This window comes from Chinchilla lanigera, unplaced genomic scaffold (assembly GCF_000276665.1).
Source record: "Chinchilla lanigera isolate Chin_1 unplaced genomic scaffold, ChiLan1.0 scaffold00100, whole genome shotgun sequence".
Classification (NCBI taxonomy): Eukaryota; Metazoa; Chordata; class Mammalia; order Rodentia; family Chinchillidae; genus Chinchilla; species Chinchilla lanigera.
This window is the reverse complement of record NW_004955501.1, coordinates 871,689-998,174: the sequence shown is the minus strand read 5'-3', so window position 1 is coordinate 998,174 and position 126,486 is coordinate 871,689. Positions and strand designations below refer to the sequence as shown.

Genomic DNA, 126,486 nt, shown 5'->3' with positions numbered 1-126,486 from the left:
TTTTTATGTCTGCCTCTGTGTCTAACTCCCTGCTCCTATGGAGGTCTGCCCTAGTGATGCTGTGCCCTGACTATCTTTTCATTGGCTTATCTGCACATTGCATATTGTTATCTCCCACAAAGTTGTTCAGATTATTATTATTATTACTATTATTATTTTAATAATTGTGTACATGTAAATATTTTGATATATGCCTACATACTGAAATGACGACTGCACTCCGACAAATTAACATAGCAATGTCCTCACATAGTTGCTGAGTAGGGTGGGAGGTAAAAGCACCTAAAGGCTACTCTTTTAGAAAATTTCCACAATTTCTTTATCCATTCTCATCGGTGATCACTCAGGTTGTTTCCATATCTTGACTACTATGAATAGTGCCACAGTGAACATAATGGTGTAGAAATCCTTTGAGGTCCTGATTTCATTTGCTTTAGAAATATACCTAGAAGTGGGATTGCTGGACACTATGGTCTTTGTTGCCTATTCCAGAACAACCCAGTTAGGAGAATTCAAGGTACTATGAGACTGCAAATAGAGACAGAAAGGTCCGGAGTTGGAAGGAGTGCAATTTACCGGGAACTTGCTGACAGAAGCATGGGCGCGGGTGGCAGCATGATGTGGTAGATTCTTGATATTTGGATCAGAAAATGGGGACTTGTAAAGTGGTCAGACTAGCAGTGACTTCATCAAAGCCAGAGGGTACCCAGTTTATATCAAGCTGATATCAAAGAGTCAAATACATGCCTGGCACTGCAGTCCATTGACAAAGCTCCCCATACCACTCTAATGGTCCTGTTTATTTATAATATACTGAGAAATTATGCAGGGAGAACTGACCGTGGCTACTTGCCAATAATCGTGGCACTTTTGACTTATTTGTGGCTGTGGTCACATCAAACTAAATTTGTATAATTGCCTGAGTTTCTGATGTAATACGCAAAATCCCACTGTCGTGGACAGTCAAGAAGTATTTCTCTATGTTTTCTTCTAGATGTTTTAGGGTTTCGTGTCTTACATTTAAGTTGTTAATCCATTTTGAGTTGTTTTTTGTATATGGTACAAGGGAAGGTCAACTTTCATTCTTTTATATGTAAATATTATTTTCCCAACACCTTTTATCAAAGGTTATTCTTTACCTTCTGTGCATTTTTCTGGCTCTTGCCGAAAAGTAGTTGGCCATATCTGACTGGGTTTATCTCTGGGCTCCTCATTCTGTTCTGTTGGTCTACATGTCCATTGACCCAGTATATTACTATTTTCTTATTATAGCTTTGTAGTATAATTTCAAATCAAAAAGCATGCTGCCTCTAACTTTGTTCTTCTGTCTCGAGATTGTTTGGCTATGTGGGGTCTATTGTGGTTCCATAGATATTTTGAAACTATTTTCTCTATTTCCTTGAAAAAGTCATTGTAATTTTGATAGAAGTTGTATTGTTTCTATGTCTCACTTTGGGTAGTTCAGACATTTTAACAATATTAATTCTTCCAATCAATGGATATGGGCATTTTTCCATTTATTTGTATCTTAAATTTCTTTCATCAATTTTACAGTCTTCAGTATACAGAGCTCCTGTGTCTTGCCTCCTTAGTTAAATTTATTCCTAAGTATTTTATTCTAATTAATGCTATTAGAAGTGGTATTTCTAAATTTCCTTTTGGATATATCATAATTTATGTAAAGAAACACAATGGTTTGTATTTGCTTATTTTGTGTCCTGCAATGTTACTTATTAGTTCTAACAGACTGTGTGTATAACCTTAGGATTTTCTGCATATTGAATGATGTCATATATGTGCTAAATTTTACTTCTTTCTTTCTAATTTCTTTCTTGTCTTTCTTTTCTGTTTGACTGCTCTTGTTCATGCTTCTATTTTTTCATCAAGTTGTTCATTTTCTCACTGCTGAGTTTTTAAAGTGCTTTGTATATTTTAAGTATGAATCTTTTATCAGATATGTCTTTTGCAAATATTTTCTATCCATCTGTAGCTTGATTTTTTTTAACATTTTAAGATTGATATTTATTTTTAGTCTCAAGTTTTAAACATATAATTCTACTATTTTCTAGCTTAAATTGTTGCAGTTGGTATAGTGACTGTTTTTTTTTTTTTCTTTTGTCCTTTAGTTTTTCCTTTTTCCTGCACTGGGGCTCACACCCAGAGCCTCATACATGCTAGGAAGAGCTCTACCACTGACCTACACCCTCAGCCTTGACAATTGTAATTTCTTTCTTTCAGGTTTTTAAAAAATATTTTTCTCCTTGTCCTTGGTATTTTTAATACCTAACACTCCCAAGTGTGGATGTATTTTTGTTTCCATTTCTTGGACCTCACTGTAGTATATTAGTATGGGATTTATGCTCTTCATCAAGTCTAGAGCTCCCCCCCCCAAATTAATCAGATATTGTCTTTCTTTCATTCTGCTTGTTCTCTTTCCCTGCTACCCCTATTAGGCATGTGTTGGAACTTCTCATTTTTCCTCTATTCTTTGTAGTGCTGTTTCATGTTCTCTTTTTTTCCTCTACCTGCATTTTGTATGATTTCCTCAGTTCCATGCTTCATTTCATGAGTACTACCTTCATCTGTGTTTAATCTACTAATTACTATTAATTCCTTTATTGCTGTTGTAACAAATTACCAAAAACTTAGCAGCTTCAAACAATACCCATTTATTATTGCAAAGTTTCTATAGGTTAGATGTCTGGCATGTTGGACACTCTACTTAATGAAAGTCTAACCAGGCTTAATTCAAGGAACCCGCCATGCCTGTGCCCTCATTTAGGGCTTTGGGTCCTCTTCCTGCTCACTCTTGTTTGGAAGATTTCAGTTCTTCGTAGTTGTAAGACTAAAGATCTTTTTTCCTTGACATGTGACCCCATTTATCTTGAAGCCAACAGTTATATATCAAATCCTTCTCATTCGTCAGATGTCCTACTTTTCTATTGCATCTCTCACTCCCTGTTCTGAATTCTTTTGCAGTTTTGTAGGGATAATATGATTACATCAAGCATCCCTGGATAAACTACAACAATGTCCCTATTTAAAGATTAGCTAATTAGTAACTTTAATTACATCTGTGTAATCCTTTTTGCCATATAAAATGCTATAACCATGGGAGTAACACAAGGACCAGCAATAGAGGATAGTCGAAATCGTGCCTACTATGCTGTTCCACTGAGTTTTTGGTTTATTGACTACATGCAATATTTAATTGAGACAGAAAAAGCAAATCTACCTGAGTTTTTTTTCTTTGTTTGTTTTGGTTTGGTTTTGGGGTTGTTGTTGTTGCTGTTGTTCTCTGTGCTGGAGATTGTACTCAGGACCTCATGCATGGTAGCCAAGAGCTCTACCACTGTTCCAGCCCCTTCCTGTTCCTTTTTCAGGGCAACTTTTATATACTTGTGGTTTTAGTTCCTTCCTTTATGACTTTAGTATGATTTTCTTGTGGAGGGTTCACTGCAAGCACGGGTCTTATCGTATCATTCATAACTAAGTGGTGCACTGGAGTCAGATTGCAAAAGTTGATTCTATGCATCTCTTCACAGCATTGCATTCAGAGACTTTGTATTCACATTGGCAGCTTGAAATCCGCCATGGTAGGATCACTTACACCAAGAAAATTGACCGACTATAAAGCAGAGTGATTATTTTCTTGTAAGAGTTCCTTTACTAGTGTTCTGCTTATAACAGATTTTACATTTTGGGTTTTGAGATCAAGTTTGATAAAGTCATTTAAGTAGAATTCCTAAGTAATCGGCATTGAGGGTTTTGCAGGTGCCCCTGCAAGCCATTTTAGATGTATTATTGGCCTGAAATCACCTTTTAAAGCTACTTACTGAATGGAGGAGTTCCAAGACAATGGCACTGAGTGAGTACAAATAAACCCCAGTCACATATGACAGCAGCTCATGGTGATATAGTCACAACAGGTTTATTTCTCTTACATACATAGACCAAACTGAAACCAAGCTTTTCCAGCTTTCTTGCTTTCTTCCTGGGCCAATGAACTGATTTTTCTAGTCCACTCCTTAATTGTTAACTAGATTATTCAATGAATCTTGTCCAAAAGTTTCAAATTATGCTTCCTGGAGCCCAATGGTGTTCCAGCAAATGGCCTCAGAGGCTACTGCAGGGAACAAAAGGGCACGCTCTTCCCTCTATCCTAAAACCAGAGTAGCACGTCTTTCCTCCTCCCCTTCCATTGCCACACAAGGAAACACATACACACACACACACACACACACACACATTTTCCCTACACAACACATTAGTATTGCTGACAATAGTATACTAAAAGAGGAGGGCTCTTCTTTTTAAAATGAAGAAACTTGTGAGATATTTTAAGCTCTTAACTTTAGACATGGAGAAACTGAGACACAAGAGTTGTTACTTGAATTCAGAGTCAAAATAGGTAGAAACGATGTTTGAACAAAAAATGAGTCTTATTGAAGCTGTAGACAGTTTTTGCGAGAAAGTTGGAGTTTAGTTTCTGATTAATCTGAAGAAATACAGCGTGAGAGTGATTATCAGTTGCTCAAGTTTTTAGTACTTAGATTAGTACCAGCCTGCTCTAGTATTTTAACATTCATTTGCTGCTCTGCCCAGCATTTCACATGTATTTTCACGAATAGTCTACAAAGCAATCCAGGTAAACACGATTACTACCTCATTTTTTAGGAGATGACGAGGCTGAAAGAGGGTAAGTGATTTAACTGCTGTGTACCTTTGCTCAGTAAGCAGTAGAGTGGGGACTGATCCCAAGCCGTCTAGCTCCAGAGCCCAAGGGCCTTTATACTGCTTCCTTCTCCTCTCTTCTCTCCATGTTCTCTCTGTGGATTAAGGCAGAATCAATTCCACAAAAGCTGAAGTGTAACCACATTCACAAGCCACTTCCATCAAACAACTACTGCACTTGATTCCTATTATTTGTGTATTCCATATTCTCAAACTTTCCCCAAATTTATTTTAACCCTGAAATCAACACTCCTGACCTTCCACAATCGTTAGACATGTACAGAGGGAGAAAAATCTGAGTTGCTCAAGTTGCATATTCCCAGTTGAGGTGGAGCAAAGTACATTCTGCTTTCTTTTTTCAGCTCTCATATTGTAAACAAGTATCCCTTTTGGAGTATACTTAGTACCACATTTTTGTGCTTTTTGTTGATTTTACTTTTTAAAATCCTCTCCCCCCATAGCGCTGAATGCCGCCTACCACTTATAAGCACAAGTAGACCGTGCCATGCTTCAAGGAGAAGATTATGTGCCATGCTTCAAGGAAGTGGCTTGTGAATGTTGTTACAGTTCAGGTCAGTGGTGGCAAACCTATGGCCCACATGTGGTTTTCCTTTTAAGACAGAAGGTGTTAATATATGAGTTGTTTTTTCTAAATGAAATCCTCAGTATTTGGGATTAATTACAGCATCGGCACGTTTTGATGCATAAGTGGGTTTTGGGGTGCAGTTTGGGCACTTGTCTCCAACAGGTTCGCCACCGCTGTGTTAGGTGATGGGCAGGACTATTGTCGGCTGTGCTTCCAGTGCTAATGCAACAACAATACGTAGTGAATACGGTGTCTTTAAATAAAATCACACACAAAGTAAAATTATCTATCGGTGTTGAAAATGCTGTGGCCAGAGGCTCATAGGAATCTAAACCTCACAGGAACCTCAACCTATATTTTCCCTATGGGCAAAAATTCGGTATTTGCTAAATTCATGGTTCTTTGATACCATAAGAAAAGTAACTAATGTGATGGGGAAAAGTCAGTTATTCTTTATCATGTCTCATAATCACCCTTGCCTAAGTTCTTGAGGAAAGGTGGCTGTCCCCACGTGGATGAAACCATCGCATCTCCAAGTATTTTAGCCCCTGGAAGCCCCACTGACTAAGCTTGCAGCACCTTCCAGGCAGCCACCTCTGCACTCGCTCTACCCTCTGCAGAGGGGAACCTAGTTAATCAGGAGAGAAAACTCCCTCGCAAAGTAAACAGTGAGTAGAGTGTACATACGGTGAGAAACAAATGGCTCTTGGTACCATGTTGTGGAAATTATCTGACTAAGGTAGATAAAGGAGCAAGGCAAGCCTAGGTGGCTCTGGTGAGTCCACACACACACACACACACACACACACAGCACAGCCCATCTGTGACGTGTGTACCAGCCTCTCCGAGAAAACTGCATCCTTACACTCAGCACCTTCAGAGCGGGGCTGTCCTTTGTCTTGCTGTGCTCTGTGCTGACACCGAACTCCGCCATGTCTGTGACTGCCTGCCAGGGCTTGGGGTTTGTGGTTTCACTGATTGGGTTTGCAGGCATGATTGCAGCCACCTGCATGGACCAGTGGAGCACCCAGGACTTGTACAACAACCCAGTGACTGCTGTGTTCAACTACCAAGGGCTGTGGCGCTCCTGTGTCCGAGAGAGCTCCGGCTTCACTGAGTGCCGCGGCTACCTCACCCTGCTGGGGCTGCCAGGTAAGAACCGGGTGCCTGGCTAGATGGCTGGGGAGATGGGGTGGAGAGGAGACCGCAGCCTCTGCCTAGGAGAGAGAGGAACTGGATTCATATTTTTATAGGAGCAACAACCACCACCACAAGTGTTGCTACAGAAATAAAGAAACCTTAGGGAGAACTTTCCGGAGCTGGAAGCTCCTGTTCCCCCAGCTAAATGATGCCCAGTTCTCCTAGGACCACTTTATTCTAGTAAGCCCTACATGAGCAATAGCACGGTCGCATTCACCCACATAAACAGAATTCAGGAGCCCCAGACTTTAGCCACTTTCTTCCCTTAACCCCAAGTGTGTCCTCGCTGAGTTGGACCCTGCCTAGCTCCTGAACAGATTCCACTCCAGGGCTCTTGGGCCTGGCCCCAGCTCCCAGGTACACAAGCAAGCAACAGCAATAGAAATGGGGCAGGGAAAAGGCCAGAGATAAAGAACCAGGGTTCTCTGAGATGTGACACATGGGCTCTGCTCTGGAGCTCCAGGTTCCTGACTCCAGAAAGTACTGGTCCCAGGGAATGAGACTTCAGGCACACCCTGCACGGGGGCCTCTGCCTGGCTAGTGAGCTCTGGCGTGCAAGGAAAGGTGTTGCGGCTGCCATGTGCCCTCCTGACTGACACGTTGGCTGCCCCAGGACTGTATGTTCATTTGCTTAGTAGATTAGTCCCTTCAACTTGAAGAAAAGTCAAGCCACAAGGCAGAAAATGTCAAAAGAGTCATTCACTTGGACTACGGAGTAAAGCAATGATGAACTCGTCATTTTTCATTTTTGTTCATTTGTTCCTTCCATAAATACAAGTAGATGTCTTGATAGGGGAGTTGATCTAAGTGGGGAAGGGTCTGAAATAGAAAATGACAGGGCATTTCCCACCAGGAATTGACCGTTTGACTTCAAGGTCAAGACTTTAGAGATAGATACAGGGCAGGGGGGAGGGGACAAGTGAAGATGTCAGTCAAAGTGATTTATTTTCCATATACGATTGATATTTGTGCATACGGCTCTCCCTATACCCTCAAGATGCTGCAGAGTTGGCACTCCAGGAAAATGGGATGCCCCTGGCTGGGCAATGCCAGGTGCCAAGTGAGGAGGGTCCAGGGCTGGTGCTGTGGGAGATGAGGTGAAGAGTGCACTGTGCAACCAAGGCTCTGCTGAGGCAGAAGAGTCACCAGGGACACTTGGGAGTGGCTAGGATTTGAAGGGGACGGTATTCCAGAAGGAAAATAGCATGGGCAAAAGCCACTCACGTCTCACTCAGGCACAAATGACAGCATGACCTTGGCTGGAGAGGGTTTATGTGGGGAGGATCACAGAGGGCACTGAATGCCAAGCTAAGGTGTCTGGAAACCCAGGAGAGATTTATTTAGGATTATGGTATTTCAAGAATATTAGTCTGTTAAAAGAATGCAAAATAGATCAAAGCAAGATGAAAGGCAAAGGCAAAAATGGTAGAACCAGGGTGAGAGGGAGGGACTAAGTATCAACAGAACTTGAACCAGATATGGTCAGTTTCTGGTCAGTGATCTCCCCTCACTTGGGACTGGAGGAAGGCGAGCCACTTCCTGTCTCTAGATCCTACTGCCCCTCCCCAGCTCTGAGTCTAAGCACCTGCCATAGGGTTCTTTTTCACTTCAGTCACAAAATGCCAAAACAAAATCCAGAACCTAAGACATGGGTCCTTGCAGAGCCAGAGGGTACAGTGGACAGAATCAACCTGAGGCTGATCTCATGCCACACACAGTACCCGCGGGGAGACATAAAGGCTTTGTGCTGCTTCCCAAAGGGGCAGCAGCAGTGGCAAATCACACATTAGCACTTAGGTACACTACTGCTTTGCAATATTCTGTGTAATCTGAACCACCACTTTGTGAGATTGATACTATTATTACCAACCTTTTAGAAAGGAACCAGTTTGAGTATTTGCCCAAAGTTACTTGCAGATCTTGTCAGAGCTCAAACCCTGTCCTGTCAGAGCCTAAGTCCTAGCTCATAGCCCTAATAGGAATCTGCAAGGCTCAGAGACACAAAGCAAAAATCTCTCCTGACCCAAAGTAGAAATCTTGCAGTGCAGAGGCACCTTCCATTCCTCTTCTCTTGCATGTCTGGCTCTGAGCCCCACCCAGACTTCTAGGGTGGGCTCTGGACTAGTAGCAGTCAACAACCTCCATGCCTATGCTACAGATAAAGTGGTGGAGACCCAGAGGGACAGGGTGGCCTGCCCGTGCTCAGAGACCAATCACAGGCCATCCTGAGATTGCCTGTTACACCTTCTGCTAGAACCTGTGTGAGAGAAAGAATCCCATGACTAGAGAGGTTAAAGAAAATTTTTTTCAAAGAGAATATTATAGAAATCCCACTTTTAAAGAAAAAAATTCTTGCAGACCTTCAATGTTGGTTTAAATTATGCTCGCTTCAATGTTAATTTAATATATACAAACATAACAATAAATTTAAAGTTGTTACATAAATCCTATACAAGCACCAAAACCACACTTGTAAATGTAATATAGGTAACACAAAAAGAGTTAGTAAGATCAAAATTAAAACTTATTTTAGCGTTAATTTCCACTTTGTCTGTAACAGGACAAAGAGGCAGCCTCAATTCTGGTATTGTATTTCATCTGTTTGAGTATTTTGACTTCAGTATTAACACAGACTCTCCACTCATGTAGGTTCATCTTATAAAATGGTGTGGATAACATCTTATAAAATGGTGTAGGTTCATCTTATAAAATGAGAGATCACATCTCACGCTCAGCCACCACATCAAGGACATACCCTCTCATGCATAGGGTCATGAAGTGTCTGGGACTTGATAGTGCCCTACAGAGGTGTTGGTTTGTTAAATGAAAGATTGTGTCCTGGTGCTCCTGAAATCCAGCTTTAATGGCTATCTTAACCCAATGGTTTGACAAAGAAAGGGCTTTCCTGTGTATTTCTGCCAATAATTGCTGCAATCTGGTATCTGCAAACACAGAACAGTGAAAGCCTTGAGGATGGTACTGACCACCAACATACTGACCACCAGGGCACAAGTCTTTGAATATAGAGCACCAGTACCACCAGGTGGGAGAAATTCCCACCACTCTGTTTTCTGATTGAGCTACAGTGAAGGCTTTGTTCATTAACAATTGAGGATAATTATTAACCATGTCAGATATTTAACCAAAATTTAAGGTTTTGATAATTCAAATTGCATTTTAATAAAAAGATGGACAAATAGATTAATGAAATAAAATCTACAACTAGAAAGATAGGTATGTGAATTTAACTTAAGATAGAGGAGGTTTCGAAAGCAGGGGGAAGGTTATTCAAGAAAAGCTACAGAAGTTACTGATTAGACCTTTTGTAAGTGAAAAAGTAACTACACCAACCAACACATAAACCAAAATTAATTCCATATTAATTATACATAAACATACATAAAATACTTCTAAATATTTTTAAGTTCTAAAATAATTTTATCTTCTAAATGGAAAATAATTATCTCAGCACAGTAACAATAGAGGAAAACAGAAATGAAAACTAAATTATTTGAAGTAAAAATAATTCAACAAATAAGTATTGCACACATTTTGTGCACGAGACAGTGGGAAGTGCATAAAATAAAGTATAATGTATGAGGTTTTTTCCTAAAATGTGGAATGAAACTAAATGTAAATAGATGTTTTTGTACTTACGGCATTATCAAGCTCCTTAACAAATAAATAGCTCATACGAATTGATAGGAAAGTGCTCAATTTCTATGGAATAAGTGAGAAAAGAGTACAAAATGACAAAGAAAAGAAAAAATAACAAATGTTTTATAAATGTGCATTTAAAAGAAATTGAACAGAGGTGGGGGTGTACTTTGGTAGGAGATTGCTTGCCTAGCATTCATGAGGCCCTGAATCTGATCTCTAGCACCACAAAAAGGAAAACACAGTTCAAACTCAATAATCAAGAGATGTAACGAAAACAGGTGATCATGTATAACTTACCAAATTCACAGTATAGGTAAGCATGCCGTGAGATCTTTCAAATATCACTACCTGGAATAAAATTCATAGAAAGCAGTGCTGCTGTATGTAAAAAGAATTTTTTTAAAACTTCACATTCTTTGACAGTCCTACAAATCTATCCTAACAGAGTATTCAGAAGTGGTGGCAAAGATTTATGTATAAAATATTCACCATAACATTGCTTTCATACAAAAATATTGGGGGAAGATACAACTTAACTATGTAAGAATAGACACTGTTCAGGTAAATAATCACACTTCTATGTAATGGGGCACTAATGCACTCCTGATATTTATAAAAGCTTTACTGACCTAAGTACAATTCAGCAGAAACAGCAAAACATCAAATTTTGTAAACTCTTAGGCATGAAAAAAATTTATACAGAGAATTGGTAAGAAAGAAGCATGCCAAATACCTTGTCTAGAAGTTAAAATGGAGTGATTTTTAAAAATTTTCTCCAAATTTTTATTATGAACAGCAAAAGTTAAACTCAGAAAGTAAGCATATGCAGTATGGTAATATAGGGCAAAATTATTAAATGTATCATTTATTTCTCTTGTTAGCATACTAATTTTATTTCTTCCTGATTGCTAGCGATATTTTTATTACTACTTATACCACCATTTTACCTAATTATCATTAATGGCATTACATTAATAATCTTAAAAGTTGTTAGTGAAAATGATGGAAATACTTTATCCAAAGTCCGTAAAATAAGCTCTTCAAAGTTTACAATCTGAAATGATATTTTGGGAGTCTTATTTAAGCCTGAATGCAGGAGTGATTTCAGCAAAACACTTTACTGCTTTTTAAAAGTGATTAAGCAAAGCTGAACCACACCTATTATCATTAAACAGAATCAGACCAGGCGTTAACTAATAGCCACTCATTCAGTAGGTTTCAACACGTGTTGCTCTGAACTGAAAATCAGATTTTCTCTCTGGACTCCTGTTCATTCTTTGGCAAAGACAGCTAAAGTAGTGGTTCATTCAATTCAGAGCCCAGAAAATTCACCAGGATGTGAGAAATCCCATCTTCCAAGTGTTTTAAAACACAAAAAAATAAGTGTATAGATTTATAATTTTTCCCTTCTCGTTCGACATCCTGCCTACAGCTACCTTTAGTAGACCCTTTAAAATTAGTTTTTCTTCTTCTAAAAAAGTTAAGTTATTGCCGCCTTTAACCAAAAAGAAAAGCTTTTTTAAAATTTTTGTATTGATATATGTTTGTAGTGTGTAATAAATATATTCATCGTGGGGAATTGTTACGTATTGCAGCTTGATCCTTTTTACTTCTTTTCCCTTTCCCTTACCTCCCTTGCAGTCCTCCTCGTCTCCGGATCCTTTTGCCCTCTCTACCGTCTCTTTCCCTGCTTCTTTTCGTGTATCTTTTCTTCTGCTCTTTATTTACCCTCTGATTTTCTCCTATGGGAGAAACTACAAGATATTTAAGTTTCTGTGTCTGATTTATTTTGCTTAGCATTATGGACTCAAGGTACATCCATTTTCCTAGAAATGACTCCAATTTATCCTTCTTTCTGGCTTAGTAGTCCAAAGAAAAACTCAATTCATTGTTATTGAAATATGATTTTTTTTCTACTTTTGAAATTTTGCATAAAACATTTACATAGGAAAATTAAGGGAGAAACTGCTATGAGTGAAAAAAAGAGAATTTGTGATAATATTTTTTCTACTCTTCTGTTTTCAACTTATTGTTGTGGTATCATTATAATTGTTGTATGGGAAGGGTAAGGATGTTGGATAAACATCATGAACTCAACAACTGAAAACCAAACATATGGAGCTTTCTAAAAATAACACACCTGCCTCTTGGTTGAATTAAGAGTTAAAATGTGTCCCGTCCACAAAAACAGTGCCAGAATCTTTCCCAATCTAATGAGTCCGAGAGGAGACTGAGACCAGTGTGACCTCTTCTAGCTGCCCCTTCTCTGCCTTTTAGACTTAGCCATGTAGCTCAGCTTAGGGAACACACAGCCATGAACACTATTTCTCTTTCAAGCATTCAATTCTTGCTTATGCTGTTACGTGGGTTTTCTGACCCACACTTCATTCTCCAGACACTGATCACAGAATGTAAAGTTAGGAGTAGCATCAACAGGAGGATTGCCCCCGTCCAGATGAGGGAAAGATCTTCCGTATTTGCCTTCTGTGTTCTCTGGGAATGAAACCATGGGAGTGGGGACTGGGTGCGGCTAAGATAATACTGAAATGTCCAGACACAAGGGTTTGTTTCCTGGAGTACTAATCTAGTTAGAGATTGTAATGTATATGAGTGTGTGAATGCATATGTATTTCAGGCTTTGAAATCCAGATTTAAGAACATTAGAATTAATTAAATGTCTCTAAACTCAGAGGCCAGACATATATGAGGCTCAGAAGCAGCAAGTTGATCATTTCTCTAAGAAAACTGAGCTGTAGAAGCAAACTTCAACACCTCATTTCTTCAGCTAAGTGTCTCTTTAATTGTGATTATACAGCTTCTAATTGTCTAACGCTAATAAAAACTTTGCTATGAAATATGAAGATAGTGTGTGAGGTCTGAAAGGGCTCTGGGGTAGTCCCCACATGTTAGGGATGAAGAAAGTGAGCTACCAGGACTTAGGAGTTTGTCCCCAAATCACCTAGCATACAGCGCAGTATGGACAGTCGGGCAAATGCTATATCTCTCGGTAACCAGGGCAGGGTCCTTGGCCCTGAAGCCGTGCTTGGTTCTCAGGCCTTAGCTGCACCTCCCGTGCCTACCACACCATCTTCCCATGGTCCTTGCGGAATGAGTGACAGTGTGAATATGGAGGTCAAGGGGATCGCTGGCCCAATTCCAATACCTGTGGACCAGCCGCAGATCTCTAGGTCAGGAACTGGATTCATGTTCTCAAAAGTTGGAAAAATACATAAAAACAAAAAGGGTTGGACTGAGGTGACGGTGACAGCCCCACATTTGCCTTCCTTAAAGCACCTCTAGCTCAAACCATTTGAGGTTCCTTGACTTCTGTCTCACTTGACTCACCTAAAAATTGCAGATAACCATACCTACCCCTCCCACTTCTCTAAGATCAAAACAGAAAAGTGGAAGTAAGGTAGGTTACAAGTGGACAGGAGGAAATGTGGCAGTCTGGTTTTAGACAGATCAAGGTGGGTGCTTCTTAGGGCCATCTTATTTTGAATGAGGTCGGCCTGAGTGGTCACCGGGGTCTGTCCTGCCACCCCAGGGCCACTCTGGCCTTTTTCCCAGAGGGCACCAAGTTCCGGGTAGAGACAGAGCAGGCATAGGGGAGGCCAGTACCGCCAAGAGCAGGGCGTCCTTCCGGCCTCTGCCAGCTGAGCTCAGCCAACTGCGCCTGTGCAGCTCAGCCCGACAAGTGCCTCTTGGGGCCTCTTCCCTAACAAATGAAAAAATAATGCCCTTGAACAAGGAGTGAAACTGAACTATCTAAGGAAAACACCGTGAGCAAACACTGAGCCCCAGAGAAAGCGTCTGATTAGCAGAGCTCCCCTCGGGCAGCACACGCTGGGCGCCCAGCTTTGGCTGCAGGAAGGCGGCAGGGCCAGGGCTGCGGCCATGTCCACCACCACGTGCCAAGTGGTGGGCTTCCTCCTGGCCTTGCTGGGCCTGGCCGGCTGCATCGCTGCCACGGGGATGGACATGTGGAGCACCCAGGACCTGTACGACAACCCCGTAACCGCCGTGTTCCAGTACGAAGGGCTCTGGAGGAGCTGCGTGAAGCAGAGCTCGGGCTTCACCGAGTGCCGGCCCTACTTCACCATCCTGGGCCTTCCAGGTAGGCGCCGGGTGCCTGGCAGGGCCAGGAGAGAGCGCCGGGGAGCGCAGCCACCGGGCTGCCTGACCCAACCGCGCTGCTGCCTGTGCGGGTGCTCCCTGGCTACAGGCTAAGAGGACAAGCTGATTCGCTGTCAAAGACAGCGAATGTCACACAGGAGAAAATGGGGGAATTCATGCTCAGGTCTAAGGAACTGCTAACCAGGAGGCAGGCTGTAGGAAGACTAGGTCTGTGGTAAGAGATGCTGGGGTTACCTAGCATAAGCTACTGTTTCCCCAGGAGAAAATACAGTATTTGCTTCTACGTGCAAGTGACATGCTTCTGCCAATACATACATGGGAGTAGCGGAGGATGTATTTAGTTTTAACCAGAAAAGTTCATCAAGAGCTAATGTAATTTTGTTTTCAATTAAGCTTTCCTCAAAAAGTTAAGAGTTTCTGTAAGTGCCCGAAAATTGCTACTAAATTATAATTTCCTCTTTCTGAAATTTGTGTTGAGAACATCCAGTATTCTCTTCCTAAAAATCAATATACATCAGAACACAAAATTATAATTGTATTATACTAATGCCTGTATATAAATATAATCACAGAGGTGACACGCTTTCATACTTGAAGATGAAATAAGCTACATGTTGTTTGTAATGCAGATAATTTTTGCAAACTTGCACCATAGCAACTTTGCATTCTGGATATCATGGAAGCTCTGTTTGTATCTTTTTAAAAATCATAAATAAGAAAATAATAGGGCTAGCTAGGGTGACCAAGATAAGAGTGTAGTTTTGCCTCTTTCAAACAGGTAGGTGGAAATAAATTGCCAAGAAATTTTAAAGAAGCTATGGAGTCCTTGAAATTGAATTGTGAAAAGCAATTCAACTAATCCATCTTTATTTTCAGAAAGAAATAAGAGGATGACTGTCAGAGTACAGGAATTGAGGTATTTATTTCATTTTTTTCTGGAAACCACTCATTGCAGGAAAAACAGAATCACTACCTCCAAGAAAGATAGGCTTAGGGAAGGACCTGCCCAGAGGGAAGTCAGCCAGACTGGCCAGGGAATGTGCTCTCATGAGGGGAGCGGTCAGAGGGAGGAAGCGTGAGACGGATTGTTGAACTGCTACCTACATCTAATGTTAACTATTAGATGGAGAGAAAAGTTTGACCTTATATTCAGAATTAAGGCATGCTGCCATCCCGTGATTATTCATGCTCAGTAACCTTTCCCAGGACTCCAGCAAACATTGCTGATCTCTAGCTGACTGTATCACAGTAGCGCTTCCAAATATCCCCACAATCCCATATGGCCAACCCCATCACAGCTACCCCACCTTGCCTCCTTCCTATGCACCAGGGCTCCTGCCCTCCACGAGCCTGATCAGAATCTCACCTCTACTACACAGCAGTTCTGCTCCTGTACCACAAAATCATCTCCCCTTCTCCTGGCTAAACCCAGATCTCCACTAGTGCCCTGTGACCCCATGCCACCCTGTCTGTAACTGTGCCCTGTGAATTAGCCCCTCTCCCGGAAAATCTCTCCCTCTTGTACTTCCCTAACAACCAAATTAAAAGGCTAAATTTTCTACCACTTCTCATTCATCACTTTTCTTACTGTGGTTGCCATCCTTCATCTCTTTAGTGTTTGCTCCTTTGACCACGGCTGAAGATCAGGAGAAGGGAGCAATCTTCCAGTCACCAGCTCCCAATTCTCAGTTCTCCCTGCACATTTCAAAACGCAAAACAAGCCGGGCGTGGTGGCACATGCCTGTAATCCCAGCACTTGGGAGGCTGAGGCAGGAGGGTTGTTGTGAGCTCAAGGCCAGCCTGAACTGCATAGTGAGACCCTGTCTCAAAAAGACAAAAAAAAAAAAAAAATCCAAGCACATTCCACGATCCTCTAGTCCGGGATTAATTAGGTACAAACATGGCAGCCTCATAACTATGCCTTCCTACATCCCTCACCTACTTTTCCTGGCCTCTGTTCTGGGCCTCTTCCCCCATTCTATGGTTCTCCCTCTTCTTTTACTATGTTCTGGGCTTGCTCATGGACACCAATTGGCCTGCCCCAAAATGTCGCCTTTATACCCCATCTGCCTTCTCAAATCGCCCCCACAGCTCCTTCACAGTCTCATTTTGCAAGATATCCCACAAGGCAGAGCATTCTCCTTGCATTGAGCATATTCTTCTTCATGACACAGCTTACAAACCTAAGAAGCACTTATTGTGTGCCGCAGATAGTACACCGCACAAACCTACCCTTGTCTGCACCTGTAAACCCCAGTGGAGGGGGCATGCATGTGCACAAGTATTAAGGCAAAGGCAGTACCTGTCCTGGGGCCTTTACGTGGATGTGTGGGGCACCAGAGATTCGGTGGGAAGTGTCAGGAGGAGAGTGAGTCCAGAGGGTTTCACTGACGGGGTTCTGTTTGAGCCTGAACCTTAGGTTACCGGTTTGGTTATCTGTACATTTGTCTCACTCAGCTGTTGTGAGACAGCCCATTAGCTACCTGGACAAGAATTATTTTCCCAGTTCCCAGCATAGGACGAGGTAAAACTAAGAGCCAGCAAGTGGTTGATAAGCTAAGTTGAACTTTGGATGAGAGTATTCTAAATGTCTATGTGACCCATGTGAACTAAGCACGAGTGAAGGGCTTCTCCCAAAAAGGACAGCAGATCGCCTTTGTACTATAGACTTTGCTATTACGGAATCACGTATAGAAAAGAACCTGATCTTCCACCTGCCTGAAACAGATTCATTGTTCATCCGGCTGTGTATTTAACAGATATCGTTTGCGTGCCTACTGTGTTACAGGGCCTAGCTTCAGGGACTATCAGAGTAGTGTCAGCCACCGCAAAGAACAAACCTAAACATCTCCGTAGTTTAATACAGCAAAAGTTTACTTCCCGTACACATGAAGCCCGCTGAGGGACAAGCAGCCTCCTTGTAGCCACACCATTCAAAGAGGCTAGAACACGAGAAGAGAGTACTGCCGGGGGCACAGTCCCTCTCAAGCACCTCGGCCTGCAGGTGACACATCATCTCCATTTACAATGCATTGTCTGGATCTAGCTGTCCAGAAGACATAGAGCTCACGGCTGTTTGGTGAGCACCCCCATCTCTGCCACAGTGACACTTGAATAGTAGCTGCTTGTGCTAAAACATACCCACCAGGTGGGTTTCAATTCTAATACACAGAGAACTTCTTGAACACCAAGTGGTCCGTGCAAAAGAGGACATGCCCTTGACTTACATTCACTTTTCAAACAAGAATTATTCCATTCTGCTACATATAAAATATTGTCTGATCCCAGATACTGTACAATGTGTGGTTTCAGAAGACAGACATTTTGATAGGGGTGGCCTGAAATCAGGAAGGAGGTGAATTTATGCCTCATAAAATTCTCTGGTACTTAATATTTAATAACTATAAATATGGTCATAGGAAAAAATTACAGTTTTTCCAAAAAGGAAGGAAGAAGAAAGAAAAAGGGGGGGTAGATTTGGTAAGCTAGATATCTTTTTGTGATCCTAGAAACTGAACCCAGTAAGTTATGTTCCTAGCCCTTTTTAAAATTTTTTATTTTCAGAAAGTCCCACTAAGTTGTTTAGGCTAACCTTGAACTTGCAATCCTCCTGCCTCAGGCTCACACTTTTATTTGCTGTCAGACCAGACAAAGAGCTCATAGAGCGGAAACCCTGTTGCTACCCAAGGAGCTCTGAGATGTTCCTAACACATAAAGGGAGTGATCCTTAGAGTTTTAGGACACAGAAAGCAAGAAGGAAGGACTTCCTCACATCACACTTTGAGGTCTGTGAACATGAATGTGAGTTCCTGCAGCAGTGTATTTAGGGCTCTTGGAAGCTGCTGGTCTTCCAAGTGTCAGTAAGCTTGTAGCCAGAGGACCCCATGGTACCTGTCTTGCGTCTCCCGTAACACCCTGCATGGCCTACAACAGGTAACAGTGCTAGGACGGGAGGGTGGGAGTGGGGCTGCTTTGCATCCTGTCTCCCAGTTGTGCTGTAAAAAGTCAAGCTGTCCTGAGCCAGTGTGGAAATGGGGGGCCCTGCATCCACACAGGGTCCCAGCATCCACAGAGAGGCATCCCCTGCCTTTCTTGTCTAGGTTATGTGGACAGGATTTCATCAAAAGCCAGGAAGTGCATTTCTCAGGCTGAGTTTGCAGAAAAGGAGACGCTTTAAGTCAGTGGCAATTTGTGGCCATGAAGAAGAGCCTGGACCGAAGAACAGCCAGTCCTCAGGCAGCAGGAGTGGCTGCACTGTAAATTGGAATCCGGAGACACAAGTATTTGTTTGATGACTTAGATTTGGCAGACAGAATGAGGAGGAAGATTACCAGGAGAAGAAAGCAGAATGGAAACTCAGAAACAGAAGGCAGCAACATAAGGAAGTGGAGTAGCCAGAAAGGGGATGGAGGAGGGTATGGACACTTGTGGAGCTCTTGAGGGAGGTGGGAGGAGCAACACTACCCAGCCAGCACCCAACACCTAGAGAGCAGGCACCAGCAGAAACAGCTGCATAGGGGGAGAGTTGAAGCAGAGGAGCTGGATAGAATGCCTGGAGATGGAAATCAAAGGTTGCGGGAGAAGTGGAGAGAGTTTAATTGTGACCTAGAACTCCAGGAAGCACTGCCCTCCAACAGAGAAGTAAGCCTTTAAGTGTTTGCCAAAATGCATGAGGCAGATACCTATCATACTTTTGGTTAATAATTATAACAGTCACTAGCAGTGACTAAATTCTTCCCAAATAGGAACTCTTGTCTTGCACAATCTCACTGAACTTTTCACTCATCTAATGAAAATGTATCGTATCTGTTCAGAGCTTACAGCCATAGAATAAGTTAATTCAATTTAGCAAGCATTATTATGTCGTCTATGAATAGCTGAATGAGGTGAGTGGTGGTGGCGAAGCTTCTTACCTGTATGTTACCGGCTCTGCGTACCTCACAGCTGAAGCTTTCTCCTCATTGCGTCCTACGCAGTCAGTGCAGAGTGCAGTGCCCGGAGCACAGGGCCATTTGTGGGGCCACATGTACACTCTCCAGTTTATTCGTCAGAACAATGCTAGCTTTATCATTACAAGGTAGAAATAAGGCTCCAAGAGGAGGGAAAGGCAACATGCCCAAGGCCCCATGGATAGAAGATGGCACTAAGAATACAGGCTGAAAGACTCCCGTGTCTGTGTGCTTTTCTGCTGCCCCTGCCTCCCCTCTCCTTCCAAGCAGGATTGGGAGGCCTTTAGAACTGAAGACATTGGTCTGGGCCTGAGCACAAAAGCAGAGGGTGCACCGCACCCTGAGGCTCTTAGAACAATGTTGCTAACTATGCACAATTAGAACACAAAGCTGAAGGAGTAGATGATCTGCACATCATTCCCACTTTTCCTCCTGGGAGACACTGAGGAGAAGGGCAAGAGGCAGTCAGAGAGTGGAATGGACAGGAGGCAAAGATCTGGCAAACCCACGTCCCTGGCTGCATGAAAACGGTATAGCCGAGTAATGTTTTAGGTTTCTTTTGATGTTTGTGCAAAAATTTGCTTAATGGCAGCCACCTGCACTTCTTGATCTCACTTTCCCCCTTTCTGAGATGTCTCAAATAAAGCACTCTTAGGAGAGTAGAGTAGCTCAGTAGCCCATTTACCAGCTCTTAGCATCAGGAGTAAATCACAGCTGGGTCTGTACTGCCCGAAGTTCTCAAACAATTAAGACAATTGATCTTCTAGAGTTGCCTTCTTCCTCTTCCTCTTCCTCCTCCTCCTCCTCCCCTTCCTTTTCCTTCTCCTTTTTTTTTTTTTTTTTAACCCAGGGCCTTTTCACTGAACTACTTCTCAAGCTACATCTCTTTTTGAGACAAAATCTTGCTAACTAAGGCTGGGTGTGACCTTGTGCTCTTCCTGCCTCAGCCTGGAGGAGTGTTGGGATTATAGGCATGCAGCAAGCACATGCCCAACCAAACACCTTTTATGAACTCACCTATCCAAAGGAAAGATTACTTAGAACCATTTTGTGCTCTTTCCCAAACCCATCTCACCTGTGTTTTGGACACTTGATTTCTCAGCTCCTTTGTAAGGACTAAAATAGCCCTGACTTTTTTCCATGTGACCAGTTCTACTTCCCCATTATCTCTTCCTCAACGTGTAAACAACAGCAGCTGCTGGAGACTGTGGGAGTTTCCTATCAAGCTGCCTATCACATTCACACACAGAAGAACAGAGGGTTTTATAACAGAGCTATCTTTAACCCAGAGAACAATTCCATAAACTCTAAAGCAAAAATCCACAAGGAAAAAAAATGAGACTGCTCTAAAATACTTTTTTGGGGAGGAGCCTCCCTGTGCACTCCTTGCCATTGGCTGAATATTGCCTCATAAATTCCAAATGCCCTTAAGCTTGTGAAACCAGCTTTCCTGTCCTCAGCTTCTGATGGAAGAAACTGGTCCTAGGAGGGGAGTGATTGCAAGTTAATCATAAAGTTGAAATGAGATGTGAGAGGGCTTCTTGGTTTTTAGGTAAACTGCTTTCCCTCTTTTCAAAAAAGAAAAACATAACAGCAGCCATGGCTGTTTAATGCGTGGACCAGCAGCTAAGTGCTTACACATCATTGTCCTTGTTGGGGAAACCCTCTGGGAACTGAGACATGTCCACAGAGCCCACAAGAACCTGTGACCCCAGGAGACTGGTGTGGGCTTGAGAACAACAAAAGCACAGTGTGCATCTCCGGGGTGGAGGCCAAAACATCACTACTTCTTTCAAGGTCCCCCCTTCCAGACGAGGCTGGGGAGGAGCCGGGACTAAGAACCACTCTGAGTGTACCTCACCTGTTAGTACGCGGCTCCTCTGGGGGAATGAGATATTTTGAAGCAGGGAGGGAACACTGAGCTCAGATTTTTCTGTTTGCTTATTTCAGCACAATCCTACCCGCCCTTCAGGCCTGATAAGGCCTCATTATTCACAGGGAGGAATGCTGGAGTCACACCTTTGGTGCGGAGAGTTGGGCTGCAGAGCCCACTGAGTCACTGGCGGCGGGCTGATAAGCCTATACCTTTCCATGTATCAAGGAAGAGAAACTGGCAAAATAAGAAACCTACCTGATTCCACCAGTTTCCTTGTTTCCCTGTCTGTGGAGAAAGACTAGAATGGTAAAATTTTCTAGCTGGAAGTTAAGTTTAAATCACATGCTCGCACCTCCAAGGCCCATATTAGGCATGTGGCATTCCTAGCAATGAGTGGTGGGGCGCATTTTTTCCATCTCCTGGCACCTGTCCCCACCACAGACGAATCCTTCAAGGGGTTTCCTGATCAGGGAAGACCTTGGTCCATCCACCCAAGGCCAGTCCTTCTGGCTCTGACGGTGGCCTTACAAGGTGCGAGAGAACATTTTGTCTTTTCTAACCATAGAGTAAAAAACAAGGTAAGAGAAAGCTAGAGAGATGGTTTTCTTTAAAAATGAAAAATGTGGTAGACTCCTCACTGAAAGAGAGATCCAAGATTCATCAGAAATCTGGAGGTCAAGAGAGAGCAGGAAAGAAATGAGGCTTTTGGTGCAACCTTGATGACAGAGGCACAAGAGCGACTGGACAAAGGCTGACCAGGTCAGACAGCCCCTGAGGCTCCTGTGGGCATGGGCAGCAGCCGTCTGTAGCTGGCAAAGGCACAGGTCACCTTATGCACACTGGCAAGCATCCCCATTGCTCTCACTTGACACACCAGGGAGGCCCACACCTCAGCCACACCCACACCCACAGCGTGCACTTGGTATGCTTTAGGAACAAATAAAAAAGCCACTCAGCCAACAGAGAGCCAGGGACCCATCCTTGTGGAGGGTGGGAGATGTGTAGTTTTGCATGGAGTACAGATGGGGTACCTTTATCCTGTTTGGCTAATTATATTTTGGTTGGTTGGTTAGTTGCTTGCTTCCCTGCTTTGGTTTATTTTAACCAGATGTTTTACCAAGTGCTTCTCAAGAGGCACAAATTACTTTGTTCTCTGAACAGCTTCAGGTTTAAAAAAAAAAATCAGAACTGGAGAAGTCTTTAGATCTTCTAAAAAGATGCTGGGTAGATTTTAAGTTTGGAAGAGGCTCTTGGAAACAAAATGGAGGGAATGTCTAAGGTTCTTTTTCTTAAAAGTCCTATTTCCTGAGAGGAATATCCAAAAGCAGAATGGAATGAGAATGCTTCCTAATGGCAATGACTGCCGCATACATGCCTTCTACATCACTGTCCTGAACCACAGGGCTGCCATGTAGTTTATGTGAATTAAAGAGAACTGGAACCACAGAACAAGCTGATATCATAAAATTGTTCCTTTTTGTTTACTCAGCCAAGATGCTGTCAAGATGAGAATAAATTTGAAGTTCAAGACTTCTGGTAAAAACATAATCTTCCCAGGTTGTAAAAGGCTTAAAGGCAGAGATTATATCTCATGAAACTTTATACCTCTTACAGCTTCTGGCAAAAGGCATAGCAGAGGATTTGAGCATTAAAATACTTGGTGAATGAATAAAGGAAGTCTTGGGTGAATGTATGAGTATGTTAATTTATGACCATGGGAGTGCACCAGTGTAATGGCTCAAATACACAAAGCTAAACTGAATACACTTGCAGATAGCACATGCTTGTATTTGTTAGTGAGGTAATAAACAAAAGTGTTCCCAGCATCCCGCAGGGCCAACAAGGCTCTGGAGCACAGAGGTGACACACTAGAGCCTCCCCATATTAGAAGTAGATCACAGGGCCACTCCAAGGTTCTCATGAGTTCTCTGTGCCTTACTGGAGTCATCCATGCTCTACCATTTGTACTCAGCTGCCCTTGCAAGATGCCAATGATATCAGTTCTCCTAGGAATGTTTAGATCCATGGCCCACACTATGTGCCAACACATTTACCACTGTAAGACCAAGACTGGTGATGGGTGCTTGTAGAATTCTTCCCACAGACAAGCAACACTTCTTAGGGGGAGGAGAATGATAATGAAGTGATTGAAGGTCTCGGTGGTGTAGAACTAGAGTCCCTGAACACTCACCTCTGCCACAGGGAGACACCTGCAGAGAAGGCTGTCAGAGCCTCCCTTCCTTACAAAAGGGAGAAGACTCCAGCACACTGTGCATGAGCTAACTCTCCTTTTTCGGTAGTTCTCATTGATTGACAGCTCTTGCATCATGACACATTGCTCTGTGACACACACTTTAGACTGAACATGCTGGCAGTGCTGCTGACATTGGTTGCTATTTGAGATGGAAATCTTCCTGGGGAGGTTCATCAGAGATCCCTCAAGGGTTCCTGGAGGAGATGGAAATGCCCTTGTCTTGAGAGTCGTATTCATAAGTAATGTCCCGGGGCAGGTTATCCCCTGAGATGACTTTGGAGAATGTCCCTTTACACATTCTTTTTTTTTTTTTTTAAAGAGACCCCAAAAAAAAGAAACGATACAGAATTTCAAAACAAGATGATAGGAAATTAACAATGGTTATTATATTGCGTATTGTTGTCTTCAAAGTAGTTGCTCAGGTTACCAGGTATAGGCATGCAAAATTGATCAAACAATAGAAGCACTAACTGAAGTTCCTTTCAGTGAACTAATAGAAATTAGTAGTACAATTATCCTAGCTATCTTGTCGTTACACATTCTTAACATCCCTGTCAGAGGATGACACTTCTCGGCCGAGTCTCCAAGTTTGGAAGATACTTTCTATTGGGAGCTAACAGATCCCGGTCCCATGACAGCAGCCAGAACTCCACCTATATTTCCTGGTCCTCAAAGCAACACACTGTGGTGGGAAAGAAGTATCTCTGAGACAGTTCTGAGTTTGACCCCCAGCTCTGCCCTTCTCTTGGTGTGTGTCCCTGGCAAGTGACTTCACCTCTAAACCTCTGCTCCTTCGACTATAAAATGGAGATAAGAGTATTATCTAGATTGTAGGGTTTTTAATGTGGATTGAAATTTTTTAATATCTATAAAACTCCTAATAGCTTTCAAGCAAAAGTACGAACCCACTGTGACAGCTGGGGCAGGACAGAGCTTCCAGTTCTGTTTATACTTTCAGGAGATTTTTGCCTGTAACAATATAGGCAGATTCCCTGGTATCCTTTATAAGCAGACAAAGTTCTAAATATTTCTCCTGTTTCTTTCCATCTGCAAATTTCAACTTTGCCTGGGCATTATTAACTAGTCTCCTTTGGGGGTAGCATGTGACCAACCCCCTTAACATTAGAACTGTGTAAGGTCTTTAACCAACTGCGTTTCCTAGTGGTTCCTAACTTGCTCCCTTGGATCTGAATGGCAGGGCCACTTTCACTGGGACTTTATTTCTCCTCTTTAAAAGAAAAGTGCCTACCCACCAAGATGCCGAAGATAGTTATTTCCAAAAGATGGGATAAAGAGTTATGAAGGGCTTTTCCCTAAGCTTATAGTTTTCTATAGGTTCTGAAATTTTTGAATGGGCATCTCTTACTTATATAACCAAGAAAAAAAATTTTGGTTTTTTTAACAAAAGAAAAATTGTGCCCCTTACTCCTTCTCTAACACCCCCCATTAGGATGTGATGCCTTTATGCTTAGACTTGACACAAGAAGTCCCTCACATCTGTGAGGGGCTTCAACACCACTTTGGTTATATCTTCAAACCCTTGAGGGGTGGAAACTCTCCACCAACAATACAGCTTTTTTTTTTGGTACTGGGAATTGAACTTAGGACCTCATGCTTGCCTGGCAGGCACAGTGCCACTGAGCTACATCCCCAGCCCAACAATATAGCTTTAAGAGTGAGTATTTCTAGACACTGAGGAAGGCATCTCACCTATATTAGAACCACCTGATTTCAAGCAGCACAACCCCAATACGAATTCGCTTCACGGGGATTTTTTTAAGTGATGCTAGAATAGTTTCTGGATCCCAAAGAGAGACTGTAGCTAGACCTCAGGAATAGTTGGAGTGCAGATATCAAACACTGTCAGGAATCTCTATCTCTCTCTCAAGTTTGGTATGCTTGTTACTATCCAACAGCTTTCTCTCCCTGGTAGAAAATGCAGAATTCCAAGACTATATTTTATACTTTCAAGTCCTGGAGAGAGACTTGTGTCCAAAGTACCAATTCCGTGTATAAGGGCCTCATCTGCCCAGTTTGAGTCGGATGCCCATGTTGGAAACATTAACTGCAGTCAAGGACTACGTTGTGGCCTGAAAGATCAGGGTCATGGTGCTACTGCAGTGCTATTCCATGCTGGTCTACAAGCTGTTTGTTATCTATCCGAATAGTGCTGCTACCCAAACTGAGAATAAATATTTCTAAACTTTTATAATAATTTGACATTTCTGTAACACTGTAGAATGCGATTTTCTATTCTGTCAGGGCATCAATTTTTAATTAAAATGCTTAAGTAGTTTGGAAAGCACTGATGAAGACCTGGCAGCTCCTGCAGGAATCATGTGCTTAAGAGAGAAAGGGAGACATCCTGAAAGGAGGAAGCAGTCGGTATCGAGCACATTATATGCGTACCTAGCTCTGCACTTTACCAAACTGACCCACAGTAGGAGACTTATCCTGTGGAAGACACCAAGGATCACTATTAACTCCGGTCACCCATGCCCACTTGTAGGGGTTCAGTAAACAATTGTTGCAATGAGTCACTGAACTTTACGGATGCAACAGAAACAAAACTGGATATGTCTGGAGGTAAGGTCGCTGCGGCAGAGTCCAGCAGAACCTACACCTGCAAATGGCTGCTAGAAAGGAGACGACAGAAAACTGTGGTTGTGTGGGAAGGCTTGATATTGATAACTGATTTTTTATATACATTTGAAACCTGCAGTTCATGGTGACCTTAGTGGTGCTATATCATGTTGTTATGGTTGATACATTGTGTCAACTTGGGGAGTCTAGAGGTTTGGCTAAGTGACTCAGCAGGAAGCCAGGGTGCTTACTTTGTATACATCCTGAGCCTGTGCAAGAGGAGGGCACGAAAATTATATGAGAGCTACACGCCCCTTAGGTGGGGATAGCCTGTTTACAAAGTAAGGGAGGGAAAGAAGCTGCTTGCCGCGATTCCTCCTGTTTGCTCTGGCTGTTTGCTGTTTGGTTGCCATTCCCCCCTTGCTCTTGTTGATTTGTTATCTTCTGCCTCGGAGCCAGCCAAGTATGGAGTGAAACCTCCACAAACTGTGAGCTAAATAAACCTTTCCTTCCTTAATTTTGGGCATTGGGTATTTTGTCTCAACAACGAGAGAAAAGTAACCAAGACACATGTGCTTTGGCTTTGTCGTGTGGTACACATGAATACTGAATTTTCCTAAAGTGAACACAGCTATATGAAATTTTGAGTTCACATGGAAAGACAGATTTGGATTCTAAGCTAAAGCTGCAAGGTTTTACTATAAGCTCTATCAATAATTTAACTCTTACTTTAGACAAATCATTTTCCTCTAGAACCCAGATGATCAAGTTGTAAAATAAGGTAAATGAAATAAATAAATTCCAAGAGTCCTCCCAGCCACTCATAATTCTCTCGTTCTCTAGATGTCTGTGTGCATTCCCTTCATCAGTCAGAATATTGTTCGTTATCCATTTCTCATTTCCCATAATTCCCCATCCTCTGACAATGGCAAGGTTCAGTTTATGGACTTGCTATTTCTCAGAGGTTCAGCGCTGGTTAGTTGCGGTTGCTGTGTTTTATAAACCGAGAGCCTAATGAGCTGTGCTGAGGTGGTCTGCTTGTGTCTTCCCCTTTGCCCCACAGCCATGCTGCAGGCCGTGCGAGCCCTAATGATCGTGGGCATTGTGCTGGGCGCCATCAGCATCCTAGTGTCCATCTTCGCTCTGAAATGCATTCGCATTGGTGGCATGGAGGACTCTGCCAAGGCCAAAATGACACTGACCTCTGGGATCATGTTCATTATCTCAGGTAAACATGGGTTCCTGCTCTCAAATGTGCTTCTGGGAATGTCAGAGTAGAATCATTCCCATTGAAGAAACACGGCTCCTCCTTATTATTGAGCATGGTTCAGACCTTTTCATGCTGAGATTCAGGGTCTGAGTGTGGAAGTCTAATGACACACTACAGTTTAATGACATCCCAGTAAGTGCCAGTCACCCTCTCCATGGTCACCACAAATGCAATATAAGAGGCTCATGTAAGGGAATCATGCGGCTAATCCCAAAAGACATCTTCTTAATGAAAAAGAAAATGATTTAAGGAAAGAACTCTTGACATCAAAGGATCAAACCCAAAATAGGACTATTTACCCTTGATCTCTAGATGCATGGGATCTATCTATCTATCTATCTCTCCCTCCCCCTCCCTCTCTCCTTCTTTCCTTCTCTGCCTCCCCCCAGAATGAATTAGGTAAGAGATAAGCATCTAGGTCCACATCTTACATAGTGAAAATTCAACAGTCAATGCTTGATTGACCATTCTGTATAGGAATGGAATATTCTACAGCCTCCTCACCTAAACTCATTTAAGCATAAACTGCCCTAAAGCTGACTCTGAAGCTTTCTTGTTCTTTGTCAACAGGTATTTGTGCAATAATTGGCGTGTCCGTGTTTGCCAACATGCTGGTTACTAATTTCTGGATGTCCACAGCTAGCATGTACGGCACCATGGGTGGGATGGTACAGACTGTTCAAACCAGGTAACTTTCTAATCTATATCTCAGTATTCCCTAGTGAATATTGTACCTAATATGACTGTCAGTGCCTGAAAATAGCAAAAATTTATCAGAGAGAACCATGCCCTATCATAAATCAACAGTGATCTATAAATTCATAAACTTCGTTTCAGTGAAATATTCTTGGTGATATGACTTCAGGCTGATCTGACATTTGCATTGAAATACAGTGACAGTTTACAGTATTTATCTAACACTCTTACATAGGCCCCATTGTGGTGGCAACGAAATAAGCAGTTAACCAGGCATGTAAATGAATCAGTTCACATCTACAGTCCATAGTGGGAACCTGGCTAGGAAAAGGTACAAACTGAAATTGATATGAGCTTAGTGCAGCCTAGGGGGGGAAACGAAATGTTTCTTCCCTGGACCGCTGTGTCTTTCTCTCCATCACTAATTCATTTATTCTGCAAATGTGTTGAGCATGTCCTGTGGATCAGGAAGTGTTCAGAGTACCAGAAATATAAAGCTGGGGATACAGCTCGGAGGCACAGCACCTGCCTGGCAAGCTTGAGGTTGTGACTTCGATTCCCAGCACCAAAAAAAGAGAACAGAATACCAGAGATACCAACAAGATTCTCCCTCGTGAAGGTTACAGTCCAGCACAGGAGGAAGCAGCCCTACTATAGTTTGGTGCCTGGAGTATGACTTTTAAAAGATAGGAAACCAGTACTAACACCTGCATTCATTTAGCCATTTCAGATGGATGTATTTAATAGCAAAAAACAACAGCAAAAAAGACCTTGTTCTGGGAGAGCAATATAAATATTATACCAAAGTGACCTTTCCTCTCTACATAGAAGCACTGGAATTTCTCCAGCCACAGCAACATGAATAGGTGTGATGATGTGATAAATCCATTACTCTTTGGGTCCCTGGTCCAGTCACCTCTGTATTTCTGCTTTGTTCAAGAATGAGAAAATAAATGATCCCCATAAGTGAGCTGTCCTCATGCTCTGCCATGCTCCTCCCATGGTTCCTTGGTTAAAAGGGCAGCTTAGAAGTAGGCTGACTAATTCATTTCACTTTACTTGGGACTTTCTCAGTTTGAGCACTAGAATTCCCACATCCTGAACCATATCTCCACCATGGAAAAAGCAAAAGTGTTGGCCAGTCTACTAAAAAAGAAAAAAAAAAAGCCCACCCTATCCAGAATATCTGGGTGTGCCTGGTGTCACTACCTGCGCCCAGAGGAGCCACCCACCAACATCCGGAGATAATGCACTCTCTCGCATCATCTCCCGTGGGCAGGCAGCTTCAGTCTGTAATTCAGACTATAGATTCTGAGAGGCCTCTGGATGTCTCTTTCCATGGATGAACAGCTGTCTGTCTGCGTCTTTCTCTCTTCATTTTCTCTGTCTAGAAATCATACAAGACAGCCCAATTGCCAAGAAAGATTTTTCAAGCCATTTGATGGAACTTTGGTTCTGATGCCCCGTTACTTTACATCTCCTCCTGCACTCATCCCCTTACTCTGTCACTGCAATGTTGTGGGCAGCACTGGCCAAGCCTAAGCCCTGGCTCAGAGCTACACACCTCCTGCCTTCCCTCTGCATGCTGCCTGCAAGGTGTTTCGTGTTAGCCTAAACGTTTCATTTTATAATGTGGATTCATCACTAACTTTTAAAATTGTAAGTGCCACAGATTGCATTCCTGAGACACAGACACCGAGAAGAGGGTCCCTGTAGAAGTGTATATGAAGGAAGGGGAAGCAGGTTAGGAAGTGGGGAAGACAGAACAGGAAAGGGAAGAGCCACGCATGAGTGTGGTTTCAGATGCGTTTCTGACTCAGCCTAATCCTGAGAGAAGTCACTGCGGTGTGAATTACACCTCAAAGTTGTCTCTAAACTAAAGATCTGAGCTTTCATATTTCCATGCCAGTCATTCTCAGCACACATGAGCCAAGGGCTTCAGGGCCTGAACCAAAGCAGAACTCCAGGGAGACGAGCAGGGGACCACCAGGGAAAGGCAAAAGAAGACAAGCTGGAGAAGAAACACATACAGATGGCTAACAAGGCAAAGGACTGTTAATATCTGGGCAAGCAGATTTCACAACACACACACACATGCACACGCACACATGCACACACATGCACACACGCACACACACACATGTGCACATATCCATTTCTCCAGCTTCATGTGTAAAAGAGCATCAGATCTGGCAGGACTGGGCCCTTACTCTCACAAAGCAGCCTTCTGCGCACTGAGAGGCAGCTGCTCTTTCAGTAAGGACTCGCATTTTCCAGCTCACATTCCCACCGCTTTCAAAAGGCCCCACTCCAAGGCTGTTTATCACCGTGTTTATGGAGTTTCTCTCCACATGTTAGAGTCAAAAAGAGGAAATATTTTCTTATGCCTCCCTCACTTCACTTGTTTAAGTTTCTTTCTGTCCCAGGTGCATATTTAACTTTCGCTGAGGAGAGGAAACTTGTTCCCTTGTTCCCTCTGTCCCTCAATCTTCACATCTGTAAAATGGGAATGATAAATCCTATTATAGTGGCTATTGGGAAAAATTAAATGAGATGATGGTGAAAAAGCACTTATCACAATACCAGCAAGAGCTCAATAAATGGTAACAATTACTGTTACATGATTGCCATTATATAGCCACTTATCCATCTTTAGGGACACTGAGGATGGGGGCTCTGTCTGTATCTGGGTAGAGAGACCAGAACTGCCTCCAGGAAAGTCACTCAGGCCCCAGGAAGAGCATCAGGAAGGAGCTTGTTGTTCAGCCTCTAGTCACACTGAAGAATGGGCTCTTCCTTCCAAGGCAGCAACCTTCAAACCAAATGCTTGTCTTTTTCCTAGCTCAAAAGGGATAGAAATGGCCTAATTATAAATTTTCTCCCAAACTTTTTTAAGGACTGAGCTCAGTCTACTAGTTCTTCTCTACATGTGACACTTGGTCACAGTCTTACACTGTTAAATTAATCACACTGAAATGTGTGTGCCTTTTAAGTACATCCGAAGTAATATGTTTTCTTAGGTTGAAGAGGTCTGCACACATTGCTGTCTTCCTACTGCCGGCATAATAGTCTCAGTTCGTATAGTAGACTTAAAAAGTAAGCGATTTGTGGTGTTCGACAGTAACCATGGTCTTTTGAGGACACAAAGCAAACCTCGAAAGGGCAACATCTACTGTGGCTCTTTTCTCCTGGCCTTTTGCACATGGAGGTCAAGTTTCCAGCTAGCATCAAATACTTACTGACATCTTAACAGTTTTTGGTCACTGAGCTACCTCTGTCCACCATCCAAAATGTCCATGTGGGTTCGCAACTGTTTTATTCTCAGATTTTGTTCTCAGTCTTGTTCTAATTTAATAGAGCTCCAGAGGAGGCATCCCCCATAGAGGAAGGGCACCAGCTTTGGCGTCAGATGCTCTCAGGATGAAATACCACTACAGGCTAGAAGAGGAAGCACGTCTGTCTCTCTTATTCACCCCTATACCTCAGTGCCAGGGCAGCGCTAGACACATAGTAAGACTGCCATATATAGTTTTTGTTGTTGTTGTTTGGTACCAGGGATCAAACTCAGGGCCTTGTGCTTACCAGGCAGGCACTGTGTTGCTGAGCTACATCCCTGGCCCAAGCAATACCTAGTTCTTAAACAAAAGAGTAAATGAAAGAATGAGTAGTCACTTCCAACTGACTTCTTTGTAAGATAATACTCCTACCTGCATGGAAGATGGCAAGGGGTATTTGTCAGCTTCCATTACTATAATGAAATACCTGAAATACTTAACTGATAAAGAGAAAGAGTTTATTTTGGCTCACAGTTTTGGAGATTTCAGCCTGATATCTGGAAGAGTCATTGCTTTGGCCCTCTGATGAGGGTGTCAGATGGCGAGGAGTGTATGACGGCAGCAAACTGCTCCCCTCGTGACCAGGAAGCAGAAAAGAAAGAGAGAAAGGACCAAGAGTCCCTGATTCCTTTCTAATGCACACCCCAAATGACCTGAAAGACCCCCACTGAGCTCCGCTTCCTGAGGATTCTACTCCTCTTCAAACCTTCAACACCTGGGCCTTTGGGAAATACTCAACACCCAAACTATAGCCCAGGAATCACCTGAGAAAAAGTAAGAAAAAGTAAAGTGAATGCTTCCTGGCCCAGAGGGGACTCCAGGAACTAAAATTTCTTCAAGAACAGTAATCTAAAGGGCCAGGGATATAGCTCAGTGGCACAAGCACCTGCCTGGCAAGCACAAGGTCCTGAGTTCAATTCCTGGTACAAAAAAAAAAAAAAAAGATTAGTAACTTGAGACTGATTTCATATCTAGGCAGTGTCTCTTATGAAGTCTTCCAGACTTTCTCTTCTGCCAGTAGAAGGAAGTATTTTTAAAGAGAGGATGGGCAGGGTTAGGAGCAGTTGGTAAAGCCTGAAGAATTGAGTCAGCTACACTCACAGCCACCATCTTCCCCCTCAGGTACACCTTTGGAGCAGCCCTCTTCGTGGGCTGGGTTGCTGGAGGCCTCACACTCATTGGGGGTGTGTTGATGTGCATTGCCTGCCGGGGCCTGGCACCTGAGCAAACCAGGTAAGTCTTCCAGCCCCATGCAGCCGGACACTTCATTTGCTCAGAGTCCATTTTAATGCATTTATCTAGATGTTTGGCAGAATTTTATTAACTAAAGGTCCATTGAACTTTCCCATGCACGGGGAATCTAAAAAACAGACAAGGAATATGTCAGCCTAGCAAGTTTAGGAGTGATACTTTTGAAAGGAAAAAGAAATATGCTAGGTTCCTTCCAGCTCCAAAGCTGTGTACTTGGTCATTCTCAGTTGGGAGATATGTTACGCTATCACCACTCTCCAGGATATTTGGCAACCTCTGAAGATAATTTAGATTGTTACAATTTTGGTAGGGGGCAGAGGAAAGTGATATTAGCATCTAGTAGGTACAGGGAAAGGATGCTGCTAAATATCCTACAGTGTACAGGACACAACAAAGAAGCATCCATTCCAAAATGTCACCGGTAATGGTGTTACAAAACTGTGTTGTAACTCCTCAAGTGGACCTGGAGTTTGCAGAGCTGAATTCCAGTGTGACTGTACTGCTAGCTGGTCCTCTGATCTCCAGCAGGTGATCTGTCCTCTCGGTCTTAGTCCACTTGGGCTGCTATAACAAAATACCACACAATGGGTAATTTAGAAACAATAAAAAAGTATTTCCCTTGGTTCTGGAGGCTGAGGAGCCCAAGTCCAAGATGCTGGCAGGTGAGGTGTCTCAGTGAGTGCCCAGCCTCCACCTCCAGGATGTGCGTTGTGCTGTATTCCCGGGAGAAGAAAAACACCAGCATCACATGGCAGAGAGACAGAGGGACAGGGGAAGCTCCCTTCAACCTCCAGCCCTTTTCTAAAGCACTAATTGCTCATGACTCAATCGCTTTCAAACCCTGGCAGCCACTGTTACATTACCCATAAAATAGGCAAATTAAGGGAGATGAGTTGCACCTAGGTAACTTCCAGCTTCCAAATTCTAGGGTTCTTTGGCAAAACAATATTTCCTGGTACATTATTCCTAGTTCCCCTTCATTTTAATTGATTAACAGAGAGAATTTAGTAGTCACTGCCTACCAGCTCAGTGAAGCCCTCATATAAAAGCAAGAAAGTCTGCTTTATGCAGAGGCAGAAATCTAGTGTCTTAAAGAATAGAGTGAACAACCATCTTGGTCTTCCCAGAACTAATGGGTTGCCAAGGACACTGGTGTTTTCATGCTAAAACTGAGATCACCCATGGTAAATGGGAAGATTGGTCCTCCTACTAAAGACATCTATGTTCACGGGCTACTTCTTCTCTCTCAGCTACAAAGCCGTGTCTTATCATGCCTCGGGCCACAACGTTGCCTACAAGCCTGGAGGCTTCAAGGCCAGCACTGGCTTTGGATCTCCCACCAGGACCAAGAAGATATACGATGGGGGTGCCCACACGGAAGAAGAGGCACAGTCTCACCCTTCCAAGTACGACTATGTGTAATGTTCCAAGATCCCTGGGCACAGGCAGGAGAAACTGTTCCTCAAAGACAGCTCACCCAAAAACCAAGGAGATTCTACCTTGACCCTTCGTTGTTTTTCATTCACAGTTGGAAGTTAGTAAAGACTTGATTTCATCTGCAGAGAGTCCAGATGGTCTTAGCCACATGCGTCTCTGTCTCTAAATATTCCATCTCAAAACAGCTGAGTTACCATTTATGAATTAGAAGTTATGTAGCTCACATTTTATAATTCTGTTTCTTTTTTAAAATAACTTTTTAAATCTGCTGTAGAATGTGGTTTGACTTCCTGACACTTTGATGATTTAAACAGAGCGTTCCTCCTCCTTCTATTTAACAAATGCATTGATGATCTATTTCCCAGCTTATAGCAAGACAAAATTTTTTTTGAAAGGAAAGAAAGCAATGAGATCAAAAGACATTATTTTCTACTATTTGATTATTTTCCTGTCTTTATCTTCAACTTGGCTACTAGTAGACACTAATTGGAGAAAAAAATGAAAGGGGAAAGATATTTTTAATCTCTCCAGACCATTCTCTGTGTTTTTTTACACTGTGATCTTAAAAGTTACTGGACCAAAGTGATTTTTACTCTGAGGCAACCTAGCGTTTCTGGTTCTGTTGGCATCTGCTGAATTCCAGCAAGACCATCCCAGCGGTTTCCTGGGCTCTCCACTGGAGGTCCTCCTCCTGTGACAAGTCAGAAATGGTCCCTAGTGGAACGATAAAAGGATTTATTTTGTAGTCTAAGTTCTAAATATAGTTAGAATAAGTAAAGCATTAGCATGATGATACACTGTAACTGTGAATTAGTCTCACCCCTAAATATAGATAGAAGAAAATGAAAAAATTATTGCTTTTGATGTTGTCTGTATTGTACTCTGTAAAGTCACACAGAAGTCCAAATTCTAATTCGTTCCTTTTGAGGTCTCCATGGTCCTGACTTCACATAATAATGAGCACAACCCATGTTAATAATAATAATAATAATAATGGAATACAGCAAGTCCTCAGAAAGTGGGTTAAAAATCAGCTCTTTTAAGAAAATGGTAAGCCTAAATTTAATGTTATGTGTTCACACTTACAAGCTACGGGCCGCTGCCAGGTGATGGCAGCCGCTAATTGACACCATGCTTAGTTTCGTTACTCTTGACAGCTGTTTCCTTCACCAGATTCATCTAGAGTGGGTGGAACAGTGGATGTGTAGGCCAAGCTGAAAGTTCTTTGCAACCATGTGCCTCCCCTGGGCTTGTTCACTGCTGCTTTCAACAGAAAACCTCAGTCAATTCCTTCTGGGACACAAGAATCCCTTCCCACCACCAAAACCAGAACAGGCTCCCTGGGAAATGGAAGCAGGGTGATCTCTTAAAACTACCAAACCGGGGAGTAGCAACAGTGCTATGAGACTGGCCCTCTGGTTATTATTTGGGGGAAAAGCCCTTACATCAATAGTGTATATGAAAGCAGCTTCCAGAGGGCTTGGCGAATATTCAGAGGTCTTCAGGCTGAACAAACTATGTTTCAACAAACACCACATCATGGTTCCTTGAGCAGTCGGAGCTGTGGTCACCAAGAACTAGAGAAGTAAACTCAAAGATCTTCCCATTGCAGCGGTTTTATGCCAGTTTTGACAGGGCACTCCAGGAATTGATTGCCTGAGGTAAGGTAAAAAATAAACAGATAAATAAATTTGAGGGGGAAAAATGAAGGATGAGTAATCTAGAGCACAGATTGTTAAGGGTTCTCAGGACCTAAGTTGAAGGTATCCCTTTGAGTTGAAGACTGTGAGCAGAGAGTTCTGCCCCACCCCCATCAGAAATTTCCTGACCAGATCTGAGGCATTGAGATTCAGTTGAGTTTCTTATTCTCTACCCACATTCGTTGTTTAAAAGTCTCTATATAGTTAGATTGTGCTTTATAATATTTTGTTGTTGGTCTGTCTTATTGTATATGCATTGAGTATTGACCTGTATGTTTTGGTAATTAAAAATTAAAAACACTGCTTTCTTCCATTTGAATGGCTTCTGTTCTTTTTCATAAACTTCAGGAAGTGCAGATGGGAAGTCTGAGCACCTCAGAGCCAAGTACATCTTCCCAGGAGTGATTCTGCCTGCAGAACTCTGCTCAGCACCAGCCTGGGTACCTGGCAGCCACCTAGGTGTACGTGCAGCCATGTTAGGGTTTTCTGCAAGTTTGGAACCCTTAATGAAAGGGAACTCCCAGAGCAACCAAGCATGAGGCTTAGGGTCCAAGGACCAGTTTAGCCTGTCTAACCTTTAATGTACCACCCTGAAGTGTCCAATGTCGTTGCCCTGTCCCCTGCTCCTAAAATAGGAGCACCCTCTCAATACTGCCAAGTATTGGATGGAGTAGCTCAAAAAGCTATACTCATTAAATCTATATTAGGCTATAGAAATGACATGAGTTGCAAAGTTAGAAGAGCACAAGTTCAATTCCAGGTCACACCATTTCCAAGATGTTAACTAAAACAAAGTACTTATCCTTTCTGAGTCTCCCTTTCCATATCTATAAAATAAGGATAATAAAGATAATGGAACAATGCAAGTAAAGGACCTACTTAAGTCATGGAGACACAACTTGCTCAACTTTAAGACAAAGAAGAATATTTACGTAACTCTTATATAACTGAGATAGCTAATGCCTAGTTCGCTTCAGACACAGCTGGATCAAAGAATGTGATCAAGACTCTTCCTTCCTCTGCCCATATCTCAATTTTGCCTTCCTCTCTGTTGGTTTGCTTTGGGGAAAGATTGTTCCACAGAGTACCACCGATAGTTGCTCATATTTCCAGCCATAAAATCACATTTCAGCAAGGGAACCTAGCCAAAAGGAAGCATTTCTTTCCTAATATGTATAGAAGAAAAGATACCAATAAAACTCACTGGACTGTTTGAACCATGTCCCATTCTTAACCTCTTCTCACAGCCAAAGCAGAGGCATCTAGCTTGACCAAGTCTTTGTCCCCCACTCTACTTGTTATGCACCACAAAGACCATTCTAGGGGTTCAGAGTCCTTAGAAATCAGGCAAACTCAGTGTTTTGGTTCATGTTTTTCTTTCTTTGGTTGAACCTGACTTAGAAGAAAAGCTTCAGAGGTCTAAATTATCAAAGAGTGTATATATAGAAAGGAAGATTTAATGTATTCCTCTGGTTTTCAAAGAAAACTGATTATTGAAGCTTGATAATGTCAAGAAAAAATTAAATTCATTTTTAAACAAGGAATATTACAAAATTGGTTGGTTAAAATTATCCTCCAACTAGGGGTGGAGCTCATTGGTAAAGCACATGCCAAGCATGTACAATGTCCTGGGTTCGGTGTCCAGCAGAAAGAAAGAGAAGAGAGAATGAGAGAGAGACAGAGAGTGAGGGGAGGAGAAGGAGAGAGAGAGAAAAAAAAACAAGATAGGGGGCTGGGGATTTAGCTCAGCGGCAAAAGCGCCTGCCTGGCATGCGCAAGGTTGTGAGTTTGGTTCCCGGTACCGGAGAAAAACCAAAAAAAAAAAAAAATAATAATAATAATAATAATAATAAAAAACAAGATGATGGGAGAGGGAGAAGAAAGGGAAAGGGAAAGGAGGGGAGGGAAAAGAAAGGGAAATTTGCTCAGTTTTGTAACTTAGTGTTATTCAAGCTTAAATTTCCTAAAAGTTAGGGGCATTTCTCCGCAGAGACAGGAATGAATGGACATAAACATGTGCTCACAATGTGACTCACCAATGTTACCCATGAAAATCCCTAGGAGTTTCCAGGAGCTGACCACAGAGTGTTTTATCTTAAGGTCAAGAAGAAAGGGGCTTAAATAATCTTTCCATGGGATGCCCAACTCTTTTGCCTTTTTCTTGGACAGTATCCAGCCTCCTCCTTTCTCCACAAGATATTCTACAGGATCAACCACTACAGGGACCACAACTTTTGCCAAAATGCCTGGTATATCAGAATTGGTACAATCTACTAAAGAAAGCCATGGGCTTGGAATCCACTGCACTTCTGGTCCTTATTTTATTGCCAACCAATTGTGTGACTTTGCAGGATCAATTAAAGTGATTCATTAACATGTTTCCATTATTTTTTCTTTATAGAGTTGCTTAGTGCTTTACATTCTTTATCTCTAATCCTCCAACAAACCTGATCTCATCTGCACTAGCCTCCAACCTGTGACCAGTCTGAGGTCCAAAGCTCCTAGACACTCATTAGGAATCAAGCTGTTATGGTTTATGTCTGGATGTCCCCACAAAGCCTCATGCAGTCATGGGGCAGGCTTCTAGAGTTTATGACTGATTCATGGGTGTGAGTGCTACACCCACCCTGGGGTGGGTAGTTTGCATATGTAAGGGAGGGCAGGAGGCTGCTTGTCATCACTTCCTCCCTTTTGCTCTCATTGCTTTTGCTGTCTTCCGCCACCATGAACTGTTGCCCTCTGCCGTGTGCCACTCTGCCTTGGAGCCAGCCAAGAATGGACTGAAACCTCCACAAACTAAATAAATAAACCTTTCCTTCCTTAATTTTGGGCATGTGGTGTATTGTCTCAGCAATGAGAGAAAAGTAACCAAGACACAAGCCATGCGCACATTGTCACACTCACTCATAATTACACACATATGCACATGCCATATGCACACACACACATGTACAAGCTCAGTGAGATTTTAGGATTCTCATCAGGGATTGTCATTTCTTTGGTTTTCTAATCATAAGCTTTTGCCTATGCCTCTGGACTGTTGAACTATTTCATCCCTCCCAGTTGAAGCCAGCCTGATTTTTCATATCTCCCAATTCACAGTTAAAAAGAAATGGGCTATTCTTTTCACAATATCAGAAGTAAACATGAAATAAATATGCAGGGTGGTAAGAGCCGATGATAAACAGAAAGTTTCCTCATGACTTAATATGAAATGTAAGACACAAGGTTGTGCAGACAAAATGTCAACGAAATGCTTCAAGTTCATTCAAATTCTACTCTGGATAGAGGGTGTTTAATTTAGATATCAAAAAAGTGTCATTTTAGTGATGGTTTTTAGTATGCATACCACCACAATATTCAATACTAAAGGCACCTACTACCTAATGACAAAATAAGATAAAATCGCTTAGTCCCCTGGCTACAGAGTGTTGCAAAAGGAATCACAGACTTCTTCCTTAGAGAAACATCAAGGGGGAATGGGTCCAAAGTGCATATAAGTCTGTTTCAGAAAACGTTGTATTTTATTGGGAGAGAATATAAAAACAATATTATATGCAAAATGTAAGAAACCAAAAAATGTTTGTCCGTTCATCTAGCAATTCTGATTCTTCATATTTCTTCCACAGAAATAATAACACATATTTATGCCCAAAGATATATGCCAATTGTTTAAAATAATGTAACTGAATCAACTTAAAAATCTGAGACTTATAGTAGTTTTGGTGTATAAGTAAACTAACATACAGCTGTTAAAATTATAAATATTTTTTCTAATGTTGACTCTAATTAAAGAATGCATTTTTTAAAATATGCCCCAGAATAAAATCTATTCTAAAAACAAATTTTAAATTGTTGCTTTTGGCTAGAAATACAATATTTTTCTTCTTTATTTATACTTCATAGTACTTTCCAAATTGTCTTCGATGGGAGTATTTTATATACAGAGAAAAATAAAACTTAAAAGCTGAGGGCAAAATCAAAAAATTGAAAATCCACCTCAGGCAGCTTGGAAGCAGCAAGTGTTAAATCATGGCTAAGCAGAGCTCTCTGTTTATTCTGAATCAGTAATATAACACGGTTACAAACCCAGAATCTGGCCTCACACTGTGTCGTTTTAGCTTTCTTTTCCCTTGGAGAGACTCTGGCGTTCACTTTGCCATTTGATCAACTCCGTTCACCTCTGAAGGTGGGAAAGCAGAGGACTACACCCCTGGTGTTGACAAAGACTAGAGAGGGGGAAGAACAGCTCAGAGCCCTTCTGGGGGCAGAACAAGGACTAAGTTTCACATCCAGTTTAGCTTCTTGCTTGCTCCACAAAACCACACAACTTCACTTCTACCCCAGGGGCCGCCCCAGTTTCCAACTCTGTTTACTGGTCAAAAAGTCCAGCCAGATAGAATAAGGATGGGGTCCCTACAGGACAGGTAGCCTAATGTTGGCATGCAGTCTGGACCAACCAAACCTACCCGTGGTGGTTACTTAACTGTCAGTGTGCATGGGAACACCCAGCTGAATCCAGTCAGCATGGTTCTGGCTTTAAGATCCACATTAAGGAGGACTGTTGTCAGAATGATATAAAAGGAGAAACAGGAAGGAAGGATTTCTGCTGATTTTCCTCAGAGGAGCGTCCTTCGGCTGTTCTTGCTGGAGGAACTCTGATCCTTGCCATATCCAAGAGTGGCTGCTGTTCTCTTTGGAGGAGCTTCGGTCTTCACCTTTGCCTTGGGGGTCTTCTCCTGGCTTTCAGAGCAGATTCTTCAGTTTCCAGCACCAGCCTTTCAGCCTGTCTGCTCAGACTCTTTAGCTTCTAGTCCAGCCCTTCAACCTCCTGGCACAGACCCCTCGGTCTTCCATCACAGATCCTTAGGCCTTCTGATGTGAACTCATGGTACACTGCAGTAGGCTCCAGGCCTGCAGTTGGATCCCTCAGCTCTGCAGCACATGGACAGATCTCTTGCTCTCTTCTACGTTTGACTCTGTGGGCATCACTGTAAGTGAATCTTGTAAATTTCTGTGTGCTGCATTAAATCTGATTCAGAGCATACACAGTCTCTGGAAGAGCCTTGCCCCAGCCTTGCAAGCTCTGTTAAGCATTAAGACACCCCCTATGGAGAAAGAACCAGAGCAGCCCCTCAGCATTTATTAGGTGGAACTCATGAACCTGCATCTGATAAAGAAAGGCTCAGTGTGAGCTGGGCACAGGATATCTGGTATCTAAAGAAAACTTCTGAGGCCTCAATGAGTTTTGCAAACTTTCTAAGAGCTCATCTCAAACCAGTTCATATATTACCATTAAATATTTAACACTCAGAGATGTTTGGATTTGGTAGAAACATAGCTTTTTAAAAATTTGGTATAGCAAAACTTCAGAAACCCAGGCTTATGTGAAAATGAAGGCACCTGCTTCTTTGGGCAGGGATTAGAAATGAAGAGAAAAGCATTTGTGGCAGAAATAGATGATGCTAAATGCTTACTCTGAGCTGCTAAAAAATACAGATAATTATAAATGTTAAGATTGTGGGGGCTGGGGATTTAGCTCAGCGGCAAAGCGCCTGCCTGGCAAGCGCAAGCTCATGAGTTCGGTTCCCAGTACTGGAGAAAAAAAAAAAGATTGTGGTCATTATCATTTATTGAGACTCTACAAATTCCCATAGTTTTGGGCTCTTTTTTATGCCCTGCCCCTAAACTAATCCCATTAGGCAAATATTGTCTGTTTCACTGGGGAAAAAAAAAACAAGGCTCAAAAAGATCACACATCTTGCCTAAGGAGGGTGATGACTTCCCAGTTTGTCCAGGACTGTCTTGGGCTCAGCACTGAAAGTCCTGCATTCTAGCAAACGTTTCTGGTGGAAGCAAACCGTGACCCCAATGCCAAGGCCACACGGCTAATGAACAGAGAAGCATGCCGCCTTTCCATCTCCTCGCTGTGGCAGACAGAATGCCACTAAGTGGGCAAAATAAATGTGTACATACATAAAAATGGAAGAAAAGGAGAAAAGAAAAAAGGACAAGGGACAAATGAATGCACAAAACCAGAAGAATTTATATTTTGACCAATTTGCATGCTTATATCTGGTCATCTGAGCAACTGATTTGAAGACAACAACGTGCAATGGAACAGCCATTGGTGAATTCCTACCATCTTGTCTAGTGAAACTCTGTATTGTCTCTAATGCTTTTTTCAATATTTTTTTTTATTCTCTTTAATGGTTTGAATAATCCTCCATTCTTACATCTGGTAATCTGAGCAATTTAGTTGAAGATAACAATATGTGATATAACAACCACTGTTAATTCCTATCATTTTGTTTTCAAACCCTGTATCATTTTTAATGTTCTTGCTTTGTTTTGTTTATGTCTGTGATGTTGGTATTTTGCTATTGTTCTTTTTTTTACTACTCTCTTTAAAATTTAAAAAAAAAAAAAAACAGAAGAAAATCATGTAATTGTATTTTAAAAAATTTTTGCCTATGAGGTCAAGAAGTATAATGCTTAAAACAATCTGCCTAAAGTTTGTTTTTAATTCTCTAGTTTCAGTATCTTTTGAATAAAAGCATGTGCGTTGTAAATGCTGCACAGACAGATGATGAGAATAACGGGGGAGGACACGGGGCCGCCTGGTCCCTCCTGACCAGACTGAGCCTCTGCAAAGCTCCGTGTGCTCTGTGAAACCGCATTCTCAAAGGCTTCCGGTCTAAAGAGAACTGTGGTGTGATGCCACCCACAAGGACAGGGAAATCCCTAGGACCCCCAAAGTATGCTGTGTGTAGGAGAAACACCTGCCCCCCCCCCAAGTGGTAGCAACCAAAAACTACCCACGCTTTCCTTCACTGGATTCCTCTCATCCTAGCAACACCATTAATGCTTCCTCAGCGGTGTCTGAGATTCAAGTTCATCGCCATCAGCGCTCAGAGCTTTCTCATTCACTTCCTAAGTAGAACTGGAAGTGATCTGCTCACTCAGGTTTCAGGTTTTTGACCGGTCTAAGCTTTCCCTCTAATCAAAGCCGCCGCCTCAGCCCTTGTTGACAATAAAAGCTTATTTATTTTGTTCAATAGACCAACTTGAACTTCCCCCAAAGAATTTTTAAAAGGTAATGTATCAAACTTTGCCACCCATACTTATTGCCCAAGGAGGGAGGTTACCATAGCAATGCCTCTGGTAAAGAGGATGGCATCTGATTGAAGGATGAATAAAATACCACAATGGGCACAGGCTGCCCAGCCAGCCAGAAAGGTCCTTATGATGCGGGGAGTGTTTGCCCAAGTCTTAGGCGTTAGTCATAATTAAAATAGCATGAGGGAGACAGAAATGTCCAATTGCAAACAAATATGCTGAGGGGCAGGGCTGGAGTCAAAATGCAGGTGGAGATATTCTGAAAGTCAACAGTGGATGGATGTGGCTCTATCCTCTTAGGAGGGCTGCCTGAATCCTCCTGCCAGGAACTTCTGTGCAGAGAGCCCAGTCCCCATTCATCAGCAAAGGGACAGAGCCAACGGGGGAGGAAGAACCCAAAAAGAAGTTCACAGTTCACTGGCATTAAATGGCCCTCACAGCCCCCTTGGTAACGTACACCCAGACTCTACCTGCTCATTCTCTGTGACCCGGTCACCCCTTAGGACTTCTTAGGAACCTACCCAAAGGAGATCATCTTTACCCCAAAAAGGGTTATGGCAACACAGAAGGTCAGTGCAGGGTTGTTCTCAATTCTGTAAAACTAGAAAGAGGGAAAATTATTTAATTCTAAAAACCAGGAGGAATTAAACAATACAGTAATATAATATGAAGGAGAAAATAAAGTTGATGTTTAAGAAATCTTCACAATAGAGAAAATCTCATCCTTTCCACATGAAAAGATAAAATACATTATTGTAAATACAATATGATCCAAACAGTGGAAAAATTAAGGAAAGAGAGAGGAAATGCACTAAACTGCTAATAGTTCTTTATGTCCTGAGTCTGTATTTTAGCCTCCCTGGGAAGGCTGCAAACCTAGCACATGTAGACATTGCAAACTGAGATCACTGCATGCAGGTGCAGAGAACCTCTGCCCTCAGTGGTCCACAGACACCCAACAGAAATGTGCCACAAACCATGGACCAAAGACAGACAACCATTTGTGAGAGAGATGCTCTCAGAATTCCACACCTGTAGTAGAACATTTTGGTCTTTAATCTCTACTTCTCCATCTTGGTCTTGACTTGGGGAGTCCGCATGGCAGAAATTATTACAAAAACTAGGATTAGATTCCAGGATGGTTTAGTAAGGTCCTACCACACTAACTTTCCTACAAATAACAAATAGGAACTCCTCTGTACAAAATACTAAAACTACCCAAAGCCAGTAGATGATGAACAAAGACTGGCATAATCTGGAGGGTAGTTCACATGTAGAAAAAGAGAGAGAGAGAAACAAGACATGTTGTCTCTTTCATTGTGACTTCTAGCCCAAGGGCAGCCTAAATCTAACAGCATGAAATAGCTAGAACTCTGTTAGGAAGACTGTAGGTTTTATGACCAGAGCTCAGGGCAATGATAGCCTCTCTAAAACAAGGAGGGAGCTAGGCATAGTGGTTGCAAATCTGGAGTCTCAGCTACTCTGAAAGCTGAGGTAGGAGGATCACTTGTGCCTAGGAGTTCAAGGCCAGCCTGGGCAGCATAGTGAGTGAGACCCATCTCAAAAAGAAAGAAGAAAAAACATGAGAAGGAAGGAATCTTAGGAAAAAGATATTTAGAGCAGGGAGGTCTAAATTTTGTCTACAAACTCTTCCTTATGTCTGAACCATAAAAGCATAGGCTGACTGCGAACAGCTTAGGATAAAAAGCTAAACGGAGATTTCAGATGTGCTTAAGAAACAGTTTGCAGTATGAGTACAAACAAGTTAATTGCATAGATAGATAAAGTAGACAAAAAATCAATACTCTTTAGAAGAATTTTTAAGAGAAATTGTGAAGAGTGGAGCCTGGCTCCAAGATAAGCAAGATACTGGAATTAGCAAACAAGAATTTTAAAGCAGCAGCAGTTTATGTATTTAAACTCTGTTTAAATACATAAAAGAAAATATGCCCATAAAATAAGAAACCTCAGCAGAGAAATAGAATCTATTCTTTCAAGCATGAATTCCAGGGACCAGGAGTATAACTCAGTAATAGAGAACTTGCCTAAAATGCACAAGGCCCTGAGTTTGATGTCTAGCACTGAAAAAAAAGAAAGAAGGAAAGAAAGAAAGAAAGAAAGAAAGAAAGAAAGAAAGACTCTATAATTAAAAATATACATCTAATTTTTTAAAATGTATGAACTTAAAAGCAAACTACTTATGATAGGAAAAAATATTAATTCATTTGAAAATAAATCAATAGAAATTACCCAAAAACAGAGAGGGAAACTTTTAACAAAAACAAAACTTGAACTTGTAGAACAGTACCAAATAGAAACAATGGTGGTCAGAAGATAGAGGTGTGTGTTTAAGGGCCTAGGAGGGGAGAAAAAAACTGTTAAACCGCAATTCTGTATCTATTACCAATACCCTTCAAAGTGGAAGGCAAAGTACAGTTTGCAGATAGAAAAATAAAAAGGAAATCGAAAGAATTCCTTGTCCTCAGATCTGCCCTACCTCCCTACCCAATAAAATCAAGAGCAACTTCTTCAAATTGAAGGGAAATGACACGAGATAGCAATTAGTATCTGCAGGAAGAAATGAAAAGCTTCAGAGATAGGCCTGGTTAAGAGTAAGTCTGCTCCCAACAGATGGAATGCAGGTCTTAAAACCAGAGTAGATGAGGTAGTTGGGCCCATAGACAGCCTTCCACCATCACAGCGGTTCCAGGCACTGTCAGCATCCCTGCTCTGCTGCATCAAGCTGGGACTATGGGGCCACAGACAAAAACATAGACAGTTGGCCCGCCCCATCAGAGGCTTCCCATCCTCATGTTCCTCATGTACAGCCTCTGTGTCCTCAGGCTCCACATCCAAGGGTTCAACCAACTACTGATCAAAAACTCTGGAAAAAATGATTATGGACTGAACATGTACAGGCTTTTTCTCTTGTCATTATTCCCTAAACAATAAAGACAATGACTTAAATAGCATCTGCATTCTTTTGGGTATAATTAATCTAGAGATTATTTAAACTATATAGGTTGCATGCAAGCACCACACCATTTTATGTGTAAGGGACTACAGCACCCACACATTTTGGTAGAGCAAGGGTCCTAGAATCAATCCCCCAAGGATACCAAGAGACAACTGTAGAGTAAGTCCCTGACTTATGAATGAGTTCCATTCCAGGGAAACATTCATAAGTTGGGTTCATCCATAAATCTGACAAAATGAGTCTTATACACTTTGACACAAATATACAGTGTGTACTGCTTTGCACTTCCTAGCAGTCCCCTCCACATGACCATTGCTTTTCCTCTTGCTTCCGAACATCCTGGGCTCTGCTGAGCACTGTCTACGGTACACTAGCGCACGGCACAGTGAGCATACAGCAGCACAGCTATGACAGTGTCCTGCGTACCTGTGAATTACTTCCCCAATTTGTTCATATCTATCTACGAATGTCCATAATGCGAGGTCCATTGGTATCTGCGAAGCAACGTGTATGTTCATAAGTCAGGGACTTTCTGTATCTGCTCTCGAACAAAGAAGAAACACAGTAGCATTCAGTAAGTAACAGCAATAGGTAAATCTCAACAGTTTTGAAACCCAATCTGAAACCAGCAAAATCTCTGAAAGCTAAATTGAGAGAATATTTTCAAAAATATTATTTTGTGTATATTTAATGTGGGGGGGGGGGAGCTTCCGAGAAGAAAAGTTTCTCACAATCCCCTGTCTCAAAGGTATCTTTTAATCAGTCCCAGTGATAAGCAAAGCCAGAACAGAGGATAAAGAAGTGATCAGTGTACATCATCTATGTCTTCTCTCACAGGTACTTTCATCTTAGTCTTTAAAATAAAAACTATTTTCAATTCATGTTCCTCATCAACCTACCAGTTTATTACAGTTTGCTTTTATGTCTTGATCTCCCTTTTATGTATTTTAACAATGAATATGTTGTGTGATATGTGCTTTTCTATGTTTTGCTCTTATGGAAGAAATGAGTATTGGTAAGAAATAACTGATTCTATAATCCTTAGTTCTCAGAATGTAGTAAGGAATGGGTGTTTTCTTGATTTCTGCAAGAGCAATAGCAGAAAAATATAATTTTATGCCTAGTACATTGGTTGAAAATATCTGTTAAAATAAACTTTTCCACATTAGAGTGGTAATGGGAGAAGTTGTAGAGAGATAAGTTTTAAACCTAATGAAACTAACTCCATGCTCTTTGCTTTTTATCACTTAGAAACTGTTTTACAGAAAGATTATAATTAGTCTTAGTTATGATCATTGTTGACAAGTGGTTCAACTGTCCTCTCCTTTTAGGCAAATTTTCCTCCTGAATGTGGAAGAAAATGCCTCTAAATCAGCAGTCCTTTGCCAGATCGCCTGAGGCAGCTATTGTGGCTTGTGCTGCAGAGCAGCTACTGAGGGGTCTGGAGGGCAGAGAAAGATGAGGTAGGCAGGAGTGTGAAGATCTTTTGTAAAACCCGGTATCGAGCTATGCCCCTGGTATCAAGCTTCTTCCACCTGATCCCCGTGATAATTTCATTGTTGCTTATCGCAATTTCAGTCGAGCTTTACTATTACTTAAAGCCAATGTGTCCTAGTCAAAACATGGACATCGGGTGTTATGGTTTGTGTCTAGATGTCCCCACAAAGCCTCACACAGTCATGGCGTGGTCTTCTAGAGTTTTTGATTGACTCATGGTCCAGTGCTGGGATTATGGGTGTGAATACTACACCCGCCCTGGGGTGGGGAGCCTGCATACAACATAAGAGAGGGAAAGAGGCTGCTTGCCACCACTCCCACTTTTTGCTCTTGTTGCTTTGCTATCTTCTGCCACCATGAACTGTTGCCCTCTGCCATGTACCACCCTGCCTTGGAGCCAGCCGAGTATGGATTGAAAGCTCCACAAACTGTGAGCTAAATAAACCTTTCCTTCCTTAATTCTGGTTGTAAAGTACTTCATCCCAACAGTGAGAGAACAGTAACCGAGACACGAGGAAATCACCAGACATCAGGGACAGGTTAGCTGCAGCAGAAATATCCACTGTGCCAAGTGGTTTTAGTGGATTTGAAGAACATATGGAATGAAGAAAGTCTTGGACAGTCCCATCTCAAAGGAAGAAAAGTGAAAAAGAACAAATCTACTTTGAGGATAAGGCAGGATAGTCACCATGCTGTCATCTAATCTAGTGTGTGCAGTCACGTTTGAGGTCCAAGGCAAGTGCATTGCAAAAGGAAGTAAAATTATTAATGGCTGCTACACTAAAATCTCCATGACACATAAAAAAGAGCTAGTAGCACTGATGCCATGACCTGGCCATGTCAGGAGACTCAGTAACCCTTCATGAAGAGGGAGAGAGCCTTTGGATCTTGGGTACTAGTGGGCACAAAATATCCTTTTCTTTGGACCCAGGGACAAGTAGTTGGATCTTAAAAGCCAGCTCAGACTGAGCGTAGCTGACTGTGTTCAGGACTCAGGCCTGAAAGAATTTCATGATCAGCTGGCAACATCTGTCAAAGGACTGGCTGGGAACCACCCACATACATGCCACACACGTGCACATAGTACACACATATACACATGCACATGCATGCTTGTGAGTCCCTTCCTAGACAGGCCTCAGTCAACTCCCTATGCCTCATGGTGAAGAGGCGCTCCCTCTCTCACTCATATTAAACATTCAAAAATCTTTTATTTTTTCTCTTTTCTTAAGCAACGATACACTTACAAAGTGCACTGTCTCTAACCAGTACAGTCATTGTCAAACAATGCACCAAACCCAGGAGCTGTTCCTGTCACACTCATTGTCCCTGTGCTTCAGGATACTTGACAACCTTCAACAACTGCTGCTTCTTGAAGAGCAACAGCACTTCATCCAGTGAATTTTACTTCAGAATTTTAGTGCTATTGTTATTTTTAGCAGCATGCTTGTCTCTCAGCTTCATCCTAAAGATTGTAACCATGAGTAGCTCTGACATGCTTCAGAGCATCTTTTGTTCTTCCAGGGAGCTTTTGGAGAGGGTCCAACTTCATAACGTCCTTATGAAACAAGGCCATGAAGAATCCTTTGAATTTACTTCCACAAATATTTTTGAGTACCTACTTTGTGCCAGATGCCACAACGGGTACAAAGAAGAATAAGGAACAAAGAGGAAGTATCATTTGTTGGGATTCCGGTGTGCTATGCAACGTCCCAGTACAATCCTGGGGACTTTGAAGTGTTCAGCTCATTCCATTCCCATAAGAACCACTCAAAGCATCGGTCTCACAATTAGCACTGAGGACACTGAAGCTCATGGAGGTCACATGATTTGTCCAGTCACTCACCTATGCGATTAATGGAACGGGGATTTGAATCATGTCTGTCTGACTCAAAGCCCAAGATGTTTCAACTCACCATGACATGAGACCAATGAAAAGTATGGCTCAAAGGGAGGAAGTCTTAGGAGATTTGGGGTCCCAGCACTTCCTAGAAAGCCATCAGATAGCAAAGCAGTAGCTGACCTCTCTTAGCCTCGGCAGGCCAGTCTATAGTCAGCACGGGCTGATACCTCCATCCCAAGGTTGTCATAAGGATTAAACATAGAATGTGTAAAGCTCCTCCCACATCATCCATGATCCATGAAGAATAGCATTTGTTACTTCATTTCTCAGAGAGATAGGAGCCATTCCCTGGACTTGCACTGTGGGTATGAGCTATGATAGCTATGATCTAAGCTAACAAGATTTTGCATGATGGTTCTGCGAAGGCATATGGCTGTCTCAAAAAACCTCAGGAGAGTCTGCCAGAGAAAATCCCAAAGCAAAGGCAAGTTCAGAGACTTTCTTTCTTACTCCCAAGTCCTCATGCAGCTGAGCTACTGGCCATGAATGACAAGAGGACTTGCCTTTGTTTGAGCCTGCTTGTGAATTTGCATGAAAAGTGATAAACAACATAACCACAGATCTGACCCCCTGGAATAGCTATGCTATCTGCAGTGAATGGAGGGTGATTATATAAACTACCTGCAATCCCACTGCAAATCTTTTCAGAAAGGCACAAACTTACATAGGATCAGCCTTGTCGGTCTCTGGGGAATGCTGACTTTGTTTGTTAATGCCACAACAAATGTGTCTCTGAATAAGAGAATTGACAGGACACCTGTCTCTGCATTGAAACCTGATTAAAAGCAAGTCCAGCCCCTTCTATTCTCTCAGGAGTCATCATAGCTTTGAGGCCCTTTAGTTCTTTGTTATTCAGTAAATTCTATGGCAGGAAGACTCCATCCTTGTTTCTTCCAGTGATAATCTACATAGAACAGCAGGAATACAAAAGCTTTCACACAGAGCCAACAGTTCACCTTCCAGATAGAAAGAAGGAGTTGCCTAAACAGAAGGGCTAGATAGGAATGGAAGATATAGCCCCATAACATGTAACCTGCAATCCAAATACAAGCTTGTCCCCGTCTCCTTCACTGAGCCTGTCCTGGAGGAAGAATGGCGCAGTCAGGCGGCACCCTCAGAACTTTCTCATGAAAAGACTCCTTAAAAACTGGGGAGCAAGGGCTGGGGATTTAGCTCAGTGGCCCAGCACCTGCCTGGCAAGTGTGAGGTCGTGAGTTCAATTCCCGGTACCGGAAAAAAAAAAAAAAAGAAAAAAAAACTGGGGAGCAGCAGAAATGGTTGGACAGTGTTGTGAAGATACTGAAAATCGCTTCTCGGCCTTTTGGCTAAGATCAAGTGTGAAGATACTGAAACCACTGAATTTTATACTTTAAAGTGGTAAAATTACACTCTATGACTATAGCTTGATGATAATAGTAAGCATGTTTAACCCACAGGCGAGATCCAGCCCATGTTCTCAGGAGGTGGATAGGGCCCAGCTGTGGTATGAATGAACACTTGTACATGCTACAGCCTACTCATAGTACAGCTCTTTTTTTTTTTTTTTTTGGCAATTTTTAAAAGTTAACGTTATTCACCAGTTCACATGCTTGACTTTTGCCTCCTAGAATATTCCAGTGAAACTGGTGAAACCCAGGCAAAGGTACCTGAGCTTTTGAGAGGCTGAGAGAACACAGCAGGTTCAAAAACAGAAACGTGGGAAAGCCAGGACTGCAGGAGTGGACTCCAAGGGTAGAGCCCCATAGGATGATGCTGTCATACGAATGTAGGGAGAGTGTCACACAAACTGTGCAGAGAAGGCCCTCGCCGTATGTGTGTGTGTGTGTGTGTGCGCGCGCGCGCGCGCCTCAACTCTTGCCCTCCACCGTGCTCAATCTGCACTCCACCTCAGCTCTACAACACCCAATGGCTGCAGGCATCAGGTGCCCTTCGTGACCCCACTGCTGGAGCCAGGACAGTCCCTTCACCCCTCCAGGCTCCACACCACATATCCAACAGGCCTGGGGGTCATCTCACCCTGGTCCTCTCCAACAGCTTCTGGAACAGTTTCTGTTTTCCAACCAGTGTCACCTCTTGCACATGGTGACATCAGATTCTCCCATTCCTGTTGCACACCATGGGGAAGTGTGCACACACCTTGCACAGTGGACACTCCCTGCTCTTCTCACCCCACCCTCAGGCCCCACCTCTGTGTGGGAAGCAGGCAACAGTGACAGACCACGTTCAAGCCTAAAAATGTCTAGGGAAAAGCCAGGTGTGGTGGGCGTGCCTATAATCCCAGCACTCGAGAGGCTGAGGCAGGAGGATCACTGCAAGTTCGATCCCAGCCTGAGCTACAAAGTGAGCTCAAGGCCAGCCTGAACTGCGTAGTGAAACCCTGTCTCAAAAAGACCAAAAAAAAAAAAAAAAAGTCAAGGGAAGACCTTGTTGGTAGGTGTGTCATTCTACATCTATAATAGGAATTCCAAAAGATAAATATAACAAGACCAGAGCATTGCCATCTATGTTTTTGCTGTATACACTGGGTAAAATGTGTGCATATGCTTACTGACAACATTTGAGAGGATCTTTGGAAGCCAGTGCTCAGGAGCACATGACACAGGGTGACATTATAAGTAATTACATGGGAAGTATGCAGGATTACATGTGAAAACCAAATCTACTTAAAATACCAATCTCTGGCTCTTAGACAATTTATTTTGGTACTGAGGATGGAACCCAAGATATTGTGCATGGTAAACAAGCACTCTACCGCAGAATTGCACCCCCAGCCCAAGTCCTGGTGTTATACACAGCTAGGTTAGGTAGAAATGTAGGCAGTCAGACAGGGCAAGGCCCTCAAAGGAGCCACTGCAGAAGATTGGATACATTGAAACTTGTGAGGGAGACACATCCATTGAGACCTCAAGACAAATGATAAAACAAATGCACTCACATAGTTCCCCTAGAAATAATGACAGTGAGTGATATTCTAAATAGGTGTCCATCACCTTGGGAAAGACAGAAAGAGCCACTGATCCAACCCCCTCCACGAAAAGCCCGTTCTGTTTCATGCCCACTTGCTATGTGACTCGCTTCCCTATTTGATCCCGATTTAATCAATATTACCTGAGCTGTTATGCTCATAATCTTATTGGTGGACCATAGTGTTGTCCCACCTCATGCCCACCTTGTGATTTCCCACTTTTCTCTACCTTGGGCCCACCTCATCTCATGGTTTTGCTCTATAAAAATCTTTTGAAAAGACAGGGTCCTTCATAATCCACCTGGTACCTCTTCTTTCTCTCTCTCCCTCTCTCTGAGAGACCATCTCTCTCAGAAGACAGAAGCTTTCTTTTCCAATAAGTAGATCCTGCTCTTAACCTTCATGGTTCCTAGAATTCGTTTTTCCATTTTAGAGAACATGAACAGGACACTTAGGAGGTTGGGAGTTTCTTTCCCCTATATCCTAGGTAAGACTCTTCCTCCTGGTGTGCTCAGAGCGCTCCACGTATAAACAGAACTGCCACCTGAGCTCTGTTGTCTGCTTATCCATCTCCTCTCTGGAGTCCAGACTACCAACTTGTGGCTTCTCCCAGACCACCATGAACCACCATCTACATCATTGTAAATCTACCACACACCTCCTGTCTTTCTCCTTAGCTGCTCTTTTGTATCTCTCCAGAATAGAGCTGCCTTCCCAAGACCCAGCTCTGCCACACAGCCATCCAGACCCCAGTGATATAGCTATGAACCCCATACTTCCTAAAGGGCTTTTCCAAAAAGCATTTTGTTTCTGCTATACATTAACCACAAAAGAACTAATTCTAAAGCAAAATAAAAAAGACAATTATGTGAAAATGGCTCAGGACCATGAAATACATGCTGATTATAAATACAGGCTTCAGGCATTATGAAATAAGGCAGCTCTAAGTTTTCAAAGAACAAAGAAAAAGCAAGAGGATTGTTTAAATATCAAAAGAACTTTCCGGTTATAATTAGTAAATTGACTAACCTTTTTAAAGGTTAAAAATGAATTTCTAAAGCCTGTGGCATTCATGTAACTGTAGAATACTGTAAGTCTAGGAGACCATCTCTGTCAAACTCCTCACTCCACAGATGTGAAAGCAAAACGTTCCATGACTTCCCCAATGTCGTAAGCAAAGAGTGTAGCTGCCAGGATTGCAGTCTAGACTCCACATGCCCTTCCTCTGAGGTAAGATAAAAGAAATAAAGCTAGGTAGAAAGGAGACAAAGAAAATCATAATTTTAAAAACTGTACCTTTAAGAAGACCGCAACTCCCAGGACACCGTCAGTTACCCACATCAGCATTCCCTCGGTTGGTCCTTGCTTCTTTGCATTCAGACCCATCACACCCCACATTCCTTAAATCCATGAATTAGGTTACTTGAGAAAATAAAGAGTGCGAACTTGATTTTAAAATAAAGAGACGGAAAAAATTCAAAGGATGCTTAAATCATCCATCCGGAAAAAAAAAAAAAAAAAAAAACACCCTGGGCTCTGAACTTTCACCTGTAAGATGAGATGATTTGGATTGGGGGCATTTTTTCCATAGGTTTTCCCCCCGCCCCGCAAGAGAAACAGAACTGTTCACAGTCCCAGGAAATGATGCGTGTCTCTCAAGAGCTGGCATTCTTATTTCTTTGACTGAGTACTTTTAAAATTCTGTCTTTTTATGCCTTTTACTAACACACCCTGACATTTTTTATTATTCTACAATAGAAGTTAGCAAACCTATAACCCGTCCCATGGGAGGGGTGAGTCCAGGTTCCCTGTCTCTGCTTTGGGGACCTCCTCAGACCCTGTCCGGTGACACCTCAGGTTCTTTTCATTCACTCTGTAGTAGGAGCTGTTTTCACCCGGAGGCGGCAGTCCTCAGATTGCTCAGTGTGTGTGGAGGTGGTGATAGTGGTGGTCATTATGACTCGGGCTGAGTTTGAGCCCCCAGGACCCATGTGTTAGAGGCTTGGCACTCAGTGTAGAGGTGGGAGATACCCAAGAGGTAGGACCTCTTGGAGGTCCTTACACCTTCAAAAGGGATTGTAGGACTTCACCTCAGTCATTCTCCGACTTCTCATCTGGCAATGTAACTGCTGTTTTCTATCACTGAAATCTGCCATGAGATGATGCAGGCAAGGGTGATCCTTCTCCAGAGGCTATGCCAGGCCATTTGGACACCCAGCCTCCAAAACTATAAGCTAAGTAAACCTCTTTACTTTACAAGTTAGCCTGTCTTGGGTGTGTCATTATGGTGGTGGAAAGCTGATGGATACAAAGGTGGTAGTGGTGATGGTGGGGTGGTGGTAATAGCAATAGCTGTGGAGGTTGGCGGTGGTGCTAAAGATGGTGATGGTGGTAATGTATATGTATGTACTAGGAGGTTGGAGAGTAGGCAGGCAGTTCAAGGACAGCTCAAAGGCATCTCAGCTGAAGCTGAGATTCAGGTAGGACTGAATACAATCTAAACAGTTGCTGGAATGGGAGAAAAGGATGCAGCAGGTATAGACAAGTCAACTGGATCTATCTACAAACTAAATGAAAAAAAATGAGAGAAACAGTACAGCAATGGAGGAGACGACAGGGTCATGCGGATCTTTCAGTGTGGGCTTGTCATGCCTGTTGGATATTTCCAGGCCAGGGAAAAGTTCCCATAGGGAGGCTCCTTAAATGCAGGTACAGGTTATGAAACCTGTCAACATTTGCTTTGGTTTGATTTTTTTTTCCCAGTGGTGAAGACTGAGCCAGGGCTTTTCATACACTAGACAAGCACTCTACCGCTGAGCTGCACCCCCAGCCCTAACTTGTGTTCCTTTCTCTGTGCAAGGACCCTTGGCAACATGTGAGCGAGTAGGAAAGCAAAGCTGGTTACTCTGACCTGCTCTATCCCCTAGCTTTGAAGGTTTCGGGAGTTTGTTTTGTTTTGATCATAAGAGAGTTGCCTGACTGAATAAGATCTATGCTCTACCGCAGGTGGAGGTGGAGGGTGGGAAAACACAGCTTATCTTTTGCTGTGAAGTCCATATGTCACTAAAAGCGCTTGTGTGACTTTGTGGCCCACAGTGCCACCATGTGGAAGGCACCTGTCAACTGGTCCTCGCACAAAGTAAAAGTGAGAGCAGTGGCTAAGCCAACCTATCACCTCTGGTCAGCGGGCAAAGCACTCCCTCCATAAGGCTGCTGTGCCCAGGGATCTTGGAGCTCAGTGCACCCTCACTGGTCAGCCATCAAACCACGGTCAGCAAGGATGTGGAGAAAGGAGCCCTCATGCACTGATGGTGAGAATGGAAAATGGCACAGGCACTACAGAAAACACTACAGCAGTTCCTCAAAAAACAAAACGTATGTGTACTTCCACCAATCCAGCAATTCCAATTCTGAATATACATGGAAAAGAACTGAAAGAGCCTCAAGGAGATATTCACATCCATGTTTATAACAGCACAATTCACAACAACCGAGAACGGGAAGCAACCCAGGCATCTGTGACAAATGAAGAAAATGTGCTACATGTACACATACATATATATGAATATCGCTCAGCCTTACTAAGGGAGAAAATTGTGCTAAACGTGGATAAAACTTGAGGACATAATGCTAAGTAAGCCAATCACAAAAGGACAAATGCTCTATGATTCCACTTACATGAAGTACCAACCATACTCAAATTCATAGAGACGGAAAGTACAGGGACAGTTACCAAGCGCTGGGTGAGAGGGAAGGAAGTGCTGTTTAATGGGTATAGAGTTTCCAAAGTTCCGGAGATTGTTGAGATGGGTTGCACCACAATGTCATATACTTAACACTACTGAACAGAACACTTAGAAACACTGGTAAGTTTTGTGTCTGAGTATTTACCACAATTAAAAATAAAATTGTATTTTGTCTTGTTTTGTTTTTTGATTATGTAGCTGGCCTCAAACTCTTGGCTATCCTCCCGCATCATCTTTCTGAGTGCTGGGATTATAGGTGTGAGTCACGTTTGACTTAAAGTTCCATTTTTAAGAAAATACTACATATTTGGGTTGCTTTCCTCCATTAGCTATTGTGAATAATGATGCTGTGAACATGGGTGTACAAATGTCTGTTTGAACCAGAATACTGTGGGAATTCTGGTTATATTGGTAATATTGCCGGAATTCTGTTTTTAATTTTTAGTGTATTATTTTTTCTATTTTAATTGACATAATAATTATACGTTTATGAGATGCAGTGTGGTATTTCAATACATGTATATAATGTGTAATAATGAAATGAAGGTAATTAGCATTTCAATCACTTCAATTTTTTAGCATTTGTGTTTCACTACCAGTGAATGGGTAAGCAAAATGTGAAACATAGATATAAATACAGGTATCAACCTAGAAAGGAAGGAAATTCTTTCCCACGGTCCAGTGCACATGGACCTTGAGAATATCAAGCTTAGTGAAATAAGCCTATCACAAGTGGAAAAATACAGCACAATTCTATTTACACAAAGTTCTTAAAGTAGTTATGTCCACAGGAATAGGAAACAGAAGCGTGGTTTCTGGGGCTGAGGAGAGTGGGGTGTGCAGTGTCATTGTTGGTGGGTGCAGAGTTTCAGTTCAGAATGATTAAAAAAATTCTGGGTATGGATGGTGGTGATGACTGGACAACCCCGTGAGCAGACTCAGTGCCACAGAACTGGACACTTAAAAATGGCTCAAATGGTTATTTCAGTGTTATGCATATTCTAATATCATAAAAATGAGAAACCTAAAATAAAAATAAAGCAGCAATGCTAGTGCTAATATGATCAAACTAATGGAAAAATATAAATTACACAAACATAGTGAGGACATATTATATTTGACAAAGCAGACATATTTTTAAGTGAAAAAACAATAGTCATATATGTTGTCAAAATAACTGACTGTAAAAATAAAATTGCAGCTAACACCTTCCCCTCAAAAGTCCAAATATATTGAATATGCAAGTTTTAATGTGTGTAAGTCTTGAAATTGAGAATGCTTCCCTAATAAGGCATCAAAAGAAATTATAAAGTAAAACGTAGATTAGTTAGACCCTTAAAATGTAAGACCTCTCTATAGCAAAGAACTCTATCAATGAAATTAAGACAACTGACCAACCAGAAAAGAGAAAAGGTAACATATGGCAAAGAATTAATATTTTCAGTATATAAAGAAGCCTGAAAAGCAATAAGGCACAACTAATAACAATGTAATCTCTAAAAAGTAAAATAAAGCTTTCAGCAGCCTAACAACAGAAAGGAACTATTCCAAGTGACATTAAAATATAATAATTTAACTGGACATCCCTTGTGGGACAGACTCTAAGGACAAGAATTCTCCCAAAATAAATAATAAATTTGAAATTGTTTTTGGTATTCTATTATGGGCAATAGAGTTGGTACTGCTATTCTAAGACTGTTATTTTGATGTTAAGAGCCAGGATTTTTGGTGTGAAAAAGAGATAAAGATGTTAGATCAATGAGGTAAAATAATACTAGAATCATGACTCTGAGTGGGAAATATAAGTGCATACAATATGAAGGCACAGTGTATTTTAATGGCATTTCCTGTCTCTGCAATGGAAGGGCTTAGAAACAGTAATAGGTGCGGTATCAGTGGGTACCCCATGTGCCTAAACTGTGTATATAAATACAATTTCCTTCTAAAAGGAACCAGGATTCCCCAGATAAATTACTAATTTCAGGAAGAGATTTGTATGCGATGAGCTTAGAAGAGATTCCATTCCAAATAACAAGGAAGCTACCAGACTACTAAGGATGCGTTGAAAGAGTCCAGGAAGCAATCTGAAGAGGTACCCATTGGTGAACACAGGATAATCAACAAAAATAACTATAGTTGATTTAAAGAAATAAATACATTTAAATATATGAGGTCATACTAAGGATGTTAGGAACCCAACTTGTTATTTTGGGGGAAAAAAATAAATAAAAGAATCAAGCCCTTAACTGCCTTACCCATACGAACTGTAGATTTTCAGCTAGTAAAGGTCAAGCGAATGACAGATGTAAAAAAATCACAATTTTTAAAATCCCTAATCAGTAAATGTATTTAGCAGTGATCAGCGGTGCCCGTCATCAGTGTCACCCTCAGCATCATGAGGAGAACCAGATGTTCTGTGCCCCCTAGTGGAAATCCACACCACCTCCCGTAGAGTCTTGGGAAAAAAAGTTGAATCTGATCAAACATTTAACTCTAACAACAAATTTCCTGATGGTTCAGAGGAAAAAAAGAAATACATACATTAAACACCAACATAGAAATCAATCAGCAAACTCCAGATATGGGAGAGACGATCTGATTTTTTTCAGTAACAGCAAAAATATAGGGAAAAGGGAAGGGAAGGAAGGAAAGAGGGAAATGGAAACAGAATCTGTAGACTTAAAAGAACAACTGTATAGAAAAAGAGAAATTAGAGATTAAAATTAGAAATATGATATAATATTTAGAAAATCATTATTTTTTTTGTTGGGTGTGGTGTGGTATAATGGCTATTTCTGAAAGGGTAATATCTTTTATAGACAAATATCTGTAGATGTAATGATATGATATCTGAGAGGAACACAAGAAACAAGATTTTTAAAATTGAGGAGAAGGAACATTGAGATCATTCTAGAAGTCTATTTTTATACATACTTGATATTTTCCATATTAAAAAGCTGAAGAAACAGCAACAAAGAAAAGTTCACTGCATCAACTAACAAGGGGAGAGAGAGGGACTAGAAATAGGACAACTCATAAGAGAAGAAAGAGAAATAATCCATATGAAAAAGGATCCCACTTCAGAAGAAAGCCAAACAGTGCAAATGTTTTAGAAGGGTGAGTTTTCAATCCTATGGTTTGTATAATCTTAAAAAAAATCTGTTACATGTGTTTCACAGTTCTTACAAATATTGCTGCAATATTTAATTTTAGTTACCAATTTTACAGGATTAAGAGATAGCCAGAGAGCTGGTAAAGCATTATTTCTGAGTACGTCTATGACAGAGCATTTCCAGAAGAAATTGGTATTTGAATCAGTAAACTGAGTAAGGAAGATCCATCCTCACCCAGTGTGGGCAGGCATTATTTAACTGGCTGATGGCTGAGGCAGAACAGAAAGATAGAAAAAGTATCTGTCTGTCTCTGTCTCACTCTCTCTGTCTCTGTCTCTCTCCCTCTCCCTCTCTCTCATCTTTCTTCTCCTGTCCTTGGGTGTCAGAACTCTAGGATTTTTGGCCTTTGGGCTCTGGGAGAGGTGCCAGCAACAGAGAGAGACATCCAGCATCCATCCCATGGTGGTCCCCAGCTGTCCTGGAGCATCAGCTCTCCCACATGAGCAGGCTGCACCTGCAAGCAGACTATGCCACCTTCTACAGATCAGAGGTAGCCCTGAAGCCAACATGCAGAGGCTCCAGGGCAGATGTGTGACGTGGGAGGCTGGCTGTGGCAGTGTACTCACAGCTGGGTGGCATCAGGATGTGATGGGGAAGACCAGGCCAGGGCAGCACAAGCACCTCTTGTCCAGACCCAGTGAATAGGAAAATGTGAGATTGCTGTTAGAACCCTTAGGGAAGAATGAACCTCGTCACCGCTCCCCACTTGCTGCCCCTTCTTCCTCCTCACACAGTCGCTGTCCATCATAAACATTCTCCGCTGTTCAGTGGTATGGGATGCACAAAGGGAGTTACCCACCGGCCAGCCAGGGGTGTGCTGGCTGCAACGCCCACGTGGCTCCTCGAGGTCCATAGCCCAGCCTCACGGAACAGCTTCCTTCACACCACCATTCCCCAGCCTTACCCCTGCCCACCACACCGGACTCCTTTTGCTCTGTGAGATGGATTTCCTTCATCGCCCCTCCCCTGGTTCTTCCTATGAGAACTTTCAGGCCAACCCACCTCTCAGGTACACTCGGAGGTCAAAAGAAGCCCAGACCAGGTAAGAGCTGGAGATCGATGAATCAAAACTGGCTGTGACTCGATAACGGCTGAAGCCCAGGGATGAGGACACGGGCTTGCCATGCTATCCCCTCCACTCATATCTATGTTTGAAATGTCTCATAAATAAAAAGTTAAAGGGCAGGGATGTCGCTCAGTGGCACAGTGCCTGCCTGGCAAGCGCAAGGTCCTGAGTTAGATTCCTGGTACCAAGAAAAAAATCAAAAACGAAGAACACACTTTGCTGTGGTAGACGTGAAGGTACATGACTGGGCCTCCTTTAGGGGAAAAAATGCTGTTCAGCACTGAGGAATGAAGTTGGCCGACAGCGTTCCTTCAGTTTTCGGGTGGAGCTCTCACTCACCCTAGGGTGCCCCAACCCACGGCCAAGAACAGCGCAGGAGGGCCTGGGTGTCCTACCCCGTGGGCACTCCTTCCGGAGCAGCTCTTGCTCTGCGCCTCCCCCTTGGGCTGGTAGAGACCTTGTCGACCTTACCTGGTAGTCTGGGACTCTTTGCCTCCTTTCTTTCCGCTCTGCACCCTACTCAGCAGCCTTTCCCTACCTGATCCCACTTCTGCCATCTTTCCCTTTGCTGCAGGTGGCTCCTCACAAAACTCCTGCTCCTCACTCCACCTGGGTAGCGGGCTTCTCAAAGGACACAAACCAACACAGTGGAGGTGCAGGTTGCTTCCTTCCCTCTTCACCACCCTCTGCCCCTGCAAAGCTCAAAAAACAATTAGGAAATCACAGAGTTATATGCACCATACTGTATTGAAATGTTTGCATATAATAAATTAATGTTTTCACATTTAAAAAATACAATGGTTATGTATAAGTCTTGATTTGGGAAATAATATTAAAAATTAAATCTGTGATCCCTTGAGGATAAGAAGCCTCAGCCAAATGGCTCTCTTTTCTTCCTACCTGTGAACAGGCCCTACAGACACCACAGTCCTGGGAAGTCCTCCAAAATCACCCAGGCCTCTCCCACGTGCCCAAAACACTCCTATCTTTGTCACTAGTTAGTGCCTACTGGCCCTGGATGTAAACTACCCCACCCACCTCTGCCTAAGCCCCAAATCAGTAATGAGAAGCTGGAGAACCCAGCACAGAGTAGGTGCTCAATAACTGAATTTGGCTCAATCACTGGCAGGCATTAGGACCCCTTATAGTGATCTGCAGATTTACAAAAGGCTCAGGAGGAGTGGCTACGTAACTCTTCTCAGCCTGAAGCAGACATGGAAATGGAGGCTGGAACCTGCATGGGTTTCCTGTTATAACCATTTTTCAAACCTTGAGAACTAGCATCCCCTACCAGGTACCCCTGACTCTCTGGAGAAGGCAGCAAAGAGAGAGGTCATATCTGGCCCCTGCCCTGCTTTCCTCCAAAGGTTGCTGGTAAAAGCAAGAGGCCCAGCAGCCTGATGGAATGTGCCCCAAGCTGGCCCCAGCCAGGTAACAGGCTGGCCCCCTGCAGCAAGGCCTGGATAGGATCACCAGCCAGGGACCCTGGGTCGGCCAGAGGTCCAAGCACTGGCGTCAATCTTCTCCGGGAGCTTTGAGCGGGACAAGGGCTTTGGCTTCTCTCTCTGGTCCAGGTCCTGGGAGAGATCTTCCAAGGAAGAGATCTCTAAGTCACTCTCATCTTCAGAAAGCTGCAGAGGCATAGAGGAAAATAAAATGAATTTTGATAAATGCAGAAGAACAGAGAGCTAAGCACCAACCATTCAGGATGGAAGTTGGGGCAAATAGAGATTTGGGAGAAAGCAACAGGCAGCTGCGACCCCTCCTGCCGTTTCAGGTCTGCTGCCTTTGAGAGTCTGCTCCAGGGACCTGGGGCCAGAGTGACTGCAAATTCCCCTGGCATTCTGTGCTCTTGTTTTCATTTAAACAGTGCAGACTTTTAACCCGTAGTGATAGGGCCAGCAGCCCACAGCCTAGGCCTTTGCAAGTTCTTGGGCTGGGTGCACCATGAGCAAAAGCAGCCCCTTTCTCTTCGACTGGTTCTGAGGGACCTGGTAAATGAAGAGGCACAGGGGAAGCTTGGGAGTATCAGGACCCTTCAGTGAACAGGGGAGCTCAGAGCCTTCAGCCTGAAAGGGGTCCGGGCTGCAGCCAACAGGCGAGCTCAGAACCTGGCAAGAGACCAGGTTACCACAAGACCATAGCAACAGCCCAGGCCAGGCGCTTCCTCCGGAGGTCTCAGTGCCCCCGTCAGGTGCCTGGGCTTCTATATAAGACATTCTATGCACTTCCTCCTGGCATGAAAGGCCAACCAATTGGAAGCCACCAGGCCGGGGGCAGCAGCCATGCTCGGGGCAGTGCCTCCATCTGCATGGTGCAGTGGGTACTCTTGCACCACAGGGAAAGGGGCAAGCTGGGGCTCTTTCACACAAACCCATGATAAACCGACCACAATAAAAAAAGGTGAGGGGGTTACAGGAATGCTACCTTAAAAAAAAAAAAAATGAGGGGCTCAATGGTAAAGCACTTGGCTAGCACGCAGGAGGCTCCAAATCTACAGCAAACAAGGTCAAAGAACGATTGCCCGCTCTTCAGAATATGAAAGCAATACTATGGATCATCTCCAGATGCATTTCTTGATTGGAAAGGTGAGAAAGAAATATAAGGTAAAGAGAGCTCTAAATCTTCCAAGAAAATAACAGGAGAGTGGAATTTCCCCTGCTGGGCGAAGGGAGAGCTGAGAGGAGGGTCTGTGAGGGGTAAAGGCTTCGTCTGCACTCAATGTCTGAGACCTGACCACGGCCAGGGCCCCAGGGAGGCACTCAGTGATGAGGCATAGCCTTGAATATTTAGAACAAAAGCATTTAAATGTTCCCATTTTACACGGCTGTCTCTGCAGCGCTACGGGGTACCACTCCATCGCCCACCAGCAGGGGACCCTGCTCAACACGTGGCCTTGGGTTGTGTGGTGGTTAATTAATGGTCAACTTGCACGGGAACACCCAGCTGAACTCAGCATTGGGGAATGGTATAAAAGGAGAACAGGAGAGGATTTTAGGCCGATTTCCCTCAGGGAAGCTTTGGCTGTTCTCGTTGGCTGAGCTCCCCCTTTGCCAAGGATGACTGCTGTTCTGGTCTTCAACTTTGCGCTAAGCATCATCTTCCAGCCTTTGGCAATGACACTTCAGCCGAGAGCTCTGGTCTTGGCCTTCTCCTGGTTCTCGCTGTGGATTCTTCAGCTTTCAGCACTGGCCTTTCAGCCTGCTGGTGCAGATTCTTGGACTTCCCAGCACAGATCCTTCAGTCTTTGATGGCTGACTCCTTGGCCTCCTGATGCAGACTTGCACGGGACACTGGTGTGAGCTCTAGGCCTTTGGCTGGACTCGTACAGGACACTGCTGTGGGATCCGGGCCACTGGCTGGATTCCTCAGCTCTCTAGCATGCAGACAGATCTCCTGCACTGTTCTACATCTGACTCCAGTAAGCACTGACTAATACAGGTTGGGACCCTCCACTGAGCGAGGTAAGGACTGGGAGGGGCCCCCAGTGGAAGAGAAAGAGCACAAAGCCATACACAGTCAGCCCAAAGGTTTCAGAGGTAGGAGACTGGGAGCTAAACTCTCTGAGCAGCTGCTGGAATAGTGACTCAAAGACTTCTAAATCTTAACAGGGACACACAGAGAATTCCAAAATGGCCATCCCTCTACACATGTGGGGGCAGAGCTAGACAATGACACCTGCAATGTCCTGCTAAGGTCAAAGCTAACATTTGCTGAATGGGGCCCCAACCCTCACCCTGGGCCCCTCAAACTTGGAGCTGGCTCTTTAGAAAATAGTAGGGCCACCCCCAAGACTTCTACATCCTACCTGAGGCTTCCTTCCTGACACGGCAGCCCTCTCTGGTCCAGTGTTAGGCCTTAAGAACAGCCTGACCCCTCCAGCAGGCTTCTTTGCTGGAGCCTCAAGCTGCTTCTCGAGATTTTTCACCATCGACTGCACCAGCGTTCCTGGAAGCGGGAAACAAGTAGCTGTGTCTTTGGAAAAGGCCTGGAGAATGAATGCTTCATCCTTGCAGGTCTTGTCCAGGCTACAGTGTGGAGAAAGAAAATCAAGAGAGTCAGGAGGAGGGGCATGGAGGCAGAGAAGGCCCCAGCTCACAGGACCTTGGATTATTCAAAAAATGTGCTCATGCAAACATAACAGCGTGGGTTGATGGAGGCTTAGCATGATATTTCTCCCCATAAGGAGAAGTTGAAACAGGCTCTCCACTCACTTTGCTTTATGAGCTGCATGACTAGCATGTAGACAGGCCTTTCATCAATACCTGCGCCCAGCCAAGAAGAAAGATCAAGTATCAAATTAGCACAAGAGGAGAGAATGGCTTCCTGTGAACTCTGTACAGGAAGCAGGAGCGAGGCGGTGACACAGGTCATCAAGGGGCCCCTGGCTCATAGTAAACCAAGGTGATGGCTGGATCTTAGGAATGACCAAGAAGTAAAAAACTAACTGCATACAAGTACAACCTTCTGGGATTCAGATGCCTAGGACCTGAGCAGAATCCTAGAGCTAAAGCAGCTCTTGTCTCACTGATTCATTCAAGAAAGGCTTGGAAAGGTACTACTGTATATAGCAAGCACTGTGTTGGTCAACCTCTTCGTTAATCATTTATGCAAATTCCTCATTTCACAACCAAGGAACAATGATCTTCACACAAAGACAAGAAGGTAGTAAGTGACACGGACCGAACTATCTCTGAAGATTCCTGCCAGTTCCAGGATCTTGCCAGCTTACTGCTTTGTCTGGTAAGGCATTGGAATTTCTCCAGAGATCTGGTTCTGGTGAATTCTGATGGGCTGACGGGCTTAGATTATGCTGAGGACAGGACAAAGTACTGCAGTGACCAGTAAGAGGACAGACTTGCATACCTAGGCATAAATCCCAGCACTCGGGTGCTGACACCCACCTCCCTAAGGTTAGTAGGAAATCACATTGTCCACTATTCCTGTGTTACAAAAATTATGTTTGTTCAGGCTGTGGACTGTTCAGTGACAGCACTCTCCTAGCATGTGTGAGGGGCCTGGGTTTAATCCCCAGCACTGCAAAAAAAAAAAGTGTTTGTTAAACTACAAATATTCTAGGAAATGATATTTGTCAAAATGTGTATTGAAGTTAACTGCTCTCCCTTAAAGCTGTAACCAAGATGCGCCCTGGTGGCTACTGTGCCACGGCGATGGTTAACTCTGAAACCACAAAACCAGGATGTGCTGATGATGAACTCAAGCAGTGTAACATACTGCGCGATGTGCTTCAGCTCAGGAGCACAGCTAACGGCAGCGCTTCCTGGGAAAACTTTACCTTGTAGTAAATAAGTAAGTGAGCAAGCAATGGCTCCAACACAGTAACATCAAAAGCACGATACAGGATGCAACTTGTCCCGACACGAGTTCTATGATCTTGAGCTGGTCACAACATCTCAGAGGCCATTTCAGCGTCTGTGACCATGTATAAACAGACGCTCCTTCACTTCTTTTGTTTTTGTCTGTTTTGTTTTTGTTTTTGTTTTGCAGTGCTGGGGATTGAACCCAGGGCCTTTGCACTGAGCTACATCTCCAGCCATCCCCACCCCCACTCTGTTTTTTTAATTTTGAAACTAAGCTGCTAGTTGCCCAGGCAGGGCTCAAATTTGCAATCTTCCTGCCTCAGCCTCATTGCTTGATCTATGATGGGGTTACATTCCCCAAAACTCCATTCATTATAACTTGAAAATATAAATCAAAAATGTATTCAATACACCTAACTAATTGTACACCCTAGCTTAGCCACCTACTACACTGTAGAGTTCCACTGTTTCTCCTTATGACTTAGTGGCTGAGTAGGAGCTGCGGCCCACGGCTCAGGAGGGTATCGTACTGCACATTGCCGGCCCAGATGAACAGCAACACATGATTTCTACTGACTGTGTACTGCTTTCACCTATCATAAAACCAGACCTCCCAAGCTGAACAGAGCACAGCTTCCCCAGTCAGCGCTGTGGAAAGTAAACGAGGGGCCCTTGCTATGTACCCAGCAAGGACAAAGCAGAGGGAAGCCCGTGTCTCTCTTGCCAGAGCTTCCATGGAACCTGCTCCCCCATCAGGACGGCAAGACTGGAGTTCCTACTCAATTTCTTCCCCCACCACCCTGTTATGTCCCACCCACAAAGGGGGAAAATGGCAACCTGCCTCGGCCCACAGCAATGCAACTCTTTGTCCTGCTGGCCCTCTGCCTGCACCTGTGACAAGGGTTGGAGACTAGCTGAAGAGTTTCCCACAGCTGCCTGTTTAAGATCCAGCCCCCTCAGGGTCTGATACAGAAACACAGTCCAGATCTGGATTTGGGAAGCTGGGAAGCGCCTCCACTTTTGCCTCAAGTGCTAGCTGTTTTGCCAATCCAGCCCCAATGGGAACCTATACGCTGACTATTTCTGCGCCCTGCCACCTTTAGTAGTATAACCACAGTGTTTATTTGCTACTGATAAGAATGTGCGAAGGTGCTGGGCCTGGTGGCACACGCCTGTAATCTCAGCACTCGGAGGCTGAGGCAGGGGGATCGTTGCGAGTTCGAGAGCAGCCTGGGCTACATAGTGAGCTCGAGGCCAGCCTGAGCTGCATAGCAAGACCCTGTCTCAAAAAGATAAAGAATGTGAGAAGGAAAGCGGTGAGTGACAGCTTCGGACCTCTAATAGTGAAACAACTAGCACTTGAGTGACAAAACTAGCAGCAAAACTGGCCCACGCACATCCTAGCTATCTCCTGATATCTCTGCTATGGCAGAAAATATCTGAGGGGAAGGAGGACGATGTTCTCTGAGGCAGACAGTGAAAGAGAAAACAAATCAGAAAGCCCAAAGAAAGCAGCAGGGTGTGTCCAGGACCTTGGGAAACCTGGGCCAGAGAGGGGTCTCCCCCAGGGGCCTCACTCACCAGAGGAACTCAGCCCACCTGAGCCCTTGTCAGGGCGCTGGGCATTCCCTTCCGAGGACTCAGTGTCAGACCAGTCCCAGTCTTTTTCCTGCTGGGGCACCATCTTGGAAGGAACCCGTGGGGTCTGAAGAGACGAACGATGCGCAGCGTTTTCCTCCGAGTCCTCCTCAGAACTGAATGGGGGCGTGCTGCTGCAGAGGGGAGAGAAAGGAGGAGTCTGTGGGCTGGGCAGAAAGCTTCACTGCCTCAAGAGCCCGTGGGGCCTGCCCAGAGCCAGCCCGGGTCCCTGCCTGGGGCTCACAGGACAGCCAGGGCTCCTCCCAGAGGGGAGCAGCCATACCAGCTTTTCCCTCAGAAGAGGCCTGAAGGCCCCACACTCGCAGGGACAACTGGGGCTGAGGAAGGAGCGGGTAGGTCTGTCTTGGCCGGGAGCAAAGGACCTCGAGTCTCTTCTTGGGAACCCAGGTTGGACCCCACCGGCCCCACTCCTGTTCACATCCGGCTCTGCCCCTGCTTTGTCTGCAGAAGGGGCTTAGGAAAGGGCTGCCGCAGCAGGGGCCACTGCCTCAGGTCCAGTAAGAGGCCAGAGGCCAGGGCTCACCTCAGCCCCGGGCCCTGGGGCACAGGGGTGCTGGAGGGTCTGTGCCTTCTGGGGCGTGGAGTCGGGGCAGACACCTGGGTTGGGCCAGGGCCATGGCTGCTGCGGCTCTGAAGAGCTGGTGTGAATGGCTCTGCCAGCTTGGATGGCAACGCCACGTGCAGGGTCCCGGTCTTTGGCCGGACCTCTCTGGTAAGCAGTGTGCTCCACTGGCTTTTGGCTAGAAACACAGAAGGGAATGGTTCAGAAAGTGGCCTTCTGGGCTCTCAATCCTTACAGATTGTAGAAAGCAGATGGGACACACTGTGGGGGACAAGTCATTCTCCGTGTGCTGTGTGATGACCGTAGGTTTAGCAGTTCTCCCATCCCAGGAACCTTCTGCTGGGACACCAGAGACCAAGAGCAGCCGGGAGGCCCAGGGTCATGTTGTCATTACAGGGAAGCAACAGAAGCCAGGGGGCTGAGGACACTGCCGCACAGCCCTGAGGTGGATCTCGCCAAGGCACCTCCCCCACTACTCTCCCACCAGTGTAGGTAGCCTTGCAGGAAGGACCTGCTGCCACCAGAGGTCGGCACCGGACCGCATGGAGCAGCCAGAGCCACACGCCGCCTCCTCCCACAAGCAGGCTGGGACAAGGCGGTGCCCACCCAAGAGTGTAAACAGGCTGTTTTTGCAAATTGCATCAAGACCCTTTACAGAGAGAGGAGTCCAACAATATTTTATGGAAGGAGATTAGTAGAGAAAATGCAGCACAAGGAGTCAGAATAAGTCCCTGAAATTTACGTATGTGGATTGAGTCACAATGTAAAACATGTTTCGTACTATAGAAGCTCAAGGTCAAAAACTTGAAATGCTCTACTCTCAGAGAACGCATCCACTCAGAAGTAGACATTCTAGGGAAGAGAGAACTGAAGGGAGGGGAAAGGCAAAGGCAGACTTGCTGAGAGAAAATAACAGGAGCTTACAAGTACTGTGTACACCAAGCAAAACACCCATTTGGCTCTCTGAGCCTCTTCCAACAGTACTGTTCTCCTGTTTTACAGGGGCTTCGAGAGAGATTAAAGAACCTGCCCACGATTCCATGGAAAACGACAGACCAAACCTGGTCGTCAATCTCAGGCTTTTGCCACTGCCTTGTTCACAAGACAGGAGGCGTGGTCCTAGCAGGGACAGGAGGGGAACATTAGCACAGCACTCGTGGGGCCTGGGAGGAGAAGATGGGCTCAGAGCCGCCAGGAGAGGTCTACCAAGCACCACGGGAATGGTAATCTGAACTCACACCTCAGTGCCCCAGACCCAAGGCTTGGGAAGGGAAGAGAAAGGAAGGGGACGCTCTCCTGGCTTTCCCATGACAGCAGCGGGGACTCGTGTCCCAGAGAGTGGCACCTGGACACTTTCTTTTCTCTTGAAAGACAGCATTCCAAGGGTATTTGGAATGTTCACCCTCCCCGAGTCTCTGTCCCTGGCCTCCTCCGAGCTCCCCTGCCTCACCACTGTGCCTGGCTCCATCCCCTCATGTAATTTTGGATGCCTTCCCAGGGAAGGAGGCAGGCCCAGGCACAAAGTCTACCTCAACTAATGTTGTACTAAGTAAAGGTGTGGACCGATGAATTAAAGAATGGACATCTGAGCAAGTGACCGAAAGGACTTAAGCTTAAATCCAAGCACGAAAGACAGAAGAGCAATCAGCACAAACATCCTTCTGTGGCAGATGTCTGTGTAATGATAAGAATGCCCCTCTCCTTAAAAATATTGCAACAAAAGTTTAAACTAAATAGGACAGCTTCCCAGAACTAGTCTCATACCAAGTGTCCTGCTATCTACTTAGCATTTTTATTTAAAGAAACAGCACTTTTAAATAAAAAATAACTGCCTTATAATTCTGCAAGGAATAATTTCCATGAGCTCACAGGATTGATGTTAGGAATACTTCTTCTAATTCACTTAAAAAATGAAGATTAAATGTAAAAACGCTTGGTTCCTGCACTACGGAAATCATCTCTCACATCCCCAGGGATACACAGACCACACTTTGCAAAACCTCTTGGCCTAACGAGCTCCCACTGAATCTGTCCCTACATGAGATCCAGAATTAGCCTCCTTATGGGCACATGTGTCCTTGCCTGGGGAGACAATGTGAAGGGCACCGGGCACTTCCCTGCCCGAGCCAGCCCGACCCACAGAAACCCTGCACGGAGCCTCCAAGTCAGCAGCCCATTAAGCCTGGGAATCCTCTAGAAATGGAGTCTCTTGAACCTAGGAAGGAAAATTCCCCTAATCCATAAAGTCTCCGAGGACAAAGACTCAAGGATCCCAGTGCCTGTACTTTAATCTCCCTCCAGCACAGGGCCTTCCCTGGCCTTAACCCCCAGGTTCAGGGACAAGTGCAAAGCAACAGCTCTGAGCTGGCCCCGGGACTAGTTCTGAGCTCTGAGAATTTGTCTGAAGGCAGAACCAGCCCGGCCTCTCAGAGGACGCCACTGCTCTGAGCAGGGCCTATCAGAGGTGAGGGGAGTTTTCATTTGATTGCTATTTGCTCCCCTGTGACGTCAATGCTCCCAGGTCTTGGGTCTGTCTCCCATGCTGACTTGCCTGGTGTGCAGAGCCAGATACTGAATAGCTGCGAAGCTTAGCTTGTGGCTGTAGCAGACCAAGCAGGGCAGACTGAAGCTACAAGGTACCGTGTCTGAGCAGGGAAACCTCAGGCAGACCACAAGCTCTGGCCCTGGCTTTCCTCCAGCTGCCCCCAGTGACCCTGGACAAGCGCCCTCAGCCCCGCTCTGGACTCTCTTCTCCCAACAGAGGACTCTTGCACTCATTCACCCCTTGGGGCAATGCTTCTGAGGGGAAACGGATTACACCCTTTTCCAGCCAGACAGCCTTAGCAGAAAGGGGGTCCTCAGAGGCCATAGTCCCCGAGCAAGCCCTGTGCCCAGCAAACCTGGAGGCTGGCCATCGAGCTGGGACAGCACTTCCCCGTTCTGTCTCTCCTTCATTCTGCTGGTGGCTTCTTTGATGAGCTTTTTCCTCAGACGCAGAAATTCAGAAAACTTCCTGGCCTTCTGCTCCCGCTGGGCTTTCAGCACGGACTCCAGGTGTCTGAGAGTCTGAACGGCGATTCCTTTTGCATCCTAGAGGAGACAGAAGCTCACCTTTGCAGGCAGAGGATCCTCTCCTTCCCCTAAGCTTCTCACACCTACTGCAGCTGACCAAGGAGTCGCTGTGAGCAGAACGTGATAGTTTTGGGGTGGTAGATATGGGACACAATGGGGATCAGAGCAAGGTGAGCAGTGACTTCACCCACTGTTGAAAATGTGACGGTTTAGGGTTTGGAGCCCCACAAAAACTTGCACAGCAGCCTGACGCAAAGGGCTGTGTCACAATCCCATCCACATCCTGGCGTGAAGGACCCGGATGGGACACACTTTCCCACCATTTGACTTCTAGGATTTGGCCACGGCGTGCTCCTCTTTGTACTCCCCAGCACTATACTCATGCCATGCTGTCCTTGGCTAAGAGTGCTTGGAAAACTAAACTGAAAAAAAAAAATCAACTGTTGTAAGTTGCTTGGGTTTTTGGCATCCACCCAGAGCCTACGGGAGGCTGCTTGGGAGACATCTGGATCCAAGATGAGGATTCACTCAAGTCTGAACATGGGATGAGACTAGATTAAGCAATCGTTGAAAACAGTCCAGATTTAGTGAGGAGCCTTCCTAAGTTACATTTATGTGTCTACATTTTTCCTGTTCTTACACATTGAAATGATGTGCTTTTATTTAATAATGGATGCCTTTAACGATAACATGCACGCTCTGGCTAAACACAATGGCATTCAAATGCTAATGGTTGCAGACATAGCTCTCAGGGCCTGCCCACCCCCAGCCACCTGCAGAGTGGGCCTGGCCACATGTGCCACAGGCAATTGACTTGGACCTTTATACAAGAGAGACCTTTCCTTAGGTCAGATTGAGTGGATGCCATTCCATTCCATTCCCTCTGTCAGAAAATTCAGAGACTCAAAAGGCGGTCTCATCCACCGGTCGGGATGTGGGCCGGCATCATAAGCCACCACAAGAAGCCACTGAAGGACACAGAGAGGAAGGCACGCTGCTGCTAAGAGGTGAATGGGAAGTTCCCTCCCCAGACCACGAAGGAGCACAGGGCAAGCATGTTCACACACTAAAGAACGATCGATGGCTGGTCAGTCTGAGAACACTTCATGTCTCAGTTCTAGTTCCTGACCCTTAGAACAGTAGCCTTGGAACGCACCCTCTGTATACCCAGGCTTTCTAGCTTCTCTTCCAGGGTGTCCTCCAGGATGGGCCGGAACTGCTTCAGTAATGGTGGGTTTCGCCGCAGAGCAGCCAGCACATGCTGCTGTTCATCTTGAGAGTCCTCCAGCTCTGCAGCACAAGACAGTCACAGGTCATTTTCCCTGCTTGAGAGCTCCTCTCCCAGACCCTGCTGCTCCCGGGGGGCCCTTGCTCTGCCAATGATCTCGAGTTTCAGCCTATGAACCCTAGGGCCACTGGCCTCTCCCAAGGGTCCACCCCTGGGTTAGAAGCTGGGGGTTTCTGCTTCTGGGTACCACTGGCTCACCATGGACTCCTTCTGCAGTCCTGCCCCTGACAACTGGACCTCTCAGATCTGGGCTCAGTCCGTTCTGCTATAGGTTAACTTGTAGTTTGGGAGTTTACAATTGAGCCCTGAAAACAACTTGTTCCTTGGGCCCCCTTCTGATCCCAGATTCCAAGCCCTCCAGATACCAGCTCCTGGCCTCCACCTGATACCCTCACTGGGCCCAGCTGTTCTGGTCCAGGAGGCCAATTAGTAGAGAAGGCAGATTCCTGTTCCCTTCAAGATTACACTCTAGATCAGGGACTCCCCATCCATCTGTAGCATGTTTCAGAATCACCTGGATTAAAATGCACATTCCTTGGCCCTGCCCTCCCCCTCTGTCTGCTCCTACAGGTCCGGGGATGGGCCCTGGAATATGCATTTTCACATGTCCAGATGATTTTGAAGGACGTGAGTGAGCCACAGACCACACTTTAAGAAATATTAGTCTACCAGGTAACAAAACAAGTGATTACAATAAAATGCCAACTGCTACAAAGGGTCAGCCCGGGCTGAGTCAGGGAAGCCTCTCGGGAGTACTCCTCAGGGTATGTGGAACACGTATGCTTAGTCTGCACCAAGCCCTTCGATTCACTCGACAGACAGTTCTGAGCAGGTGACTGTGAACAGGCCAGGGCTGGACACAGGCGACAGAAATGCATCTCTCTTTCCCAGAAAGCTCCCAATCAGGGTGGTAAGTCAATGCTGGCTGCACACTGAAACGATCCCAAACTCTAATTATATAAGGTGGGTCCCAAACCTTGATACTTATTGTAAAAACTCCCTAGACACTCTATCAAACATCACCCAGTAACTTGTGAGATATGCAGATTCTCAGCTCCCGTTCCAAACCTACTGAATCTGAAATCTGCAGGGGAGCCATCAATCTATGTTGGGAGAAGCCCCCACACCTCCCACGCCATACCCCTCCCAGGTGATTCTGCTCAGTAAAGTTTGTTCTGGGGCACACACTCAACCAGACCACTGGAATCCCCTAGGGAGCTTTAGCTGCTACTGGTGCCCAGAACCTACTCCCTGACTATCTGGTCCATTTCAGATAGTGCGGGGGTGTCACACAGTCCTCTGCAGTTACAAGCTTCCTGGGTGATTCTTAATGTGCAACTAATTATAAAGAGCCACTGGTCTCACAGCGGTTCTCAAACCTGAGCAAGATCAGAATGCCTTCGAGGTTGAGAAAACATAGACTGACGAGTCCTGCCCTTGAAATTTCTGCTTCTATTTATCTGGGATAGGGCCTGAGGATCTGCAAAGTTGCATTTCTCATGAGCTCCCTCATCACACTGCTGCTTGCTGGTCTGGGACAGGAGGACGCAGAGAAGCACACAAGGAGGTGCAGCAGCATGATGGCAAGTGAAACATCCACTGTGACTACGGGACTCACTGGGGTCCCCTCGGACCCAGCCACTTCAGCCCACTCCTCCCTAGAACTTTGAGGATTTGGTTCCTCCCACCTGAAGGTTGAACACAGGTATTTTTCCCAAAGTTGTGTGTCATCCAAATTTTTATTACTATATGTCATGGTTAGATGCACTGAATGAAGGGAGGAAAAAGTGGTGAAATAAACCTTGGTTCCTCCATCCAACAGAATACTGCAAAACCCTGAAAAAACTAATGCAGCAAGCTGGGCGTGTAGGCACATGCCTGTAATCCCAGCACTCTGGGACGCTGAGGCAGGAGAATCACAAATTCAAGCCTGGCCTGGGCAATTTAGCAATTTGGCAAGACTCTGACTCAAAATTTAAAATTTTAAAAAATGTTGAAGTGGGGGGGATGTAGCTTTATGTGAAAGCTCTGGTGGGTTCTATCCCAAGTACAAATGAAGAGGAAGAGGATAATGATGATGATGGTGGTGATGATGAAGCAGTTCTACATAAAAGAAATACGGAATAGTTCCCCAGCGAAGTTGTTAAGAATGTAAGCAATTTAAACCAGGTGTGGGCTACCACGCTTATAATCTCTGCCTCGGGAGGCTGAGGCAGGAGGATCACTTTGAGTTCAAAGCCAGTTTGGGCTACATAGTGAGTTCAAAGCTAATCTGAACTGCATAACAAGACCCTATTTTATAAAAAGAAAAAGTATATAAGCAAATTACAAATGTGTTTATATATGCAATTTGCATATGTGTTTCTTCTTGGGAAAGAAGGAGGGAAACACTGGGCACACTTATGAGCTCATATTTTCAGAGAATTCCTGGAAGGTTACAAGAGAAACCACTCACAGCAGAACCTCTGGCAAGGAACCTGGCTAGGCAGGCAGCAGGGAAAGTTACTTCCCTTTAGACACCCTTTCGTACTCCTTCTTCCTTCCTTTCTTCCCTGTCCCCTTTTTTCTTTGCCAAGTGCATGGGTACTACCACCTCAAAACTTTAAAAATACACAACGGCACCACACTGAAAGCTAAAATACTCCACGATGAGCTCTTTGGTGACAGGAGGAAGGGCCCGCCCTGGGTATGTCTTCCAGGTAACTTGGGAACTGTCCTATCACAGCCTTGCTGGAGCTGGCGGGCCCTGGTCAACAGGCTGCCCTGGGAGTGTTCCCTCGTCTCTCCTGGGCGTGTCCTCTCTCTCACTGAGCCTGGAGCTCCTAAAGGTCGGGAGTGTGTCTACCGTTTTTATTTCTCTTCAGTATCACCTCACAACAGCTGGTTGAGAATTCTGCAGATCGGAACCAGTCACTAAGGGAGGGGAATGGAGACAGCAGCACTCAGAGCTCTGAAGAGGCGGCAAGGCCGACGCCCGCACCTTGTTAGGCCCCACTGGGTCTGTCTGCGGTGCACTCTCAATGCAGAAGAAAACAAGGAGGCCATTTCTGCCCAGTGCAGCAAGTTCTCCACTGCTCCGAACTGCGCCAGGTGAGAGGCAGTGGGGCAGGTGCGAGGGCCAGGCCTTTGATTAGATTCTCTCCAGGTCCTGGCTGTGCCATCTGCTAGCTTTGTGACTCTGGGAAACTTACTGACCCTCTCTGAGTCTAAGTTTCTCCACCAGTGAACCAGACGACTGTGCGCTAATACTGCATGTAACATACTTGGCACATACAAGGAACTTAAGAAATATTTATTTCATATCTTTAGTTCCCTCTACCCTAGCTTCAGAGGTCCAGTTACCGTTAAGTATGGACCAAATAAACAATACAGCAACTCTGTGTCCTACACTGGGCACTCAGGAAAGATGAAAAGACCCACCTTCCTCCGGAGAGTCCTCCTCTGTGTCCACAGCCTTGGGAAGCTCTTGGATCCCTGAAAAGAGCAGAAACAGCTAGTGGATCCACTACCCTGATTCCATCCCTGACTTAGAGAAAAGTGCAGGACCCCAGGTCGATTCTGGCCAGAAAAAGCAAGTCCTCCCGGAGATCCATCTTTTTCAGAGAGGCAGAATAAAGCAGTGGTCACAACCACAGGCACGGGAGGCTGAAAGATCGGTGCTCACATCGCAAATCAGCTCTGCCCTCACCAGCTCTTGCGAGAAATAAGAAATCCTCCAACCTCTCTAAGCCTCAGTTTCCTCTTCCAGAAAAGGAGGGTAATATGCACATTCCACACTAAATAGTGGGGGTAGTGTAGTAGGACAAGGAATCTGTAGTACCTGACAAAGTGCATAGAATCCAAGGGGTGTTTAATGGTACTATGCCGGTCAATCTACAGGCATGGTAAATGAGAAAGCCTGTTCATGAACCCCGCTCCATCAATCAACACCCCCAAGATCCTCATGCCTCGTCCAACTCCCATCCATGTGCAAATAAGAGCAAACCAGGCAAGACCCCTTCCAGCTGCTGGACAGCCTGAAGCACAAATGCCATCTGTCCCAGCAGGTCCCTTTGGACAGCCCGACAACACATATCCCATGCACTGCTGTTAACAGTCCTCCACCTATAAATTGACTGAGCCATGAGAGAGAAAACAGCCCAAGACAATAGCCAAGACTGTCACAAGCCACCCCCTGTGGACTTACGCTCTGTCTTCCTGAGGGACAACGTCTGGATCTGCAAGAGGTAGAACAGAGCAAGTTACAGCCAGCAGAGAACACTGTGGTACTCTGCTCTGAGCAGTGGGGCTGCCCAGCACAGTGAAGAAGGGATGGCCATGGTTGCCATGTCACCACTGGGAACTGGAAGCAGCTGGGCTACACCACCTCAGCCCTCAAAACATCTCCTACAGTCGTATGTGAAACCGATGGAGCCCCAGTGGAATAGCAATAATCCAGGATGGCAGCCCGCTCCCGCTCTCCAAGATGGGATGATAAGAATCAAAGAAAGCTTGTGAGTTTGAGGCAGGAGCCCCAGGGAAGCAAAGGGGGACAGCACACAGTGAGTTCTATTGGTATAGTTGATAGAAAACAGCCAGAGCCAGGTAGAGGCTAGTGGGGGTAGTGTAGTAGGACAAGGAATCTGTAGTACCTGACAAAGTGCATGGCTCCTCTACCTGGCTCCATAATGCAGGCATCTGACCTGAGGATGAGGCCAGACACAGAGCAGGAAGCAAGATGTAGGCATCAAAGAAGCACCTCCTCCTCCCTCCTTCCACGTGGCTGCAGACCAGGCAGCCACTTGTGACCTGTGTGACCTCATGCCACAGTCATGTCTGACTGTCCAGGTTTACATGGAGAGTTCTAGACTGGCAGTGAGTCGGAAGCTGTGGGCAGCCGATGGTTATTGGTTTTCTTGGTTTGTTTGTTTTGCCACAAGGAACCAATAATAAGCAGGAGCAGACCTTCAGAATAAAATTAAAACTTGAAGCAGATATAGAGAAAGGAACAGAGGCACATAGAAGAAGGAAATCTCTGACCGCACTCATGTATCTGGTCCCAGTTTATTCTCTGACTGTTGCATCCTTACCTTGAGCTCTGTGAGATGCTCTGTCTTACGTTGGGCCACACATTCCCTCTGCTGCTTCAGCTAAAACTGGGTTTTGTTATTACCACTGTGTCATATACTGATGTACGACTCACCCAGCATCCATCTGCAATGTTTTCTTTCTTGTCTACCTCTGTTCTAAAGACTAGAGCCAATTTTACACTCTCCTAGTCTTCCTTGAAGTTGTAGCTTCCCAAGTAGCAGAGATTTGACAATAATTTATTGGCAGAAATCTTAGAAAGAGGACTTAAATACGACTGTGAAGGCTGGGCTATGGAAGCTATCCTGTAACTGTGGGAGTTGAGCATCAGAACAAAATTCCACACATTAAATATGATAAAGACAGAGTGTGGATTTCCAGACTTAATTTTGATGCTAACCACAGCATCTGAAACCGGGTGGTATTAACTCATTTTATCATCTTTAGCCAAAGGGTTCCTAAATGAAACATTTGCAGAAAAGAGTTTTAAGAAATGTAAGAGGAATCCTCCAGGCTAGACCCGAAGTGGCCACAGCAGTGAAAGGCCAGGTATGTGTGGTGGGGGGCAATGGATATACTTCACTGAGTGCAGTGGGATGGCAGAGAAGAAAAGCTCAACTAGCAAGGAGCGCAGGACAGGAAGACTGAAGAATACAGTGACAGTGGCTCTGAAGCCCAGAGGAGCTATGTGGAGGCTGGTCCATGAGGTGGGTAGTGTTAGAATAACAGCAAGTCCACCAGGAGGACCCCAGAGGGGGAAGAGTTTCCCACAAACCTGGGGCTCAAGAGTTTTCCACAAGCCCTGAGCCTGGGATGGGAGGAGAATGATCAAGAATAGAGAAGAGTCACAGGGGCTGATTCTAGGAGAGTGGCACTTACTGAGTAAGCAACTTTTCACCAGGCTGGTTTCTCTATCAAGCTCGCCTCAGGCTATCCATTTATGGGAAAGGGGTTGGTTAAGAAATTAAGTCTGAGGACGCAGTATAAAGAGCACAAACTGCCCCCCGCTGGCTTGGGTTGAACCCCACCTCTGTCACTTGCACAGTGCCTCGTGCAGACTTGAGCAAGGCACTGGACTTCATTATCCCATCAGACTCCCCAATGAAGATGGGGGAAAGCGATGGCTATGCCAAAGGGCAGGAGTGAGGCTTCAATGAGATAATAAGCAGTTATCAACCAGGGGCCGGGCCTTTTCCATGGTCTCTGCCTTTGCAGTGAATCCATGTGCCAGCTGCCCCTAAGGAAAATATCACTTCTTCTGCCTGGAAGGAGGCATCTACAACTACCTCACTTTGTGCCTCTCGTGCTGAGGACTCCTCCCTCCTTTCAGACCCTACTGAAATTAGGACCAGTGGGCCCCCAAGAAGCCACAGCAGTCCCCACAGAGAAGAGACTTAAGGGTGGCAGGGGCCGGCTGGCTGGAGGACAGACATACCTTCTCCTCCTGCGAGGCGATGAGCCTGGCTTGTTCCCGCAGTTGGGCATGGAGGGCATTGATCTGGCGCTGGGCCTGGGTGGCCGCCTTCCTCTGATCCTGAGACAGGGACGCCTGCAGCCTCTCATTCTCCTCCTGTAGCTGGTGGGCATGGGATGGTGGTCAGTCAAATGTCTTCCGGGACCCCTGCAGGGTTTCACTTGGGGCAGGGTAGGGGGTTTCTAACCTAGGCAGGCAGCTCTCTAACCAGATTAGTGCCTTGCTATTTGGGCAAATGTTTGAACTGTGCCTGAGAAGGAGCAAGAATGGAATCAGGGTCCTCAGACCAAGAGAGAGGGTGCTATGTCAGATGTGGCCACCCACCGAGGGCCATAGGGGGAGGCTGAGACCATTCAAAAACCACTGGATGCATGTTTTAGGGTAAAAACAAGAAGTGAAGAAATGTGTTAACATGCTACCTCTGACAGAAGAGCAGATATAAAATAAGCCTATTTATTAACATTTGCATAAAACTGTAGCAGAATGCAGAAGGGAACACACGTCATTGACAGGTGGGAGCGACCACGAGGGAGTAGGGTCAGGTAGGAGTGCCTTTACTCAGTGTACCTCAAAGCGTTTGTCCTGCTTTTGGAACAAATTGAATATATTTCCCATCTGACAATGCTTCAAATGAAATAAAACCATCACTTGGAAATCGTGTATCACTGTAACAGAGCAGGAGAAAGTGTCTGCGTGTGTCAAGCTCTGATCTAACCTTGTCATCCTCCAAGCTTTCTGCAGGCAGGGTATGGAGCCCTTGTTACCTGGCTCTTCCTTCCACTTGCCTCCCCTTCCAGGCATTTGTATGGAAGAGTTTTCTTTGCCACATGCCTGCTGCTCTGTGGGACATCAGCAAGGTCTATGCCACCTGGCTCTCTCTAAGGTGGCTTTTCAGAGAGCCCAAACATGAAACCACCAGATGATTCATCCAAGGCTTAAAGCACAAGAGAGCCTGCAGCAGGGAGCACTTAGAGGGTGTTTGGTGTTCAGCACACAAGGCTGGAGGGCTCTGCTTCCGGCCAGGGAAACTGCTGGCCACAGAACTGCTCCCTTCTGTGTACTGATGGGAGCCAGCAGCCAGGCACAGTATCAGCAACAAAATATCTGACAACCACCTCCAGCAAGGATAGAAGAGACAGGAGTCATGAGTACAGTTACCTCTCTCCTCTCTGTCACACGCTCTTCTTGCAGTTCCTTCAATTTTCTCTTCCACTCTGTTTTCTGAAGAAGATGAATGGCTTATTAAATGGACCCCTCTAGATATGAATATGTATTATAAAGCCACAGAAATTAAAAAGTAATGGCTCATGATTAGGCAGACAGACTAGTGGGACAGAACAGAAGGCTCAGACAGAGAGGAAAGAAAATGGAAACTCAGCTGAGGGAATGGAGAGATAGATTATGGCCTAAAGGTGCTTGAACAAGTCCTAGCTGCCTACAAAAACTGTGAACTGGATCCTTACCTTGTGCCTTAACCAAAGAAAATTCTAGCTGGGTCAAAGACTTAAACATCAAAATAAGGTCCTAAAAGAACACATACGAATATATATATTTTTAAATCTCAGAAGAAGGCCATTTAAAAAAGAGAGGGCTGGGGATGCAGCTCGGTGGTAGAGTCCTTCCCCCGCATGCACAAGGCCTGGGTTTGATCCCTAGCACCAAAAGAAAAAAAAAGAAAGAAAGAAGAAAGAGAAAGAAAGAAAGGATAATTGGATCATTTTGAGCACATAAACATTCTATTTTATGGCCAAATCACAATAATCAAAATTAAAGGACTAATTGAAAACTGGGGGAAAGGGGCTGGGGATTTAGCTCAGTGGCAAAGCGCCTGACTGGCAAGCGCAAGGTTGTGAGTTCAGTTCCCGGTACCGGAGAAAAACCAAAAAAAAGAAAAAAAAAAGAAAACTGGGGGAAAGAGCCACAACTAGAACAACGAAGGGATGGGTTAACTCCCACACATTACACAAACTTATGAATGAGTAAGGAAAAATACGCAAATATTGTGAAAAGAGTTCACAGAAAAAAGAACTGCAAACCCTTTACAGCTGCCAGACCAGAAGCTCTTCGTCAACTTCCTTGGACAGTAGACAGAAACACAGCATTGTCTAATGACTGTGACAGCTGCTCCCCCCCCTCATGTATCAATGATACAACACACCTATAATGGGCCTGGAGCAAGGTTCCTCCACCAGTGGCCACAGCCACCTCCCATGACAGCATATTGTGTACAAGATTTCCTGGCTTCATTCAGTGACCTCACACTGATAGCATAGAATGTGCCGTGAAGAGGTATTTACAGCACAGAAACTGATACATGCTACAAATCAAAGCCTGTGGGTCCAGGAGCTGATTACTAAACATTTACCCCAGGATCCAGCCCAAATATCTTCAAATCCTAGGACACTGTCACACTTCCTGAATGGTTTTCCACTGGGTTAGAAGGAAAGGATGACAAAAGAGCCAAATAAGAAACTCATATGGGTTTGTATATATTTTAGAAAAGATCTCAGGAGAATTGGATATTTTATACCAGCCTCACCTGAGAGTCTTACTCTATGTTTTCATGCACTGGCACAAAGGTCTGAAAATACAGAGCTTTGATGTCTTTCAGCTTTCCCAAGTCCACAGAGAAAAGATGACTGGCCTTTCTGGGAATAACAAGGCTCCTGGCTTGCTCTGTGAAGAACGGCATGGAGCATCAGCTCACCTGAGTCTCCAGCTTCTCTCTCAAGGCCTGGAGCTCTTGTGCCTGCCTGAGTCGCTCCTCAGACTCCTCATCTCGCAGTGACCCGAGGTTGGATTCCGTCACAGTGTGGGACTGAAGAGCCTGCAGTTTCTGGAAAAGCCAGGCACCTTCTTATTTAGATGAAGATCTAGGCCAGATCTAGGCCTGATGTTGATGTTTATACCTCACCTGAAAACAGTGTTGGAAGTGCGAACCTTGCCTGAACCACAGCCTCCCAACTCTTCCCCCCTAAACCTATGCACCTGCAAACACGCACACAAATGAGCATTTCCCTCCAGGGCTCTCCTGAGGGCTCAGCACTCGCAAAAGTGAGTTGCCATGGAAGAACAGGATTTATGTGTTCTTTCAACTCCACTTAAACTCTGCTACACTCAAAACGCCCAATTCCTCTGACTGCTGCCCCGTTTCTTCCTCAGTCCAGAGCAAGCTGCAGAGAACCAGCCACTTAGAGACCCTCAGGCACCCCAGGCTACTCCCCGAGGATTCCTGCCCCTTCCTCACAAAAATATCCTGGCTGTCACCAGAAAGATTGGCTTTGCGCCGCTCAGAGCCACACCACAATTCCTGATAATTCCTGGATTATTATCAGTATGTGACCTGCAGGAAAGACACAAAAAATTTGACCACAGAATGGATGGCTTTCCACCCATCTATGGTTATTTTAAATATATATGTGTATATCAATACTGCAGTAACAAAAACAACAAAACCCATCTTTACTGAATAAAACATGTAAGCCCTATTACAGCTTTAAGAAACTGCAGCCAGGTACGGGAACACACACCTATAATCCCAGCACTCAGGGAGGCTGAGGCAGGAGACTGCAAGCTCAAGCTCAGCAACCTGTCTTACAGGAAAGAAACTGAGGCACAGGACGGCTAAGCAGCTCACCCAAGGTCACACAGCCAGTAAGCAAGAGCTCTGTGAGCTTCCTCTAGGCTCTGGCTCTGGTTTCTGGCCTCACAATGTCTCAGCTCCAACAGCAGAGGAGATATAACGAGTGCCGACTAAAGAATGAATTTCGAGAACAAATAAGCAGGTTTTCAACAGCAAGCAAAGCTTGGAGAAGCTTTTCATATTGAGCACCTCTGCTAGCGTAGAGTTCTGGTTGGCGACAGTTTTAAATTCATCCCAAAGTAATTGTTTTAGCTTGTCTATTTCTCCGTAAAGCTTGGTCCGCTCTTCTTCTTTCCATTCATCAAATTCTTTCTTCACTTCTATTTCCCTCTGACGAGTAATCTCTGCTTCCTTAAAAAAAAAAAAAAAAGCAAGAACAATTGAATCGTTAATCCCACATTAGAGCAAATATTTGCTGAAGACCTGCTACAGCAACCTGCCAAGCGCGTCACTGTGGAGACTGGGAAACATTCACCCCATGGTCCGGTTACTTGGCCTCGGAGTGGCCTACCTTATCGAAATCATACAGTCCCTGAGAGTAAGGACTTATCTTCCCTCTCCTTGTTCCTCACGCTGCCTGGCACGGCTGCTGCTCCGTGGCTGCGTGCTGGGGTGATGAATGGTGGGTAGATTCAGGGATGAACAGGACAGGTTCATTATTTTCATTCTACATTTACTGGAAGTTTCCTCCAGCCTTGGTTCTGGGGTTCAGAATCAGACCCATTCTTTTTCCTCAAAAAGCCAACCAACCACGCAGTACAAGAAGTTGAAATTCAAGCTCAAATGCCTTCAGTGAGTGTTGACTAACACAGGAAACGGCAGCTCTCTGCTCCACTTTTGATCACACAGGTCTGGCAAAATAAGTTGATTTTTTTCCTGCCCAGACTCCCTAAAATCATGTGCCCCATCCAAGAAGGTGGCAGTCTAGCTCCAGCTCCAGCTCCCAGCTCTAGCGAACCAGCTGGAACTCAAGCCCTGTGGGATCCATGTGAATGGTAGTCTGGGTAGCCCTGAGTCTCTCTGACGCTTCCCCTCCGTACCCACCTGGAGCTGGCGCCGCCTCTCGGCCTCCCTCTGGGCTTCCAGCTCCCCTTCAGTCCTCCTCAGCTTGGCTCTCAGCTCTTCCACGAGCTCCTCAGCTGGCCGTTCCTGCTGCTTCTGCTTTCCTGGTGGCCGTGGCAAGGGAAAATACAAGGTGATGGAGTATAAGTTTCTCACGTGTGCAGTCAGACCTCAGTCTGAGAAAAGCTTTGCCCACACAGTTTATTGATGGTGGGAGAGGACTTACCTCCCTGTGCCTCTGCTTCCCCAAACTGCAAAACAAAGATTGTAACAGCACCCAACTCAGAAAGGCTTTTCGAGGATGAAATGTGACAATACGAAATGCTCAGCACAGTGCCTGGCAGGACAGCTCAATAAATATGAACTATCATTGTCCTGCCATTTTTTTTTTTTTTTGTATTTCAATAATTCCATTGAAAGGTGTATTTCTTAGTACCAAATATAATGGTAGCTGGTTGGGTTGCCTCTGCCAACTCAAAGTTAATAGTGATGTTTACAAAATATCAAAATATGTCAGCCTTTTGGTAAAACTGAAGTTATCCATAAAACATGGTTTACAAAAAGTTAAAGGTAGAATATATTATGGTTCTTTGGTTTACTTTTCAATGTCCTGCCATTTAAAGGAAGTATTTTGACAGTCCTGGCACACAGAAATGCAAAATTACTAGAGTAACAGAAATGGGATATTGGAGCTGGGGATTTAGCTCAGCGGCAAAAGCGCCTGCCTGGCAAGCGCAAGGTCGTGAGTTCGGTTCCCGGTACCGGAGGAAAAAAAAAAAAAAAAAACCAGAAATGGGATACTAAACATACACCGACCATCAATGCAAAGAACATACCTACACACCACTGCAAGTTAAGGAATGAAAATAGTTGAGCTTTCAGGTCACTTTTTAAAATAATGTACTATAATTTACATGTACAGTGTTAAGTTTCAAATGAAAAAATAAGGGCTTGGAAGAAATGTGCTGTGTAACAGGGAAAATTCTGAATAACCAATATGTATATTTAGTGGGAGGACATTATGACATAAATTATGATCATCACATGGTGGAATACTATTTAGCCATTAAAAATCACATTTTCAAAGATGATTTAAAGATGTTTGAAAACCTAATGTCATTTCTGTATCAGAGACATATTTTTGTTAGAAAACAAGTATTTAAGACATGGAAAATTTATTTCTCCTTAGCCCCCAGGGCAGAACCAACAAAAATTAAGTATACAAAATGCACGGTAACAAGGTAAGTGATACCATTTTAAAACCTCTTCTGAAAAGGGAATTGAAATGATGGACAATAGGAAAAAGGTTTCTTTAAACGTTTTATACATTTATTTTATTTTAGAGATATTCCCATTGGATCTCAAAACATAGATATCAAGTATGAAAATGTCTTTGAGGGAGCAACATACTGTATAGCCTTGCTACTCATGATAGAATTTGAAATGGTAAAATTAAACAAAGTGATTAAGTTATGATAAGCTCAGGTACATAGGAAAGCCAAAGAACTGGTTTGACTGCTCATTTACCCCATTAAAGCTTATTCGTAGCTAGCTGCAGAGAACTGCAGATTCACAGAAGGCTAGGAGGTAAGGGCCCTTCAAAGTTCCTCTATCTGACTATCCCATTCACAATCAAAGCCACAGAAATTCAGAAACAAAGATCTGACTGAGGATGCAACGTGGAACCAGGTGAAGTTCTCTTCTCCATACAAGTGGTCAAAACTTTTCCAGCCCCATCTGGGATCCCCCTTCGTGAATGGTGGGATCGCTCCATCCTCAACTAACTGATGAGGGCAGGCTTGGGCACACATGGCGTACTGCCCCCCGCCCAGTGCCCAAGCCCCAGGCCTTTCCACAGTCCCAGCAGGGTTCCCAGCTGCTGCCTGGACTCACCTTCTGCACTGCCTGCATGCCTGCGCTGGATGTGGCCCCGCAGAAAGGTGGCGTTCATGAACGTCTTGTCACACAGGTGGCACTACACAGAGGAAACACAATAGGGAGTATGAGATTAGATCCCTTGAGTCAGCCTGGGATTTTCCCTTTATCGAAACCCCTTCCCTTGGAACTCCTGGATTGCTTGGAAAATATAAAGAACTTGAAGGGCTGGGGACGTAGCTCAGTGGGTAAAGTACATGCTTAGCATGTGCAAGGCCGCAGGTTCAATCTTCAGCATCACAAAAAAAAAAAAAGAAAAAAATCAAAACCATGATTTACTGAGTAAGGCAGCGATATCAAATCAAAACACTACCACTGTCCTGGGAAACTATGAAAATTGATTCTTTGATGATACTGAGGAATTTCTGTTGATTTTTTCAGGGTGTGATGTTGTGGTGTTTTTGTTTAAAAGGGGGGACCCTTGCTTTTAGAGACACATCCTGAAATGTTACAGACACAGTCATATGGCTAATGTGATTCAAGTCCGTCTAGGAGTGGGGAAAGTGGGCAGGGAAATAGATGCGACACTACTGGCCGTGAGTTGAGAGCGGCTGGGCTAGGCAGTGTGCAAGTGAAGGTTCATTATATTCCCCTCTCTACCTCTGGATATGTTTCGGTTTCCATAATAAAAATTCTGATTTAAAAATACCAATCTCAGGGCCAGTGATGTAGCTCAGTGATTGAATACCTGTCTAGCATGTGTGAGGCTTTGGGTTCTGTCCCCAGCACTGCCCCCCAAAAAAGGTCTAGATTTCACCCCAGGGTTCAGAACACCACAGGCAGAGGACAGCAAATAACCAGTGTCTGTAGTTCTACCTCTCTCTCCTAAGGTGCTGCAGATGTAGTCTGTCTATCCTATCATCTTTTCACAGTCAAACTTCAGAATTCAACTCAGCACATTTATGCTAGCTGGTCAGAGCAAAAGGGGATTTTATAAAGAGTGGTGCCGTTTCTCACCCTCTCCTCCTGCTGAGTGGTGGCCCTGAGAGCTGCAACCCGGGATGTCATCTTAGGCAATGAAGTAGAAGCCACATGATGAGACTAGAAAAGCTACACATAAAGAATTGTGTCCCTAGTACCTGTGCCATTACACACCAGACCTGGATTGCTTACACTCAGACTTTGCTAATGCAAAACAGAAATAACCTTCTATCTGGTTTAAATAAATGATCTGAGTTTTTCTGCCACTCACAGTCAAACCCTAATCCAAATGGATACAGCAAAGAGAAGCTAGATTCTGGCGACTTCATCTGATGCCTAGGACAAGCCAGACTTGAGGTCCTCTGTATCCCCTGGACTTTTCAGTTAAGTTAATCAGTAAATTTCCTCCAGGCATTAACCAGGTTAGGCTGGTGGGGTTGTTTTGGTTTTTGTCTTTTTTGAGACAGAGTTTCACTATGCAGTTCAGGGTGGCCTTGAGCTCACTTTGTAGCCCAGGCTGGCCTCAAAATCACAGCGATCCTCCTGCCTCAACCTCTCAAGTGCTGGGATTACAGGTGTGTGTCATGACACCCAACTTTAGGCTGTTGTTTTGTCACTAACTACTGAAGAGGTTCTGACTTTTAAATCAAAAACAATATTTCAATTACCATTTTATCAACTAATGCTGCATCATTGGGATTCCTTTGTCCAACTGTGATGCTGAGGTATGATAAGAATATATATTTGGCCTCCATCCCTGGCTCCTAACAGCCGTGTAATTTCTTAAGCAATAAGAATGATAGCTTCTTCTGTAATACTCTTTGATCTTAGCACATGGTTCTTGACACAAGACCTTCTAGGCTCCTTGGACTCTCAGCGGTGACAAACTATCTTTTGTATCCTTAGGTGACTGGTGGCTGAGAGCCCCTGGATGGCTTTAGGATGGGAGCTGATCACCAGAAAGGTCAAGGTAGGATTGAATGGTCAGAACTTGAAACCTGACCACCTGAGCTCTGGAGAGGAGAAAGGCACAGATATTGACTTAATCACAATAGCCAATGACTTAACTGATTCAGCCTGCATGGCAAAATATGCTTTGAAACTGCAAATAGTGGGGTTGATTCTGAGGACTTCAGGTTGGTGAACACACTGGAATGCTGGGGCCCATGTACTTTGCCATGTGCACGTCTTCTGCTTGACTCTTCTCAGTTGCATCCTTTGTAATAAGCCAGGAATAAAGTTTCCTGCTGAGTTCTGTGAGCCATTCCAGCAAACTACTGAACCTGAGAACCATATCTCAGGAACCTTCTATGTATTACTAGTTAGCCCGAGGAGTACAGTGCTGGGAGCGAAGCTGCCTATACCTTGGGTGTCTAGGACAAGGCCACTGCTTCTCATGAGTTTGGCAGGGCCCCATGAGAAGTGTGCACAGCTCAGGAAGATGATGCACACAGTGACTTGACCTTTGCCTGAGATAACACAGATAAGTTTCTCTTGTCCCCATGAAGCCACCAATTGTTTCCCATGAAGCCACTAAGGCATGCTGTTCTGCTAACAGATTAGATTTTCCTTCTGTCCCAAATTCTACACTCCCCTTTAACTCTCCATAAACTTATTCATACAGTGATAGTACAAATAAATGCACTGTAGATGCTGGGCCATTCCTTTCTCCACCAGGAGAGAGGGCTCCACCTGACCTCAGCTTTTGCATTTGATTCCCGTCTTTCTTCTTCCCCGACTGGCCTCCCTCTGGAGTTTCAAGAGCTGTGCTAGACACAGCAGTACAGGAGGCCCAGGGCCGGTGACTGACCTCTGAAGGGGAACCAGTCTTATGTGGGACCTGACACTGTCTCCAGGAAAATAGTGTCGGGATTGAATTGAATTGAAAGACACTTGTTGGTTCTGAAGAATTGTTTAGTGTAGAGGGGGAAATCCACATATCTGGTATCAGAAGTTTGGGAGAAGACACAGATTGTCCATTCAACACCAAACTAAGTTTCTTGAAAAGTTAAACCACTTTGACTTGCGCTTACAGCCTCAGGGCCTGGCCCAAGGCCTGGCAACCATGAAAATTTATTGAAATGTTCCCAACTGTATTAGTCCATTTTTCATTGCTGGGACAAAACAGCTGACACCCACAATGTAGAAGAGGCAAGGTTTATTTGGGCTCATAGTTTGCTCCTGAGTGGAAAAATCATGGTTTTTCCATGGGGAAAAGGGGGCATATGGCAGAGAAACATACCTCACCCCATGGCGGCCAGGAAGCAGAGAGAGAAGGGAGGAGCTGGACAAGAACACACGTGAGTGTTCACTGGGTCCATGGGCTGCCCACCTGAGTACTCCCAGGTCACACCCCAGTGACCCAGGCCCCACCTCCTAATCGCACGTTTCAGAACCCCTATGACCAATCACCTTTCAAAAGCACCAGCTCTGAACGTAAGACTTTTGGGGGACATTTTAGACCTGAACCATAACGTCAATCCACACTTTCTATGGAGAGAAGCTCAAGTACTCAAGTGCTACTCTGGATAATGAACCATCACTTGTTTGAACAGTGGAGTCACTTTTCCAAAATGGGCTTGTCTCCACTATTGTTTCAACATACACTGATTCTACACACACACACCTTCTATAAATACACACATTCTTAGGCATATATACTATTTATCCTTCATTCATTCACGTATAAATCCCTACACACATCCATAACTTCAGTCTTACACACACACACACACACACACACACACACACACACACACAGGCTTTTTGGCCACATGCAGCATCTCTAAAATGTTTCTAACCAGTAAGAATGGCCCTTAGAAGCCTTGTGAGTGGCTCAGTGGTGCTGGCCAGCTGGCCTCCTAGCTGGGGTGCCTGGCCCTCTGCTCTCCCCACCTTGCAAAAATTGCTCACCGCATGGTAGTTGTGGGCACCTGTCTGCATTAGCAGCTGCTGTAGGGTGCTGATCATCTTTCGACGCCGGCGGCTCTCCTCCCGTACGCCCTTGAGCTCATCAGCCTGGCGGCCCAGCTCCTGCTGGCCACGCTGCTGCTGGCCCAGGCTGGCCTGCAGCCGTGCCTCCAGCTGGGCAACACGGGCACTCAGGCAATCCTGGCAGTGCAGCAGGTACTCAATGATAAGCTGTGCCAGGCGCAGCACCTTGAGCAGTACCGGGTCCACGGGCTGCCCACAGCGGCTGCACACCTCCTGGTTCAAGTTGCAGAAGGTAACACCAGCGATGTTCTCCTGCAGAGTGGCCACGTCCAGCTCCTGGGCCACACGGTCCACATCCAAAGCATTAATGCGCCTCCAGTCTATGCTCTCACGGCGAGGCTGGAACTTGAAGGTGGGGAGTGTGTAGGTCTCAAAGAGTGGGCCGCTGAAGCCCTCGGCAGTGGCAGCTGGCGACTGCATGGGTGGGAGAAGCCCTGGGCTGACCACTGGGGTAGGGTGCCACCAAGGCCACCGCAGCTGGCCAAGGAGCTGAAAGAGGGCCTGGGAAATGAGAAGAGAGTCCAAGTTAGGGCAGGTGCATGAGGCTGCATGGTCTGTACACCCTAAGAAGGGCAAGGCAAGGTGAGGTGCCGAGACAGCAGTTGCAGTGTTTGCAGTGTGCACTGCCATGGCCAGAGCTGTGGAAGGGAAGGGTCGGGTTTTGCAATCACACAGACATGGATTTGAATCCTCTGCCCTGAGTAAGTCCATTCACGTTAAACTTTTTGTTATTTATATGAGGTTCAGGGAACTCACTTAGCAGGATCATGGTGAAGAAAGAAAGCAGGTGAAGCACTCAGTCCAGAGCAAGGCCTATTGGGGGTCCTCAGCGAACCCTTCCACGCCCCCTGCAACACCGCCTCCAGAGAGCTTTGTGAGGGGGAGCTGTCAAATGTATAAGTGGGTCCTTCTGCAACCCTACATTTACCTTGGGATACAATTCAACAACTTGCCAATTAGGTAGGGTCTGCCCACCTAAAGTTTACACTAGCCATGCCTTCTGTAATTATAAGATTCTAGTGGAACATGGGTGGACTACATTTCCCAGCTTCCCCTGCAATTAGGTACAGTCATGAGACTAAGTTCTGTCCAGTGGAATGTAGGTGAGATGTAAGTGAAATGATGTCCACCCCTGCCAGAAAGTACTTAAGAGGCCTGCCATGTCTCTGCATAGATTGCGCTCAGTCTGCCATGGGTGTGTGTGTGTGTGTGTGTCTGTGTGTGTGTCTGTGTGTGTGTGTGTGTGTCTGTGTGTCTGTGTGTGTCTGTGTGTGTGTGTAACCCAGGACTTCACATATCCTAGGCTAGTACTCTACCACTGAGCTATACCCCCTGCCTATGGCCTTTAAAATAGCAACAAAGCCTAACAAGTTGGAGAAAAGAGTTCTCATTTGTTGCCAAAAGACTTGGGATTCTACTCTCCATCTTCTTGGAAAGCATATACTTCAATAGTAGAGCACTTTTCCAACATGTGCAAGACCCTGGGTTTGAGCTCAAGCACTACAATCATTCAATCAATTTCAAAATTAGCTACTTACCTTCTCCACTGTTGGTGGGAGTGCAGCCTCGTGCAACCACTGCAGAAATCAGTTTGGAGATCCCTCAAAAAACTAGGATTAGGGGTGCCATTCGACCCAGCTCTTCCCCTTCTGGGTATCTTCCCAGAAGAATTAAAAACATCATACCACAGTGATATATGTGCAGCCATGTTTATAGCAGCATAATTTTTATTTTTTTGTTTTTTTTTGTTTGTTTGTTTGTTTTTGTTTTTCTCTGGTACCGGGAACCGAACTCACGACCCTGCGCTTGCCAGGCAGGCGCTTTTGCCGCTGAGCTAAATCCCCAGCCCCAACAGCATAATTTTTAATAGCTAAATCCTGGAAACAACCCAAATGCCCATCAACGGAGGAATGGGTAAAAAAGATGTGGTCTTTTTATACAATGGAGTACTGCTCAACCATAAAGACGGATAAACTGGAAACTTTTATAGGTAAATGGATGCAACTTGAGACCATACTCATCAGTGAAATAAATCAGATTCACATATGTAAACATCATACTGCCTCCCTGATGTGAGAAACTGAAAGATAAATGAAGTCTAAAACATACAATCGATATTGTGAAATGGGAAGAAATTGTCCAAAAGGAGAAAGGAACTAGGATGGAAGAAAGAAGAAAGGAAAGAAGGGAAAAGAGAAAAAATTCAAGTTAGTTATACTATCAGTGCCTCTTAGTTTGTAGAAAAGGAAGGTGTGCACTTCTATCTATTGGAGAATTTTTATGCCCATATCTTATACTCTGAGTACCTACTTTGAACAGAACAATGTGCAATGTACTAACTATTGTTATTCTCCTATCATCTCATTATGAAATTTTGTTTTACCTTTTTTCCATAAAATAAAAAAAAGGTTCTTAAAAAAAGAAATACAGTTACCTTAAAGAAGCCCATAATGTGCACAGGTGCTTGTGAAAAAACTGTCACTGCAGCATTGTTTATAAAAACAACATAAGAAAGCAAAGTACAATAGGGGGATACGAGTGGCATTTCCATGCAGTTAAATACTACACAGCTATTGATAAGAGTAAGACAGCTTTATAGGTACTGATATAGAATAATCATATAGACAGAGAGACACATATACTTTCATTTCTGTTTTAATGAAATAATATGTGATAAAAAATGTGGTGAATGTTTAAAGGCTTTTTTTTTCTTTTTTAATTATAGTACGTATTAAAATTATTATAGTAAAATACGGGTTGCTATCAATCCCCCTCAAAATGCTCTTACTCCAAACACACTTACCCCATCATTCTTTCTACTTTCTGAAGCATGTTAGAAGTCTTCTCACAGGAGTATGTTTAGAGCTGTGTGTTGTGGCTGCCTCAATGTCCTGAACTGATTCAGTGTTTACCTTTCATGATCATTTTGACTTTGGGAAAGAGACAGAAGTCACCCCGTGCTGGATCCAGTGCATAAGGAGGCTGAAGGCACACAGTAATGTATTCACCAGCCTGCCTTTCCACTCGGTGGTACTCAGCAGTAGCCTTCACCATATTTCTAACCAGATCTTGTAAAGACACTCACAAAAGAAAACTTTCAGAACTGCTTCAGAAAGTGGCAAAAACAGAATGTACAAAAATGGCAGAGTGATGAGGAACAGCAGTTCAGTCTCTCAAAAATGCAGACTCCAGACACTGGAAAATAACTCGGGGAAGAAAGAAAAGAGAGAGAAGCAGATTCTCAAGAAGGGAACTGACAGGAAAATTCAAAGCTACAGAGACATTAAAGAGACAGAACATGATGCAGAAAAGGGAATAAAGCAGTCTGGTCTTCCTCCCCAGCCTGACTGCGGAAGCAAGGTGCACACTGAGGGCTCTGGGGAACGCCGAGGAGAAGTGGCAGAGGTGGTGAAGCCAGTGGTGGATTGGGCCGGCAATTATTTTGACAGTGTGAGGTTCAACAGGAGTCCTTCCACATAGCCGGTGACAGCAAGAAGTGATCCCAGCGCAGGCACCTGCCATGTTGCTGGAGAGAGTGCACGGTTGGGTGCCATTCTGAGAGGTGGTTCCGTGTTTGAACTGGGGACTCAAAATAGTTGCCCGAAGGCTTAGCTTCAGGGTTCCCAGTGTTACCCTCTCAGGGACGGGGTGAGAGGCAGCCACAGGACATAGCCACAGACAGGGAGTAGGACAGAAAGAGACTCCCTGATTTAGACACCATAGACTTTGATCACCCCATGTATATTAATATGATCACATTTAATAACTCCCCAAAATCATATACATATATCACATTAGAATGGCTGTCCATGAAAGCTGAAGGAAATGGAGGTGTGAAATGGGAATAAATAAATGAATAGATGGAGGATATATGGGCAGATAGGCCTCATACAGATCAATGATAATATAGATGATTTGTATAATTATACAAATTATATTCATTTGTTATTCCTATATATGATTCATTTATATATATGAGTTCACAAACATTGACAAAAGCTGCTACAACGCCCACCTCCAGAAAATGGAAATGGAGGCTTGATGACTTCTAGTTCTCGTTTTCCACCTTTTTGTACTATTCAATGCTTTTCCCTCATCATCATCTATTGTTTTAAAAGAAATAAACACACATTTTGCCCTTGAGGCACCGAGACTCTGACTGAGACAATCAGAGGCACGTTACCCACATTTCATCAAGTTTTTCTAGATTACATGATTCAGCTATTCAGGTGCAAGCACAAGCGCCAGGGAAGACCAATCACTGAGCTCCTGAGGGAGGAAGGTCTTAAACAAGGCACAGTATTGGAAAATAACTTGGGGAAGGGCCCACAGGGAAGGCCCTTGGCCTTGCTGAGCTGTCTTCCTCTGTGAAAGACTGCAACAGGCCAGCGCTGCCCACTTCACTGGTAGATGCAGTATTATTATTCCCATTTCACAAACAAGAAAACTGGTATTTGGAGGGTGTCTTTGTTACTTTTCTCTCACTGCTGAGACCAAATACCTGACACCCAAAACTAAGGAAGGAGAGATTAATTTAGCTCACAGTTTGTGGAGGATGCTGTCCATAATCAGCTGGCTCCAAGGCAGGTGGCACATGGCACAGGGGCAACAGTTCAAGGCAGCAGAAGACAGCAAAAGCAGCAACAGCAAAAGGGAGAAGAGCAAGCCTCTTTCCCTCCCTTGTATTGTAAGCAGGCTACCACCCGCTAGGGCTGGTGTAGCACTCACCCCATCTCCCTGCCCTCCTCTTTTGCACAGGATGAAGATGTTTATAAAGTGAGGGCCCTGACTCCCTGCTGAGTTGCTTAGTTAAACTTCTAGACTTCTCAAGTTGACACAATGTATCAACCATTACAGAAGGGTTAAGTGGCTGGTTGCAGCTACAGGGACCAGAGTTGAAGTGTAGTTACATATGCTTCAGGCTCCAAGGCTTCTGGATTTTGAACAACTCAACACTGATGCATGGGGTTACTCTTCCTAAACTCTTACTTTGATTAGAGTATCACACACTTCTCCCTCAAACTCCCAATTCATTCATTCATTCACTCCCCCTCTCGTTTAAAGTATGCCTACTTGGCCCCACACATATTAATCACTCAGTGTGTCTGCCTGTAGCCAATGTATAAAGGGAAACCTCCCAGCCTGCTTTAAGAATGCTCACAGAATACCATGGACCACTTTTGCAGTTCCAGCTCCCATCCTTCCTCTCTTAGACACACTTCCCCCAACATGCCCTCCAAAAATAAAACCATCCAAACATAACCACCCCCACTATGGCCACGAGAACCAGCAGTAATGGATCAGATCTGAAATGTCCCCAAAGCACTGATGTGCTCAGAGGTGGGGCTGGAAGGCTGTTGAATCAGGGGGTACGATATGCATGGGGAGATCAATCCGGTGGAGCTCATGGCTGAACGTGCAGTAAGGGGTGGGGCTCAGTTGGAGGACACATGCCTTTGGAGGGTTTAATCTGTCACTCTTCCCTCTCTCTGCTTTCTGGCCTCTGTGGGTTAAGCAGCTTTCCTCCGCCACCCCTTCCCACCAGGCGATGTCTACCTTGCACACAGCAACCATGGACTGAAGCCCCTGAAGTCATGAGCCAAAATAAAACTCTCCTTAAACTGTGGGCTTCAGGTATTTTGTCCCAGCAACAGGAAAGTATCCAATATACACACAGACATTTCTACTCGGCCTAACGTGTCCAATTATGAAAAAACAAAAAACCTGACATGTACTCACCATGCTTAACTCCAAGCTGCCACCACACCATGGGAGCCTCAGAGACAATTTCTCACAACAAGCTGTGCCTCAGAGCAACAGCAGGTTACCAGGCATGCTGTGGGCAGGAGTAATAGGACACCAGCTTCCTTTCCTCCCACAGACCGTAAGCTCACCCGAGAACTTCACTGTTTAACTATTTAAGCTTTGGCCTCAGATGTTTGCCAGCAGTCCTCTCTCTAATAAGAAAGGCAACAACTTTCCATCACCAACTCTCTTAGCTCTCCTCCTACTCTCTAACTGCTCCTCCAGCCTCTTGCTTCAACAGTGACTGTACTTCTGCCTTTCAAGTAAAGCAAGGGTGTCTTTACCCTATTCTGCTGTTCACCCACAGCCACTTCTCTCTGCATATTTTCCTGAGGTTGAAGTCACACTTACGGTATCAGTTACCACAGGCCACTACTAGCCTGAGTCTCAGCCACCCCGCAAATCTCTTTCTCTCTGCCCCTTCGGTCTCTTGGACATTTTGACCCAACCCTTCTATGGTGATTATATCATAAATTGCAAAACCAAGTTTCAGTAGACCCAGGAAAGTAACATTAAACACACAAAATGTGCCACATAGGAGAGTGACTTCAGCACCAGCTTGATAAGTGGCAACTGGCTGCCCATCTTAGTGTCCAAGGCACAACAGGGCAGTGGTTCTCAAAGTGTATTCCCTGGACCAGTAGCATCACGTGCAAACCCAGAAAGGCACATTTAGTGGTTCAGAATGGATAGAGTATGAAATCTTTGAACATCATAGAGAATGATGTTCAAAGACCTCTATGAACACTTTACAAACTACCTCACTAACTATAATAAATAACCCTGTGAAATAATTTGGGCTTAAAAGTAAAACATAAATTATAGAGTGAAAGGTGAGGGACAAAAAGCCTTTTACCTTTCATTTTCCTAAAGAATTATATAAAAGTTTTCTCATAATAATTCTGCCCTGATTACTGAAGCAGCAAGTAAAGCTAGAGTAAATATTTTGTTCTAAAAAGGTGCTCAAGCCCTGATATTTTTGGTTTTGATAGCCATGAAGTATTTATCATTTACCCGAGTAATGGTACAGGAAAAAGAAACCCATTCAAAAGTTTTATAATCAAATGTAGAAAGGTTTTCACCTCACTTCAGAGTTAAAAATGCAAAAGTGATGATCTTAAGCCCACTCTCTAGAGAACAATTGGGCCTTGAGAACTGCAATATCACTGAGTCTGATACACTTAGCACCCAAATTTTCTTGGTTCCATACTCTTGTGCAAGTAACTTCTGGTCTTACATGTGTAACTAAAAAAAGAGTGTGTCTCTGTGTGCATGTGTTTCTTGTGCCTAAAACTTTGGCATAAGTCAGAGATAACTGCCTATACTGAGAATCTATTCTATAAGATATACAGTGTATCAAAAACATTTTTCTTCAAACTTATTTAAGCATCTTTTCTACATCATAAAAATCATTGGTAGCCCCCCCCACACCAGATGTTTAGTAACTGGCATCAGGCTTCAAGGATAAAAAATGGGTTGATAGTGTTATTCATAGATGAAAAACATAAAAAAAACTGTTAGTAAAACCAGACTATGTTTATGAAAAAAAAAATCTTTAAATTGTAAATATTATCTACTAAAGTAAAAATATTTGTTAGTAAGCTAGTTGAGTTGTAAAGCCTTGTCCAAGGATTTGGTACCTTTTAGTCAAGTCTGATGTCTCCCTGCTACACCCTCAGAAGGGAGTTGTTAGGTACTCAGCTTTGGCCCTCCCAGACATGTGAAGGAAGACACAGCTCAGGACATCTGGGACTTTGGTACTGTCCCTCAGCATACCTGTCTAAGAAGCTAGACCCAGTGACAGCAGGTTGGCCTCCCTGCCTACAGTCCATGACTACCACCACCATCCTGGTAAAAGAGGTTGACAAGCTGAACTTGGGACAGACTTTAAAGGTATATGCCCCTCATGAAGTTAAGACCCTATGTAAAGGTCCCAATGGCAAATGGCTATCGAGAGCCTGACTGGCCTAATACCAGGGACTGGCGAGTCTTGAGGACTCCAGGTTAATGACACCAACCACCCAGGCTCTCATTCTGGCCTCACTGTTGCCTACACCCATGGAGCCACCCAAACATGACTGCATTGAATCAGTCGAGATGGTCTACTCAGCATGACGGGACCTCCAACATTAGCCCTCCAGGACCCTGATTTGACCCTAATTTCAGATGACGACACTATGGTACTAGATGGGGTTTGGAGAGTTGGAGCTGTTGTTGTCACAAGAGATCAAACTATTCAATCAAAAACACTTCCCCTTGGGACATCAGCCCAAATGGCCCAATGGCTGATAGCCCTCACTTGGGCTTTGAAATTGGAACTGAACAAATGGGTCAATATCTATACTGACTCCTGCTATGCTTTTGCCACCCTCCACGTGCATGGGGCCTTCTATAGAGAAACAGGGCTCCTGACGACAGGCAAAAAAACAAATAAAAAAAAAAAAATTCAGAAGAAATTTTATGGTTGCTACAAACAGTTTGGCTGCCAAAAGGGGTGGCCATTATACACTGTCCCAGTCACCACAGAGCCTCTTCAGAGGCCGGAGGCAATTGCATCATAGACTTAGCAACAAAACAGGTAGCCCTCTTCCTGCTCCTCACTTGGTCCCAATTCAGAGTCAGACCCTCACCCATTACCACCACCAGGAAATCCACTAGGAGTTTATCTTAAAATGCTGTTTTTATGCCAGTAAGTCCGGAATCATCAGAGAGACTTTAGCCAGGGATCATGAGTTCCTCAGCAAGAGAGCAAAAGACTGCCAAAATTTCCAAGGATGGTATGCCAGGATGTACAACTGGAATCTCTGACTACTTTACTGACAAGTCTGGCTGGGTCCTTCATGATCTGTACAGCCTTCCTTATGATTGGGCCCTACCTAGTCAAAAAGGTGATAGAGAGAATTCAAGCTAGAGTGGACCAGGTACAACCTCTGGTGTTGGCAGAAAACCCTGGGTATCAACCTCTGTAGAAAAATTTAAGGACACTTCACCAGCTTAATAAGAGAAGAGTATCCTTGAGGAGGGAATGATATGGGAAAGAAAACTAAACCAATGCCATTTTGCATTCTAGTGCCATTTTAAAGCTTAAGGTTCTGTTTCCTTAAGTTTGTTTCCTGTAAATATTGTCATAGCTACCTAACCCAATGCTACCCCAGGCTCTGTCAAAAGACTGCTTTCCCCTAGGTAAAACGTCAAACACCTTTGCTCCTTTGTCACAAGCTAAGTCCATGCTTTGTAGTCTTTCTATAGCTGCACCAAATCATATCAGCACCACCCCCCCATGGACCCAGAACTAGACTGTTCTCCCCTCCTGCCCTTTGGGGTCGGTGCTCAGTCATGTATTGGGTGACCATCGCTGGCCCCCAACAAACTTGCTTATCTCTGCATCCGACCTCTGTGGGTAATTCAATTAAGTAAGCATCTTTGCCACAAGAAATTGACTCTCCCATACTCACATAAGTGAAGTGTCTAGCACCAGAGTTTGTTCTGCAAAAGGTCAGAAAAACACCCAGAATTCACCCCACAGAGCATACCAAGGTAGAAGCCAGAAGAAGGTGTTGTGGGAGCACCAAGTCTTTCTTCCTTTCTTCCTTCCTTCCTTTCTTTCGACAGGCTCTCATTATGGCCTTCAACTCATTATTCACCTGAGGTTGGCCTTGAACTTGCAGCAATCCTCTTGCCTTGGCTTCCTGAGTGGCAGGATTACCACACGTGGTTTACAAGCACATTTCTGAGTCTTTCCTCCTTTCCTCTCCCCCAGCTCTGAGTTTTCCCAAGGCTATACCATAATATTCATATCTGTTGCATCCCAGTCCCTGGCCTATTTCCTAGAGCTCAGGTTATTATTGAACTGAGCAAAAGTGTCAAAATTTTAGAATATCTGCCTCAACATTCTATTTTCTTGGAGTATTGAAGGAATGAGGCTATGCACCACTCAGCATGAGGGTAAAGAGTAAAAAAGGAGCTAAGCATTCTTCATTTGGACTCCACGAGTCCAAAATGCCATTCAAACGCAGTAAAAGGCTTGGTTTGTTGACCATCTGCATTCACAGACTGATTCCACTGTCTGCTGGTGAAAGCTTAGCATACAAGGGCCCTGGTGGGTGGGTTGAGACACATGGGTGAGGGGCCCACTGCCCACCATGCCTGTTAAGATGATAGACTCAGTGTTGTCACTTGCTTCCTTGCTTACTCACACTGTGAGCATATGCTCCAAACACGCAAGGTGTGTGCTCCCAGGTATTTAGGATTGTGAATTACAGGTCTCAGTTCCCACGGTTTTCCTCAATGCCAAAAGTATCACTCTGATCTTGCTGTACACCCAGGGTAATTCTCACAAGTCCTAGGGTCCTGGGATTCAAAGGGAAAGCAGAAAGCTATGGGAACATCCGAGATGCCCATCAACAGGTGAACAGACAAAGAAAATGTGATGCACATACACCAAATGGAACATTACTGAGCCACAAAAAGAATGAAGAAACCATGCCATTTGCAAGAAAACGGGTAGACCACTGTGCTAAGTGAACTAAGCCATCCAGAAAGTCACACATCATATGTTTTCTCTCATGTAAGGAACCTAGACAATGCCTTTAACAATAGAGGAATGACATGAAAGTAGGAGTGAGACTCTTAGAAGAGGAAAGGGATCAAGAAAGGGTAAGGGTTTTGAGGGGGTAAGGATCAAACTAAATGTCACACGTATGAAGATGACAAATGAAACCCACTGTTCTGTATATCATGTACTAATTAAAAAAAATAAAACAGAATTGTGGACATTTGAAGATGATGATATGATGATGCAAGGGCAAGCAGAAGCACCAGAACACCCAGGATTTGGAGGCAGATTTATTTACGTCAACGGGCACTGATCTGGATCATTCCCAGAATATCAGCCTGATCTCTGGTGGTCTGGGGCTTATATAAGATAAGCAAGCAGGAAGTATAGAGGCAGAGTGGGTCGTCAATGGGGATTGGCTTATACAATGTGCATCATAGTGACCAGCTATGCATCGCAGTGACCAGCTGTTTCTAGGAGACAGAAGCAACTGGAACTGGAACAGGAACTACCACCTGGGCAGCAAACAAACTGAAGTATACTGGCTGGGGTGGGGCATTTTCTGCTACAATGATAGCAGGTATTTATCAAGCATCTATGTGCCAGGCACTGTACCAACCTTTAAAAATGCTATTTCTACCCCACTTATAGTGTTGTGAGGAGCTATGATTTGCCTCCTCTGACAGATGTAGACACTGAAGCTCAGCGAAGCTAGGGGATGTCACCAGGCTACTACATAAGCAAGGAAGCTAAGATTCGAACAAGGACTGACTCCAACATTTTTGGACTATGCAAAACTACTTCCCAGTAATTATGGTGATAGGGTGGTGGTGATAATGGTGGATGGTAAAGATGATATATAAATTATTAGCCATTATGAAGAACAACAGTACCTGAGATGTCTTAACCAAAGTGCAAGGACTGAAGAGTTTACAGCAAATCACAGCAGGGTCAGTGCTGGAAAATTTCAGCAGGGCGTGGCTGGCCACACTCACTTCCACAGCTTGCTTCCTGGTTAGGACAGGCAGAAGACAAAGCCAATTAGAGTATTGCAGGTTACCTGGAAACCACACACCTGAGGCAAGGATGCACACTTTCTCCAGATTGAATTATCCACAGACTCCTTGTCCTGCTTCTGGGATTAGAGACACACGGTAAAGATGACACACTGTCATTAGGAAATCTGAAGCTGTTACCTGCCTCTACATGTTTTGATGGGATCCCAGGAAACTTCCCAATCCTAGTCCAATACCATGAATCCATGACCCAAAAGAATATTAGTGCTGGCTTTCAAACCTGCTTCATTGCTGAAAAACCGATTTCTGCCTGTGGCAATCCTACACCCATTATTTAAAAAAAAAAAAAGAAGCATCCACTGGCCTTGTTTTGCACACCCCGTGATAGGTGTTCAGCACCTCACAATGTAGCCAACTGTGAAACAATTCCTGGAGACTTTATGGTTCTCCTGAAACTTTATGGTTCTCCCACCCCCCTAAAATCTGTCAAAGATAACATATACAAGGTTGAGCAAATACCTGATTTTTTAAGTTTAAATTGACAGCTAGACAACAGCACCACCTTATTGTCTCTTTCCTTCCCCAAGAATGCAGCCAAGAGAACCTAGAGGTGCCACGCTCCTTTGTGGCTGCCGGGCAATCATTCACCAGCCTGCCCTGGTCTCCAAGCTCCCTCCACAGTTCTGCCCAGGGGAACTCAGGCGTGTCATTAGTGCTAACTGTTGTGGCTGCCAAGGAAACCTTCCCACAGTTTGCAAACATGCTACCTACATACCCGAGGCAAGGGAGCACTGGAACCCCCGACGGAGACGACAGGAACCCAGGGGCTCACCTGGAGCAGGTCTGCTACAGCCCTGGACTTGATCTTGGCTTCTGTTATTTTCCAAAGAGAGGAGTCCCTCTCCCTATTCCTCCCTTTCTCTCACAGGGGCTACACCCATTCTCAGAACATCTCACCCATTCTCAGAACAGAGCCTCCCTGGCAGCTGGCCTCCTACTCCCAGCAAGTTTAAGCAGATACTTTTCTTTGTATTTGTTTATTTCTGCCTGTGTGGTGCTGGGTATCAATCCCGGGGCCTTGTACATGTTAAGCACGAGCTCTACCACTGAGTGATCACTTTGAAGGACAGTGTTCACATTTGTGTCAGAAGCTGTTGTAAGTTTTACCACAAAAGGATCTTCTTTGTAATGAGGATCTAGCTGATGCCCTTGGGAATATTTCAGAGGAGCGTTGTGGATACTAACATGAGCTATCTTAGCAGCAGCAGAACTGTTAAAAACAACGTGCTTCTTTCTCATCTAAAGGAAAACTTTCTTAGAAGTGCTGTTTCTTTTCGTGAAGGGATCATGGCTTCTTGGTAGTTTCTTCATCTTCAGGCCTGGGCCAAACCCCAGTCTGGAGTTGCCAGGCCGCATGAGAGGTGGCACTGCAGGTGGTGAGCCTTACTGGCCAGGACCCACCCTGCCTGTAAGGGGTCCACAAGGAAATTCAGAACAGCCTGCCAAGTTGTCCCCTTCCCTGCTCCAGTCTGAGTTGAGCTATGAATCTTTTGACTAAATTTCAGCTCCTTGTTAAAACCTAAGGGTGTTCTGCACAGTTTGTTTCCAACCTGAGGTAAACAACTTTATGAGACCACTTATCCATCCACGTGGTATCCCAAAATATTCCCAGATGAAGGAGAATCTGGTGCTGAGAGACAGCCATCTGGCCCGAGGACCAGCCTTCTTTAAGCAGCCTGGCTCTCAGAGGCCAGTCCTGGGCTCGCGAGGCATGGGGCAGGTGTCAGGGACCCTGACGAAGAGAGAACACAATGTCTGAAGGAGGCACGTGGGCAGGGAGTCGGAACAACACCCACCTCTCCGGGGCCTCTCTCCAGATTCCTGTTACTAAAGGGCTTCAGGAGACCAGCCTGGAATATCCTCCCGTCTCCGAGGCCCTTTCCCTGTCCTCGGCCAGTCTCCTGTGGACTTTTAGCTACAGTCACTCAAACCGAAAACACTGCGGGCCTCTTGCTCAGCTCCAGCCCAGGAGCGGCTCTCGGACGACCTAGGGATGCCAACGGGTTTGTTGAAAAGTCATCTCATTACTAAAAGCTCGCTTTTTACCTACAGAATTCAGATCATTAAGCCCTCTAGATCGCTATTTTCAAAAAGTAAAACCTCAAGGCCATCCTCCGTGGGAAACCAGCCTTGGGGGACCAGTGACCCCTGCTCCTCGCCTCCTCGGTCCGCTCCGCCGCCCTCCGCCCCCGCCCCGGCTCCCGCCCGGGCTGAATTCCTGGCATAGTTTTCCCAAGCAGCCGGGCTCACCATGGGGTCACCCGGAGCTGGGGGCGGCGACCTGCGGTCTCTGGAAGGCTCCCGGTCTCGCCCGGCCTGGGGTCCGCGGCGGCCCGCGCTCCCGCCGGGGACAGCCTTCCCGCCGGCCCTGGGAGGCGGGGCCTCGTCCGGGCCCCTGGGACCGGCTATTTTTAGTTCGGTAACGGACCGGGGCTGCAGGGAATGCCACGTTTAATCCGAAAAGAAAATCCACGATCCAAGGGAACTGTGCCCGGGCCTCTCGGGGCGAGGCTCAGGGAGGCGGGACCTGCTCCCAAACGCACCCGCGGGGTGCAGCCGCCGGCCCGCTGCAAACTGTGACAGCTGCGGCTCGTCGCCCCCGCAGGCAGCCCTGCCGCGCGCCCGAAGCTGCAGAGAACTTCCCCGGGCTTGGCTAGCAACCAAGTTAGGAAAGTCTGCGTGCGCCTGCCTCATCCGCCACTTCCTGACTGCTGGTTTTTTGCCTTGCCTCAGGGAGCTCAGCGGGGGGTGCGGGGGACCACTCGTTTTCTCTCTTAATAGTACCCCATCTCTTTTCATCCTTGCTTTGCTGAGACTTATAATAAGGGGAACTTTTGTTCTGTTCTGTTTTGTTTTGTATTTTGTTTTGCTCTTCCTCCAGCCACAACCTCGGTCCCCCAAACCCTGCGTCTCGGGGCAGCCAAAGCAGAAGTGTTTGGGCGTTAAAGTGTTGGCGGCGGGGCAGAGCAACTGGAACTCCCGAGCCTCGCTGGTGGGAACGCAACGTGGTATAGCCGCTGTGGAAGGCAGGATGGTGGCTTCTCAGAAAATTAAAAAGAGATTGGGTAGCTTATGAACAGAAATTCGTTTCTTTCAGTTCTGGAGGCAGAGAGGTCCGAGATAAAGGCCCCAGGAAATTCGGGGTCTCGGGAGAGTCTGTTTCCTGCTAGATTGACTGGAGGCACACTGTGTCCTCACAGAGTGGAGGGGTCCAGGTAGCTCTCTAGGGTCTCTTTTACTAAGGTGCTAAACCCAGTGAAGAGGGTTCCGCCCTCGTGGCCTAACCAGCAGTAGAAGTCCCCAACCCTAATTCCATCACCGTGCAGGCCAGGATTCATCCCCATTTGGGAGGAACATAAACCCTCAGAGCAAAACAAAATATTATACTGCTGTGGTTCCGATCAGTATCCCCCAAAGGTCTCTGTGGTAAAGGCCTGGTCCACAGCGTGATACTGTTGAGAGGCAGCAGAACCAAGACAGGGGTTCTGGCTGGCCTGCTGGCAAGCGGGCTGCACTGCAGGATGTGTAGGCCAGAGCAGACCTCTAGGAAGGTATCTCCCACCACTCTCATTACTACTTGAACTCTGCCTCCTGTCAAATCAGTGTGGTAAGATTCTCACAGAAGTGAACCCTACCGTGAGCTAAGCATGTGACTGATCCCGGTGGCACACTCCTGAGAATCTAATGTCTGACGATCTGAGCTGGAGCCGAGGTGATGTGCTAGTACAGGGAAATGTAATGGGGAAGTGTAATTATTACATATCAGAAATATATATTAATGAAAAGGAAAACTTTTTTAAAAATCCCCCACCCATAGAAATTTTTTTTTTCCCACAAAACAGATCCTCGGTGCTAAAAAGGTTGGAGCTCCCCACTTTAAGAGCAGGGTCTGGTAGGGGGTTTAGGTCGTTGGGGAATATGATCTTAGAAATAGTAACACTCCAAATACTTTCTCTTCCTCTCTTCTGTTTCCCTGCCAGAAGGAAAGCAGTTTTGCTCTGACATACACTCCTGCCATGTTGTCCTGCCACAAGCCCAAAGCAAAGGGGCAAACCTCTAAAACCTTTTCTCTTTATAAGTTGGTTGTCACAATTTTGTTATACTCACAGAAAGAAAACATGCTGAGCATGGTGGCACACACCTGTAGTGCCAGCACTTAGGAGGCTGAGGCAAGAGGACTGTTGGGAGTTCAAGGCCAGCCTGGGCTACATAAGTGAGTACTACCTCCCAGCCTGAATTGCATACTGAGGCCCTGTCTCAAAAAAAATAAATAAATAAAAGAAAGCAAACACATGCTCAATGAAATAAGCCAGTCACAAAAGAAAATACATCACTTGTTTCTATTTACATGAGATAACTAGAAATAGTTGAAATCATAGGGGCAGGAAGTAGACTAGTGGTTATCAGAGGCTCCAGAGAAACAGGAATTTGCTGTTTAATAGAAATAGTTCCAATTTGAAAAAGATCAAGGAATTCGAAAGATGGAGTAGTGAGCGCTGCACACCTGTATGAATGTGCTGAATGCCACGCCACTGTCCACTCAAGTGCTTAAAATGCAAATTTTGTTACATATATTTTCACACAATTGTTTGGTGCTACATCCCCATCCCACCACAATGTTTTAAATAAAGAAAAAAAAATTGGTAGAATGGGACCAGAAATAAATAAGGATCTCTGTAAATCATCTGCTGTGATGGGGGTGCTTGTTCCTCCCCACTTCTCCCAGTCAGGGCCATTTCACTGGGTGGGAGAGAAATATCCAGGCTTTGGAGACAAAGGCACACCTTCCCCTATCCCAACATGTATGACCCCGAAAAAGTCACTTACCTCTCTCAGCTTCGACTTTGTTATCTGTAAAATGGGAAAAATAAGCTGGATGTGGTGACACACACTTGTAATCCCAGCACTCTAGGAGGCTGAGGATCACAACTTCAAGCCCAGACTGGGTAATTTAGCACCTTAATGAAATACTATCTCAAAATGGAAAAAAAGAGGGATTCAGGGGTAATAGCTCAGTGCAAAGGTCCTGAAAAAAAGGGGGAAAAAAAATGAACTACCTAGCCCAGTTGTTGTGAGAATCAAATTAGCCGAAGTATCTCCCAGGTTCAGCTGAAGTCTGGGCAATCAGTGGTGTATCCTTTAGACTTCACAGTATCTACAAAATCACTTGAGTATTTGCTTCCGTTCTCTTCCCATTGAATCCCTAAAGGTTGGAGAAAGTAGCTATCTTGGTCACTTTCTCATCACTGGGACAAAATACCCAACAGCCACAACTGTAAAAAGATGTTTATTTTGGTTCTTGGTTTTTAGAGGATACAGTCCATGGTTGGCTGGTTCCAAGGCAGGAAGGGCAGGTGGAAGAGTCCAGCAGGGGAGGGCCGCTCACAACATGGCAACCAAGAAGTCGATGGAGAAGGTCGGGGTGGGAGGGAGATGCACCCTTCTAGGTCATGCCCACAGTGAACCACCTCTTCCAGTCAGGTCCTGCCTCCTAAAAGCACATTCAGCTATGGATTCATCAGTGATTAATCCACTGATAAGTACAGCACCCCAGGTTCCAATCACCTACCAAAAGCCACACCTCTGAACATGAGACTTTTGGTGGACATTGTACATCTAAACCACAACAGTAGCTCTGAGGGTACCTTTGCACATGTTTATGTGTATTACTTCCACAAGCCTCAAATTTCTCATGCTATAAATGGGGTGTCCTCTTTTGTAATGTTGTTGTAACCAAGAGGACTTGATATACACCCCAGTCTACTTTATCTAGAATCTTCCATCTGGAATTGACCAAGGCCTACCACAAATGGAAGTGTCTTCCCCTTGCTGGACCTTGGTTCAGCATCCAATACAGGGAAGTTCTGAGTGCTTATTATGTGCCAAAGTGTATTTTAGTTCTAAAGGCACCAAGAATGTATTTGTGACTAGATCCCTTAGCACTGGGTAGCTAATACCATCGCACACACAAGATTTAGTAGCATCACTGGGGATCATAGATAGTTCATGACATAGGAATGGGCCGAAGAAGACTGACCCTGACTGCCTAGACCAGGAGACACTCCTGCCACCTTGAACAGTTGGGCAACTGTTAAATGAGAGCACAGCCTGCTGGGCATGGTGGCACATGCCTATAATCCCAGCACTTGGGAGGCTGAGACAGGAGGAGCACTTCAAGTTCAAGGCAAGACTAGACTATAACGTGAGTTCAAGGCCAGCCTGAACTGCATAGTGAAACCCTGTCTCAAAAAGACAGTCAATCAATCAGTCGACAGGAGAGTGGGTTTTCAATATCTGTAGTTTTCCCTTTTTACTTTAGCCCCTAATCTCCTCCTCAGCCCAGTGCCAGACATCTACCCTCTGACCCATCTCAGATCCCATTCCCTCCCTACTTTAAGAAGTGTCAGGAAACAGTGGGACACCCCTGGGGACTCCACAAAAGCAATGTCACCTGCTGTCAACTGCTGGTATCTCACGTCGGAAGCCAGCTCCAATCCCACTTTCTTGAAGGGAAATCCAGGTTGCCTGAGATGATTTTAGGTTCAAGATATGTGCTTAAGTTTTCACGGTGCTGATGTATAAGAAGGCAGGCATAGAGTCAGAGGGTGACTGGAGCAGAGGGGAAATCTCTTCCTTGGGCCGAGCCCACACCAGAGCCCATTCACTGAAAAGGCCACTTTGAAGGAAGTCTTTGCACTTGCAGAAGAGGCCTTCTTCCTTCTACAAAGCCAGAATAAACCTAAACAAGCTCCACTCGCCAAATGAAGAAACGAACCTAAAAAAAAAAAAACAAAAAAACAAAACAAAGGGCTGGGGATTTAGCTCAGCGGCAAAGTGCCTGCCTGGCAAGCGCAAGGTCGTGAGTTCGGTTCCTGGTACCGGAGAAAAACAACAAAAAAAAAAAAAAAAAAAAAAAAACAAAGAAACGAACCTAAGGCATGGCTGCCTGCTGTGGTCCAGACACTCACTGGCTGGCAGAGAGAGAGGCAGCGTCTGAAATGAGCTACCCCAGCAACCTCCTGCCTGGGACTTGAGCCTTTTTGGTAATTCTCCTTTGGCAGATATATTGGAAATAAAGCTATGAAAATATTAGAAAACAACTTTATAATATAACAATATTTCTGTTTATGAATTCGTTAAATGGAAAGACCTAGCATCCGATCTAAAAGTGGTGAGAGCCGAAGCAATGTTTCAAGGTATGTGTGATGTGATGTGAAAATACCAGTGATAAACATCTCAGGCCATTGAAAAATGACACCGTCATACATACTACTAATACAACTGTGGTTTGTGGCCTCCATTCATAACCGAAGGCAATACTTTTTAATTAATAGTAATAATAAAGATATAAGTGCACAGGCTACCAAAGCCTATTCACAGACCCCTGGTAAGGATTCCTATTCCAGTATCATCCAGGGTAAACCTTGCCACTTGGTTTACACGTTAAATGACCAGGGAAGTAGGAGAATATGCAAGCACGGAATAAAACCCGAAAGACATAAACAAAAAATGAGAGACTGGATTGCATAAATTTTATGACCATATATAATGAAAACCTAGCAAGTGAAATTAAGAAATAAAGGACAGACAAAAGAATTGCAACATAAAAATAACATATTAGTGTTCTTAATATGCAGTGTGGTTACAAATCAATAAAAAACAAAAACACAACAGATGACTGGACAAGATATTTCATAGAATAAGAACATATGTACTGCCAATTAAAGATGTGAAACACTCAACTTCACCAAATTTAACATGAAAATTACATTGACTAATTCTCCCCCACATCATTACCATGTTCTGAATTACTCTTTTCTACTATACAAACTACACTTATTATATGAGTGTATTAATTTATTTCCCACATTTTATTAATCAAAAACTTACTTTATTGCCTGGTAAAGGTCCTTATAAACATCAAGGAATCATTATTGTCACAGTAAGTTCATATGATCACAGTCCCACATTGAAAATATGGCACATGGGTTGACTTATTTGGTTTCATCACAAGACACTTCATGTAGTTTGAAACATTGTAAATATTTCTAATCAGGCCCTTCAAAGCCCTAGTTTTCTGGGGTGTTACCTGAAGAGCTATTTTGAGGGCCTCCTTTAGATGTGGAAATGATGTGATCAGCATCTGTGACCCCATTCTCTGGAGCAGGTTAACCCTAGTAATCCTCACCTGTGGATAGTTGAAAAGCAGCTGACCTTCCAGGGACACAACCAGAGCTCAACTGTGGGGTATGGAGGAGGCCCGAGAACCTGACAGAGGTATCAGAAATTCCAGAACAATAAATAAGCCTGTGTCGGAAAGATAATTTGTATTTTTTAATAAGACTATGAACACAGTGATTCTCAAAGCAAAAAATATTGGAATAAAAAGAATTGGCATCTAAAAAATTTTCCCAGACAGAAAATTACCAAAACGAAAGTTCTAGAAAATCTTGGCTGAAAAGAATTACTATTCACATCCTCCTAAAGAGGGGGCAAACTTGTTTTTACTTTTTAATTAAAAAGTTATATATATATATATATATATATATATATATATATATAGTACAACATGCTTCAAAATAAAAGAGACAAATTTTTATGTGAGTCTAAAAGGGGCAGAAGGTCTGGCATGGTGGCACATGCCTGTAATCCCAGCACTCATGAGGCTGAGGCAGGAGGATTGCTATGAGTTCAAGGCCAGCCTGCACTACACAGCGAGTCCCTGTCCCAAAAACTAAAAATAAAAACAAATAAAAGGGGCAGAAGTTTTAAATAGTTTGGATTTGTAATTTGCTTTTATAAACCACTCTGGCAAATATATGGGTCAGAAAGGGGTAGAGTAAGGAATGGCAGAGTGAGGGGGGAAAGAGAACAGCACAGGGACAAGTGGCTAGCAATTAGGGTTAAGTGTTGTGAATTTTGTCTGCTTGATCTAACTCTATCATCTGCCCCTGTATTAGTGCTTGGCACACAGAAAGGGACTGATTAATATTTATCAGCTGTTGCATTCATGAACGTTGCTGTGGTTTAGATAAGGTTTCATGTTCCCCTCGAAGTTCCATATGCTAGAAGTTTGGTCACCAGTGTGACAATGTGGAAAGGTAGTGGAATATTTAAGCGTGGCTTAGTGGAAGGTGATTAGGTTTTTGGGGATGCCGCCCAGAAAGGACTCACAGGGCCCCTCTTAGTTCCCACAAGAATGAACCGTTATGAAAGAAGGAAGCCTGGCCCCGGGCCACTCTGGCCTTCTGTCTCACCGTGTGCACATGCTACTGTGGTGCCATCCTCCAGGAAGCCCTTGCCAGCTGGAGTCACCCAAACATGGACTTCCAGCCTCCAAAACTGTGAGTAAAATTAACCTCTTTTCTTTATAAATTACCCACTTTCAGGTATTTCTTTATAACAACAGAAAATAGAATAATGTTAATGTCAAACGCAAGTCTCTCTCTTCCCCAGTCAATGCTCAAACAAGTCCTAGATACAATCTTATAGTACTGACTAGAACATGCAACAGAAGTCCCCACACCCAGTCTGTCCTGCAGGTGCATTCTGGCCAGGGAGATGCCAGGCAAAGTGGTACTTGCACTTATTCGATTCTTGCAAGCCGTCTTTATAAAATAAAAAGGGTATATTTAACTCCTCCCTTCATCCTACTGCCTGAAATACAGATATGATGGGGCAGAGGTCCAAAACATACATGGGCCCTGGACTGTGGACACCAAGGATGACAAACAGAAACAAGCCTGGGTCCTGTGTGACCACTGTTACCATACCTGCCCTGAATTGCTGGCCTTTGGACTTCTTTTTTATAAGAGAGATAAATTTCTGTGCTTCGTAGCCACTGCTACGTGGGCTGGTTCTCTTACAGACGGAAAGCTAATCCTGGGTAAACCCCACACCTCGGAGACAGTGGAGATCAGTGACAGCATGGCAGTCCAGGAACCATCCAGTTTCACTAATAGCAGCAACTCAGGGTTGGCTCTGTTGTTACCTGGACCCGGTCACTGAACCTTCTCTTCTGGGCCTTGAACCAGGTACCTGTAAGTTGTAGGACAGTACTTGCGGTAGAGATTTTCCACCAGGGTGTTACTCTCTTTAATAACAGTTCTCTTCCCCTGGTTCATGTGGTTCCACAGATGCAGAGCGTAAGAGTTATTGAAGCTTGGTTCCGGGTCCCAGACTTCATAGTAGCGCCTCCACTGTGCAAAGGAAATGGGATAAAATCTGTGGGGGTGTAGGAAGGACATGTTCTGACAGCTGAGGTCACTGAGCTCTTGGAAGTCTCTGAGTTTGCACCACAGCCTCAACATCCTCGTCATCAAAAGGGGACCTTGGTTACCCCAAATGTCTGAGTTGTAGTGCTCAACAAAATTTTCCATGCATTCCCACAAGAAGGGGTGATGGGGTGAGAACCCAAATACCCCATTACTAGAGACCTGAGAAGACTGTGCAGCTAAAAAGTTTTCCTCAGGGATGGGTCTGATGGAGATGACATCGGTGTCCATGTAGACGCCGCCATATTTCCAGATGATGGCCAGGCGGGAGGCATCAGAGCTGATGTGGAGCCAGTGTCTCTCTGCTTTGCTGTTGATCTGAGGGAGCAGGTACAGATCAGCCCCAGGGGGTGAGGACAAGGAGGAGTGGCCCAGGAAGCCAGGCCCAGAGCAGCTGGAGAGGGCTGAAGCAACACAGCTTCCCCAAAACCTATTTGGCCACAAGCCTAATTTCACAAATTTTCCCGACTAACCTCTACTCCACCCCCTCCCATTTTCCTTTAAGTAAAAAATTTCACTGATTAATATCAATGAGAAGATTTTAGTAGCTTTTAAAGATTTCATTAATTTTTTAAAAAATTAAACTAGTCAGGGAAAAAAGTAAATTAAACCAGTAGAAAGACAAAGAAGAAGTCCAGTAGGAATTGCACAATAAGCCACTCTTCAATGTGGATTACATTAACTGCAGACATGAAACTGGAAGGGAAGAGCTTTAAAAAAAATGTCCTCAGGAAATGCTAAAAATTGAAATAAGAAATGAGCTAGGAAATTAGGGGGAAAATCATATGCATGCAAGTTGAGAAACTGGTAAAAGAAAATCTTAAATCTATGTATGCATGCTCTTATTTGTTCATTAATTACTTTAATGATATTCACTGAGGGCCTACTTATTATGTGCCAAGCTCTCTTAAAGCTGCTAAGAATATGACAGTAAACAAACAGGCAAAAGTCCCTGTAGGGAAGAAATAAACAATAAACAAATTTATACTATGTTGATAAAAGCTATGATTTATTTAAAAGCTGCTGAGGAGGACTGGAAAGGGGCAAGATGGAGCACAATATTACATTAGGTTTCAGCAGAAACTTGAACGAAGTGGGTGAGTGAACCATGGCCAAATCTGATAGGGAGAAGAAACAGCAAGTGCAAGGGCCCTGAGGCAGAATCATACTGCTATGCAGTAGACACAGAATAGAGGAAGGAGAAAGGCAGATGATGACAGTAGAGAAGGGTGGGGATGAAGGAGGACAGGTCATATAGGTTGGGGTCAAGGCTTTCAAACTGTTTGAAAGGTTTAGAAGAAAGGAGTGATGATGTGAATTGGTTTTCATTAGTTTGTGGCTGTTGTGTAGCAAATAAGGTAGGGCAGGAGTGGCAGATGGCAAGGACAAAGGCAAAGAAGCAAGTTAGGAAGCTGTGAAATAATCCAGCAGGAGACGGTGATGGCTTGGACCAGGAGAGAAGTGGTCAGATTCTGGGTACATGTTGAAAATAAAATTGGTCAGGCTTTGCTGATGGATTTAATGTGGGATGGGAGAAAAGGGGGTCATAGATGACTGCAAATGCTAAAATGTGAACAAAACAGTAATCCCAGAACTCAGGAGGCTGAGGCAGGAGGATTGCCATGAGTTCACTGCCAACCTAGGCTACACTACATAGTGAGTTCAAGGCCAGCCTGAACTGAAAAGCAAGACCCTGCCTCAAAAAAAAAAAAAAAGTGAGCAAAACAAAATGGTTGTTAAAGGAATAAAAATAAATCAGTATAAATAGCAGTATTCTCATAGGGAATGCTAAAATCTCAAGTGCAAAAAATAAAATAGGTATTTTTAAATTTAAATGTTGATTGAAAGATTAAATAATCATCCTTGGCTTTTGACAAAAAATAAGCATTCTTTTAAAATTCTGCTATACAATTCAATGAGAGTAGGTCAACTAAAACTCTCCAGAAATCTTTACAAGTGGTTAAAAGCCATACTGTTTCTAATTGTTGAAGACCTCACAAACAGCAAATGTGGTTCCAAGCTCTTTGCAATTTCCGTCAATCCTCAAAGGTAGGTTATATGACTGTCCTTGTTTTTCAAGTGAAAAAGTAGAAGTGTGGACATTCAGGGCAAGGCAAGGAGTAATTCTTTCCTCGAGCCTCTGCAAGGAATGTGGGGCAAGTGGCCCTGTCAATACCTTGGCATTGGCCTAGGGAAACTAATGTGGGGCTTCTGGCCTCCAGAACAGAGGGATGAACAAGATGTGTGTTAGGATATTAAAAGCCACAAAGGCCCAGAGGAGAATTAGATTAAACATCAACCTGAGACACAAGAGCTCCAAAGGGGCTGAAGATGAAAAAGGAGCCGCTCAGAGGACAGCCGCCCATCCCCGCCCTACGCTCACAGTGCTGATCCCTAGCCATCTTCAAAGGCCACAGTTGCCCAGATCAGTGAGGCAAACTCAGTGGTCACTAGCAAGTGATGCTACTTTGGGTCCTCCCTAACAGGGGGCCTAAATGGTATTCAGTGGTAGCCTAAACGGGGCAGAACTTGCCATAGCCCAGCACCCCACTGTAGATACCAGGCTAGTATAGTGTCATGCAGGCCGAGATGGATGGACACTCAGGGGCTCTGTGTCTCAGGGTCCACCTCCCTCCTAAAACCCAACCTATAAAATTTAGGTGCAGCTCAGAGCAACCCAAACTGTGCTCCAGGGAACATTAATTCCCATAAGTTTATTTCTGTGTCACACTGGAAGAGGGTTCCATGCTCAAATAAATTTAAGAAGTAATGAGTTGGATCAAATTAAGGTTTATTTCATTTAGAATCATAAAGAGGCCTGATTTGTCTGTGAGAAGAGGATGTTGTATGCGGCATCTCCCCAAATAATGTGAGTAGGGATTTCTTTTTCCAAGGACCAAAGCACAACTTAGATAGCGTTAGCCTGACACAACTATGGGAAATACGGGTATAGTCCTGGAGCAGGTTAGCTGTGGGGATCTAGCTGACATGTCCCCTCCACTCCCAGCACCTGCCTCCCTGCCCTGCCACTGCTCAGGTTAGGGTTAGCCACTTGCCAAGAACCCTGCTGTCGGCAACTGCCAAGACCTAGCAAATGGAAATTCAATCCACTGAAACTACCCCACCTTCCCCTAACAAGTCCCAGTTTGACATTTCCAGGCTCATGAGAAGAACAGATGGGTACTGTGGGATCTAGAAGTGACTGGGACCAAGAGTGAAGCCAACCCCAGAGGCTGCCCCAAGCCCCACCCCCACCTGCCTGGCCCACTCGAACCCCTACCTTCAGGCCTATGGTTTAGCCCAGAAAATGTCTCTAACTGACAGTAACTGGATGCAAACATGCCCACCCCTCCATGACAGCCCACCCCAGCCCAGGTTAACAAAGTAGGGTGGGTGTTCTCTCTCTTTTTGCATATGAATTCTACAACAGGCAAAATAATGGCCACCCAATGATGTTGGGTCCCAGTCCCCGGATGAGGTAATGTTGCCTCACATGGGGAAGGGACCTTTGCAAGTGTGATTAAGTTAAGAACCTTGAAGTGAGGAGATTATGCTGGATCATACTGATAAGTCCTAAAAGATCATAAATGTGCTTTAAAGAGAGAGGTACAGGGAGGTTTTATACACAGAGGGAAAAAAAGGGAAATAGGAGATAGAGGCAGAGACTGGAAGGATGGGCTGCACGTCAGGGAGTGTCTGTGGTCACCAGAGGCTGGTAAGAGGCAGAGAAGCTTCTGTGGGGCTCCTACCCGCAGAACTATGAGGCTAAGTTTCTGTTTTTCACGTCACCCGCTTCTGGTGTTTGAAGCCACTAATTTGTTATGGCAGCCATTAGAAATTAACACAAGAACCTACATAATAACTTTATGAGTTGCTGCTTAGCCCACAAAGCCTACAATATTAATTAGCTGGATCTTTATAGAAGAAAAGTCTGCTGTCATTTGGTTTGGCCCATGATTAGGATTTAGATAGGACCGTATGCAGCAAGGAAATCACATTCATGTTAATTTTTAAATTTTTTTTAATTTTTTGATTTATGAAATAATTCTGTTTGTGAAATTAAGATGCTTTATTTATTAAATTAATTTTATTTTTGCAAAATAATTTTATTTATGAAATTAAGAAAGTCTTATCACTAAATTCACTTCTAACCCAGTCAGGCTCAAATATCTACTGTGATTGTGTGTTGTCTTTTCAGATCTTTTTTTCCCTCAAAAGATGTTAGTGGTAGGTACAAAATCAAAGTCATTCTCATGACCTTATACTGTGAAGGGGGTTTTAATTCCCCATTGTCTTACAACCGTCATAAAATGTCAGTTAAAAGAACCATAAAACCTGCCTAGTGAATCATTGAGTGATTATATTATAATTTCTTTAAGCATTACTTGATAGTGGGAGAAATATTAAAGTGAGAAACCATTTTCTTATTTTGCTATGCTGCTAGGATGAGGAGTATAGAATTCCTAAGACCTCTAGAAGTTTCTCAATCATACCTTAATATACCCCAATTTCATACAGCACTGTTCCACTGATCCTTCATGAATTTTCTATTTACATCATTTTCATGTTAAATAGCACCTGGTTTCTGACTCGGCACCAAAACAGTTTAACACACAGGAGTTTAAAACTATAATGAAAAGAAACTATCCCATACATCTAGAAAATATGTTTAAAAATTCATTCTGTTAAGAAAAGCCTCCCGCCAGGCGTGGCGGTGCATGCCTGGAATCCTAGCGCTTGGGAGGCTGAGGAAGGAGGATCTTGTGAGCTCAAGACTAGCAAGACCCTGTCTCAAAAAGACAAAAACAAACAAACAACAAGAAAAGCCTCCAAATTAAGCTAGATCCTGAAAGCTAGAAGCAAGACACCAGATCAAACATTAACCTAACTTAAGTCTCACCTGTTCATCTAAATAAGGGTTCAAGAGGTAGAAAAAAAGAGTCAGAGGGAGTGGGGGTGCCAGGCCCATTTCTGCCCTGAGTCCTTAGCCCCCATTTTCCCATCTACACACAGAGGAAGCTACACTCGCTTTCTGTGGGTCCCCTGCTGTTTCCTCCCAACACTGCTCTCTAGATTTCCCTGCACACTTACGTGAGTGTACCATGAAAACAAGGGCGTGTCTTCAAACAGCCTGTTCATATCCAAAGGGGTGAGGAAAACATTGTCTATTGCTGAGAGGAGGGAGAAGGCTGAGGAACTGGAGTTGGAGGGCAGCTGTGTGGAGTTGTGGAGCCCTTGCATGAAGAAGATCACGGGCTGCTCAGGATAAGTCTTGGCGGCAGACTCTACAGCACAGGATACCAGCGGGGGTGGCTCCACCTTCTCCGAAGTCTCCACAAACACAATGCTGTGTCCCTGGCTCAGGAGCGCATCCAGCCCCTGCTGGGACTTGGAGGAAGGCAGGCAGGAGAAGAGGCAGTAGGACCTCAGGGTGAGCCGGTAGAGGAAGCCACAGGCCAGCAGCAGGGCTATAGACAGGGAGAACTGGAGCTCCTTCAGCATGTTGACTGCGCTCTGCCAAGCTCTCCTTTAATCAGCACAGTTCACTCAAGTTCACATTCACAGAGCTTGATAGAAATAGCACACACACAAAAATTATGTTAGAATGTTACTTACGAACTGAGAGGAAAGAGCTCCCAAATGAAATATGATCAAGCCCAGCAGCATTAAAAAGGAAATTTTGTCAAAACCAGTTAGAATTATCCTGGATTTAAGGATGTTCCAATATAGGAAAAATAATTACTTCATTATTACAAAAGCTATTAATGAATGAACTGTCAGGAGAATACACAAGAAAATCCATATTATTATTATTTTGGCTCAATAGATGCAAAGAATGTGATAAAATTTGACATTCGTTCATGATGTTTTTTAAAATATAAGAAAACTTTCTTGCCAAGTGTGGTGGTGCATGCCTGTCATCCCACTCAGAAGGCAGAGGCAGGAGGATCGCTATGAGTTTGAGGCCAGCCTGCCTACAGAGTAGTTCAGGACCAGCCTGAGCTACGTAGCAAGACTCTGACCCAAAAAGAAAGAAACACAAAACAAACAAACAAAAAAAACCAACTTTCTTAAGCTAGTAAATGATGTCTACTAGAACATATAGTAATCAACATACTTAATATGAAGTATCTAAAACAATGGTCAAGATCAAGAATATGACACAGATGTTCATTACCACTGTTACTATTCAACATCATTCTGATCATCCTAACCAGTGCAAGAAATTTCCACTATGAATACAAGTATTAGAAGAGGCAAAAGTATCACCAGGGTCAGAAAATATTATTTCACACCTAGAAACTCCAGGATAATTTACTGAAAAACTAATATAACTAAGAAAATTAACCAAGGAGACAAACAAGTTTACAAAATTGAACAGTTGCCACGATCATACAGTTGGCAACTAGTCGCGATTCCCACCCAGGCTCTGAACCAGCAAGATTTGCCTTTCTTTCCATAAATGTTAGCTCTAAGCGGAGCTGACTCCAGAACAGTGATCTCAATTCTTGGGAGGTCTATTTTTCACAGTTCATGTAACTCTTTCACAAAATACAAAGCCAATAAAGCAGGGCTTACCTTGGAACCAGAAACTTGCAGTCAGCCCGTATTTGAGGTCTTACAAATGTGGACAAGGTTTTCCTGTATACTTTCTGATAAATCACCACCCAATCTTCCAGCTGAACAATACAAGGATAAGCAAGTCACTGGTAAATGATTAAGGCTAAACTCAACAAGTTCCTAGGAAGCTCCTCCCTTTACTAAGTACCCCTAAAACAAATCCCTGGTTATAACAAGACGTCGTAAGATTTTTCCAGGTACCCCACACACTAACACAGCCCATTTCTGGAGTTATCATGGTGCTTTAAGGGGATGATTTCACCTAGAGGAAACGGTATCATACTGTAACTCTGGAGCCAATAAATCCTGCACCTGGACAGTTAAGCTTAAAGTCATGGACAGATATTTGGGGAAGGTTATTCACCGGACAATCCTGTAAATTGATCAGGCTCCTCCTTTGCAAACCTGGGGTTTCATTAAAAGAAACAAAAGCCCATCACCACAAATAAGCAGTAGACAAACCCCACTAGTCCAAAAGCCCAGTGCTCTAGAATGGGCTCAGGTTCCCCAGGATCCATTGGAGTCCCTGCAGGAATTATCCTTGTGCCCTGATGTCCCCCTGCAGGGTAGGAGTCTCCTGGTCTCACAAAGTCAGCTTTGTCACCCTCAGCTGATGTGGCAATCTGCACACCTCCCAAGGTATTTTCACTCTCCCGTGGTCTTTTCCCCATTGCCCCTGGAATGAGCACTCAGTAATCCTCTTTGGAATAAACCTCCACTCAGAGAAACCACCTGTCCTCAGTTCAGAGCCTTCTCTCAGCCATGACCAGGTATCTACAATCCCTCCAGATGCTCTGGGTGGACAGGAAGGTCTCTGCCTAAGCAGGCTGTCAATCCACACCTACTAGGTCCTACATTCAGGGAGTTCAAGCTGCCCCATTTGGTGAGGGCTGTGGTCCTCACTGTGCCTGGGGATCACAGACACAGCTCTTGTCTGTCCATTTGCCTCTTCCTTTTGGAGTTTAGTTTCTTCTCTGGACCTTATCAATTCTGAACTAAATGAGCTTTGGCCTGTTTCCAAAGTTCTTCAGTACTGAACAGATTGGATTTCTTGTTCTTTCCTACAGAGAAGAGGGAAGGTCAGTGCTCCTGCTCCCTGTTTAGGGACAACTACAAAGCTGCATTTGTAGAAATGGCACATTCCTTGTATCCAAGTCTCAGGTGAATCACTCACATTGGTGCTTTCCAACTGTTTGCCCAAGGGCTCAAGCCGCCGAATAAGTGGTCAAGGCAGAAAGCAGGGAAGGAGTTAACAGTCCTTGTCAGGCAGGAATGGTGTGGGCATACCATGAAACCCTAAGCATAATAGGTTGGTCCTGTTGAACCAAGTAGAGGGAATGATGGAAATAGCACGGGGCTTGTAAGTTATACCTCTATCCATCATAGGCTGAGAGCACTGGGACAAACCTCAGATCCTTTGTAAAGTGCAGAATGTAACTGACCTCAGGTTCACTGTGAGGGTGAAAGTGCTCTCCAACCCATAGATGGAACTTTCACTTTCCACCAAGAAGAAAAGGAATGAAAGGGAATAATACAGATGCAGGTGGTATCTGGACTCCCTGATAAAAACAAATTATTTTATTTCTTCAGATGAAGGAAATCTGTTTCCCAGTGAACTTTTGAGAAGGAATTCCTCATCCCTGTGTGAGAGTGGATGAGATGTGTTCAGGAGCCTAGTCACAGCTTCCTGGGCCTCTCTAGGCTCACAGCTTGATGGCCTTCCCCCATCTTTCTAAGAAAGCCTGTTGTTCTCTGCACCACTCCACCTAGAATGTCTAAGAGCCTGACACATCCTCCAGCTTTCCCTCTAGTAAGAAGATCAGAGCTGCCTGTCCTTCCTCTCTATCCCTTCTGCCGTGCTTGTGGCCTGGACCACACCAATCTCCCATTGGTTCAGGTGGGTCTCACAGCAGCAGATCTTAACTCAGACTTCACAGATACTTACAGGCTGCAAAGATGGGCTTAAGGGAACCCTGAACCTTAGGGCTGCATCTTGCCTCAGTACCTTAAACTTGGAAGCCAATTACCCACATCTCCACCTATGCATCAGCTTCCCTAAGGAATGTCACTGCTCGGACATTACGTGACACTAATTCTGTTGAAAATTCCTTCAAATTTCTTTACTACATAATCCCAGGCTTCCAACCAGGCAAAAAACTCCAAAGAACACAATGTAGATATGTGATTAGACATAGACGAAGAGCTATTTGCCTTTGAGCAATGGCTGGATCTGAACACCCAGACAGTAACAGTCACTTTCCTAGGAATTTGTGCTGTATGTGAGACAGTTCTCCATTTTAACACGGCCAGATATGGTCAATAGGGCACACTATGAACCCTGAGTAATTGCTGCTGACTGACAAGATCTTAAGAAATGACAAGATCTTTACTTGGTGTAGCCCCAAGTAAACAAACAGGACCAGAAAAATATCCATGAACCCAAACTTATTTTTGTTTTACAGTTTCGTTCCTTGGATGTGTGAAGCCAGCATAAAGAAGCAGACCAGGGATGAAAACACTTGAACGGAAAAGGGAAATTTCCCCAACTTCTCAGCCCTGTGATAACCTCAAGTACAAATAGTCCAGTGTGTAAGGATAAGGCAGGAGAAGTCAAAGGAATTTTTAACAGTAAATGTTTGTTGAATTGAATTGCCCGTGAAAAGCACACCTTCTGTAGCTTCTTTGAACTCAGACTTATGGCAAGTAGGAAATGTTCAAGTTGGCAGTACTTGTCCTGTTTGATTTGGAGGCTTTGGAAGCACAGTTCCGGCTTTTAACATATTTGTTAAGCAAATGGAATCGATAAACTTATAAAAGCATCAGCCATGAACAGGGTGAAAAGAATATACAAAGTGGTATCTTATCAGCATTGCAATTCCTTTTCCCACTGTTCTGCGGCTGGAGCATGACCAGGAGGGCTAGTGTTATATAAATGAAGGGAAGAGGGCTGGACAGAGGCATTTCACTGTGGAGTGAGAAAGAACCTGTAGCATGGGGCTTGGGCAACCGTAGAGAAAGCACAGCATAATGGATACATACTGAGGCGTAACATTCTCAGCATTGCATGCACAATAAAATAGACATTTACAAAACACCAATTATTGGCAGAGTAAAACCTCCTTGTCTAATGGAAATATTTTTATCTAGTCTACATCTCCAATAAAATGATCCTTGCCTTGTATTTCTGGATTTTGTTCTTCACTTGACCATACTAATTAAACATGCTTCTCTTTACAGAACTTCACTTAATGACCACGAGTATGTGTCCGTGTTTATTCTGGAAATTATTGCATTCACACATGTGTTCACCACACCTTTTTAAAAATGTACTTGAGGATAAAAGAGTTGGTGGAGGATAAAGGCAGACAGATAAGGGAAAGTTATTGTTCTCAGTGAACAAGTTGTGCCTCAGAATCCACTTAGAAAGACTGAAAAACAGAGTCTACACAAAGCCTACAGGGGACAGTGGCACCTTGTAGAGAGGGGACTGTTTGAAGAGATTTTGCTGTTAAGTTCTGTAAACCGGAGTTTAGTTCCTTCATCCTGTAAAGAATCCGGAGCACCTTAGAACCAGCTATGTGGTACCCACATGACACAAGGCGTCATTTAGACTGTTCAGTGAGAGTATCTCAGTATGGCTAAAAGAAACTGCTGCAGACTGAGTGTTTATGTCCCCCTGAAATTCATAGGTTGAAGCCACACCCCCCAATAACCCTCAGTGGATGGTATTTGGAAGTGGGGACTTTGAGAGGTGATTAGGTTTAGATTAAGTCCTTCTCAAGAAGAACAGGATCTCTCTGTCTCTCTCTCTCTCTGTGTGTGTTTCTGTGTCTATCTCTACCTGTCTCTGCCTCTGTCTCTGGCTGTCTGTCTCCCTGTCTCTCTCTGTCACTGTCTCTCTGTTTCTCAGCCTCTTTCTCTGTCTCTGTCTCTCTCTCTCTCTCTCCCTCTCCCTCCCTTCTTCCTTTCCTCACACTCTCTCTCTCTCTCTGTGTCTCTCTCTGTCTCTGTCTCTGTCTCTGTTTCTTTCTCTCTGTTTGCACCAAGGAAAGCACATGTGAACATCTAGTAAGAAGGTGGCTGTCTACAAGCCAGGAAGAGAGCCCCTACCAGAACCTGAATCTGACAACACCTCCAAAATCGTACAAATACTATAGATGGTTTTTAAACCACCCAGTCTGTATCTTTTTGCTATAGTAGTTTAAACTAAGATGGACACTCCATGGTAAGCTTGTGCATGTTTTCACAAAAATCTGTTTCTGAGCCATGGGTGATACTGAAGCTATTCTTGAGGATCAGGACCAGGCCTCAGAGGAAAGGAGCAACTTTATCTGCAATAGATATCTACTAGTGTAACATGCATAACTGCTGTCCTATTTGAGGTTTCTCTGCCTCTTTCTTTTGACCTTCTGCACCCACCCCACTTACCCCACCCCATTCACAGCCCTCTTATATCTTATTTCTTCAGATGAAGATCCCTGTTCTAAGTGTTACCAAGCACACAGTCACCCAAGTCAGAAACCATGGAATCTTTTTCTCTTTTTCTCGGTACTGAGGGTCAAACCCAGGGCAGCACACTACCACTGAGATATATCCCCACCCTTTTTTATTTTTATTTTGAGACAGAGTCTGGCCAAATTGTTCAGGTAGAACTCAAACTTGTCATCCTCCGACCTCAAACTGCCAAGCTATTGGGACTACAGGGACTGCCATACCTGACTGTCATTCTTCACTCTTCTGTCTCCTTTCCCTCACGTACAAGCTATGAAAATAGAGGTCCTCTGGGAAGCAGATAACAGGGTAAGATTAACTGTGCACAGACTTTATTAGAAGGAATGCAATTTTTAAAAGTGCAAAAGGAGATGGGTTACAAAGAAATTTGAGAGAATCTTGGTGGAAATCATCCTAGGTGCATTATCCAAAGCTGCCTTTGTCCAAGGAAGATTAAGCAAGTCATCAGAGAGTCCTCAAGCCAAACTCAGTCATCAGAGGAGCCCTGGAACTCCTGCCACTCAGCCCCTTGCAAGGAGAACCCTGTGAGAGGAACATCTCTGCGTAACTCAGAGCTGAATTTCATAGGCAGCAGATGGGGCTCGGGGCAGATGGCACATTCTCATGGCCGCCGCAATGAACGCTTTTGCTGCACGGATCTACTCTCATACACAGTCTAAAGAGCAATGCTTCCATGGGTCCCACTGGCCTTTCTTCCTGAGGGGGAAACTAACAAGGTCAGGGAGATGAACTGCAGCCCTCATCACAGAGCTGATCTCAGGGCTGCAACTCACCCATTCCCTCTTCTAACACCCATTCTAAAGTCCCTTCACCCTTGAAGTTCTCTCCTCAGGTGCTGGTAACTCAGCTGGTTATACAATTCACGACCCTGAAGCACCAAAGATGATAGTCCTACCTTTCTGCGTTCAGAGGTGCCGCACGTGATTCTTCATACCAGGAGGCATCACAGTGCATCATCTCCTAAGTTCCACACATATTTCTCCCTGCTCCTCTTACTTGCTGCCCTATCCTCTCTGCTGATCAAGATTAATTACTCCCACCCATGTAACTATGTGTTTTACCTGCTGGTCCCCTATGTAACTGTTCAGTAGGCCCCCACCAGGTGGCCAGGTGCCAAGGCTGGGTACACAACAAGGTTCAACAAATCCCACAGCTCCACAGTGCTTGCTGAGACCAAAAGTTTCCTCAGAAGGCTGGGATGAGAAGAGTACACACTACTTTTCCCAAGGACCCTTCTTACTTTTGATCCTGCATTTGCTGTTCTAATTAGTGCCCCATAAAACCAGTCACCCAGGGTTGGGGGTCACTTTGCTGGTGCTGCGGCCTGCAGCAAGTGTTCTGCTACTCCCTAGGTAAACCCCAAATAAACTCATTCACTTGCCAAGCTGGACATGTCTGAATTGTTCTTTGGATTGCTGGCTCCTTCTCAGTTCAGAGGAAGACGTTTCTTTTATGTCTTTCCAGAGAAATCCATGTAACACCTGGTGTTTGAGTAGGGCCCTGAAAGATCTGAAGATGATTGTCTGGGTGGGAGGGCAGGATCCCAGGGTGGCGGTCTTCCTCCATGCGGTATAAGATGGTGCATCTCCTGGATGACTGTGGTCCACTGCCAGAACACAAGAATGCCCCCCAAACACCTAACAGACTGGAGAGCATCCTGCTATCCCTGAAAGCATAGTCTGCATGGGACTGGAGTACAAGAGAGCTATAACCACCGTAGCATGCCACCTGTTGTGGGCAGAACAATATGCCACTGAGGGTGAATTGTCCACCCAGAAGGAAATTACTTGCTTGAAGGAAAAACTCCAACATGAAAATGATATATGAGTAGCACCCTCCACTTTGGCCTCTGATTCGGCAAAGAAATTAGATAAAAGGAAAAATGAGATCGAAGTTCTATTCTGTTGTTTCTCATGACTGGGGGTAGGGAGGAAAAAGAAAAAAAAACACGGGGTCCATACTGTGCTAACAAATCCCACCTAGAGCCCAGAGATCTGGAATTTGTGAGAAGAGTCAGGTAACGAGCAGGAGGAAGAAATGCGAGTGGAAGCTGTGGATGACACTTCCCAAATCTGACCGTTAATACAAAGGAAGGGAAAGTCCATGATTCAGCACATTAATAGAGGCATTAATAACAGTCCTATTCAGGAGACTATAATCATCAGGGAATACGCTGCCTCCAAACCATTTAATTTAGGGAAAACTTTCAAGCAAGCAGTTAGTAAAAGAGCCTCTGACTGTTTGGCTTGTGAGGCTTTGGGATATGGGATCAACTCAAAGATCGTGGAGGAAGAAAAGGTTACAACTTATCACCCACTACAGCACACTGCACAGCCTCCAGCAATATGAGAGGAACAACTCTTCTAAGTGGGCCAGCAGGGACAGCTGGATGCCATCAGCAGAAGTCCATATGGATCTAAGGAATGAAAGACTGTCAAGGAGAGGCAGGTGATGTTATAGTAGCTGGGGATACAGGAGCTTGTCCTTGTTTTCTTATTTGTTTGTGGGGTTTTTTTTTGCAGTTGTATATTTTAATTTTTATTTTTATTAGTACATGTTTGCAGTACATGATTATATTCATTGTGGAGAGTTGGTATATTTTACATCCCCTGGTCCTCCCCTTTCTCCCCACCTCTCCATCTCTTGGTCCCCTTCCCACTTCAGAAAAAATCTATCTCCCTCTTTTTTATTGCCTATCTTTTATTTGGTTCTTTAATTATTTATGCTATGAGTTTCTCATATAAGAGAAACCATATGATTTCTTGTGTGTCTGATTTATTTCACTTAACATTATAGTCTCAAAGTGCATCCATTTTCCTACAATGACTCAGGTTTATCTTTCTTTATGGCAGAGTAGTACTCCTTTGTGAATAAATATCACATTTTCTTTATTCATTTATCTGTTGATGGACATATAGGTCATTTCCAAGCTTTAGCTGTTATAAATATGAGTAAAATATGAATATAAATATGACTGTGCTGCTATAAATATGAGTAAGCATATATCACTGGAATATGATGTCTTTAACTCTTTCAGGAAGAAAACTAAATAGGGAATAGCTATGTCAAATGAAATTTCTAGTTTTAGTTTTTTGAGGAATCTTTACATTGATTTCCATAGTGGTTGTACTAGTTTACATTCCCACCAACAGTGTAGAAGGATTTCTTTTTCCTGAAGCCTCACCAACATTTGTTTTTATTTGATTTCTTGATGGTAACCATTCTTGCTAGGGAAAGATGGAATCTCAGTGATGTTTTAATTTGCATTTCTCTGTTGCCCAGTGATATTCAATATTTTTTTATGTATTTATTGGCCATCAGTATTTCTAAAAAGTGTCTATTCATTTCAGTTGTCCATTTTTTGATTTGGTCTTTATTGGGGGGCTCTAAGTTTTTGAGTTTTTATGTATTCTAGATATTAGTCTTCTGTCTGAAGAGTATCTGGAAAAAAAAATTTCCCATTTTTATAGGATGTGTCTTCACTCTATTGGTTATTTCCTTTGCTGTGCAAAAGCTTTTGAATTTGATATAATCCAATTTGTTGGTTCTCATGATGTTGTTTCATGTGCAAATGGTGTTCTATTCAGAAAGTCCTTGACTACTCTTTAGTATACTCTTTAGTATACCTTAGTATAGTCCTTGACTATACTCTTTAGTCCTTGACTAAAACTCTTCAAGAGTTTTACCTATTTATTCTTTCTGTAGATTGTTTCTGTTTTAATATTTAGAATCTTTGATCAATTTTGGTTTTACTTTAATATGTGGTAAGAGACATAGGGCTAGATTCAATCTTCTGCATGTGGATAGCCAGTTTTCCCAGTACGATTTGTTAAACAGGCTATCTTTCCTCCAGCACCTGTTTCTGACCTCTTTTCAAAACCCAAATCTCTTTATGTGCCTGAGGCTGTTTCTGCATTTCTTGTATTGTTCCATTGATTGATATGTTTGTTTTAATGTCAGTACCATGCTGTTTTCATCACTGTGGCTTTGTAATATACCTTGAAATCCAGGATTGTTCTGCTTCCTGCTTTGCTCTCTTTTCCCAGGATTGCTTTTTCCCAGCTCTGTGAGGAGTGCTGTTGGTATTTTGATTGCGTTGAATCTGTATAATCATTTTGGAAGTATGGCCATTTTGACTATATTGGTTCCAGGAAAAGCAGATACCTTTCAATTTTCTGATGTCCTCCTCAATCTCCTTTTTTCAGAGTACCATAGTTTTTGCTATAAAGGTCTTTCACTTCCTTTGTTAGGTTAATTCCTAACTAATTTTTCTTGAAGCTATTGTGAATAGGGTTGTTTTCCTAATTTCTTTTTCAGTGAGTTCTTTATTGTTGCACAGATACACTGTGATTTTCTATCTTGCTATATTACTGAATTTGTTTATTAGTAAAAGACTTTTGGTGGATATTTTGAGTCTTCTGTGTAAAAGATCATGGCATATAACAATAATTTGATTTCTTTCTTTTCCTACACATATGCCTTCTCTTTCTTTATCTTGCTTCATTGCTCTGGCTAAAGTTTTGAGTGCTAT

General features: G+C 44.2%; 3 protein-coding genes across 21 annotated transcripts; 1 reads left to right on the top strand and 2 right to left on the bottom strand.

The window, feature by feature from the left end:
• The first annotated feature begins 6,252 nt into the window (after nt 1–6,252).
• On the top strand, nt 6,253–35,987 carry Cldn18 (claudin 18). Of its 2 annotated transcripts, none has more exons than XM_005406752.2 (5): nt 6,253–6,472; nt 27,043–27,207; nt 27,820–27,937; nt 32,403–32,513; nt 33,782–35,987. In XM_005406752.2, the coding sequence occupies exons 1-5, from the start codon at nt 6,253–6,255 to the stop codon at nt 33,951–33,953; spliced, it is 786 nt and encodes a 261-aa protein (XP_005406809.1). In that variant the 3' UTR covers nt 33,954–35,987. The 2 variants fall into 2 exon arrangements, with proteins under 2 accessions (XP_005406809.1, XP_005406808.1); XM_005406751.2 differs by lacking the exon at nt 6,253–6,472 and adding an exon at nt 13,898–14,297.
• Dzip1l (DAZ interacting zinc finger protein 1-like) lies at nt 32,549–102,930 on the bottom strand. 18 transcript variants are annotated; one of them, XM_013505777.1, is made up of 22 exons: nt 100,366–100,483; nt 89,032–89,613; nt 85,154–85,237; nt 83,245–83,367; nt 82,390–82,551; nt 81,265–81,393; nt 79,716–79,778; nt 78,519–78,659; nt 76,203–76,233; nt 75,437–75,490; nt 71,885–72,018; nt 70,557–70,746; nt 67,618–67,834; nt 67,017–67,207; nt 63,923–64,062; nt 59,615–61,745; nt 53,159–53,379; nt 46,191–46,302; nt 43,309–43,388; nt 40,138–40,776; nt 35,414–35,624; nt 32,549–33,095 (listed from the first exon to the last, which is right to left on the bottom strand). In XM_013505777.1, exons 2-16 carry the CDS (start codon nt 89,530–89,532, stop codon nt 61,584–61,586), a joined length of 2,322 nt encoding a protein of 773 aa, XP_013361231.1. In that variant the 5' UTR covers nt 89,533–89,613; nt 100,366–100,483; the 3' UTR covers nt 32,549–33,095; nt 35,414–35,624; nt 40,138–40,776; nt 43,309–43,388; nt 46,191–46,302; nt 53,159–53,379; nt 59,615–61,583. The 18 variants fall into 18 exon arrangements, with proteins under 18 accessions (XP_013361231.1, XP_005406827.1, XP_005406829.1 ...); XM_005406770.2 differs by lacking the exon at nt 32,549–33,095 and adding an exon at nt 102,799–102,930 and having other exon boundaries at nt 35,006–35,624; XM_005406772.2 differs by lacking the exon at nt 32,549–33,095 and adding an exon at nt 101,051–101,155 and having other exon boundaries at nt 35,006–35,624.
• Nucleotides 102,931–110,197: 7,267 nt separating this feature from the next.
• On the bottom strand, nt 110,198–116,324 carry A4gnt (alpha-1,4-N-acetylglucosaminyltransferase). Its single transcript, XM_005406864.2, has 2 exons — nt 115,914–116,324; nt 110,198–111,140 (listed from the first exon to the last, which is right to left on the bottom strand). Exons 1-2 carry the CDS (start codon nt 116,322–116,324, stop codon nt 110,550–110,552), a joined length of 1,002 nt encoding a protein of 333 aa, XP_005406921.1. The 3' UTR covers nt 110,198–110,549.
• Between the last annotated feature and the right edge of the window lie 10,162 nt (nt 116,325–126,486).

Excerpts from the sequence above, each read along its gene's own strand:
- Cldn18 (XM_005406752.2), top strand. The coding sequence starts at position 6,253 with ATGTCTGTGACTGCCTGCCAGGGCTTGGGGTTTGTGGTTTCACTGATT. Across the intron at positions 27,208-27,819 it reads GATCATGTTCATTATCTCAG|GTATTTGTGCAATAATTGGC; the intron begins GTAAACATGGGT and ends CTTTGTCAACAG. Across the intron at positions 27,938-32,402 it reads GTACAGACTGTTCAAACCAG|GTACACCTTTGGAGCAGCCC; the intron begins GTAACTTTCTAA and ends CTTCCCCCTCAG.
- Dzip1l (XM_013505779.1), bottom strand. Across the intron at positions 72,019-75,436 it reads GGAGGACTCTCCGGAGGAAG|AGCTGGAGGACTCTCAAGAT; the intron begins GTGGGTCTTTTC and ends CTTGTGCTGCAG. Across the intron at positions 67,835-70,556 it reads GCTCGATGGCCAGCCTCCAG|CCAAAAGCCAGTGGAGCACA; the intron begins GTTTGCTGGGCA and ends CTGTGTTTCTAG.
- A4gnt (XM_005406864.2), bottom strand. The coding sequence starts at position 116,324 with ATGCTGAAGGAGCTCCAGTTCTCCCTGTCTATAGCCCTGCTGCTGGCC. Across the intron at positions 111,141-115,913 it reads TGTTTTCATGGTACACTCAC|ATCAACAGCAAAGCAGAGAG; the intron begins GTAAGTGTGCAG and ends CTGCTCCCTCAG.